Source organism: Chenopodium album, chromosome 9, assembly GCF_948465745.1.
Source record: "Chenopodium album chromosome 9, dcCheAlbu1.1, whole genome shotgun sequence".
Classification (NCBI taxonomy): Eukaryota; Viridiplantae; Streptophyta; class Magnoliopsida; order Caryophyllales; family Amaranthaceae; genus Chenopodium; species Chenopodium album.
The window spans coordinates 25,474,670-25,618,848 of record NC_137842.1 but is presented as its reverse complement, the minus strand read 5'-3'; the positions used below and the strand labels follow the sequence as shown (position 1 = coordinate 25,618,848).

At 38.6% G+C, this 144,179-nt stretch overlaps 1 protein-coding gene and 1 long non-coding RNA gene across 2 annotated transcripts; one reads left to right on the top strand and one right to left on the bottom strand.

The window, feature by feature from the left end:
- Positions 1-40,583: 40,583 nt before the first annotated feature.
- LOC145559677 (uncharacterized) lies at positions 40,584-139,217 on the bottom strand. The gene is made up of 3 exons (XR_014092862.1): positions 139,117-139,217; positions 40,909-40,944; positions 40,584-40,823 (listed from the first exon to the last, which is right to left on the bottom strand). It is a non-coding gene; the product is annotated as an uncharacterized LOC145559677 (long non-coding RNA).
- LOC145558480 (uncharacterized) lies at positions 65,145-78,290 on the top strand. Its single transcript, XM_081619737.1, has 5 exons — positions 65,145-65,285; positions 65,924-66,079; positions 66,171-66,329; positions 66,783-66,995; positions 77,876-78,290. The coding sequence occupies exons 1-5, from the start codon at positions 65,265-65,267 to the stop codon at positions 78,215-78,217; spliced, it is 891 nt and encodes a 296-aa protein (XP_081475863.1). The 5' UTR covers positions 65,145-65,264; the 3' UTR covers positions 78,218-78,290.
- Positions 139,218-144,179: the final 4,962 nt, after the last annotated feature.

Genomic DNA, 144,179 nt, shown 5'->3' with positions numbered 1-144,179 from the left:
AGGCCTACAACAAGTTGATCTCCAATGGTATCAAGCGCAAGCTTGAAAAAGCAGGCGGCCTATGGGCTGATGAGTTGGTTAATGTGTTATGGTCCATACGAACAACAGCAAAAAGCTCCACAGGGGAGACCCCATTCTTTTCTTTCTATGGAGCTGAGGCAGTTCTCCCAATTGAGATGTACGAGCCTACCCTCAGGGTGATGTTGTATGATGAATCGGTCAATTGGGAGGCTATGAAGACTGCTCTAGACTTCCTTCCGGAAGCTAGGGGCAATGCGGCATTCAGACACGAAATCTATTGTCTGAGGATGACAAAGGCATACAATTGCCGAGTGTCTAAGCGTCCGCTGAAGATGGGGATCTGGTTTTAAGGAAGATAGAAGTGGTGGGCCGAGCCAATGAAGATGGGAAGTTAACCCCAAATTGGGAGGGGCCCTACCAGATTACAGAAGAAGTGACAGATGGTACTTATCGTCTTGAAGCCTTAGACATCCGTCCTATTCCTCGAAGGTGGAATATGGACAATTTGAAAAAAAATATTATGTTTAAAGCTTATCAGCAAAATTTTGCATTAGTCATTATGACCAATTAGTCTAACTAAGCCTTCATGGGCGAACGATGTAATTAAGCAAAACGGTCACCAACAATGTAAAATTTCGACAAATATTAATAAAAAGTCAAGCATTGTTGTTAATTTTATTTTCTATATTTATGTTCATAATTAAAGCAAGCTGAAAATGCCGAATAAAATTGAAAACTTGGATGTTCACAACTATGCTTGTCGGGCACCACAAATAAGCCTGATGGGCACCTAAAATGAGAACCAAATGTTGCTTCAACATAGCAACTCGAACCTTCCCAACGTAGGGCATGAAGTGTAGGCCGAGTAGGACCTCAATGAGAGTCCAACATAATTAATTGACTCGGCCACACTAAGTCGAGCGATAAACTGAATTGGCCGAGTGAAAATTCTAACAGTAGGCCTTCGTCCACTAGTCATGTGGCGGCCGATTAAAAAGTTAATAGAGGGCATCATTACCCAAGTCACTCGGCCACATTTAAATAAAATGCTGACTATTGAAAATAGCAAGGGCATACCTTGATTAGCCACTCGGCCAACAAGCCTAAAGGCCAGTCAAATTGTTCGACCATATCGGGACGACTTGTAAACCAAGAGGGAAATAAAAATTGCCTAAGGCATAAATAGCCTAGTTTAGGGCAAGGATTCCCAAGGCAAACAAGCCCAGTAAATGGGAATTCACAAGTTGAGATCATACTTGGAATTTCTTAAGCCTGTTCGTAGGATAGTTTCAACGGACGACTCAACCAAAAGCCAACAAAGGTCGTATACTTTAAAATTGATTCGGCGTTCACCTAGTCCAAGGGCAATCATTATATATGATTTAATTAACTAAATATAGTCATACCCTTCAAGGTATAAATCTACAAAGTTAATCAAACCACCTGGAATTTGGACTAGGTAAACGCCGAATAAAGGGGCATACCCCCAGTATTCGTACGACTGAGCAATAAGCATATATAAAAAAATAATTTAAATGCATAAAAATTGCCTAGTACGAAAATGCAAAAAACCGCTCAAAAGGTGGCAAATTGAATTAAAAATTTAAACCACTCAGAAGGCGGTGAAATCCTTACAAAGACCGCTCAAAACAGGCGGCTAATAAAAATTGCTCACAATGAAGGCAGATAGAAAACAAAAATTGAAGACTAAAAGCTTAAAATAAGCTGCAGAAGAGGCTCCTCACTCGGCCGCATCATCACCCCCATTATCAGCATTGTCGTCATGGTAACATTGTCGGCATTGGCCGCGTTATCATCAGGGGGGACCTCATCCTCGGCCACCTCTTCATCGTCGCCCTCGGCTTCATTTTCGCTGTAGCCGGGAGTCTCGACAAAGGGAAAGTAAGGTTGACTGATAACCTTGCACTCTTCATTCATGATGAGGAAGTCCAGCCTTTTGGTGAACCGCTCTTAATAATAAGAAAGCTCGTCTGATTCCACCATCATGGCAAAGGCGTCCTCAAAATGGTTTTTGAGGCGAGTGAGTGCTGTCTGTTCGATGCGGACGACGTCAGCTGCAGGAATAGGCCTTGGAGCACTTAGCTGATTTTTCGGCTCTTCTACCTCCTTCCTCAAACGCTCGGCCTCCTGGTTGCTCTCGTCCGCAGCTTGAAGAGCTGCGTTCAAGGCTTCTTGGATGGTCTCCAACTCAACGCTTAGCTGTTCCGAGGTGTTGGCCGCCTCCTGCATAATGGCCACAAGCGAGACAACCTTGTCCCTCTCTTTGGTAAGGGCCTCGTTCGCCAGCTTCTCCTGCTTAAGAGCATCGCCCATCTTGACGATGTCCTCATTCAGCCAAGTAACTTTCTCAGACAGAGCATTCGTATGCGTTTGATGGCGAGCCGTCTCTACGGCCGGCAGGCCGGTGTTTACGTCCTGCAGCTTGTGGAGATCCGTCTAGGTTGCCTCGAGCTTGCACCTCTGCTCGGACGCCAGTCTTAGAAGGCTTAGAGCCTAAGGAGAAGCTGCATACGAACAGAAAATAATTAGTAAAAGAAAGCAAAATAGCAAAAATTTAGCTAAGTAGATTGGTTGAAGAACCAGAAGTCTACCTCAACGCAGCTGTTGATCATTGGACCACGGTGCCTATCATGGATACCCCGGTATTTGTCCTGAGTTTTGGACGGGATGACCTTTTGAATAGAGTCCCGGACAGTCTTGCGTTCGGCCCTATTTAAGGAAGAACCAGGGACACGAACGTCCAAATCCTTAGAAGTTTCTGCAAAAAATAAAAACAAGTTAAAGTTCTGAAGAAAATAAAACAAAAATATCAAAAGGGAAAAGGACGAAGAGGTACAAGTATCTTCTAAGAGATTTTCAAAGCGCGGACGCCCCTCAGGATGGGGCACTAGCTGGGTCTACTCGGCCGCCCTGGGCGGGGAGGGCAGCTCTCCACTAGTTTGGGAACCAGGAAGCTTAGTTCCCAAAAACTCAACATGCGGAGCTATGTCATGACTGGTCGTGTTCTCCTGGGTCGGCTTTTCCCCTCTGTCCTTGTGGACGGGTTCATTTTGGGCCACCTCGGACGAAGGTGGCTGACGAGGGGTGGAACTAGGTCGCTGAAATTAATCCTCCCTCGGTCAAACTAAATTTATAAACACTTAACCAACTTAAATACTAGTATAGAGTCAAGTCAATGGTCGAACCCAAAGGAATGGTAATGTTCAAGCACTCTCAATTATGTGCCTAAGCTATGTCGAATTCCAAGATAAAGAAAGAACACTAACCAACTACCAAACAAAAAAACAAAACAAATGAAGCACTAGGAAAGGGGATCAACAACTAATCATGAAAATTGTAGCAACTTGGAAATACATGTAAGTCAATGGTTATGAAAACTAATAGCAAGCTCAATCAAAAGAGTCAACAAGATATCTCCTAGAGGTTAACTAGCGCCAACTACGAGAGACTCTAACTAGGAGCATCACTAATCAAGCTCAATCAACAATTGCAATTCCTAAATCAATGGTCCGTATCATGACTAACTACAATGTAATCTATAGTAATCTAAAGGCCTAATCGAATTACACACATGCAAAGTTCCATTAATCGATTTAATCTCAACAATTAATCAACACAATCCCCAAATTATGCACAATCAATCAATCATACAAGTTTCACCCAATTCCTAGCAAACAACTACTCTAACATCATCTTCTAATAAAAAAAACAACTAAAGAAATCAAGAATAAACAATATATGAAGAACAATTACACAAATCAATAATCAAACATCAAAATCAAATCAAACAAACTTGAATATTAAACAAATCAATAAAATGAGATAAAGTTAGAAATGCTCATTGATAATAGAAAAGATCTTCAACACAATTATCACCATTGAATCTTCAATCTCTCAATCACCATTGAAATTCCTCACTTTCTCTCTCTAAAATCTACTCCTAAACTAACCCTAAAACTAGAGAGAGAAGCTCTCAACCAAGCTAAAATTATGAATTCTAATTCTCCCCAAAACCTATTCTAAAACTTGCCCCAAAAGTTGGGTTACAAAGATATATAGGAGGCGCGAAAAAAAACCAAGCAAGGAAGTACCCAGAGAGGCACGGCTGCACGAGCAGGGGTGGCGCGCCCACGCATAGGGGCTGTGCGCCCGCTCCCGTGCTTTGCGCGCCTGTGCGTTTCTGGGTTTCTTCGATCTTCTCGCGGCTTTGTGCGTTTGCTAAGGTCTTCGAATGAATGCGCAACATGATGATGATAAACACTAAGAGAGGCAGTCCCAAAAGCACTTGATTGTGGGTTCAACACCTTATCTTCATGAGAGCACGGCTTGAAAGCGCAACAGCTAGAACTTGGATAATCCACTTCCTTGCATCTTGAGCTTTCCAATTGCCATGAGCTTTCTCCAAAAGCATCTTCCACCTTAGTAAATCACCAATATCAAGACCCGAACCTCGTATAATCCCTACAACCACGAAAATATAGCTAATAATGGAGAAAAGAGTAGAAAAACCAATAAAATGCACAAAAGCTTCAAAATAAGAGAGGAAAGGTAAAACCAAGAGCAAAAGCATAAAACTAGGCATTTATTGAGCATGAAAGCTATGAAAAGAGGAAGAAAACAACCTAAATTCTCATCAAATGGTTGCCATTTATGTCACCCATCAAATACCCCCAAGCTTACCTTTTCCTCATCCTCGAGCAAAACAAAACCAAGGGAGAAATGATGATCTTATTCAAACAAACAAAAATAAGAGAAGATACAAGAATATACACTAACTCACTATCTTAGGAATCATGGTCAATTTTAGCAACTAAAGACAAGCCATTTAGACCCCTAGATCTCCATAGAGGACGAGTGATGCTCTCGTAAAGGTTTCCTAAAAGATTAACCTATAACTCTCGTAATAATACAAACAAGGCAAAGCATGAAAAAGAAACTAAAATACAAGAAAAGCAAACAAATGTTCATGAAAAGACTTTTTACAAATGTACAAGCATAAATGAATTCAAATCTTTATAAACAAGTAAGGGAGTGCACATTCTAATATATCTAAGGTTGATTGAAACATAGGATATGCTAAGCATAGAGAACTAAAGAAACGCAATTCACTTTCATCTCAAAATATTTAAGCACATTTTCTTAATTAGCTTCAAATCTACTTTTTAGTGAGCGTCTTTATAGTTCCTCGAAGGAACCGGAAAAACAAATAGATTTAAGGTTTCTTGACATCTTGACTTTGCATCCCCTTTCCTTAGGCTTTAACTCATAATGCTCTCCCTCGATATGTGACTTAACCTCTAGGTCGAAAGGTCTTTCCCAATGGTTGTAACGTAAAGGAAAACGTTTGACGGTAGGCTAAAATTTAAAAATTTGGTGGTATCCCTAATAGTGAAGCAAAGAACGGGCCCTTTCATAGAGTCACAATCAAGTAGTCACCAAACAAAAACAAACTAACACCCCCAAGCTTATTCAAAGCTATACTCACAAACATATATACAAAAAGCATTAATGCTTCTCCCCCAAGTTTAAATGAAGCATTATCCTCAATGCTTAGAAAGGGAGAAAAGATTCACATTAAAATATTTTTGAATTTTCACATTTCTTTTTCTTTTTATGCATATATTCAAAGCAATTGCCCTCGCCTCTTTTATCTATGGACAGCTCTTACAACTTTGCATTATTATGTCCTTTCCTTTTTTAACTTTGGACGGCTTTTCCATCAGTCATTTGCCATTATTCACAAAATATACAATACACAATCTTGCTTACAATTATAACCAAAATTCCAAACTCATATACCACAAACTCCAAGAACATGATCATTTGCTTCACAAAAACCAAAAATGGAACACAAAGAAACAAAAGGCTCAAAGTTCTTAAGATGTGGCTTGAAAAGAAGGGAAAAGTCTCAAATGGTTAGAAATAAGGCAAATGTAAACCCAATAACTAGAAATAAAGAAGATTAACCCGGAAAAAGAAAAATTACCACCCCGAAAAGATGCCTTTGTCCTCCCTAGATGGTTCGGTCTCGTGTTTGAGAATTATGAGTCAAGATTCAACATTAGGTCAGCAATAGTCAAGGATCCATGCCGCTCATGAAAGTAATTGAAGTAGGCTTGAAAATCATGAAACCTAGCTTACAAGTTTGATATCATAACAAAACCTCTATGCTTGCATGTTGCATTCATAAACAGAATGAACTAACAACAATCAATATATTTAGGATCGAGATAGAAATTCCCAATGACAGCACCTCAGACAGGAAGGCATAGTTAGTAGCTGAAATAGCTATTCCAGGATTCCACCACAAATGCTAAAGCATGAACTGAGTATCAAACAGAACTAACAGCCTCAAATCAAACTATATGGTACAATCACATTATTCCACTTGGATCAAATTATGTAAAAAAAGTAGCTAAACATTTTAATAGCTTTATAAAAATGAAACTAATAGTCTAATAAAAGCACTAAGGCATTATCTTTACTTACAAAAACCAAACCAAAATTAATTCTATAAACTAACTTGGCCACAAAAAGGCCATAATTATAAATCAAATTTACTCTATAGAGGCTAGTATTGAACATCAATATAAATTTACAAAGGACACTATAAATAAATTGCCATTACCCGATTTTGATGCGCCAAGTAGTATTAAACTTCCTATGTCAATACATGCAAAAATGACTATAAAGACATTAATAGTATAAACATCTCATATAGCAATTTATTTCCCAACCATTTTAGGTAAATCTCACCAAATTATTTATTAGATAGGGATAAAAAATAATACATATATAAAATTTTTGAACTTCAGAAATAGAAAAAAAATACCTGAACAAGTGAAAATAGGAGTCTTAATGATATTTTCAGCAAAAGGAACATCATAAACAAGGTTCTTTAGCAACATGGGATCAGCACCAACTATTCCCACCAGCTCTAACACAACAATTCGCCTCTTCCATGACAAACAAAGGTCCTTCCCTGGTACAATCAACGATCAATTTACCCTCATGGCTAATAGTTAACTGCCCTGCAAGAGAGTAGAAATTAATAAGAACCTATTACAATGATTCGCTAACAATTTTTGCATCATCCGCATCTCCTTTCTCTAGTGACATTCAAAATTTCGTCACATTCAATTAATATTACTAATTTTCATTAGGCACAGGTTGGGCAACAAATGTATATATTTGTGAGTATGACATCTGTCAAACCAGATATATCGATTTAAGAGTTTATGCAATAAGTCTATAACATCTCGTATGTTGCTAAAAGAGAAGAATAGACCTATAAGCACAAGATTCACATATGCATACTATATCGTTTTATGATAATAGCGGGGGAGGGTGATATGATTGGCAAATTATATAGATTTTTCCTTTAGAAGTTGACTTATCATCCTTATGTCAAATTGCTACCTCAAGCCGAAGGCCCGACCAGGATTTTGAAATTCGACAATGAATAGAACACAACTGAGTTCCACCTGCCGGACTTCCCAAACATTTCATTCCCCAAAATGAAAGATCACAACTTCGCAAGTATTGAATCCAAGCCAGCAAGGCAACATTTCTATCAACTTTTATGATCCTAGTAATAATCTTGGCACATATAAACTATATATTATATTGCAACTAATTTCAGAAGAACAAAAATCTAGACAATCTACTCTTTTAAACAGCTAATAACAAACCATTGAAAATAATTTTTTTCTTCTTTCAGAACCATCTTGCAAGAAGCATTCTAAGCAACTGCATAATTAAGTTAAAGTTTAGGCATTTTAGCAAATCAATAAACGGAAGCCAAGCAATAAGCACATAATGTCACACTAATTAAACAATCAAAACCATTTGTTTCATCTCCAAACCAAGCCAGAACCTATTTCCTTCACCAATGGCATAAATTAACCACAACATTCATTTTTACAAACCAAAATCCAGAAAATAGATGAATCAACCCAATGTCACACTACGACAAAGATCAAATCTTTCGCTCTCCAAAAAACAATCTTTATGCAAGAAAACTACATATTTACCAAAAATTGATAGAATTAAACGAATTTCTAAAGCAATCCAAACCTTAAAATTACCTGGGACACATCAAAATAAAGCACATTCATCATAAACGACAAACTTCTGTTAGCCACAGCAAATTCATCTTAAACAACAATTTCCTAGTAGCTAAAGCATATTCATCTTAAACGACAAACTCTTAGTAGCCAAAGACGTAACAAACGCAAATCTCCCAACAATCTTAAGCACTAACCCCCAACACCATTGCATCCCTTAACAAAGCGGTTTAACAGAACCCAACCACCCCAGATGAAGACAGAGAATGTCATGACAACAGAGACGTCCGTCGCAAAAGCCCAAAAACAAGAGCCATTACTCAATGATTATAAAAATTCACATTAAACCAACCTTTATAGCGCCATCCATGGAATTAAATTAAGATAAACTGGCATAAATTATCATTGTCATCTTCTTCATCAAAGATTTTCACAACAATCTGGTGATAATAACTTGGGGATAATTTCAATTCCCAAATAATAACAAGAAAAACCCAATTAAAAAAAAAGTACAAAACCCATACAAAATAAGTAGATTAAAATAAAAGTATAATTGTAGGCGTCGATCGAAGTGCGCCTACGTTAAAGCATGTGTGAATATGCTTGGCACTCATAGGAAGTGGGAATTGACATATACGATTAGGGACAAGGAAAGTAGGGAGCCGCCAACAAGTTTTTAAGGAACTTGTAAACCGTTCACGGATCATAAAAGGCAACCACGATAAAGGGACAACGAAGGCAACAACGATTGACCCGTGAAGGTTACACCCCATTCATAATCCATGAGATTACTAACTCCATATGGTTCGGAACCACGAAAGGAGGATCGGGGATGATGGTACGAAGTGAGTCATGGAGTCACATTCGCCCATATTGGCCTCTACTCGATTCTTATAGTGAAAAATGATTCCTGCGATCTCAAAGGCATACAAACAATAATTCAATTCGCTCCAAACTATTATTTAACTAAATTGGTTTAAGATTAATGCACACATAATTCTAAAATATTGGTGATCACTTCAATTAATAATAAGATTAAAAAGGATCCTAAACCGGTTGTCCAAATTATCTTATTAGTCGTGATTTTCAATTGCATATCCCCTTTAAACATGCAATATGGTGATCATAAATATAATAAAACAACATTAATATTAAAACTAATTTAATCACAATTCCAACAACATAAAATCGTTAGAAAAATAATAAAAATAAAAGGAGCATGATCCTTACTTTGATTCTGTTTGTTTGCAACTACAAAATAATAAACGAGTTAGTAACTTCAAGGAAATAAATAAAACAATAACTAAATTAATTTAAATAAATAAAGTTGATTTTGGGACCAAACCCTCAAACAATTCTACCTTTCACGCCTTGGTTTATGGACAGAACCTCGAGTAAAATATGGACTCCTTTGAGAGCTTGAAGAAGGAATTTTGAAGTGAAAAGGGTAGGCTAGTGTTTAGGCTAATAGCATAGAAGAGAGAAAATAAAATAATAAAATTACTCGGTACCCCGTACATCAGAAATGAGGGGGTATTTATAGGGAAAATGTGCTGAGGGAGCACACGGAACCCTAAAATCATAAAAACCCTTAAAAAGTATCCCGTGACAGTACACTTTCCCGTGACACGGTACATTTTTGATGTGACGCGGGAAATTTTCAGAAAACGGGATAAACAACGCGTTAAGGGTTTACGCGGAAAAGACACGGAATGTCCCGTGTCACGGCAGACCTCCCGTGTCACGAGTTGTCCCACCGTCAGACGGGAAGGATTCCCGTGACACGGTGGCAGTCTGCCGTGGCGCGGGAATTTCCAGTCCATTTTCCGTCTAAATACATTTTTAACCCTAATTTCCTTCGGCTTTTTAAGTGCCGATTGATAATTTCGGGCCTTTTCTGGCTTTTATTATTCGGGCGAAAATAAGAAAATAATTAAATAAAAGGTTTTGGCCAAAAATAAATAATAAAACAATAAAATAAAAAAAGGTTTGGGCTTAAAATTAATTAATAAGTTTGGGCTGAAATTAAAACTATGCTTTTACCAAACATCAAGACTAATCCATGGACTGTTCAAAAATATGAATTTAATAAAATACGATTTTTTAAGCACTCTCGGGATTAAATATTAAACCCGACCAATAGTGGCGGTGAAAGGTTGTTCATCATCGGGTTTGGTTTTGGGGAGACATTTTTAGGTGTCTACAGAAGCCCCCACTTTGACTGAGTTTGTAGAAACGTCAGTTTCAAAAACGATAGTCAAAGTAGCCGATAGGGACGGAGAATGATTTAAGACGTTCTGCGATCCTAAATCACTCTGTGTACGCCGATACCTACAGAAAAATGTTAGTTCCACAGATAAAAGAGTAAAGGGATAGAATACGTATCTGGCACCAGTGTATCGGTGACAAACGAATTTGGCAGCTTCCTAAGCTTGAAGGAATCCACCGGATGACGTATGTTGAAATGCTTTCCATGCTTGAGGAAAGCCGACAGATGAGTTTGGTAGCTTTCTAAACCTGAAGAAACCTACCGGATGACACTTTCCATGCTTGAGGAAAGTCGACGTATGAATTTGGTGTCATTCTATGATTGAAGAATTCTACCGATAATGCCTTCCATGCTTGAGGAAAGCCGACTACTTGGCGGTTTTCTATACTTGAAGAAAAATCCACCGATAACGCTTTCCATGCTTGAGGAAAGCCGACTTGGCGGTTTTCTATACTTGAAGAAAAATCCACCGATAACGCTTTCCAAGCCTGAGGAAAGCCGACTTGGCGGTTTTCTATACTTGAAGAAAAATCCACCGATAACGCTTTCCAAGCCTGAGGAAAGCCGACGATTTCTGAAATTTATAAGTGTATGATGGTTCGTGGGCCGCAGATGATTCACAATTTTAGGCCGATTATCCGACCATATTAAGTGCTTAAAATGCCGAAAAATAGACTTTGATGTTTGCTAGGGGTAAAATGGTCATTTTAGTCCCCCTTAAATATCTGTTAGAATTTTCCGCGTAATTCTAGCGAAAAATAATCGCCCAATAAGCTCGAAAAATCATTCAAACTGGTCAAAAACGTCAGGAATATTCGCTGACGATGTGCAGAGCTACCGTGCCACGTCACTACTTCGCCGTGACACGGGAACTCCTCCCGTCAGACGGGATAAAATCCCGTGTCACGGGAATACATTTTCCCCTTTTTTTTTATATTTTTCTGTTTGAATTGGTCAACGCGTGAATCAGCGCGCCACGTCAAATTGTACCGTTATACAACAACGGTAACTGTGGCACGGTGAACGGGGTTTGCAACGGTTACTTTTTTTGCTTTAAATTCATATTTCTGCTTCACCATTTCGCCATTTCTCATATCCTCTCTCTATACTTCTCCATTTTCATCTTCTTGCTTCACACAAACGCCGCGCCACGTCTAAGAGAAACCGGCGGCCGTCCGAGCTTACCGTGACACGGGAACGGCAACCGTGCCACGGCGGTTTTGCATTCCCCTTTCTTTTTATTTTTTTCTTCTGCTGCGAGCTGCTGCTACTGTTGTTCGCTGCTGTTGCTCGTCGGTGTTGCTGCTGCACAACGAGGCTCTGGCAACGTCTGCTCTTTCTGTGACACGGGACTTGCTCCCCGTGACACGTCTGTTCTCCACCGAGCCGCGGCAAAACTCAGCCGTGTCACGGCGGCCGCGCAGTTCTTCGAGGTTTTTTCGAGCTTTTGGAGCTCAAATTTTCACCAATTTTGCTCTAATTTCTTGCTATCTTCCTCATTTTCGACCCTTTACAAGCATCCATGTAAGCTTCCTTTGATTTTTTGTCTTGAATTTAAAGTAATTTCATGAAAAAACCCTTAAAAATCAATTTAGGGATTTTTGATTTTGAGGTTTTATGTTGAAGTTCTTGCCATGATTTTACTTGTATATGTATGTATGTGTGTTTGTGAGGAATTTGAGACAAACATTGCATGATTTGATGGAGAATTGAGCAAATCACCATTTTTGGGTACTACTTTGTGAAATAATGTTCATGTTACTCCTTTGTCCTTGAAATGGTGAAAAAATGGTGGTGAATCTTGTGAAATGATGTATTGATTCATATTTTGCATATGTACTATATTGTCATGGAGAACATAGTATCATGCGGCTAGGAGAACTGTAGTATTAATTTGTCATGGAGAAACTAAATACCATAATTTTGCCAATTTTTAGCCTTGAGGTAAAAATTTTGCATATAATTCAATAAACAACTAAATAACTTAGGAAATGATGCTAAGTATTTAGATTTTTATTTTTATAAATATGCAACTTGAATTAAATGTCTTAGGAAATGATGCTAAACATTTAGATTTTTATAATAGTATGCCTAAACGACGAGATTGCGATCTTTCTACCCACGACCGGCGTCCGGCTTTTCGGGAGGACACTCCCACTGTCCCTGTGGGCATGGACGACGATGTCTTAGAGTCCGAGCCTCGGACTTCTACGAGTAGGGGTAGGTGGGTTCCACCTCCGTGGACTCCAGACCAGTTGGTTTTCTGCCGTGAAAACCATGTCTCTCATCGCCCACTCTCCGGCATAGTCGATGGCACGCTTCGCCAACATGGTTCCGGAGCCGACGATTTGATCCCTCGACTTCACCAGATCATTACGAGGGATCCTGCTACGAACGCCCTATGGGAATCGGCTGGCTTAGTAGATTTCTACACGGCGGTTGTAGGGTTTCGCAGCCCCCGGGGTTGCAGCGCTTCACCGACCGGGCTGTAGGTCAGATGTCTGATCTATCTTGGGGATCGGCTGAGGCAGTTGATTTGTTGGGTCCGATCGTTCAGCACATCAGGACCCGATCAGTGTCTCGAGGTGGTCCTAGGAGTGGACGATCGAAGCTGGCTTCAGTTTTAGCTCGTGGCTTCGACATGGAGGGTACGACGGCTGAGCAGCGAGTGCGGATCTTCGTCCTGATCCTGATCTCTATGACCCTCTCTCCTGACAGGATTTCACGCGTGCTCCTTTGCTACCTCCCCTCTTTGGCCAGGATCCACGAGATAGGATCCTATAGCTGGGCCAGTCTTGGGTACGCGGATCTTCTTTTATCGCTACATCATGGCTGTCGGCAGCTGAATGACGAGTCCCCTATCACCGTCTATGGTCTGTGGAGAGTCGTAGAGGTGATGATCTTTTCCCTTTTTGTTTCACTTTAGCTTGTTCGACTCATGTGCTAAAGATTACTTTTATCGCAGCTATGGTTCTACGAGTACTTCCTAGGATTGGCTCCTCGCCGGCGTCGCGGAGCGGTCCATGATTTCCCTGTCGGGGCCAGCTGGCGTGACCGAGGAGAGTCGCGGGTGGAGTCCGTCCTGGCACTGCGTGGACTACTACGCCGAGGCACCTCTTCTGTTGGCGTAAGGACTAGTTTTGTTGTGTTTTCCTCCTAACATTGTTTCTATTGTTTCACGCCAACTTTTTATGGTTTCCAGGTTCCCATTGAGGTCCAGTATTGTCCTTGGGCTAGGATGACTGATTTACCTGAGGCCTTGCGTCTTTCAGCGTACCGTACCATTTTGGTTGGTACCGGACGCTTTGTCTGGTATTTGGGGGAGCGAGTCGTCCGTCATAATAGCGGCGATCGTTTTGTTGTGCCCTCATCTCCACCAGAGTCGATGCTGGACTCCCGCTTGATCAGAGAGTTGATCAACAGGGGAGAGCGCTATACTCTTCCATGGCAGGAGCTCGTTCACATGGAGAGTGACTATGTGCGGGACTTGCTTCCCTCTCTGGCTCCTCCACCCCGTCTTCCTGAGGTATGATTTCTTTTGAGGATCTTCTTTACTAGTCTCTGTTTTAAATAGTCGAATAACCTGATTATTCGATCATATTTTCAGACGACCATCCGCCCTATGGGGAGGATCGAGATTCCTCCTCAGTCTGTCCGCTATCCAGGGCCGATCGGTATTACCGAGGACCATATTGATGACGCACCAGAGGGTTACAGACAGGCGCAGGAGTCTCTGCCCGAGGTCTTTGAGCCGGTGAGTTTTCTTTGACGCATTATTGACCCTTTTAACACTGCTTGTTACTGGATTTTCTTTGTTTTATCGTCAGCCTAACCGCCCGGAGATGATGGGATTCATGAAGCTGGTGGACGCCCTGAAGTATTGCATCATCAAGCTTCGGCGTGGTGCGAGTTGTCGGAGCTCTAGCGACGTTCTTGAGGTATCATTCATTTTTTCACTTCTACCATTTTTTTTATTTTGCATTGTTGACACCTTTTGATTTTGTATCTTTCAGGAGCGACGGAGGTCCCGCTCGAGCTCGAGGCCTAGAGGCTCGGACGAGGAGGAGCTTGGTCGTGGTAGACGATCTCCTGAGGTTCCGATATATGGGACGATGCCTTCACCGACGATTCCAGTGTCTTTTGGCCAGTCTACACCGTTTTCCGGCTGGACGTGTCCTGCCTTGAGCATGGCTACTGCTGGGGTTACGGGGACTAGTAGGGACACTACTCCCCGTACTCGGATGGTGGAAGGACTCTTCGGCTCGCCGTTCCCATATGCACAGGGTGGAGACGATACTGATTCTGGCTATAGGGACTTTTGACCGAGGGTTTTTATTTGTACATACTAGACATTTGACATGTTTATTTATTACGACTCTTTGTACATTATTCACGGTTTATGTATTTATTATTGTGTGTTAGTGTGTGCTTGAAACTCCTTGTGTGTGATTGTGTATTTATTAACGACGCGACGAAAAAAAAACATACGTGGAGTAATGGAGGGTACCGACCTTCCCCAAAAGAAAAAGAAATAAAAAGACCAGCAAAATAAAATTACCCTCCCCAAAAGAAAAAGAAATAAAAAGAGAAGCGAAAAGAAATAAAAATACCTTCCCCACAAGAAAAAGAAATAAAAAGACAAGCGAAAATAAAAGTAATAAAATAAATAAATGAAATTACCTACCCCAAAAGAAAAAGAAATAAAGTGATGAATAAAATAAAGATAATAATAATAATAAGAATATAGATAAAAAAAGATGAGAAGTTGATTAGAAATAAAACTCTCAAAAAACCGAAAAATAAACGGTGAAGATAAAATACTATAAAAAATCCGGATAAATACGGGAGAAGATGAAAAAAGAAGACGCGTGAAGTGCCGTGACACGGCACTGTACACCGTGTCACGGCAGAACTTGCCGTGTCACGGCAAAAGTTCCCGTGACACGGTGGAACTTCCCGTGTCACGGGACGCGTATTAGTCAGCGGTGTGTTTTACGCGTATGAAAAGATAAATTCTGGGCAGTTTCGAGCGCTTTTACTATAAATTAAGACCAGTTTATTCATGATATGCATAATTACGAAACACAAAATAATTTAGAATTTTATATTTCAATAATCATGTCTAAGAATTTTGATAATACATTGCGCGATTGCTCTTATTCTTTGACCAATGCTGAAAAAAGAGAGTTAGAATTATTTCATGTCAGGGGTTTGCTAGCCCTGCGACACGTAGCTATTGAACATGATTTTCTTAGGGCAGCATTAGATTATTGGAGTCCAGAAACACACTGTTTCAAATTTGATTATGATGAAATCTGTCCTCTGCCGGAGGAATTTGGTGCAATCTTTGGATTTCCTGCTAGAAATCTTATTGCCATGCCTACCCTACGTGAATATTATTACCAAGATTTTTAACGCCATCTGCATCTAACAGATCCAGATTTAAATAGAATTGTTTGTGGTAATGAAGTAGACTTAGAAAAACTTGCTAATTTATATTTTAATCGCCCTATCTCTGAGTCTTATCATGTGTATCGTAGAAGGGCATATATTTTTTGCATGTTTAGCAAGCTTCTATTTGCAAACGGTAGGTTAAGACATGTTTGTCTAGCGTCTGTGCTTGAGCATGTCGAATGCGGAAGATCTCCTATGCCGACATGCCTTGGAGAAACATTTCGTGGTCTTGACGAGGCAAAAGCTGACCGAAAAGCCATCAGGAAGGGCTCTCTGGTACTACTGCAGGTAAAAACATGCTCCGAATAGCCCCCGTGACATAAAACAGGCACCGTGTCACGGTGGGTGTTTGCCGTGACACGGTTAACCCTGCCGTGTCACGGGAATCTGCAAAAAAAAAAAAAATTTATTATTTTTTTTTTCAACTAATTTTTTTTTTCTTTTTTTTGCAGATTTGGTTGATGGAGCGTTTGGAATTATTTGAAGCCCCCGACGATATTGAAAAATATGGCCCTAACGACTTAGTCCGCAGGAAAAAGAATTACTCTGCGAACATGTCGTATGAAGATTGGAAAAATTTCTTTGCAAAGAGGGAATTTTCCATTCGTTGGGTGGTGCCTTGGTGGAGGCTTACTAGGATGGTTGGCACGAATGAAGCTCCATAATGTCGTGTTCCTAGTATCTCCAAACTGACCTTTTATTGTCCCTCTCGACTGATGCGGCAGTATGGACTTGAACAAGTAATTCCACGCTATAACAATAGTCCTCGTGAAGTATCGTTGCATGAAAGTAACGTTCACAAGTACGAGGCTTATTGGATTGGAAGAACTTTGTGGACCGTTTCTGCAAGTGACCAAGCTCCTCCTCCTTTATCTAGTGCATACAAGGCATGGTTGAACCCTAGAAGTAGGAGGGAACGATTCGGATCACGCAAGTCTGATGTGAATAGTCGTCTTGGAAATAAGAAAGCTCCTCCTAAAGATCGTCTAGGTCCGAGAACACAAGGGATTGAGTTTAAGACTCCTATAATGCCAAGAAAGAAGAATTATGTGAAAGGGAAGGGTAAAGAAAAGATGGTCTATAGGGAGAAACAACCGAAAAAATTCAATAAAGGTGAAAGGGGTGAAAGTTCGACTAGGGGTGTGACGGTTCGGGCTACGAAAGACACATTAATGGTGAAGGCCGACCTAATTGACCAAGAGAAGGATGTTCCTAAAGAGAAGAGAGATTAGATCAATAGTGCTTTGCTTTTTATGATTTAATTTTTATTTTAAATAAGGCATATGATGCCAATACTTGTAGTCGCATTTATTTTAATAATAATAGCACATTTATTTCAGCCTTAAAAATAAAAAATTACAATGACTTTTATTTATTATTTATTTATCCGAGTCAAGGAGTCGGACGCAATGGAAGAACGAAAATAAAAACTCGAACAATGAATTCGCAATGAATGCGCCACTATTCTAAAAATAAAACGGAAAAACTGAAATTCCACCATGTCACGGTGAAAGGGTCCCGTGACACGGTACAAATTCCCGCGTCACGGCAATTTTCCCTTTTTTTTTTTGTTGGCCGACAAAAGGTGACGTGGCACGGGAACTTCTCCCGTCAGACGGGATAAAATCCCGTGTCACGGGAATTTCCCTTCCTTTTTTTTTTCGTTCAGGCCCACCGTGTCACGGTGGGATGTCCCGTGTCGCGGCAATTTTCCTTCTTTTTTTTTTTTTTTTTTTTTTGGCCGTGACGCAATGCTGAACTGACGCGCATATTTGATCAACAGAGGGAGCATTTTTTATTTTAAAGTGGTCGGGCCCCCTTGAGGGGTTGCCTACGTATCCTAAAAAGGAATCAGGCCAAACGTAGCTCTATTGGGTCATGAACCCATGCGACTAGGCATAGAATTTCTTGAGTTGATCCAAGTTGGTTGAATTATGGAAGCCGTTACCGTCCATGTCTACCAATTGTGCCGCTCCTCCAGACAGGATGGCTTTAACAATGTACGGGCCTGACCAGTTCGGTCTGAATTTTCCTCTTGGATCTAACACATTTTTACGAAGTGCCTTAATGATCGAGGTTAGATAGTGTCGTTAGTCTACTAACCCTAATCAAATTAACAATTTATAATACCTAAACTACCCTAATACGAGTATAGGGGTAAGTAAAGGGTCGAACCCAAAAGGACTAAGTGTATCAATCTATGCTAATTAGACGACTAGGAAAGCTTGTGAGGTAAGAGAGGTTCAATTAAACACTACTAAAAGCAAATAACTAAAACTAGGGAAAGTGGAATCCAATTACATCAATGCATTCAACAACATCAAACAATTAGATGAAAATGACCTCAATTAGGACGATTTACACATTTAACTCACTCTCGCGCAATTAAACATGTTAATAATCCTACTAGACTAATTCACTCTCGTGCAACTAGCCTAGCAAAGATATGGAGGAATTTAGGGTTCTCAAACAACTCACTTTCGCACAATTGATTGAAAACACAATTAAAAGCATAGAATCAATTAGCTAGAAAGATTCTAATCCATAAAAGCATCATCCATACACAATAATCAAGAAACAATTTCATACTAACCACAATCAATCATTAAATTAATTAACATAACCTTCATCCATTTCCCTAGAACAAAACCTAAACTAACATAATGAACAAAAATATGGAAAACAAGGTAAAATAATAATAAAAGCAAGAATCAACAACTAAACTAATTAATCTACTCAAATAAACAAATAAATAAGCAAAAACAATAATAAATGAAAGCAATAAAGGTGAGAGAAAGTTAGGAAAACTCATTGAATTTATGAGAGGAAAAATCCACAAATTTGCTTCTTCAAAATCCCAAAAACTCCATGAAAAATCCCATCTTTCTCTCTCTAAACTACTCCTAACCCTAAGAGAGAGAAAATAAAGGCTAAACTAATCTAATCTAATATAAAATTAATTGTTGAGTGAAAAGTTGAGAGAAAATAACCCCAAAGGGGTATTTATAATACAAGGCTAAATAAAATAAAGTAAAGAAAAAAACTAAAAAGAAATAAAAACTAAACTAAAATAATTAAAATAACTAAACTTAAAAAACCAAAAATAAAACTAAACTAAAAATAAAATAAAATAAAAGAAAATGAAAAGAAAAAGGAAAACAAAAACAAAACCCAACAAATCCCCAAAACAGTAAAACAAATCAGCTTCCATTTCTTTCTCTTTCGATCTTGGCTGCTCTGATTTGCATCACCTGCATCACCATCACGCATCATCAATTATCACTCAATCACCACCGTCAATCCTCATCGTCATCAATCAAGCATCAATCGAAGCCGTTCAATTCTCATTAAAAATCACGTGAAAAGCTCGTGATTGACCCACGAATGCGCGCCCGCGAAGACACCGCGCAGAGGTCGCGCATAGCTTCTGCCTCGACTCTGATTTTGGACTCAATCTCGTGCGCTTTCTGACAGGGTTGCGCGGCCGCGATGATATGGGTTGCTGCAATTTCGAATTCGGGCCAATTGATTGCGGTTTGGTGATGCGGGGATGAGTTGGGACAAATCGTGGCTGCTGTAATTGGGTTTGTTGGTGAGTGTTTGACGATTGCTGGGACTCGAATTGGGAGTTGGCGGTGGTGATTGCTGGTGGTTGCTGTTATTGTTGTGGCTGGTGGTGTGAGAATCGCGTGGTGGTTGATTGTGAGCTGAGGGAGCAGGGGAGGTGCGATTGGAGGCGGTTTTGTGGTGGCTGGTGTTTGCTTGGGTGAATTGGTTGCGGTGGCTGGAAATTGGTGTTGTGTGGGGTGAATTGCGAAGCTGATTGGAGGCGTTTTGGTGGTTCTTGGTGTGAGGTGAGCAGGGGCGCTGTGGGTGGTGATTTTGGTGGTTTTGCGTGGCTATGGATTGGAGTAATTGGTGAATTGGTTGCGGCTGAAGGTGTTGTTGTGGGGTTGAAGGTGTGTGGTGGTATTGTGTTGGTGGGTGGAGGTTGCTGTGAGTGGGAAGAGAGGTGGTGTTGAAGAGCTGGGAGCAGGGAGAAGGAGAGTTGGAGCAGGGGAAGTGATGTGGTGGAGGTTAAGGGATGGTGTGGTGTAGGTTAAGAGGTGGGCAGCAGCTAGGTCGGTTAGGGGCATTGTGAAGTGTTTGACTTGAGTTCGAAACTCCATTTATGACTCAAAACTTGAGACACGTATATTGAACCTCGAACGTTGGACCTCCGAACTCAAACATGACTTTGAAACCCGGAACGCCTACAACCAAAAACAACACGAGGGTGAATTGGAAAATAAAATAAAATAAATAAAATAAAGTAAAATAAAGTAAAATAAAATAAGATAAATAAAATAAAATAAAATAAAATAAAATAAGATGCTAAAACTAAAGAAATAATAAAATTAAATGAAATAAAATAAAATAAAATAAAATACGAAACTAAAATAAATAAGAAAACGAGATAAAAAGAGAAATTATTAAAAATATAAACTAACGACTTAAACTACAAACATTAAAAGAAAGAAAAATAAAATAAAACACGAAAATAAACTAAAAACTATAGAAAATTACAAAAATACTCAAAATAAAGATAAAAGACGAGAATAATAAAATAATAGAAATAAAGGATATAAAAGGTGAAATTATTGGAAAATAAGTCGGAATACGACTCAATAAACACCCTAAAAGTGACATAAAAGTCACTTATCACTTAAGCACTAGGTCACCCTCTTTGATATTTCTGGTCTTGACTTTTTTATTAAAATGTCGTGCCATACGCTGTTGGTAGGTTTGGACATGATGCAAAGCTGCCAAGCGTTTTTCATCAAGCAAGACCAGTTCGTCGTATCTTGCTCTAATCCAGTCGACTTCATCTAGTTGGCTTTCCAATGCGATTCGAAGAGAAAAGATTTCGAGCTCGATTGGTTGTACAGCTTCAACTCTATAGACCAAAGAGAAAGGGGTAGCCCCTGTTGATGTACGAACAAAGGTTCGATAACCCCAAAGGGCGAAATGTAGCTTACTTGGCCAATCCTTGTAATTTTCTGTCATCTTTTCGATGATAGTTTTCACATTTTTGTTGGCCGATTCGACTGCTCCGTTTGTTTGTGGTCTGTAAGGTGATGATCGGTGATGCTTGATATGATATTTCTGTAATAATTCCGCGCATTCGGCTTGGAATTGTGTTCCATTATCACTGATCATCTCATGTGGTACCCCATAGCGGCATATGATATTTTTCTCAATGAATTGAGCTACGTGTTTTGCCGTCAACTTGGCATATGAGGCAGCCTCGACCCATTTGGTGAAGTAGTCGATTGCTACGAGAATGAATTCATGCCCCCCTTGTCCTGGTGGTGTTATTTTTCTAATGATGTCAATGCCCCAAGTGGAGAAAGGCCATGGAGAAGTATACGTGTAGAGAAGCGAAGGTGGAACATGCTGTAAGTTTGCATAGACTTGACACTTCATACATTTCTTGACGTATTCGTGACAATCTCTCTCCATAGTAGTCCAATAGTAACCTTGTCGTTGAATCTTTTGGACTAACATCTTTGCATTCATATGTGTTCCACATATACCAGCATGAAGGTTTTCCATGGTTTTATGTGCTTCTTTCTTGGCTATGCATAAGAGATTTCTTCCCATTGCAGTTCTCTTGTGGAGTTCTCCCCTGATGAGCACATACTGTGAGGCCAGGAGCCTCAAAGCAAGGCGTCCACTTTTATCAGTATTAGGAGGGTATTCTCCTCTTGTCACATAATTAAGGATGTCCGTATACCATGGCTCTTCATCTTCTTCTTGTGGTTCTTGTTCATCGTCAAGTGCATGAACATAAGCCGGCTCATATCTTCTTTCTATGGTCAGTGGCATTCTGATTGTATCAGTTGGAATTCGCACCATTGATGCTAATTTAGCTAGTGTGTCGGCGAATTGGTTTTCTTCTCTTGGCAAATACGTATACTCCACTTCATCTAGTTGCCCCGTGGGAGTTTCTAAATGAGCTTGATACGTAGCGAGACTTTCACTTCTCACTTTCCATCTCTTGGAGATTTGGTTAATGATTAGTGAAGAATCACCGTAGATTCTTAGTTTCTTAATTCCCAAGGCGACAGTTGTTTCTAACCCCAAAATGCATGCTTCATATTCTGCGGCATTGTTGGTGACATCAAAGTCGAGCTTCATGGAAATTGGGATGTGCTCTTCATTGGGTGATACGAGCAAGACTCCTACACCACATCCCTTTTGGTTTGAAGCTCCATCGAAATAGAGCGTCCAGCTATCATCTTCGGTCATGAGTAAATCTTCGTCAGGGAAATCGTACTCATCTTCTTCTTTTTCAGCTTCTTCTAGCGGAAAGTCTGCTAAGAAGTCAGAAACTGCAGAACCTTTTATGGCTTTTTGTGGCACAAATCTCAAGTCAAATTGAGCCAGATTGACTATCCACCTTGATAATCTGCCGTTAAGTGTTGCTTTCTCGAACAAGTATTTGAGAGGATCCATCTTGGACACGACATGCACTGTATGAGTGAGCATGTAATGTCTTAGTTTCTGTGCGGCCCATACAAGTGCGAGACACAACTTCTCAAGTGGTGTGTATCGCGTATCATATCCTTGAAGTTTCTTGCTCAAGTAATAGATTGCATTCTCCTTGCTTTCGATTTCTTATGCTAGCATTGCCCCCATCGTTTCTCTTGTGACCGTAAGGTAGAGTCGAAGAGGAAAGTCAGGTATTGCTGGCGCTAGCACGGGTGGGTTTGCTAAATACTCTTTGATCTTGTCGAAAGCCTTTTGGCAGTCATCATCCCATGTGAGTGGGACATTCTTCTTAAGCTTCTTGAATATAGGTTCACATATCGCTGTGAGCTTTGATATAAACCTACTTATATACTGCAACCTTCCAATGAAGCCTCGAATCTCCTTCTCATTTTTAGGTGGTAGCATGGCCATGATCGCTTTTACTTTTGTAGGATCTATTTCAATCCCTTGAGAACTGATCACGTATCCAGGTAATTTTCCTGACGTGACTCCGAATGCACATTTTGCTGGATTTAATCTCATGTTGTACTTGCGGAGTCTTTCAAAAAACTTGCGAAGGGCAATAATATGGCCTGGGCGATCTTTAGACTTAACGATCATATCATCGACATAGACCTCCACCTCTTTGTGCATTATGTCATGTAATAATGCTGTAGCTGCTCTTTGGTAGGTGGCACCTGCGTTTTTCAACCCGAATGGCATTACCGTATAGAAATATGTACCCCATTGCGTGATGAATGTGGTTTTCTTCATGTTTTTTTCGACCATCAATACCTGATTATATCCGGCGTAACCATCCATGAATGACAGGAGTGCATGGTTTGCTGTATTATCGACCAGAATGTCAATGTGAGGTAGAGGGAACCCATCTTTTGGGCTTGCTTTATTGAGATCCCTGTAATCAACACACATTCTGATCCTTCCATCCTTCTTTGAAACTGGAACCACATTTTCTATCCATTCCGGATACTTGGATACTCTGATGAAACCTACGGCCAATTGCTTCCTGATTTCTTCCTTGATTTTGAGAGCCACATCTGGTTTCATTCGGCGCAACTTTTGTTTGACAGGCTTCATACCTGGAATGAGTGGTATCGTATGCTGAGCTATATCCCTGTCAATTCCTGGCATATCTTGGTATGACCAAGCAAATACATCAACAAATTCACTAAGCAAGTTAATTAGCTCTTTGCGTTCATCTTGACTTAGTGTTAATCAAATTTTTACTTCTTTAACAGTCGTATCATTGGAAATGTTAACTGTTTCTGTATCTTCAATAACTGTTGTTTTATTTTCGTGTTCTTCCATTGCTTTTATTATTTCTTTGTCATTTTTATCATTAGCAAAGCAATATGGATCAGGGCTAGGGGAATGGCACGCATCGTAAGCAAAGGTACTCATTTTATTGAATTCACTAGCTAATACATCAAGAGAGGCAAGGTCGGCTGCGACCTCACCAGAATTATTAGGACTAGAAAGAGAGGACTCAATAAGAGTCTTAGGGTTGAACTCTATAGCAGAAAGAGGGTCGGCCTCAGACTCTAAGGACTCGTCTACAGACTTAGACTCAGACTCGGACTCGGACCCAGACAACTCAGACTCATCAAACATAGGACCCTCGCCAGCGGTTATTTCCAACTTCTCTCCACTCGGCGTAGTGATCCTCAATGTCTTGCGCCATCCTCTTGAAATGTTGTCAACTTGGACAATTAACTCGGAGGGGTAAAAATCCTTGTTCGCTATGACAGCTTGAACGAGCTCGGAGTTATCATTGCGGACCGTCTTGGACTCATTTTTCTCTATTCCAAAAAGAAGGTTGATTCCTAGATCATCAGAGTTCAGGCTAGCTGGCTTCTCGGTTGTGAAGAGCTCTTCGTCTTCGTCAACGAAGTCACAATCGAGGAACACCTCGAATCCTGGTTCACGGATCCCATCATGGACGAATGGCTCAGGGAATTCATAGCATGGGAAGTCTTCCCCTTCTTTGATGTACTGGCCATTGAGGGTGAACGGATATGGATCCATGGCCATTTTCGTCTTCGTGATTTGAGCGTTATTGCAAGCCTTCATCTTCAATGCAGCTTGTTTCAGATCTTCTTTTGTTGGCTCGAATCCCAAGCCGAAAGTATCCTTCTTGAGCGCACCAGGATGGCCCTAAGATTCAGCCATTTTCTTCTTGAGTCCAGGGTCATTCCAGGGAAATGACCTTGCTTCTTCAGAATGGCATTGATACTGGTGTTTGAATAGGGATCGAAGTCGAGATGGCACTCTTCCTCCTCTTCGATCACGAGAACATCATCTAGTGAAAACCCCCAAAGATCTTAATCTTCTTCGTCATGTTCAACATGGACGATAGGAGTATCAATAACTTGAATGCGCATAGGAGAAGCATCAATAGTAATCGGAACCCCTCCAACTATGGCTTTCACTTTCTGGTGAAGCGATGACGGAATCGCCTTTAGCTCATGAAGCCAAGGGCGTCCTAACAACAGATTGAAAGAGACCTTAATGTCCACCACCTGAAATTTGGTGCGACGTTCAATGGCCCCAGTAGTTATATTCAGTATGATAGTACCCACGGCTTGACGGCGAGTATTATCATAAGCTCGAATCCCTTGAGTGGAGGGAGTCAATTCTTCATTCTTTATACCCAACTTCTTTGCAGTACGGAGTGGGCACACATTGATTTCAAAGCCATTATCAACCAGGCTCATGGGAACATTCATCTGCCTACACACTACAGTGAGGTGTAAGGCCTTATTATGTTGGTCCCCTTCCGGGGGTAGATCCTTATCAGAAAAGGAAATCAGATTGCTAGTACTTGGCTGCTCAGTAGTAAGAAAGTTGACCAATCCTTAAGGATTCATGTCATCATCGACTCCTATTTTCACCAGAGCATTCATCACAGCCTTTCGATGCTCGTGGGAAGTGGCCAAAAGCTTTCATACATTCATCTCCACCTTGGGCTTTTGCAGTTGTTTGACCACATCGTTGTTCACAGGGTCGATGGGATCAACTATCGGATATGATTGTGGTGGAGGTGGAGGTGAATGTGGGTTAGGTTGTTGCAACCGTCCACTTCTGGTGAGAACCTTGACCTCAAAGTCCCCCCAAACATCTTCACTGGTGCCAAGAGATGAACAGGCTATGTCTTTGAGATAGACGTCTTCATCATCACTATCCCAGATCCCATTCACTTCTTCAATACTTGAGATAAATACAACTTCCGGCAGAGGTTCATTTACAGGTTTAATGAGTATTGACGGATCAAAGGAGACTTCATCTCCCATGATAGCCAAAGCATCAGAAAGAGAACCTGTTTGAATGTTAGGCTTCTTTCCCGCTGGAGGGACAGGAAGTTGGTTAGCATCAATCAGGTCTTGGATTGCATCTTTCAGCCTCAAACACTTCTCAGTGTTATGACCCTTGCCTTGATGAAACTTGCAATAAGCATTGGGGTCATATCTAGCGATCCTATTCTCTGGTCGAGGTTCTGGAAATGGTCCAATTGGCATAATCAGTCCTTGACCATGCAAACGGTCAAAAGCAGCATCATAAGTCATTCCCAAAGGCGTGTAAACCCTCCTTTGCCTTTGGAATCTTTGAGGAGGACCATTAAGGGCCAGCACATCATTGATGTTGATATTATTGGTAGCATTATTGGGCTTAGAAGACGAAGAAGAAGGAGTGTCGTTCTTCTTATTTTTCCAAGTGCTGTTGTTATTGTTGCTACCAACAGACTTCATCAGTTCATCTTCGATATTGATTCCAATATCGAATACAGCTTCAAAGGTACTTAGAGGCAGAAACTTCAAGTGTTGCTTGTACTTATGAGTCAGATTGGCAATGAACAAGCGAACCATTTCCTTCTCCTTGGGAGGATCCACCAGGAGCACAGCTGTTTCTCTCCACCTGCTTAAGTAAGTGGTGAAGCCTTCATTCTCTTTCTGTTTGAGAATGGAGAGTTCACGTTTAGAAGTCTTGGCCTGGATGTTACACTCGTTTAGAAGTCTTGGCCTGGATGTTACACTTGTACCGATTCATAAAGCTTTCAGCAACATCCTCCCAGATCGCGACATGCTTGGATTCCAAAGAATAGAACCACTGTTGACAGGCATGCTCTAAGGAAAGAGGAAACACCGTAGGGAAGAGTGCCACATCTACTCCCTTAAGAGCCATAGTTGCAGAAAAAGCCTTCAAATGGAAAAGCGGATTATAAGTAGGCTTGAATTTGGGAATGTCAGCAGTGGAAAACTTCTCAGGAAGCTTCTCTCTTATGGACGAAGAGGTGACAGGCTGTTCCACATAAGTGAACTCTTCAGAAATCTTGCTCATCTGTTCCTTAATCTTGTCCATTGCAGCAGTAGTGACATTGTTTTGATTGTCTTGCTCTACAGTGCTGACTCTAGTGGTGAGTGTCTGCATCATGTCAGACAATCTTTCGATTGTCCTGTTAAGGTTCTCAATGTCTTCCTTAGTGGTCATTGGTTGAAAGTAGACTGGAGATGGATCTTGTGGAGATGATTGAGGTGGTTTCCTTGTACGCCTCTTTGGTATAAGAGGTTGTTGAGATATGGACTCGAATCGTAACAATCTACCCCTGCTTCTTATCCAAGTGCTGTGACACCGAAACAAACACACCTTTAATGACCAAACTTAACCTTAACCTCTCCGGATTAAAAAGAAACGTCCGACTTACTCCGAAAAAAAACGACACAAAAACGAGACTTCCCTAAAATACGGTCAAAAAGTGGTGCACGACAAAAAAAAAGTGTGTGAACACGATATATGAGTGATTAGGTGAGGTTATAGACGCGTGTTTTGATCGTATAGATAGACACGACACAACACTAGACACAGCATTCGCACAAAAATCGAGAAAAAGACTGTCAGGACAGTTTCCTGGGCACCGTGTCACGGTGCAGACTGTCGTGACACGGTGCAGTCTACCGTCAGACGGTAGACTTCCCCGTGTCACGGCACTGTTCACCGTGGCGCGGCAGAACATGCCGTGACACGGTGCGCAGTTCCAGGTCAGTTTTGTGATTTTTTCAGATTTTAATCGATTTTAGGTCCGTACTAATTACTATGTGAGAATAAAAACCCTCGGTCATGGGTTAAATAAAAGAGCAAACACATGAGGGTTAGCACCAAACAACCACATAGCATTTAGGCACGATGATGTAAAAAAAAAAAGTTCGCAACCTAGAGTCGAGATCTATGTTCAACTATTGGTCAAGCTTTGGGTGTCAAAAGGGTACCATGGTAAAGAGTTTGGACGCGTTAGCAAGGCAGCCTCCCTTGAGGATGTATGCCAACAGGCGGCTCCGCGAGTTCATGATGTAATCTAACTCGACTCCATGGTTTGGGTGGATTTAATGACTCGGATGAACCCTTATTGCCATGAGCGTTTTTGGGTTGATAGAGCTTAAATCCCCCGGGGCTAAGACGCATGTAGAACACATACGTTTTTTCAGAAAAATCGAAGGAAGTCGATTGTGAGGAAAGAAAATAAGCCACCGGACTGATTTTAGGACTGTACCGTGACGGTGCACTGTACCGTGACACGGCAGATTCTGCCGTGGCACGGCAGTCTGAAAATCTGACTGGTGCCCTGTTTTCCTTCGCGTGCAACCAAGTTATCCAATTTTTCCTACGGGACAGACCTGAACGCGACGTTAAAACGTCTATGCAGATGCAAAAATGCCAAATTAATCACAGGAATATTTTTTCAAGAATCTTTCAAGTCTCATCCACTCATCTTAATTAAATACCGATCACTCAAATCGATAAATAATTAAGAATCCTCCCCAGTGGAGTCGCCAAATTGTAGGCGTGGATCGAAGTGCGCCTACGTTAAAGCATGTGTGAATATGCTTGGCACTCATAGGAAGTGGGAATTGACATATACGATTAGGGACAAGGAAAGTAGGGAGCCGCCAACAAGTTTTTAAGGAACTTGTAAACCGTCCACGGATCATAAAAGGCAACCACGATAAAGGGACAACGAAAACAACAACGATTGACCCGTGAAGGTTACACCCCATTCATAATCCTTGAGATTACTAACTCCATATGGTTCGGAACCACGAAAGGAGGATCGGGGATGATGGTACGAAGTGAGTCATGGAGTCACATTCGCCCGTATTGGCCTCTACTCGATTCTTATAGTGAAAAATGATTCCTGCGATCTCAAAGGCATACAAACAATAATTCAATTCGCTCCAAACTATTATTTAACTAAATTGGTTTAAGATTAATGCACACATAATTCTAAAATATTGGTGATCACTTCAATTAATAATAAGATTAAAAAGGATCCTAAACCGGTTGTCCAAATTATCTTATTAGTCGTGATTTTCAATTGCATATTCCCTTTAAACATGCAATATGGTGATCATAAATATAATAAAACAACATTAATATTAAAACCAATTTAATCACAATTCCAACAACAAAAAATCGTTAGAAAAATAATAAAAATAAAAGGAGCATGATCCTTACTTTGATTCTGTTTGTTTGCAACTACAAAATAATAAACGAGTTAGTAACTTCAAGGAAATAAATAAAAGAATAACTAAATTAATTTAAATAAAATAAAGTTGATTTTGGGACCAAACCCTCAAACAATTCTACCTTTCACGCCTTGGTTTAAGGACAGAACCTCGAGTAAAATATGGACTCCTTTGAGAGCTTGAAGAAGGAATTTTGAAGTGAAAAGGGTAGGCTAGTGTTTAGGCTAATAGCATAGAAGAGAGAAAATAAAATAATAAAATTACTCGGTGCCCCGTACATTAGAAATGAGGGGGTATTTATAGGGAAAATGTGCTGAGGGAGCACACGGAACCCTAAAATGATAAAAACCCTAAAAAAGTATCCCGTGACACGTTCAAACTGTACCGTGACACGGGAAGCTCCACCGTAAGACGGTACACTTTCTCGTGACACGGTACATTTTTGATGTGACGCGGGAAATTTTCAGAAAACGGGATAAACAACGCGTTAAGGGTTTACGCGGAAAAGACACGGAATGTCCCGTGTCACGGCAGACCTCCCGTGTCACGGGTTGTCCCACCGTCAGACGGGAAGGATTCCCGTGACACGGTGGCAGTCTGCCGTGGTGCGGGAATTTCCAGTCCATTTTCCGTCTAAATACATTTTTAACCCTAATTTCCTTCGGCTTTTTAAGTGCCGATTGATAATTTCGGGCCTTTTCTAGCTTTTATTATTCGGGCTAAAATAAGAAAATAATTAAATAAAAGGTTTGGGCCAAAAATAAATAATAAAACAATAAAATAAAAAAAGGTTTGGGCTTAAAATTAATTAATAAGTTTGGGCTGAAATTAAAACTATGCTTTTACCAAACATCAAGACTAATCCATGGTGTTAATTGAGATGAACACTACAAGAGGAGGGGGTGAATTGTAGTTGAGTTCCTAAATAATAATTTTGCAAATATAAAACAGAACAAAATAGGAACTTGCGATGCACACAGATTTTACGAGGAAACCTTCTAGTGCCCAACTAGAAGTAAAACCTCGACCCTACCTTAGGGATTTCAAACACAAATACTTCCACTATAATAGGGCAAACACCAAGTTAAAACCTATTATAAATCAGTCTCTACTCACAAGTTTCCACTCGAACTTGCTACAGAACAACACCTTGTTCTACCCAGTTTGAGTCCCACACTCAAACTCACTCGTACTCCCTAAGTACAGATCTTCCCCCTTCTCACCAGAAGCTCTCTCTGTATGCAATGATAAAAATACTCTCACCCTAATAAACCCGAAACCAAATACAAGAATTAACACCTAGTATATGATCGGCAAGCTATGCATGAGACCCGAAACTAATATGACAGTATGATAAGCTTGGCAAACTTACACGACTGTAGCTCTGTAAATTCTTCACGCATAAAACTCACAAAAAAACCTAGGCTCATGTTATTCTCTGCTATTTATACGAGTATTACCTGTATAAACAGTAGGTTTACATAAAGATAAATAAGTAAAACTTAACTTATCTTAAAACACGGTTTTTTAATTAAATCCTTTGAAGAAAATCTTTTCAGAAAATAAGATAGAGATATTGAATTAAAAAGCATAATATCTTTTTAACAAACTGATTTTAAGAGATAAATATTTAAAGAAAATCTTTTTCCGATTTCTATCTTTTATCTTTTCCGATTTTAATTTATTTGCCAAGCTAACTGTCACGCTTCTAATAAGTTTCATGCATATCCTACTTAACATATTTAACAATGAATCTAGAAGATAAAATCTTAACTAAAACATTGCTGCGCTGTACTCTTGTTCTGGTAGGTTTACTTGGGCTCCACGCTTACTAAGTTCCTCCAAAGATCTTAGTCAGCAATCTTCAAGTTCCTGTGAAGGAACGTTCCTGTGAGGGAACTCAGTTCCTGTTAGGGAACTCTTCTTTTATATTGAATAACTTTCTTGATAAAGAACTCCTTCAAGTCTTCTCAGCTTTATTTACTTCTTCCATCTCCAAGATCAATTTCACCTAGGCTGCACAAACACTTGAAAAGTCTTTATGAGATGAGTTTGCTGTAACTTAAGTTCCTCATCATCAAAACCTTTAAACATCAACAATTTCCCCCTTTTTGATGATGACAAACTTAAGCAAACTCTTGAGAAAGTTAAAACAAAATAAAAGGTCGTATTTTTGTATTTTAATTTTATTGACAGAAAATAAACACACAACAGAAATAAAACAAAAACAAAAAGTAAGCTAAGTAAACTAAAAATAAACTAAACTGAGAAAGTTATGATACTTTCTCAACTGGAACCCAGAACAACTTTAGCCTCCATGTTTGCTTCTTCTTTTCCCCCTTTTGGCATTATCAAAAAGTCCTGTATTTTCAAGTTTATTAAACATCCACCAACAGCCCCACAAGCAATTCATCGAGTGTGGGAAACTAAAGGCAGCGCTGCTAAACAACCTCAAGTAAGATCTACTCTTCAGCATAAGTGTTCGAAATATTCACAACACACAAGTATAAGCAAGAGTTCCAACTTTTCATTAAAAATATTTAACATCCAGATGAACAATTTTAAAAATTTACAATCAAAATCAATTGTTCAAATATTTAAAAACGAAAATTAAATATGTTCATAACTAAGACAGTGAAAGAAAAAGCTAGGCTGATTTTGAAATGGGGTAGGCTACGTTTCAAGGAACTCCAGAATCTTGTTGAAGTCCTCCTTTGTTTGCTTTGCAGAGGCCTCCAACTTTTCTTCAACCCCCTTGAGCTTCACCAGGAACTCCTCCTTCTGTTCCTGTAGAGCTTTGTGAAGTTCTTTCTCCTGGAACTTCTTCTGTTCTTGAAGGTCCTTGGTCTGTTTGAGCATCATTCTCTTGAGTTCCTTCAACTCCTTCCCCTGCTCCTGGACCAATTTTTCAAGTGTCAGCATATGAATTTTTCCAGTAGAGTCCTTCAATTGACTCTCTACCCTCTCCATTCTGTCAGCCAACTCAGCAACTTGCCCTTCAAGGATATTCTCCTCGACATCCAATTCCAGTGGTTGTTTCATGCTAGTTTGAGGAACACTAATGGCAGAAATCCTCCTACTCTTCCTTACAGGCTGTTCTGACATAGCCTTTTCCTTCCTCTTCCCTGTAACTCTCTCTTTCTTTTTCTCTCCTTTCTCTAATTTCTGAATTTTTCCCTGTACTACTTCCAGACTAAACCCAGCAAGGGTTTCCTCATTGATCACATTTTCTGGCTTCTCATTCAAAGCCCCATATTTTCCTTTTAAGATCACTCCTGCATTTTCAAAAACAGTAGACAAAATGGCTCCATACACCACTTTTGTCCTACTTGAAACACAGAGCTAGATGTTGATACATCAAAGAAGGAAAGTTCACCTTAATCTTCTTTGAAATGCAGAAGATTACAGCCATATCCATTAAACATGCCTCCCCCTTCTTAGCAGTCCTAGGCAGAATAGTCTTTTTCACCAAATTAAATAGTAGCTTATTTAGAGGGCTTAAATCATTATGACTCATGACCTTCTTACCCCTCTGACCTCCTAATTCCTCTACTATATCCCCAGCCATGAAATTTCCTACATTGATACTACCCTTTCCCTTCAAGTAAGTATCAAAACCTTCAGTAGGAGCTTTTAGAATTTTACCTAGAGTTTCTAGGTCCAATTCAATCTTTACATCATTCACCATGCTCGTTATTATTCCCAATTTTGCCTGAAAATTCTGGCAAAATTCATTCATAGCAGCAGGATACAAGTAATTTGATGAAACCCTAGTCAACAGAAATTCCCAACCTTGAAATTTAATTAGATCAAGAAACTCTAAAAATCTTGCTTTCCTACACCACACAGCGTCAAGACGATGACCTACTACATACCTTCTTGCCATTGATTCAAGTTCCTCTTGATCAGTTACCTCCTCTTCTTCATCTTCCTTTTCCGATTCTTCCTTTTCTGAGTTGTTCTCCTCTTCTTTTTCTTCCTCTTCTCCCTCGCTTATTTCTTCTTCTTCTCTGTTCTCCTCTGTTGTCTCTTCCGGGTTTTTCTCTTTCTCAAATTCATCAACTTCCTCAATGTGCTCTTCCAGAGACTTTATACTTTGTTTTCTTTCCTTCCACTCCTTTAATTTTTGAAGAACATTCAAGACAGAGGAATCCCCTTGATCGATTTTACTCTCTACTTCTTTTGGTTTTGGAGGAGATTTCTTAGGGTTTTCAGAAGGTGTTTGAGAGGTAGAAGATGCTTTGTAGTTTACCATGGCTAAAGGAGATGATTCTTCCTTAATTGAGTTTTCTGGACTTTGGGATTCTTCAGAGGAAACAAACTCAGCAATGATCACCATTGAAGCTTAAGGAAGGGTTTTAAAGGGGTTTTCAAAGTTTTACTGAGAGGGAGTAAATTCGATGTGACAGTGAGGTGAAAGAAGTGGGTGAAAATTTGCTTTTATAATAAATGAAGCGGTGTGAGAGAATTTAGGAAGTTTTCACTGTTTAGTTATTAATTGAACAAATTCAATTAATTTTTCAAAATTTAAACACTGGATGAATCTTTCAAAAATTTTAAATTTCCAAATTCAGTTATTCTTGAATGAAGTTTCTATAAAACATAATTGGAACACGCTTTCAACATGTATGCAATGTACAAATTTAATAACTTAAGCCGTTGAGCAATTTAATGAACTTACCTTTGGCAGTTAACAACGGTGACACTTTAGCTATGTTTATCACACCAAGTTTGTGGTAGAAGTTCTTTTTGCTCTATTTACAATATTTTTGACTTTGCCATATCTTGGAACTTCAGAGACTAGTACTTTAACTTGATCATTCCAAGTTCCAGTCTCAATTTCTCAAATCTTTCTCTGTTCAAGGGCTTAGTTAGAATATCAGCAATTTTGATTTTCAGTTTGGCAAAATTCTAACTTAATATTCCCTTGCTCCACATTCTCTTTAAGAAAGTGATGCCTAATGTGGATATGTTTTACCTTTGAGTGTTGAACTGGATCTTTAGAAATACATATAGCACTTGTATTGTCACAATAAATAGGCACACAATAAAAAATAATACCAAAATCTCTGACCTGTTGTTTTATCCATAAGACTTGTGAGCAACATGCTGCTGCAGCTACATACTCAGCTTCTGCTGTAGATAAAGCAACTGTGTTTTGCTTCTTGGAACCCCAAGAAACTAAACAAGGTCCTAAAAACTGTACCATACCTGAAGTGCTTTTCCTGTTTACCAAGTCACCTGCATAGTCAGCATCTGTAAAACTATTCAAATTAAAAGAATCACTTCTAGGATAGAAGAGACTCAAATCGTCAGTTCCTTTCAGGTATCTAAGGATTCTTTTTACTGCTTTCAAGTGAGACTCCTTTGGATTTGCTTGGAACTTGGCACACAGACCTACACTAAAAGATATGTCAGGTCTACTAGCTGTTAGATAAAGTAGTGAGCCTATCATACCTCAATACATGGATTGATCAATGCAAGTTCCAGATGGATCTTCATCCAATCTAGTAGCAATTCCCATAGGAGTATTGTTGGTTTTGGCATTTTCCAACTTGTATTTCTTGATCAGTTCCTTAATATATTTTTGCTGATGAATCATAATTCCTTCTTCAGTTTGCTTAATTTGCAAACCAAGAAAGAAATTTAATTCTCCAGTCATGCTCATTTCAAATTCTCCACTCATAAGGTCAGCAAAATACTTGCACAGAGATTCGTTAGTTGCACCAAATAAAATATCATCAACATAAATTTGTACAACTAAGATATCAGTTCCATTTGACTTTAAAAACAATGTTTTATCAATTTTGCCACGTTTAAAACCATTAGCCAAAAGGAACTTAGATAATCTTTCATACCATGCTCTAGGAGCTTGCTTTAACCCATAAAGAGCCTTGTCAAGCTTATAGACATGGTTTGGGAACTCTGGATTTTCAAATCCAGGAGGCTGTTCCACATAGACATCCTCATTTAAGTATCCATTTAAGAATGCACATTTGACATCCATCTGGTACAGCCTAAAACCCATATAAGCAGCAAAAGCAGTAAGTAAACGAATAGCTTCTAACCTAGCTACAGGTGCAAATGTTTCTTCATAGTCAATTCCTTCTTGCTGGTTGAAACCTTGTACAACTAGTCTAGCTTTGTTCCTGACAATAATACCATGTTCATCTAGTTTGTTTCTGAATACCCATTTTATTCCAATAGACTTCTTGTCTTAGGTCTAGGTTCTAGATGCCAAACTTTATTTCTTTCAAATTCATTTAGTTCAGCTTGCATAGCATTAATCCAGTCTGCGTCAGTTAAAGCCTTAACATAATTTTTAGGTTCCATGGAAGAAAGGAATGCATTGAATGCACAGAAGTTCCTAAGCTGAGATCTGGTTTGAGTTCCTTTTGTGATGTCACTCATGATTGTGTCAACTGGATGAGATTTCTGATATTTCCAGGACCTTGGAGTGAAATCTTTGATTGGATACATCCTCTCTTCATTATTGTTGACTGGTTCTTCTGTAGGAACTTGATTCTGGAACTCAGGTTGAACTTCTTCAGGAGTTTCCACATTTTGGCCTTCATTATGATTTTCAATCTGTTCTTGAAGTTGAGTTCCTGGTGCATTCTCCAACTCTGGTTCAACATTTGCTTCAGGATTTGTTACTTCTGCAATTTCAACTTGCTGCTTCTGCAGTGATACTGATTCCTCATCTGGATTTTGCTTACGCACAAGTCTAATCTCGAAATCATCATCACAATCATGTACATCAACCAAATTTTCAGTCTCATCAAATATAATATGTACAGACTCCTCAACACACATTGTTCTTTTATTATAAACTTTATAAGCTTTACTATTTGAGGCATATCCTAGGAAAACTGCCTCATCACTACGTTCATCAAACTTTCCCAAGTTCCTTTTACCATTATTGTGAACAAAACATTTACAACCAAAAGATCTAAAGTAAGAAATATTAGGTTTTCTCCCTTTCATAAGTTCATAAGGAGTTTTGTTGGTGATGGCCCTAACAGATACTCTGTTGAGTATATAACACGCTGTGTTCACTGCCTCAGCCCAGAAATTTCTAGGCAGCCTGCTTGATATCAGCATTGTTCTTGCCATGTCTTCAAGACTCTTATTCTTGCGTTCCACTACTCCATTTTGTTGTGGAGTTCTTGGGGCAGAGAAATTGTGATCCATACCATACTCAGCACAAAATTCATCAAATTTTGAATTCTCAAATTCTGTTCCATGGTCAGATCTAAGATGTATCAACTGATTACCTGTTCTTCTCTGTTCTTTCTTAACAAAAGCAACAAACTCGTCAAACGTTTCATCCTTACTTACAAGAAAGAAAACCCAAGTAAACCTTGAAAAATCATCAACAATAACCATTACATATTTCTTACCACTTCTACTTTGGATTCTCATTGGACCACAGATATCCATATGAATGAGTTCCAAAGGTCTTTTGGTACTTACCATCCTTTTTTACTTGAAAGAAATTCGGGTCTGTTTACCTTTAGCACAAGCTTCGCACACTTTGTCATATAGGAACTTAATGCAAGGAAGTCCTTCCACTAAGTTCTTAGATCTTAATTTATCCAGTAAAGAAAAGCTTGCATGGCCAAATCTTTTGTGCCATAAAAGAGGATCATCCTCAATAACACTAAGACATGTTAAACTACTGTTAGGAACCTCGTTAAGATCCACAACATATGTGTTCCCTTTTCGAGTTCCTTCTAAAATAATGTTCCTAGTGTCATTGTGGATGATTCTACACTTATTTGAAGTAAAGCTAACAGAGTTACCTTTGTCACAAAAATGAGAAATACTTAACAAATTGTGCTTGAGGCCCTCGACCAAAAATACATTATCAATAGCATGGGAACGTAACCTTCCTATCTTGCCAATAGCAATTATATCACCTTTCATATTATCACCAAAGGTCACAGTTCCACCATAGTAGGCATCCAGTGAGATAAATCTAGTTTTATCTCCAGTCATGTGCTTAGAACAACCACTGTCGAGGTACCAAGTGTTGTTCCCCCTCACTGGAACCTGCAAGAAGAATTTAAACGTTAGAGTCAGGAACCCAGGTTTCCTTAGGTTCCTGTGTAACATGGGTTGATTCATTTTTCTTTACCCAGACTTGTTTTACATGTTTGATATTCTTCTGAGTGCTTTGTTCTTTATTAGGGCACTTAGCTTGCTTATGCCTTGTATTGCCACAGAAATAACAAACAATGCTACTGGGCAAGTTGACATACTTCTTTTCTTTCTGGAACTTCTTTTTAAAACCTAAACCTTCAGTATTCTTAGTTTGAGCCTTAGTGATCCAATCAGGAACTCTATACTCTATTGGTTGTTTACCTTTCCTAGCCCTCTCAAGTTCCCCCTCAAGACGTGCCTTATCCATTTTTAACTCTTCCAAATCATGTTTCAATTTTTCAAAATTCGGATAATCAGTCGGTGGAGGAACTTCAGAGTTAGGAGTATCAACACTTAGTTTTAACAAAGACAATTCCACATTCAAGAGTATGTTATCTTGTTTTAAGTTCTCTAGAGTCTCTTTTAGAATTTTATTGTCATCAAACAGACTGAAGAACCTGTATTGAATGTCAAACTTCATGTTATCAACCCATTCACTATTCTCTTTGTAAGTTATCAAAGCTTTATCACTTAGATGTTTGGATCTATGCAATTCTTTTAGATCTTCTTGGATTTCCAAAACAGTATCTATTAGATTCTCTTTAGACAGATGTTTTAATTGATTGTAAGAGAACCATACCTCAGACTCAAGCTCCTTTAGCTTGGCAGCTTCATCAGTTTTTACCATTAGACATAAATTAGCAGTTTCTTCTGATGGTTGATCCTCCTCTTCTTCTTCTGAATATGTATCTCCCTAAGCAGCAAGCATGGCTTTCTTAACGTTGTCCTTGGTGAAGTAAGGCTTGTAGACTCTTGACTCCTTGGATTGCTCCTTGCCTTTAGTCTTTCCTTTCTCTCCATCTTGAGCAGGACAATCTTTGATAAAATGATCCTTTGATCCACACTTGAAACAAGTTGTGTTTCTGGAACTTGTATACTTCTTGTTCCTGTCAAACTTCCTATTGTTCATCATCTTCTTAAATTTCCTTACTAGCATAGCCATCTCTTCTTCATCAACATCTGATCCTTCTGAGTCTTCAGCCTTGAGTGCCAAACCTTTATTTCTGGAACTTTCAGTGTTGGAACTCAGATGAAGTTCATGAGTCATTAATGATCCAGCTAGTTGTTCCATATTGAACTTAGTAAAGTCTTTAGCTTCCTGCATGGAAGTAACCTTGGATCTCCAGCGTTCATCTTGTGGTAGGCTTCTCAAGATTTTTCTTGCCTGTTCGTCAATAGGAATTTGCCTGCCAAGGGAGTTCAATTCATTAATAATATCATTGAATCTAGTAAACATCTCTTCTATGGTTTCTTTGGATTGCATTTCAAACCTTTCATACCTAGACATCAATAAATCTATTTTAGAACATTATACCTCGTTAGTACCTTCATGAGTTACCTGTAACAAATCCCAAATCTGTTTGGCAGACTTGCATCCCATGATACGATTATGTTCATGGGGTCCAAGTCCACAGTGCAGATACTTTATAGCTAAAGCGTTCATTTCAAGTTTCTGATAATCTTCTTTATCATAATCAGAAATAGATTTAGAAACTACCTCATACTTGTCATTGGTTTGAGTTATTTCAAAATCACCAGTTTCAATTACACGCCAAACCTGGTAATTTTCGGCCTTGATGAATATCTCCATCCTGTTCTTCCAGTAGGCATAAAACTTACCGTTGAACATAGGTGGACGTTGGGTAGAGTACCCTTCTTCAAGTTTCTCATTGTAATTCATCTCTCCAGGAACTTACTCAGCAAAATTATCTGCTTGCACGTGAGAACCGTGCTCTGATACCAATTGTTAATTGAGATGAACACTACAAGAGGGGGGGGTGAATTGTAGTTGAGTTCCTAAATAATAATTTTGCAAATATAAAACAGAACAAAATAGGAACTTGCGATGCACACAGATTTTACGAGGAAACCTTCTAGTGCCCAACTAGAAGTAAAACCTCGACCCTACCTTAGGGATTTCAAACACAAATAATTCCACTATAATAGGGCAAACACCAAGTTATAACCTATTATAAATCAGTCTCTACTCACAAGTTTCCACTCGAACTTGCTACAGAACAACACCTTGTTCTACCCAGTTTGAGTCCCACACTCAAACTCACTCGTACTCCCTAAGTACAGATTTTCCCCCTTCTCACCAGAAGCTCTCTCTGTATGCAATGATAAAAATACTCTCACCCTAATAAACCCGTAACCAAATACAAGAATTAACACCTAATATATGATCGGCAAGCTATGCATGAGACCCGAAACTAATATGACAGTATGATAAGCTTGGCAAACTTACACGACTGTAGCTCTGTAAATTCTTCACGCATAAAACTCACAAAAAACCTAGGCTCATGTTATTCTCTACTATTTATACGAGTATTACCTGTATAAACAGTAGGTTTACATAAAGATAAATAAGTAAAACTTAACTTATCTTAAAACACGGTTTTTTAATTAAATCCTTTGAAGAAAATCTTTTCAGAAAATAAGATAGAGATATTGAATTAAAAATCATAATATCTTTTTAACAAACTGATTTTAAGAGATAAATATTTAAAGAAAATCTTTTTCCGATTTCTATCTTTTATCTTTTCCGATTTTAATTTATTTGCCAAGCTAACTGTCACGCTTCTAATAAGTTTCATGCATATCCTACTTAACATATTTAACAATGAATCTAGAAGATAAAATCTTAACTAAAACATTGTTGCGCTGTACTCTTGTTCTGGTAGGTTTACTTGGGCTCCACGCTTACTAAGTTCCTCCAAAGATCTTAGTCAGCAATCTTCAAGTTCCTGTGAAGGAACGTTCCTGTGAGGGAACTCAGTTCCTGTTAGGGAACTCTTCTTTTATATTGAATAACTTTCTTGATAAAGAACTCCTTCAAGTCTTCTCAGTTTTAGTTACTTCTTCCATCTCCAAGATCAATTTCACCTAGGCTGCACAAACACTTGAAAAGTCTTTATGAGATGAGTTTGCTGTAACTTAAGTTCCTCATCATCAAAACCTTTAAACATCAACACATGGACTGTTCAAACATATGAATTTAATAAAATACGATTTTTTAAGCACTCTCGGGATTAAATATTAAACCCGACCAATAGTGGCAGTGAAAGGTTGTTCATCATCGGGTTTGGTTTTGGGGAGACATTTTTAGGTGTCTACAATAATCAACAATATTTACCCCTTAAAATTAACAATCAAAAGGCTTCAAAATCGGAGAAAAAAAAAACAACAACAAAAGAAATGTACTTATTGCGTTCATAAAGAGGGAAATCCCTTATCTTAGCGAATTTCTTATCAACTTTATTAACCAAAGACCGGTAGATTTCAATCATGGGTATCCCACTATTGTGTTGTGCCATTTTATAGTATCATTCTCTTCTTTCTCTCTCATCATCAGACTCAATTGTCCACCTAGAAGAGGGACTAACAAATAGAGAAAGAAGAAGCCTCTTACAAATAATTCAACAAACCTAGAATTAAAATTTTAAAAAAAAACAATTAAAATGAATACAAACCAGTAGAAGAGTGAAGAACATGAGCAATAACAACAACAACAAGATCTCGAGGTTAAGCAAGGTCTTCAATACCAAAGTCGTCATTCCAGTGACCAATAAAAAACTAATATATTCACTTCATTTTAACATACTTAAACTCAACCTAAAAAAGAAAAAGAATTAACCTTCAATAGCTTATCTGGGAGTCTTGAATTCCAAACTAATGCTCTTCCATAACTTGTTTCCTCTTTTCCCGGGACGCTTTCCCTTTCCTGTTTTCTTCAAGCTGCAATTTCCATAATATTATTAAAATAGAATAATTTAACTTAATTATTTAGTAAATTTAGCATTTTACAGAATTGGATGATTACCTCATAAACACTTTACTGCTTCAAGGCCTTCTCGGTCTGTTTTACAAATAGTGAAATGTAAATTAATTATATGATAACATAAATTCTATAGGATTATATAATAAGATCGAAATTTAGTAAATCAAAGTAAATGATATGCCTTCTTAACCACGCCATATTGTATCCGAAGTCTCCTCTTCTCTCCATTTCTTCTTTATGAATATTTTTCTATGAAATTAGGGTTTTCATATTAGATAAATAAATTGAAAATCCACAAAATTACTTCCCTAAAAAAAATCAAAATTTACCCATAAAAAAAAAAACAAAAACAAAAAAAAAATTCAAAGCTCTGGTTGGCAAAACTTTTGAAGCTCTTGTTAGCAAAGCATGCTTCATCTCCGTAGCCTTCTAGCTAAGAGAAATGCAAGAGAGAGAAAGCGAGAAAACTGAAAGAGGATCAGAGGAGTGAGAAAGTTGATGCATTCAAGCTAAGTTGAATGTCTATAGCTCTGAAGTATAATAACTCATCAATCAAGAAAGGAGAAAGAAGAAAATTCCAAGGTAAAAAGTAAGTAAGAATGATTCATAAAACAAAGGAAAGGAGGAAAAAATGACACATCAGCTCTTTCACACATGTGGTTACTGTTCATAAGGGAGTAAAGTGAAACCTTTTAAGGGGTGAGGATTATTATTTTTCCCTTAGGCCGTTTTTACGTTCTTTTTCTTAGCCCTAGTTTTTCTCATGAGCAATTCCATGGATTCTCCTTGGATTGTTCTTCAGCTTATTAATTTTATTTATTAAGGTATTTTATTTCTATTTTCTTGCTTTTAATTATGTTTTCTTCCTTAGATTTAGTTTTTATTATTTATTTCATGCTAGAGTAGTTTATTTCTAGGGTTTGGGAATCCATGTTTATATTATGAATCCTGATTGATAATTTTAATATTTTGATTATTGATTTCTCTAATTCATAATGTTTTATTGTTAATTTTGCAACCTGATCAATTGTTTGATTAATTATTTTTAATAAGAGTTTGAATCGAAAGATCTTACTTTTAGAGGTGTCTTGGGTAAAAATACCCTAGACAGGTGGACCAATGAGAGGAGGCCACGTGGTGAGCTCAGGATGGCTTAAGTGGCCCAATATCCTCTTGACACGTGGCCCCCTCAGATAGGCTTCTGAAATGGCGGCCTTCAAGGGCCCAAATCCCTAGAAGCGCCGTAAAACGGCGCAGCCCACTAAAATCTAGGTCAAGTGACCTAGATAGAGGCACATTCTTCAACGACCCTATAAATAGGGAGATATTTCCCCATTTTGGGGACACATTCAATCATTTATTACACCTACTTTCTCTCTCATCAGAGAATCACCTGAGCTTTGAATCCAAGCAGATCCCCACCTAAATTTCCGCACTCTTTATTCTCTTTCAAGTTACTAACTTGATCTTCGGAGGCGGAGCTCCAATCACCCAGAGTCTCCGATGTTTTGCAGGTACAACTCAGCCGGACCAATCTTTGTGACGTAACTCTCTAGAGGGACAAAAACACCCAAAACATTTGGCGTCCTCTATGGGGAGAGTACCTCAAGGATGGTTCAAGAGTCTGTACCACCTCCTAATAAGCGTCCAGGCGACGACCCGGAAGTTTTCACGGACCAAGAGGATGAAGATCCTCGGGTCGAAACTTATATAGCCGAGGATGGTTCCCTGATAACCAAGCGCAGTCGGCCCAAAGATATTCTAGAGCGGGGTGCCAACCAAGCGGGTACAAATCGACCCCCTAGGCAGCCAGAAGGGGAAACCCATACGGCCAGCGGATCAGCTTCCATCACTCGAGACGAACTCGTGAAGTTCATGACAAGTTTCAACGGTGAAATTAAAGATCTGATCACGAAGAGCCGGGCTGGCCCAAGTATGGGTCAGTCGGCAAAAAAGACTCCTCTGGAGAAGGGGAAGTCAGTCAGAGATCGGCAGCCAACTCCTCATCCAAAGGAGAAGGTAGCCGGGACCATTGATTGGTCCAAAATTCTTCTGCCTAAGAGCAATGCCAACAATCCCCGCCAGACTCAACAGCCGATAGGAAGCAAAAAGTCAACTCTTGACGCCCGGGAGATCATCACCCGCAAGAGAAATAAGCAATTGTCTTAGGCGGCTTCTACGTCGAACTTTCCAGACAGCTTCAACAACACCTCTGCAGGAAATGTACCTTCCTTACATGAGAGCCAAACAGGCGGTAATACCGTCTATTCTGGTCCTCAGATGATTGGGACTGCACCTTATGTACCTTTTCAGGTCTACGGCCAGTATCCTCTCTATTTCATGCAGCTGACCCTCTTTGGAGGTCAGGCGGCATACAACAACGTCCAGCCATTGGACTGGCAGCTTCGTCTGCTCCGCTGGGGTGAACAACCTTCTGCGTTCACCCGGGAGATAACCGAGGCGGCACAGCCGGCCAAGGTTAAAAATCTGTTGGTAGGCACCTATGACGGTACCTCCAACCCGAAAGATCACCTCATGGCTTACACCAACCTCTTGTACTTACAGGGGTTGGATGATGCCACTTGGTGTCGATGCTTCCCGGCTACATTGAAGGGCATTGCCCAACAATGGTTTGGCAACTTGCCAGTCGGGTCCATTGATAGTTTCGGGAAGCTTGCCTTCCTGTTTGCTTCCAACTTCTTGATGAACATCCCTGCAAAGAAAACAAGTCTTGACTTGAGCACCATTAAGGAGGGGGGGAGAGAAGGATTGCGCTCCTATGTCAGGCGGTTCAATCTGATCAGAATTCAGATTCAAGGACTGTCTGATGAGGTACCTTTTACAGACTTTTTCAAGGGTATGAAAGACGGGTCAACTTTTAAGTTCGACCTAGTCAGAAAAGGGGCTTTCACTTTACAGGAGGCCCTGAGGGAGGCGGAAAGCTTTATTCAAGCAACATACCTCTGCTCGCCTGGAAACTAGACGGACTCTAAGAAGTCTGATAAGCAGAAAGACAGCCGGCCTGCTCAGCCGGCCAAGAAAAAAGAAGAGAGCAAGAAAAGAAAAGAAGTCTGGGCGGTTAGTGATTCTGACTAGCCGTCTCAGAAGAAGAAGAAAGAATTTAAACCGTACGTTCCTAAGTACGAGTTTAACAAGGACTGCAACTCCATCCTCATGGAGATCAAGGACCGGCTGTCTCTAGAGAAGCCGAATCCAATGAAAAGTTCCATTCAATCAAGGAAAAAAAATAAATTCTGCCAATACCATGAGGAAGTTGGCCATGACACCAATGACTGCTTCAACCTTCAACGGGCGTTGGACCGTTTGGCTGACAAGGGGATGTTAAAGTCCTATATCTCTAAGTCCAAAGGGACTTATAAGAAGAACCCAGGGCAGTCGTCTAAGACACCCCATCCTGCTAGCAGTTCGGACACTAATAAGGAGTCGGTCTACACCATAGCAGGCAGGTTCTCATACGGTGGCCCTACTATCCGGGGCACCAAGAGCCATCTTCAAAAGATGGACAATGATAATGATGATCAAGCGTCTGCTATCTCCTCCTTCCCATACGTTCTGATCACTAAGAAGGATAGGGGCAGCGTTCGCCATCCGCATGACGACCTGGTCGTCATTGAATGTAAGGTTGCCAACCAGCTGGTTGGACGAATCCTTATTTACACCGGCAGCTCATCGGACATCATCAGTCTCTGGTGCCAGCAAAAGCTGAAATACAACGTCAGCAGCATGCATCCGGTTACACACCCCCTGGTTGGCTTTGGGGGTGGAATGGTTTACCTAGTCGGAAGGGTTAATTTACCAATCCGGCTGGGTGAAAAAGGAAAAGGTCGACACCTGGTCGTCAAGTTCTTGGTTGTTGAGGAACTGACCGCCTATAACATTATTCTAGGCCGGCCAACCCTTAGCGAAGCCAAGGCTGTAATCATCCCTTCCCTCATGCTCATCAAGTATGAGAGGGATGACGGCTCTGTTGGTTCCTTGAATGGGGATCAAAAGACGGCCCGCGAGTGCTACCTCTCAGCCGTCAAAGATACTGTGACCCTAGGCGATCAAGGCCTAGAACCAATAGACCTTGACAATCTCAAGGATGCTGATGCCTCCCCAGCCCCAGCCCTACCAGCAGTCGGGAAGAAAAGAAACGCCCCGCTGTTGGTGGAGGTGAAGAAAGAGAAAAAATAGCAATCACTGACCGGGGAGCGATCAGCTGAGCTCCGTCCCCAGCCGGCTAGAGACCATATTGATATACCTCTGAACGACAGCCGTCCAGAGCATACTATTATGGTTGGGACGGCTGCTCATGCTGAATTGGATGCAGATCTACACCTCCTGCTGAAGGAATTCAAAGACATTTTTGCCTTTGAAGTGGAGGAGATGCCAGGCGTTAGCTCGAATCTTGCTGTCCACAAACTCGTCATGGATCCTAAAGAGAAGCCCATCCGGCAAAAGAAAAGAAATCACGGGGAGGAGAGAAGTCAGGCGGCAACTGCCGAAGTAAAAAAGCTGTTGTACGCTGGGTTCATTCGGCCATGTAATTTTGCCGACTGGGTGGCGAATGCTGTGCTTGTAAAGAAGCCGAATGGTACCTGGCGTATGTGTGTTGATTACACATACCTCAACAAGGCATGTCCCAAGGACAGTTACCCACTTCCAAAGATCGACAGTTTGGTCGATTCGACAACCGGGCATGCCTTGATGAGTTTCATGGATGCCTACTCCGGCTTCCATCAGATACCCCTGTGGAAAAAAGATTAAGAGAAGACGACCTTCGTCACTGATCAGGGGTTATTCTGTTACACTATGATGTCGTTTGGCTTGAAAAATGCACCGGCTACATTCCAACGGATGATTAATACGGTCTTCATTAATCAAATTGGGAGGAATGTGGAGGCGTACATTGATGACATGATAGTCAAATTCCAGCAGCAGGCGGATCACCTTGCTGATCTCCGAGAAACCTTCACCACACTCAGGCGGCATAAGGTTATGTTAAACTCTAAGAAATGCGTCTTTGGTGTTGAGTCTGGGAAGTTTCTCGGGTTCCTGATTGATCAAAGTGGGATAGATGCTAACCCCGAGAAGATACAGGCGGTAATTGACATGAAGTCACCCCGCACTGTCAAGGAAGCACAAAGGCTAACCAGTTGCCTGGCGGCTTTGGGGAGGTTCCTCAGCCGGTCAGGTGACAAATGCCATTACTTCTTCCAAGCAATGAGGAAGAAGACCAGATTTGAATAGGGGGATGATGCTGAGGCGACCTTTCAAAAGTTGAAAGAGTACTTGCACTCTTTGCCAAGGCTTATTAGCCCTCTTCCCAAAGAGTCGTTATATATGTACCTAGCCGTCTCAAATCATGCTCTCAGTGCTGTTCTCCTTGCTGAGAGAGACGACATTCAGCTCCCGGTCTATTTCATTAGCCATGTTCTAAAAAATGCTGAGCTCCGGTATCCCATGGTTGAAAATTTTAGCCTTGCCTTATGTATGGCCTTCAAGAAATTGAAGCCGTATTTTCTGGCCCATCCGGTGGTAATTTACACCGATCAGCCCCTCAAGCGGCCAATGTCTACCTTAGAATCATCCGGCAGAATGCTGAAATGGGCTATTGAAATGCAAAGTCTTGAAATCACTTTTGAACCTAGAAAGGCAGTGAAAGGTCAGGCGTTTGCCAACTTCATTGTTGAAATGATACGACTGGTTCAACCGGATAACATTGATCAGGTTTGGAAGGTGAATGTAGACAGGAGCTCGACGAAGAACAGCTGCGGTGTAGGAATTATATATGAGTCCCCTGAGGGGGACATATTTGAATATGCACTGCAGTTTAAGTTTCAAGCCTCAAATAACGAGGCGGAATATGAAGCCCTGCTAGCCGGAATTCGCATGTGTAAGGCAGCAGGGGCAACTAAAATTGACGCTTACTCTGATTCACAGTTGGTCGTAAGCCAGTATGAGGGAAAATATAAGGCAACTCATCCAGCTATGATCAATTACCTTTAGGCAGTCAAAGAAGAGGTCGGGGCACTTGAGGAATTCCGTTTGAGTCAAGTGCCCAGGTCAGATAACAACCAGGCGGATGCGTTGTCCAAATTTGCTTCATCCGCCTGCTGTGATACGCCTCGGTCAGTCTTTTGGGAAGTTTTTGAAAAGAGAAGTATATATGAAGAGCCCATTGGAACCCTGGACCGGACCTCTACCTAGATGGATGGCATCCGGGCATATTTAGCAGACGGCATACTTCCTGATTCACCACAGGAAGAAGCCGTCATGAAGAAGCGAGTACAAAACTTCGAGTTGAGAAACGGAGAGCTCTTCAAGGCGGGTTTCCTTAAACCTCTATTGAAGTGTGATACCCCAGAAAAGGGGAAAGATGTTCTTGAAGAAATGCTGGATACTATGCCTCTCATATAGGCGGCAGGGCCCTAGCCGTCAAAGCCAGGCGACATTACTTTTAGCCTACTCTTGAAGCAGACGCTATAGAGTTGGTGAAGAAGTGTGACAAATGCCAGAGGTTTGGCAAGCTTATTCACCGCCCGGCTACTGATCTGACGGCAATCTACAGCCTTGTCCCGTTTGCTTAATGGGGCATGGATATCTTGGGTGCTTATGCGCCTGCTCCAGGTGGAAAGCGCTATATTTTGGTGGCTGTGGATTACTTTACCAAATGGGTAGAAGCTGAGCCAGTCAAGAACATCAAGACAAAGGATGCCATCTCTTTCATTTGGAAGAATATCATCACCCGATTCGGGGTACCTATGTCTATGGTGTATGATAATGGCCCTTAGTTTGAAACGCCTCACCTTAAGACTTGGTTGGGAGATCAGGGTATCTCACATTGTTTTGCATCAGTCGGCCGACCCCAAGCAAACGCCCAAGTTAAAGCCTTCAACAAGCTCATCTCAGACGGCATAAAAAAGAAAATTGAAAGAGTCGGTGGCTTATGGGCAGAAGACCTAATTCATGTCCTATGGGCCATCCGGACGACTGTCAAAGGGGCAACCGGTGAAACCCCATTTCTTATGGTATACAGTGCTGAAGCCGTCTTGCCCATTGAACATTACGAGCCGACTCTCAGAGTCATGCTTTATGATGAAAGGCAAATTAGGAGGCCATGCGGCTAGCATTGGACTCCCTCCCGGAACGCAGGGGCAATGCTGCCCTACGCCATGAGATATACCGTCTGAGAATGACCAGATCCTACAACAAGAAAGTACGCAAGCGTCCTTTGAAAGTTGACGACTTTGTGTTACGTAAAATGGAGGCAACCGGTAGGGCCAATGAGGCTGGAAAGCTAACTCCTAATTAGGAAGGCCCCTACCGTATTTATGAAGAAGTCAGGGATGGCACTTACAGTTTGGAAACTCCAGACGGCCGGCGTCTACCTCGAACTTGGAATGTAGATAATTTAAAAAAGTACTACTTCTAAGAAATATAATTTTTTTGTAAACAGTGAGTCCATCAATGAGAAATCAGGCTTTGTTTGCAAAATTGTTTTGCTATCTTTATAATTACTTATCCGCCTGGGTTATTCTCAGACGGAACTTTTGCTTAACTATCTAAGTTTAACACTTAGTGTAGATTCAATGATATAATTACTTATCCGCCTGGGTAATACTCAGACGGACTACTTGTTTAACCAACTAAATTTGATACTTAGTGTAATTTTATGTTATAATTACCATTCCGCATGGGTAATACCCAGACGGACTAATTGCTTAACCAACTAAAATTGACATTTAGTGTAAATATGATATCGCGTGGCCAATGGCCAGCTTGAAAAAACTAAGTGCAAAAACGCTTAGTGGCTATACAACCGGTCTTAAACAAGACCAAAGGCCAAATGGCTGGATGGTTGCTTATTTTATAAAACCGCCTGTCCCAACATGGACAATGGCGTCCGGCGACAACCCTCCGGGTGCAATCATTGCAAAGAACACACTCTTCGTCAGTTCTACGTACCTATGCAGACGACAAAGATTGAACGACAAAATTGGTCAACTCATAGCCGTCTGACCAGAATAATCTATGAGAAACGATTAAGTTACCGAATACCAGATGCCCCGATGCATCAGTCGGTTGCCGGCTGAAGTTTCCACTTAGATTATTTATTCCAAAGTTGCACTCTATCTCCTAATTGGGGAAAAAGATTTTGTGTAATGGCTATGTAATAATCCTAGACGGAATATTGCCATCTAGGTAAGAGACTCGAAGCACCCGTTCTAATGGCCGGCTGTGCTCTTGGTTTGGGGCAATCACCATTGTAATTGATTGGCCTTAAAAAACCTCATACTTCTCCAAGTATCAAGTGTTTTCAAGCCAATCAATCAATTTGAAATGAAACCAACCACACAGCCGTCTAGGGGCAAGAGCACCCGAATTGGAAATTGCTGCATGCTTTTTTAAGTTGGGCAAAATATTAAAGAATTGCAGTATATACGCAAAATCCAAAAAATTCAAACACAAACATGTATAAACAACCGACTGAGTCGGATTACTTCATATAAATATTAAGGATGGCACTAAGGCCATAATAATTGTTAACCGGACTCATATCCAGTGAAAAAGCAAAGAAATAATTGTTTACCCAACTCAACATTTGGTAAAGATACAACATACTCGGCTTACAAGCTGAAAAAGAAAGAATTTTAGCTTGGCATACTGCCGCTGAATTTGGGGAGGCTTGCCTAAGGCTGAGGTGGAAGCTGCTGCTCCGGCTGGTCTTGGCCGGTTGGGAGGGCTTCAGATTGGTCATCAGCTACTTGAGGCTGATTACCTTCATTTCGCTCTTCCTCCGCCAGCTCCTCATTGTCCGAGACTTCATACCCTTGCTCGGCAGCCCAATCTTAGAAGCAAGGCGGAGGAGCCTCACCCAACACTTTGGCATCGTACACCGCTGTGGCGTAATCATACCTAAGCTTATAGACCTCGAAGTCTACATCTGGGTAGAGCAGCCCCTACGTTATCTTCAGGCGGGCTTCGTTGTCCCGCTCGTTCTCTTCTATCATCCTTTTTTGCTCTTGGGCGATCTCATCCGATTGCTTACTCCGCAGATTGACGATCTCGACCCCCAGACTGGAGACGTTTGCCCGGATTTGGGCGTTTTCCTAGTCAGCATCTTCTAATGCCTTGAGCTCAGAATTGGCATCCTTCAGTTTTTGCTCAAGGTCATTAGCCCGGCTGGTGGCTTCATCATTTGCAGCCGTCAAGCTTCGGACCAGCTCCTCCTGTTTCAACTCTACTGCTTGAATCTCTAAATCACACATATAATTAGCATATTCAGCAGAGTTGAGGTTTTCAAGGGTCCTCCGTTTGGCGTCATTTATCTCTTCTTTTTTCCGCCTGAAGGGGCCTTAGAGCCTGTCCACTCTCAGCATTACCTGAGAAAAGAGAAGCCGGATTATGGCATATTTAGTTAAACTAAAGAAAAGATATCAGAGTTAAGGTGGGGATTCTTTACCTCATCCAGCTGGCCCATTATCCGGTCGAAGTCCACTACCTGCAGATTAGGTATTGAATTCTTCTCTGACCGGGTGAGGGTCCTCACCATCCGTTTTGCAAAACCAACAAGATCTGGCTCGTCGGATGTAAGATCTTCACCAAAAGTAGAAGTACTCTGTGAGAAGGAAGCAGCATAGTTGGCATTCATCCGTTGCCGACTGTTGACTGAACTCCCGGAGGGGTCTACCTTTGTCTTGACTCTCATAAAGTCAAGTGGCAAAGGTATTTCAATCTTTCCCTTACCTTGGGTTTCCAGATGGGGCTTAGGAGCCTCCTCCTCCCTGGTTGTTTCCGCACCGGCTGCAACATTAGGTGGCGGACCACCCTTCGATGCCGTGGAGGCATCCGACGCATTCTGCTGCGAACGCTCTAAGCCTTTGCTCAGAATCTTCATTGCAGTAGAGGATTTGCCACTGGTCGTGGGACGATCGGTTTTGGCAGTAGAGCTTGACCGGGGAGGGTCCTTCCTGGGGGGCCTTGGCAGCCGGAGCCTTTTCCAAATCCTCTCCTTGCCTTTTGAAAATCTTGGAGAAGGATCGAGGCATGCGTTTTGTAGAGTCCTGCAAATTAAGAAAGTTAAATATACCCAACCGGCAAGTTGCCTTTGCAAAAAAAAAAGATATATATATATATATATATATATATATATATATATATATATATATATATATATATATATATATATATATATATAATATTAATACTAAGTCAGGCGGTCTTACCCAGCCTTTCTTGGACTCTTTGTCTTCAACGACTGCTTTCTTTGTAATAGCAGCCTCCTTGCGCAATAGCGCCGCTGACTTAGCCGGGGTTTTGGCTAGGTCAACCATCTTCAAGGCACCGGCTGCACGAAGAAAATAAAAGTTAGAAGAAATTATGGAAAGTTTGTAATTAAAAAAAATAAAGTTACAAACATTCCAGATGCAAGTTGATCTACCCTTGGGAAACATGGGGACTTAACCCACAGGCGGACAAGAAGCATTCGTCCTTGAAGTATTACGGGTGGGGGGTCCAGTTTATTGGAACTATAATATGAGTCCCATCCTCCATGGGCTCAGTAGTGGTTTCAAAGAAACCCGGCTCCATTATTTGTTCCCGGGCCCTAGTAAAGAGCGCCGGGAGGGGGCATTTCCTACTCAGAAGAACTGGTTCCTTGTTGTACCGGCGCAGTGTCCGGTTGTGTCTCAGAGTTGGTGAAGAAATCAAATAAAACTTATCTTTCCACCCTGACCACGACACCTTGTCGAAACTCATCAAGTATTGGGGCAAGGTAGAAAGAGTGTACCACGCCCCATGACCGCCTGGTGCCTTGCTCAAGTAATGCATATAAGCGAAGGCGGAGAAGCTGGGAGCTAAGTTCTGGAGCTCGCAGACGGCAATGTAACTAAAAATGTTCACCCATGAGTTGGGGGTGAGCTGCCAAACTCCCAAATCATACCCCTTTAGGATTTTCCTAATCCCGGTATGGAGGGGGAACCGGAGGCCGGCTTCTATAACCGCCTCGTAGCAGACAAAGTAGTGGTCTACATTATCAATGTCATCGTCCCATGCCATTACTTCATCAGCAGGCGAGACGATAATATCTCACCCCTTTCCAAAGGGGTGCTTCTCTTTGAAGGCCTTAAAACCGCTATTTAACAGGGCAATGTCACCTGGAAGCATTCTAATTCTTTTAGGGTTGGGGTTATCAGCGAATTTCGGCGGCTGCTGATAGTCAGCCGCAAAGGATGAAGAGGGAGCCTCTTCATAAGAACCACTCTCATCCAAATCCTCATGTTCCCCATCCGGAACAATCTCATCGGCTGGCACTGCCATAGTGCGCCGACTCCTAGACTTTCTGGCCGTCTGTTTGACTCTAGCCATTGTGTCCTGCACAGACACAGATAGGGAGGAATTCGGAGATGAGCACAGCAATTCTGACAGTCCATAAAAGGCACCCCCTGTTCTAGACTAAGCCGTTCTAGGGGACCGGCTAAGTGTCCTAGGCAGTGCCGAGTGTGTGGATTGAGAACTCATTTTTACTTCTAAACTATATATACAAGCGGAGAAAGAATGTATACAAGTTGAAAAAGAGAAAAGCTAAAGATGGTACAGGCGATTACCTTACTTTAGCTCTGAAAAATCTGAAAATAGCTACAGACGGTGAACCGGGTGTTGCAACGTTAGCACGCAGGAATCGTGAAAATTCTCACGCAGACGGAAGCAGAGTGTCTCTCTCTAAAATTCTCCTTTTTCTCTCTCTAGAAAGTCAAAGAAAATGAAATAGTGAGAAAAAGGAGGGGGGTAAACTTCTATTTATAGAAGGGTGAAACGGGGGCATTCCTGTTTGAATTTCAAATTACTATCCGTTGTTATTGTTCACCCTTGATGGGTGGACACGTGTCACAAGTGTCACGTGACATGCACGTGACCCCTGTGAGGGGAAAATGTTTAGGGTAAAACTACCCTAGACAGGTGGACCAATGAGAGGAGGCCACGTGGTGAGCTCACGATGGCTCAAGTGGCCCAATATCCTCTTGACATGTGGCCCCCTCAGATAGGCTTATGAAATGGCGGCCTTCAAGGGCCCAAATCCCTATAAGCGCCGTAAAACGGCGCACCCCACTAAAATCTAGGTCAAGTGACCTAGATAGGGGCACATTCTCCAACGACCCTATAAATAGGGAGATATTTCCCCATTTTGGGGACATATTCAATTATTTATTACACCAACTTTCTCTCTCATCGCAGAATCACCTGAGCTTGGAATCCAAGCAGATCCCCACCTAAATTTCTGCACTCTTTATTCTCTTTCAAGTTACTAACTTGATCTTCGGAGGCGGAGCTCCAACCACCCGGAGTCTCCGTTGTTTTGCAGGTACAACTCAGCCGGACCAATCTTTGTGACGTAACTCTCCCGAGGGACAAAAACACCCAAAACAAGAGGCTTGACTACAATTAGCAATTCTGATTATGTTAGCGATCGAACTACATATGTTGAATTGAGAGCATTAAGACCCGACCGTAGGCTTACCAATTGCTCTAGATAATTGATTGATTGAATTGTTATTGATATTTGATAGATTTAGAACTATAAACATGGTGAACCATAACCCTAGGTCTTTTTATTTATTATCTTTTCCCTCTTTTAATTTAGACTATATTTTTATCCCAATTTCGAGACAATGTTTAGTTTCTCCATACCTTGAAAGCTAGATTGAATAGCCATCTCTCTGTGGATTCAACCCTACTTACCTTATTGCATTATTAGTTGGTTTTGTTAGGAAATTATTTTTTTACAGGTGTACGACAACCTATCAGTACCTAGTAAAAGACACACTAACATTTCCATGATAGAAAATCTATTCTAAAAAGAAAAGAAAATGAAAGCAATAAAACACGGGTTACTTCCAGAGAAAGTCTTGCTTAAGGTCCAAGGTTAACCGCTCTAGAAAATAATAATTCAATGCACGCAAGAGCTTGTCAAATGCACTACTACACATTTCGTAAGAGAGAAGATAGGAAAATGACGGGATAAGAACATGCAACAAGATTGTTGCACACAAGTGGGAAGGGAGATGCCAAAACAAAGAAGAAGAAGGATCAAAAGGAAAAACAAGAAAGTAAGAAGAAGGGGGAAAAATAAGAAGGGAAAGAAAAGAAAAAAGGCAAATCCTCTTCATAAAATTTTTGGTTTGCATATTTCCTCTCTTCCTCAACAATGATGAAATGAGGGACATGAAAATCTTCCATAGAAAAGGGCTCCTCCAATTGGCTCTTTAAGATAGGAAGGGAGAATAATAGGACAAGAAGGGATGTGGTCAAACCTTTGAGAAAAAGGGATATAGGGTAGCTACTCCCTCTACACAAGGTCTCACATCGCCAATGAGGGCATGAAAATCAACCATAGAGTCCTCAAATGAAGAACTCTCACAATCTACACCTCCTCAAGCTTAAAAACTTCAAGGGAATCAATCTCATCCTCCTTTGCACCATAATAAACAACCTTTCCTTCAACTATCTCAAAACCTAAGTCCTCAAAACCGTGCATAAGTGGATGTAGAGTAATCGTAAACTCATCTAAATTCCAATAAGCTTTCTCGATGAATTCATCCAAAAATCTATAAATTTTCATATGACTCTCACAAAAAAAATGGGACATTACCTCAAAAGAGTTTATGTATTCATAGATTGAAGGCTCATAAACATACACTTGAGGCTCATCATGATGGGAAAGAGGATTAGGATTTTCAAATTCAATTCTCTGTTCATTCTCAACTCCTTCACCATCACTCATATGCTTAGCAATGGGATCCTCACACCTTCTTGGTTGCTCAAAATTCACATCATCATCCTCAACACACACATTAGATTGCGGTTTTTTCACATACAAGCATCAAGGATAACAATTCATTTTCTAACTCTTCTTTTCTTTTCAATTCATCATTAAAAAGATCCTCACCCTCTCTAATCATCTCCAATTGGCTCCTTAAAGTTTCCATCATTTGTCTCTCTAAGGGCCTAAGATTAGGATTCATCTCTAACTCCCTTAAAGATTCTTCAATTTAGCTAAAGGGGACTAGAGACTCATCACAAGAGTTTAGAGAATGAAAAGGCAAAGAGGGTATATCAATAGTAAAAGAAGAGTCACAACCAAGGATATGATCATCATCATTACAAACATGAGCATTTTCATTAAAAAGGGGATTTGGGGCACATTCAATCATATGAGATTTGTCAACTTGAGCATGCACCTCATTATCCTGAACAAAAGAGGAAATAGAATTGGAAGCATTTGTTCTAGGTTCAACTATGGGATCATGTGACAAATCATGGGAAATCATGCAAGCATTAGAAGAATTAACACATTGCAAATCAAAATTAGAAGCATGATTACCCCCACTATGAACTCCCCAAGCAAACCAAACATAGAATTCCCAAGCATCATCAATAGAAAATGCTCTAAATATAACATTATGCATTCCTTTAACTATCTCCCTAGTTTGCTCATTCAAACCAAAATAACAAATCTCACAAGCCACTTAAAGATTACAACAATGATAGTCAAGAAATCCCTCAAGTCTATGGAAATATTCACAAAAAGGCTCATTGTTATATTGAGGAAATGATAGACATGCCATTTTTTACAAAGCAAACAAAAATCAAATAAAAAAAATATACAAAGACCTAGACTCAAGCAATAAAAAACACTCAAACATAGACACCGTTCCCCGGCAACGGCGCCATTTTGACGAGGAGTAGAACAAGGTCGCTGAAACTAATCCTCCATCGGTCAAACTAAATTTATAAACAATTAACCAACCTAAATACTAGTATAGAGACAAGTAAGGGTTGAACCCAAAGGAATGACAATGTTCAAGCGCTCTCAATTATGTGCCTAAGCTAGGTCGAAGTCCAAGATAAAGAGAGAACACTAACCAACTACCAAACAAAGATACCAAACAAAGAAACCAAACAAATAAAGCACTATGAACGAGGATCAACAAGTAATCATGACAATTGTAGCAACTTGGAAATACGTGCAAGTGAATGGTTATGAGGACTAATGGCAAGCCCAATCAAAAGAGTCAACAAGCTATCTCATCGAGGTCAAACTAGCGCCAACTACGAGAGACTCTAACGAGGAGCATCGCTAATCAAGCTCAATCGACAATTGCAATTCCTAAATCAATGGTCCGTATCATTAGAAACTACAACGCAATCTAGCATATTTCTCAAGGCCTAATCGAATTACAGATATGCAAACTTCCATTAATCAGTTTTATCTCAACAATTAATCAACACAATCCCCAAATTATGCACAATCAATCAATCATACAAGTTTCACCCAATCCCTAGAAAACAACTACTTTAACATCATCATCTAATAACCTAACAACTAAAGAAATAAGGAATCAACAATATATGGAGAACAACTACACTAATCAAGCATCAAACATCAAAATCAACCCAAACAAACATGAATATTAAACAAAGAAATAAAATGAGATAGAGTTAGAAATGCTCATTGATAATAGAGAAGATCTTTAACACAATTTTTACCATTGAATCTTCAATCTCTCAATCACCATTGAAATTCCTCACTTTCTCTCTCTAAAATCTACTCCTAAACTAACCCTAAAACTAGAGAGAGAGCTCTTAACTAAGCTAAAATTATGAATTCTAATTCTCCCCAAAACCTATTCTAAAACTTGCCCCAAAAATCGAGTTACAAAGATATATATAGGAGGCGCGAACAAAAACCGAGCAAGGAAGTACCCAGAGAAAGGGCAACCGCGCGAGCAGTGGTGGCGAGCCCTTTCATAGGGGTTGCGCGCCCGCGCAGGCATGTGGCACGCTCGATCCCGTGCTTTGCGTGCCCGCGCGTTTATGGGTTTCTTCGATCTTCTCGCGGCTTCGTGCGTTTGCTAATGTCTTCGAATGAGCGCGCAACATGATGATGACAAACACTAAGAGAGGCTGTCCCCAAAGCACTTGATTGTGGGTTCAACACCCCATCTTCATGAGAGCACGACTTGAAAGCACAAGAGCTAGAACTTGGAGAATCCACTTCCTTGCATCTTAAGCTTTCCAATTACCATGAGCTTGCTCCAAAAGCATCTTCCACCTTAGTAAATCACCAATATTAAGACACGGACCTCGTAAAATCCCTACAACCACGAAAATAGAGCAAATAAAGGAGAAAAGAGTAGAAAAACCAACAAAATGCACAAAAGCTACAAATATAAGAGAGGAAAGGTGAAATCAAGAGCAAAAGCATAAAACTAGGCATTTATTGAGCATGAAAGCTATGAAAAGAGGAAGAAAACAACCTAAATGCTCATCAAATGGGTGCCATTTATGTCACCCATCAGTGGCTCCGAGGGCCTAGAGTCCCCACTAGGTGCCAGCTAGGTTGTTTTCCTTTAGGTTGCACTAATGCAACCCGCGACCTAGCCCTGGCCGCCGGAGTCCCGGACACCGAAACTTAGCGAGCCTTTGACGACTCATCATCTTTTGAAGCAGGCGCCGACTACTTGATCGCAGGCCTAGGGGTAGCTAACTGGAAAAGCAAGAAAAAGGGTTCAATTAGAGATCATCGTTTGAGTTACATTAAAGCAAAGAACATTAAGTTAAAGTCCAGTTGGCCAAAGGTACTCCACCCCTATCCAGTAGGGTTGAAGGTAAGAACCTACATTTCTATTTCACTTGGCCCGGAGCAATGTCCGAACCAACCAGCAATGTAATGCTTCTCCAAGTAAGCAGGTCATGCGTAAAACAATAAAAAAATAAAAAAAAATATTTTCAAGGCAAAGAGATCAGTTGTACCCCCTTAGCCTTCTCATATTGATCTCTCATGAGCTTGTAACGCTCCATGTTGAACTCATTCATGTCCATGTCTCCCCTCTACGCTGGGTCGAGCTTGGTTGCGGCTTCCTCTGAAAATAAAAAAGCATTGGGAGTTAGTAAATTTTCAAAGAAAAAAAGTGACAATGTGTACAGCGAAGGTCAGCCTTGGGGATAGTTCTTAAGCAGGCCGAAGGAGGACATGATGATAGGATCCCTTAGCTAGATCACTAAGGGAATCCACCTCGGAATGACGGATACCCGGCGACCCCTCTAAATTCTCGCTTGACCCTGAAATAGTCAAGTTGATCGGCGTGGTCTGGGTGAAAGGGGGGGCGAGTCGGTCGGTGATCCCCTCGTCCAAGATGGAGGGGAAAGGAGTTAAATTTGTTCATCTTCTTGTTGAACTCTCGATCCCCTGTCTGGACAAGGTAGAATATATGCTTCTAGTCGCGCCATTTGGACGGCTTGAGCAGAGTCACCATGTATTTCGGCCGGGTGCTCAGAACAAACCACCCGTCTAAGTCTGCCTCCATCTTCGTCATATTGTGCATGGCACAGAAGACGGGAAAGTTGGGGATGAAGCCCATCCGAAGAATGGTCACCAAGTAACAAAAATGTTGACCCAGATGTTCAACGATAGCTCGATCAAAGCTTTCTAATATTCGTCTAGCAGCTCCTGGATGAATGGGTGAAGAGGAAAGAGAAGGCCAACCTCAAAGGCTGCCCTATATACATTGAAGCCCCAGCGGATCTTCCTGGGATCCTCCGAGGCTGCGACGGAGCCAGAGGTTCGAGGGGGAGTAATTGTATAACCTTCTCCTAGCATGAAGAATTCTTCCCATTCCTCGAACCTATTATTGAGGTACGTCAAGGCGACGTCCCCGATCATGTAGCCGTAAGGGCTGCTGAAATCATTATCTTCTTCTTCTGCCTCATCGGCGGCATTTTTAGCCTGCTGTTCGGCTGGCTGAGGTTCAAGGTCCCTTGTTGAACCAAAGTCTTGGGATAAGACCCTGTCCAGCTAGTCCACCTCAGTGGAACTTCCTCTGACCGAGCCATGCCTTGGCTCGACCATCACTGGTCCTTCGGGCACCAAAGGGGCTTTTCCCTTGTCTTTTGCCCCGGCCCAAAACTGTGACTTCCAGATGGAGCAGGGCGGGGGGAGTCAGTGGGTTCGGTAATTACTAAGTTGGTCCTAGGTCTGGCCGACCTAAGAGCTTGAGAGAAAGGGGGAGCAAGAGTTCGCCCAGCCTCAGTAGAAGGGCCTGGCTGATTTTGGTATAGTACCTGAGCAGCCACCGATGATTGCTGCCGATTTTTTCTAAATTGAATACGGTGGTGGTGCAATGACTGCTCGGGCTGATCTTGTTTAGTTCGACCTATGATCAACCTAGGAGAAGAAGGGGGCAAAGAAGTCGGTAACTGATCCGCTCCAAGGATCGAGTTAGCAAATAAAGCACGGTTTATACTATGACCCCTCCCAGAAGTGGAGGTGTCTAATTGATTCTGGCGCTCTTCAAAAGAGGTGGTCACCTCGACCACTGAACACGCACTACTGTCAATAGTAGTGGTGGTGTATGTGTTTGTGTTTGAGGGGTTGGTCCCCACGTCCGAGTTGTTCGGATCATAGGAGGCCAGAGGTTGAACTAGAGTGCCGTCAGGATTTCTTACGGCATGGAGATCATTCGGTTGCCTCGTACGCGCCATGCTTGGCTACAGGGACACAGAAGAATAGGTGGGGGTGAGTTGGTACGCACTAGAAATGGACCCACTTCATAAAGACGAGGACTCGTCCCGTTCCACTCTAGATTACTCAGTCCTAGGCAAACAGACGGCCTCATGAGGAGAAACGGACGAGGCCGAGTGTTGATCCAGGATGTTTGAAAAATAAAGCAAAAAGTTGAAAAGAAAATTAAAGAAAAGGAGAGTATTCTGTTACCTTTGTCCGAGCAGAAAGTTTAAAGACTTGAAGAAGTTCTTGGGAGGTCTTAGTTGAAGAAAGGCCGGAAAACGCAAGATCTTGGAAGGAAAACTCGAATGTGCGGCAGAGCTCTCGAAGAATCCGGGAAGAAGTAACTTTCTCTCTCTAGAAGCTTTGACTTCTCTCTAGAAAGCAAGGAAATCCAAAGTAAAAAATGAAGGTCAAACCCTTCCTATTTATAGGCAAAATTTAGATGGGTAAATTGGTAAAAATTGGTTCCCGCCTAAAGAATGCCAAAGGGTTAACATTTAAAGAATTTAACCTAGAAGTCTAACGGTTAACTTTTCCGTTTGACAGAATTCGTGTAAAAACCTTCCTATTTATGACGGAATACGAACGGGCGTCATAAACACTTGTAACTCTATGCATGAATCTCGGAAGTTGAACCGTTCCCTTGGAAAGTGCAATTCAAAGTAATATCAGATAAGTCTCGTCGGCCGCTGATGACCGACCGACCATTCGGCGCTGCTCCTTGTTATCGTTGAGACAAGGCCACCTAGGCATGTGGCCCAATTCAAGGCCGCTCAACCCACTCAGCACGAACAATTCAGCCAAGCTTGTAAAAGAGCTCAGGTCATTCAGACCAGGATTTTAGCCCAATATAGCGGACGGACGCTGTCGTCCGAATCCAGCTTACAAATTTAAGATGCTCTAAACTCGCCCAAGGCACTCGAACGAGGTGGAAGTCAGAGGAGGCGGCCCAGTTGGGACAAGCCACCCCCTCTGAGGGGGAAAATGTTTAGGGTGAAAATACCCTAAATACGTGGTCCAGCCCAATGATGACACGTGACCCAATAAATGGGCAACACGTGTCACCACAAGAAGATAACACGTATAATGAGCAAGGAAAGCACCTGAAGTCTAATATGTCATAAAGGCCCCTTACATAAGGAGGCCCAAAAGTAGCTAGAAAGCCGCAAAAGGGCACCCCAGGGGACACATGTCCTACGCATATTGCGCAGCCATTCAATGACCCTAAATTCTAGGTCACTTACTATAAAGGGCACAAATCCCCACCCCTATAAATACCCTAATCATTGCTGATGGAAGGGGTGGATTATGACATAACATTTAATATAGCACCAATTGCTCCAACTTCTCTCTACTTTTCCTTTGTATATTTATTCCGTTTCCGGTCTCTTACTTAATCGTCGGAGGTGAATCTTTGATAATCGAAGATTCGTGTTTTGCAGGTGTACGCGTCCCGTTGCCAGATTAGAGCGTGACCAGTGTCCCAAGGGAGTTCCAAAAATCGCCCAAAAGAATTATGCTTGATGGATCACTCAATCAATTCAAACATTATAAACGACAAACAATAGTTGCAATCAAGGAAATCCAAAAGCTATCTCCTATAAGCCAAGCTAGGGTTCACTATGGATGTCTAACAAGGAAAATCACAATCAAATTCAATCAATTAAAGCAATTCTCAAATCAAGGGTTCATGTCATTGAAATTTACAATGCAATCTAGATTAATCTTATAGGTTGATCACTCCTAGTCTGATTAATCACATGCATAACTATGTCAACCAATTTAATTGCAACAATTCAATCAATCAAGGATCATCAAATAGCAAAAATCATCAATCAAGCATGCTTCCCCTTCTCCCTAGCAACTAATCTACTCGCTAGTCATGGTGAAATTGAAAAACAAAACAAGCTGAATCACAAACATATACATTTCAAGTTTAATCAAGAAGAAGTTCAATGATTCAACATTTTCCAAAGCAAAGATTAAAATTCAAATCAAACATTCAAGAATTTAAGGAAATTACAAAAAAAGTAAATTCAAAGGAAAGAAATCTCACAAACTTTCATTGATTTGAAGAAGAAATCCAAGATCAAATTTGAAGTACAATCAAGTAATCCTAAGCTTCTCTTTCTACTTTCTCTCTCTTCTATTTCTGGAAAAAAGTGTCAAGTACAAAAATAAGTCATCTCCCTAAAAAAGGAAAAGTTAAAAGCTATAAAAAGTGTCAAGTACTAGCCTAGCCGCGTGCGTGCAAAGCAGGGTCTGCGCGCACGCATAGTGAGGTCTGAACATGCGCACCCCTGCTGTGGTGCTAGTGGCTTGCCTCCTTTGCTTTCTCGATCGATCTCCGCGCTCCCGAGCATCCCTACCATTAGTGCACTCGAGGCGATGCCCGAAAGAAGGGAAGCCCTTTTATTCTCCGAGCACTTGAACACTTCGAACCAAAACATTGTTTCCACGGTACTTTTGCTTGCGGAGCTAACTTGAATTGCATGTTTTCATTCTCGGATTTAGCTCCATTAACTTCCTTGAATGCGCTCGAGCTCCCTCCTTAATAATCAAACCTAGAGAAACTCAACAGACCTACAACACAAATCAAAGAAACGAAGAAGCGAAATAATAATAATAATAATAATAATAATAATAATAATAATAATAATAATAATAATAATAATAATAATTAATAATTAATAATAAAATTTAATAATAATAATAATAATATTTAATAATAATAATAATATTTATTAATAACACTTAATAATAATAATAATAATAATAATAATAATAATAATAATTATTATTATTATTATTATTATTATTATTATTATTATTATTATTATTATTATTATAGGGATATTTATGGGGATCATGTAGTGTCTTGTGCTGGGATGGCGGGTATTAAACATCGACACAATGTTGTTCGTGACACCCTTGTTGATATTTGTTTTCGGTCTGGGATTTCTGCTCAAAAGGAGGTTAACATTGGGTTGATTGGAGGAAACAACGGGGCTCTACAACCAGCAGATGTGCTGCTTTATTCCTGGGATAGAGGCCTTGATGTATGTGTTGATTTGACGGGGTCTTCATCACTCTCTTCACCTTTGACACAATTGGGTTTGTCTGACTTCAATCCAGGTTGTGTTGTGTTGGCGGCGGCTCAACGGAAGCAATACAAGTATGGGGCGCATTGCAGGGCTATTGGCTATGGTTATCTTCCTTTCTCCTTTACTTCGTTGGGGGAATTAGAGACGGATGCTATTGCGTTGTTGAAGCGGATTCAGATGTTCGCTGAGACTCAGGATATTGGTTCTCATGCAGTTGCTCATATCTTTTGAAGGATCGGGTTCTCTATAGCTAGAGGGGTGTTGGCCCAGATATTGTAAATTGATTGACTCTGTAGGTTTTTTTTTTTATAATAATAATAATAATAATAATAATAATAATAATAATAATAATAATAATAATAATAATAATAATAATAATAATAATAATAATAATAATAATAATAGCAATAATAATAATAATAATAATAATAATAATAATAATATGGACATCACAGCAGGGTGATCACACCTCTGCTTGGCTTCGGGCGGTTCCTATTTCGAGGTTAGGTCAGACGATGAACGCCAAGAATTATCGTTGTGTGTTGTCCTATCGGTTGGGTGTTCCATTGTTCTCTATCTCGACGTCGTGCTCTGCTTGTTCGAGGGTTTTTGCTGGAGATATTTTCGGTGATCACGCGGTGTCTTGTGCTGGTATTGTGGGTATTAAACATCGGCATAATGTTGTTCGGAATACCCTTGTTGATGTTTGCTATCGTTCTGGGATTTCAGCGAGAAAGGAGGTTGACATTGGGTTGGCTGGAGGGAACGACGAGGCCCTCAGACCTGCGGATGTGTTACTTTATTCATGGGATCGTGGTCGCGATGCCTATGTTGATTTGACATGGTCTTCTCCTTTGAGAGGGCTATCTGACTTTATTCCTGGGCGGGTTGTGGCTGATGCTGCTCATCGGAAGCGGGTTAAGTATGAAGCTCGATGTCAGGCGATTGGATATGGTTTCATTCCCTTCTCCTTTTCTTCACTTGGGGAATTAGAGAAGGAGGTTGTTGCATTACTGAAGCGGATTAAGAGGTTCTCGACGACGCAAGACATTGGGGCTCGTGCTGCAGCTCATATCTTCACTAGGGTAGGATTTGCTATAGCTAGAGGAGTGGGGGCCCAGATTGTATCTCGGCTACCCACTAATTTATTGTAGGTTGTATGACTTTTGTTTTTGAGATATAATAATAATAATAATAATAATAATAATAATAATAATAATAATAATAATAATAATAATAATAATAATAATAATAATAATAATAATAATAATAGCATCCTTGATGTATGTGTTGACTTGACGGGATCTTCACCTTTAACGCAATCACGGTTGTCTGACTTCGTTCCTGGTCGTGTTGTGTCGGAGGCGGCTCAGCGGAAGCGGGACAAGTATGGGGCGTGTTGCATGGCTATTGGCTATGGTTTTCTTCCTTTCTCCTTTTCTTCGTTGGGGGAATTAGAGAAAGATGCTATTGCGTTGCTGAAGCGGGTTCAGGCGTTCTCTAAGACTCAGGATATTGGTGCTCGTGCGGCTGCTCACATCTTTAATAGGATCGGGTTCGCAATAGCTAGAGGGATGGGGGCCCAGATTTTATCTCGACTCCCCACCAATTTCTTGTAATTAAATTGATTGACTTAATATATATTTTTTTATTATTATTATTTTTATAATAATAATAATAATAATAATAATAATAATAATAATAATAATAATAATAATAATAATAATAAATAATCAAAGATCACTAATCCGTAGTTATAAATCACTAATTAATAAGTTCAGTTCATTTCAGTTCGGTTCAGTTCAATTTAGTTCAGTTCAGTTCAGTTCAGCTGAGTTCAGTTAATGAGAACATACCCTTAAACTCCATCTAAAACTCAATTCATAAGTTTAGACCATTAATTTATATCACTAAATTAATAGAGATACGAAGTATATAGAATAACAAACTCTGTAAATACAAAGTAGTCGTACACATGCAATTCAAGTAACCCAACACATAATTAGAAAAATTAATGCCGATTATTTTTATTTTTATTTTTTTCACTCGTATCCAATCGAAAACACGAATTAAATTAAAATGAATTATATAGGAGACAAAAGAAGTTTTACCTGAATAAGAACAAATTATTGGATGTGTTCTTATTACCAACTTGAATTGGTTTTCCCACATAATAAGAATTAATATAATTAGGTACAAACATTCATCGAACGAGGACTTTGCAATTGGCAAATCTCACATCACAAAACTTCGTTGGTATTGTTTCAGATCATGTGGGATATTTCCTTCTCCAAATTCCTAAGAAAAAAGTGGTCGTTTATATCCTATATTTTTTTTTTCACCAAATCGGAATCATGGAAGGGATCACCGACTTTTGATGGTAGATTTTTAATTTTAATCGGTTGCTATGAGCTTTGTTGTAAAGAGAGAAAATTAGGGATATCTATACACAATGCACATACAGAATAGCTAGGATTTTTCTTAGAAAATATCACTGACTAAACCTAGAATATTGTAGAGATTTTGTGTCAAAAAAAAAAAAAAAAAATATTGTAGAGACTATAGGAATATTATGGACATCCGCAAATATTTGATAACAAAAAATTATTTTTTTCAATTTTAGCAAGCCATTCATATCGTCGATATCGACACAAAAGGTAGGTTTTGATCCAGGTATGGGCGTGGCGCTGTCTAGGCACAGGACCTAACACCGCGAAAGAAAAATGGAAATACTCAGCACAACTAGGGATGTCAGTGGGGCGGGTCAAGTAGGAGACCCGCCCCATCCCCGCCCCAATGGGGCGGGGATGGGTCTTGGTTTGGCGGGTGGTGGGGCGGGGATGGGGATGAAAACGATACCCGCCATGGGTGATGGGGCGGGGGTGGATTTTAAGTTGTACCCACCCCATCCCCGCCCGCCCCACCCGCCCCACTTCGTACCCGCCCCATCCCCACCTCATACCCACATCTATATACTTTTATATTATTTTATAAAATAATTACGTGAAATAAATATTAATTATAATATTTTGTACTACACTTATATTATAAACAAAAATGTGTGTAATATTAAGAATTTTTTTTTTAATATTATAATCCGTATTAATTATGTAGGATTGTGTATTTAAGACACGGAAATTTGGTGGGTCTTAGGTGGGGATTAGGCGGGTATTTGGTGGGGATTAGGCGGGGATGGATATCCAAGTGGGGGGTGGGGCGGGGATGGTTTTGGAGTTGTACCCGCCGAGGTGGGGATGGGGATGAATATTAGACCCGCCGCGGGGATGGGGATGGGGATGGGGATAAAAATGTTAGGTGGGGATGGGGATGGGAAGGCCAACATCCGCCCCGCCCCGCCCCATTGACATCCCTAAGCACAACTCAGTATATGCCCGCCAAATTTAGTAACCAAATTCAATTTTCTTCTTCTGCCACTCATAAATTAGTTCTTCAAAAACCAATCTCCTACTTTTTCAAACCCAAAATCCAATCTAATATCTGCTGCAAAAACCATGAAGAATGCAAGCACACCGTGCAGGTGGAAATCCTTTTTTTTTTTTTCTATAATAATTCATCAATTGAATTTTTGCTTCAACCTTTATTTATTTTTGGATTTATTTTTCAAACAGAGTTTCTCACAACTGGAATCCGACCCACCATGGGAAAGTGGGAGTGTTTGGAGCACAATGGCTTTGTATATTTTTAGCTTGCATATACCATTAAGTTTTGGTGGATTATCTGTTATTGCTAATCTTTTGCATCAGCCTGATCTCGAGCCTCAAATCAAGGTAAATTCTCTTTAAGTTACTGATACCTTTGCTAGTGATTGTAATGAGATGTTGATTTTTTTTTTTTTTTTTTTTTTTTGTAAATGAAAATATAATTATCATGTTATTGACCGGTAGAATGTTTCTAATTGGATGGTGAAATTATAGGAATGAATAATTATTTGAATCTTGTTTTGCTGCATTTATGAAATTTAGTTCAATTATTTTGGAAATTGATGCTGTATTCATTTCTGGCTTTATATAGTTAAATATGCATTTTTGGATGGGTGAATTGGGTACCATGGCTCGGTATTGTTTTAAGACTTTTAACCCATTTGCTGAAGAAATGTTGATCAAATATGCCTTTAAAATAGTTATTCAGGAATTATCATGTTCTTGATTCAGAGAAATGGTAATTTTTGTCAGAGATTACCCATCATATAAAACTTCGTTATTTTCCCTTCTTTTGTGTAGGCAGTAGCCATACTTTTGATTGAGATTCTGGAGCTGTTTTCTGCTGTACTGCTGCTGCAGTTTACTGCAAAGCATATGCCTGTTAGGTTCTTTCGAGTTGGCAAAAAACAGAATGAGAGGAACTGGATCTCTAGTGCTCTTCTGGGTTTCGCAATTCTTATTCTAGCCATGTTCTTTGTAGAATTTATTGGTGACAAATTGGTTGGCCATAAGGTTAGTCTGCTAACCTCATCATTTTCTTGTTCTTATAACTTGTCAACTGAGTGACAAGCATAAAATTGTTGTGAAATTTCACACTCAATCAAATAATTTTATAACAAAAATTAAACAAACCAAATACAATGGCTAGCAAGGGTTTGGTCTGCAAGCAAAAGGTGTGTCAAATGTCAATATTATGCTAATTCGAAGTCCAAGGTGTTGTTTGATCTAGAGTCTACTAGAGATACGCTAAGCTATTGAGATTGATATAAGATATTGAAGTCACTAGGGAATGAGCATAACAAAGGCTAGATTATAAGAGCAACCAATCCCTAGCATGATCTTATCTAAAACATCCTATGTTTAGATTCCTGAACTTAAACAGTAAAAGAAATTTGATATAGAGCTATCAATTAAAAGAAATCCAAACTCGCATTCATTGTCATTCAAATAATGCCATCAAAGGCTACCCTATCAAATCAAACAAACATTATGCAGCACTATAAATTCGTTATGTGAAAGCAAGGGAGCCTGCTCGTCCTGTCAAATCGAGTGATGCTAAAAACGCTTTAGCTCTTGAATTCCATCAAACAGTTACCAAAAGAAGAAAGAAGAAGAAGATAACAGAATAGAGAGAGAGAGAGAAAAGGGAGAGAAGATTAGAGAGAGAAGTTGTAATTTCTTTTAATAATTTTCTAATTACAACCCAAGGTCACCAATAAAGCATGACACTAACCAAAAGATTCCCCCTAATACAACTGTAATTGAACTAAGCACAAAAAGACAAAAATGAAAATAACAGTCTCATCCAAATAACAGAATTTCCCGCCAACTTTAACAAATTTGTTTCTCTTCCTTATTTCGTTTCGCCTATATCATACCCTCCCCCTTTAAAAGACTTGTGCTCAAGGCAAGAGATGAGCTTAACCAGGGAATTGAGCCGGAAATTCAGATTTCTCAGCCCAAGTAGCTTCATGTCTAGGCTTACCTTGCCACTGAACCAAAACCTGATTGCTTGGTGTACCAGCTAATTGAACTGCTACTCCAGCACAGCTAATGGTAATAAGAGAGGGGAACTCGTGTTATCAGAAATGCAGCAGCTGGAAGATCACCACGAAAAGCCTTAAGCTGTGAGACATGGAACACATTGTGAATTTTGGCAGAACTAGGAAGCTTCAGCTTGTAAGCCACTTTACCAATAACATCAGTGACCTGAAAAGGACCAAAGTACCTTGCAGCAAGTTTATTGCATCCCCTATACTTCACAGACTGTTGCCTATAGTTCTGCAACTTTAGCCAAACCCAATCATTCACCATAAAGCTTCTTTCTGATCTCTTTTTATCAGCCTGAAGCTTCATTCTTTGTTGAGCCTTGATAAGATTTTCTCTCAAAAGTTCAATCACTGCTTCCCCCTTCTACATACTCTTGTCCACCACCTCATTGCTAGATTCACCAGGCAAGTATGGAAGATGAACTGGTGGAGGTTGGCATTATACTGCTTCATATGGTGTCATTCCTGCAGCAGTATGAAAGTGGGTGTTGTACCAATAAGTCTCAAGGTTCAATACCCAGTAAGCCGATGATAATAAGAATTCTGTGCCATATAAGGAAAAGAGTCCTTTCCAGAATTGGCTTAGGAGACTGAGTCCCTGTCATTTACAATGCTCCTTGGCCACCCATGGAGTTTGAAGACATTGTCTAAGTAAGCTTGAGCTACATCAACTGCAGTGAAAGGATGTTTCATAGACAAGAAGTGGGCATATTTACTCATTCTATCTACAACCACAAAGATCACATTTCTAGACACGGACATTGGAAGTCCAGTGATGAAATCCATTGAAATATTCAGTCCATATCTGTTATGGAATTGGTAAAGGATGTAAAGCTCCTGATTTAGCAGCTGTATCATACTTAGAAACTTGACAAACTTTACATTTCCTGAAAAATTGGCTCACATCCCTTGCTAAACCCTTCCAGGAAAGAGAGAGTGCAACCTTTTGAGAGTTTGATCCCTTCCTTAGTGCCCTGCTTCTATGGATGCATGCTGCCAACTTATTAACTTCTTTATGAGATTCTCATCAGGTCCCACCACAATTTTGCCATGCTTTCCTGCAAGGAAAAACCAGCAACAACTTCTCCTTGATTGAGTTTGGTTAGAATCACCATAGTATTATCATCTAAATGGTAACTATCTTTGATGCATTGTACCAAGTCAGAATCTACTACAGTAATAGCACAGAGTAAGATATAACTCTAGATAGAGCAACAGCTACAGTATTTTCTTTTCCAGCCCTATCTTATAGTCAAACCCCAGAACTGTTGGAATGTAGTAGAGATCTTTTGCTGTAATAGCCACATTAAGCTCTTCTGATCTTTCTTGACCACAAAATGGGATCCAGTGAGGTATTGTTCCCACTTTTAAACTGCAAAAACCATAGCTAGGAGTTCTTTTTCATAAACAGATTGTTTCTGCCACTTAGATCCCAGGGACCTACTAATTAAAGCCAGATGGTGTCCATTCTGCATTAATACAGCACCAATGCCTGTTTTTGAAGCATCATTCTCAACAATAAATTGTTCAGAGAAATCTGGGAGTGCTAATACAGGTGCAGATACCAAAGCTTGTTTCAACTTTTCAAAAGCAACTTGACCATTCAAAACCACCCTTCTTAGGCAAGTCTGTTAAAGGTTTGCTAATGATTGCATACCCTTTGATGAACTTCCTGTAATACCCAGCTAGACCAAGGAAGCTCTCAAATCTTTTACAAAAGATGGAACAGTCCATGAACTTATAGTAGCAATCTTACTTGGGTCAGTCTCAACCCCAGCTCCAGAAATAAAATGCCCTAAGTATTAGACCTTTGAAGTAACAAAAGAGCATTTACTCTCTTTTGCATAAAGAGAGTGCTGAGTCATTATAGTGAATACTTCTGCAAGATGTTGCTAGTGCTCTTCTAGGCTTCTACTATACACCAAGATATCATCAAAGAACACCAACACACATTTCCTTAACAAGGGTTTGAACACAGCATTCATCCAGCTTTGAAATGAAGAAGGGGCATTGGTAAGGCCAAATGGCATGACTAAAAACTCATAGTGACCCTCATGAGTTTTATAAGCAGTTTTAAACCCATCATTTGGGTGAATTCTGAGTTGATGATAGCCTGCTCTTAAGTCGAGCTTGCTGAAAATTACTACTCCAGATATCAATTAATTCTTCCAATACTGGAATTGGAAATTTGTTCTTTACTGTTCTTTTGTTCAGCTCCTGTAATCAACACAGAGTCTCCAAGTTCCATCCTTCTTCCCAACAAGCACCACTTGTGAAGCAAAGGGGCTTGTGCTTGTTTGTATAATTTCTCTGTCAAGCATTTCCTGCACCAGCTGCTCTATGATGTCCTTTTGTTTTAAAGGATATCTATAGGGTCTAATCAGTTCCTGCACCTTGGTCCAAGTGAATCCTATGGTCAAACATTTCTGTGCTGGGTGGTAACTCCACATGGTCCTTAAAAACCCTTGCAAACTGTTGCAACAATTGGATGATTATCTTCACTGCCACTCACTTGCATTAAGCAAGAGCGAGTTGAAGGGCCTGAAAGATCAATGGCTTGCATTAAGCAAACTTGAGCTGCTCCATCTAACAATTTCTGAGAGGTTCTGGTGTTAGCACCTTCGCCTTCTTGATTGGGTTACCCCTGAGCTCTACCTTATCACCATTCATATGAAATTTCATAGTGAGCTCTTTGAAATCCCAAGAAATGGAACCCAAACTACTGTACCATATCACAACTGCCTAAGGTAATTAACATGACATCAGTCATGTATTTATGCTTTCCCATAGTCCAAGAAAACTGTCTGCAAACAGACCAGCCTATTCCCATCCGCCATCATTATAGGTTGTCCTTCAAAGATTTCAGTTTTGCATCCCAAGTTTTTCAGTTATGTGAATGTCGAGAAAATTATGTGTGCTTCCTGAGTCAATCAAGGTATGTAAAGGAATATTCCCCACTATAGCCTTCACTCTCATAGTATGAAAGCTCTGCCCACCAGACAATGCACACAAAGAGATTCTAGGATCAGTCTGTCATCAATGTCCTGTTCCTCTAATTCCACTACTGCTTTCTCCACTTCATCTAGTCCAGGAATCTCAATAGTGAATAGCTGAGGTTCTTTAAACTGGCACTTGTGATTCCTATCATAAGGAGCATCACAATAATAACACAGTCACCTAGCTATCTTTTCAGCCCTCACATCTGCAGGAACATACTTGGGTTTCTGGTATGGTTTAAGGGTAGTTTTGGCTAAGGTTAGGGGTGGTGTTGGTGGAGTAGGAAGTAAGGGAGGTTGTTTGTTGTTTTGGTAGGGTTTAGTGTAGGTAGTGTTTGTTTTCATGGTTTTGGGGGTGTTTGCTAAGATGGTCTCATCCTGCAACCTGGCATCTTCCATGGCAGCAGCAATAGTCTGTTGTTTAAAGGCTCTCAGAAAGGGTCTTATTCCGGGTTTAAGACCCCCAATAAAACTTTCCAGCAAACAAAGGCTATTCTGAATCATAATTGATTTCAGGCTCTTAAACTCATCAACATATGATTTAGTGCTGTCGTTTTGTTGTAATCTATTGAATTCCTCAACCACATTCATCCCTCTTTCATCCTTGAATCTAATAACAAAATCACTCCAATCTACATTAGATCTGTTAGCAAGATAGCTTGAGATCCAATTTTCTGCTTTACCAATCATATTCACAGAAGCCAGATTGACTTTCTGATGCTGGTATTTTACATAAATAATAGTATTTACAGCATTTTTTAATCCAGATCCTAGGGTTACTACCATCAAATTTAGGGAACTCAAGTTTAGGATTATACCCCAATTTTGGTGAAGTTTCTGCATCATTTTCATCATCTCTTCAAATTGCTGAGCTAACTGAGTTGATGTTGATGATTGAGACTCCAGCCTTCTCTCTATTCTAATTACCCGAGTTGTTACAAATGGTGCTCGAATGGTTTGAGTGCAGCACAACCTGGCTCTGATACCACTGATAAGGTGGAAAACCTTATACTCAGCTGGAGCTAAAGCTTTAGCTCTAGAATTCAATCGAACAGTTACCAAAAAAAGAAAGAAGAAGAAGATAACAGAATAGAGAGAGAGAGAGAGAGAGAGAGAGAGAGAAGTTGTAATTTCTTTTCATAATTTTTTTAATTACAACCCAAGGTCACTAATAAAGCATGACACTAACAAAAAGATTCCCCTAATACAACTGTAATTGAACTAAGCATTAAAAGACAAAAATGTAACAGTCTCATCCAAATAACAGAATTTCCCGCCAAATTTAACAAATTTGTTTCTCTTCCTTATTTCGCCTATATCAGATGCTTGGACCACCAAGTATGCCCAATTCCAGTAAATAATGAAATTACTAAAATACATTTAGAGGGTAAAATTACCTTAAATAATCACTTTGATCATTGAGCGAACACCCAAAATTCCTCTAATTAAACGATAATAACCATTTGATCAAGATTCACCTAATCCCCTAACTAAAGAAACTACTCATTAGGCATAATGAAATAAAATACAATCAAAATATTAATCATTATCAACATCATTAAGATCATACAAAGAGGAAGCAAATTAATCACAGTTATACTAACCAATCTATTATAGTAACTTGGCAACTAAAGCAGAAATTTAGTTGCAAGTAAAGACATCTTACTTACTAAACTTGATCCACAACTTGAAATTAAAACTTGGAATACTTGATTAATCAATCAATCAATCAATCAATCAAAGCCTTAATCCCAAAAGTGGGGTCGGCTAACATGAACCAAATTTGATTATTCCGTGTAGTCATCAACATAAATCTTTCTCCTCCATCCCTTACGATCCAAAACTTCATCCTCACGTAAATCCATGCACTTCATATCCTTCCTCACTCCTTCCAACCAAGTCATCTTTGGTCTCCCTCTTCCTCGTTTAATCCCTCCATGGTCCCACTCTTCCACTCTTCGCACCGGTGCACCCTCGGGTCTCCGTCTTACATGTCCAAACCAACGCAGACGATTTTCCCTTAATTTATCTACAATGTCCGCCACACCTACTTTCTTGCGAATAACCTCATTTCTGATTCTATCTCTTAAAGTGTTTCCACACATCCACCTTAACATGCGCATTTCCGTAACCTCCATCTTTTTAATATGCTCTTTCTTAGAAGCCCAACATTCTGTACCATAGAGCAACACTGGTCTTATGGCAGTCCTGTAGAATTTTCCCTTCAACTTTAAGGGAATGCTGCGGTCGCATAACACTCCCGTGGCCGCTCTCCATTTAAGCCACCCTGACTTAATCCTGTGGGTCACGTCTTGATCAATGTCACCATTCTTCTGGATGATCGACCCTAGGTACTTAAAACATTCACTCATGGTCAAATCCTTTCCATCCAAACTCACCACTTCATTGCTTGTCCCCCTCTGAGTGCCAAAACGACATACCAAATATTCAGTCTTACTCCGACTTAGCTTAAACCCTCTAGATTCCAACCTTTGCCTCCATTGCTCCAACTTGACATTAACCCCATCCTTAGTCTCATCCACCAAAACGATATCATCTGCGAACAGCATACACCATGGAACCTCATCTTGAATTGGTCTAGTTAATTCATCTAGAACCGTTGCAAAAAGAAAAGGGCTTAATGCAGACCCTTGATGCAATCCGATTGTAATAGGGAAATCTTTTGTCAACCCTCCGCATGTCCTCACATTTGTTGACACATCCCGATACATATCCTTAACTAGGTCTACATACCTTCGTGGGATACCTTTCTTCAACATTGCCCACCAAAGTATCTCTCTTGGCACCTTGTCATATGCCTTCTCTAAATCAATAAAGACCATATGAAGATCTTTCTTCTTTACCCTATAAAACTCCATCATTTGTCTTATCAAATGGATTGCCTCCATAGTAGATCTCCCAGGCATAAAACCAAATTGGTTATCTGAAATGCTTGTGCATGCCCTCAACCTTTGTTCAATCACCCTTTCCCACAACTTCATAGTATGGCTCATAAGCTTAATTCCTCGATAGTTAGAACAATCTTGAGCGTCTCCTTTGTTTTTATAAACCGGGACCAAGGTGCTCTTCCTCCAATCTTGTGGGATCCTTGTAGCCGTCCATATCTTGTTGAAAAGGTTTGTTAACCAATCAATACCAATCTTACCCAAACACCTCCACACCTCTATCGGTACCCCATCAGGGCCAACCGCCTTCTTAGGTTTCATCTTCCTCAGTGCAATCTCCACCTCTACTCTCCTAATCCTTCGCACATACTCCATGTTGATTTCTTCATCACTCATAGAGGTATCTCCTATCACAACTCCATTACTTCCATTAAATAATTCATCGAAGTACCCCTTCCACCTGTCCTTGATGCCCTCCTCTTGCACTAGGACCATTTGGTTCTTATCTTTGACACACTTCACCATGCCAATATCCTTCCTTGCCTCTTGTCTTCTCTTTGCCATCTTATAAATGATCCTTTCTCCCTCCTTGGAATCAAGCTTTTCATAAACCTCCTGATATGCCTTTTCTTTTGCTTGGCGAACAGCTGCCTTTGCCTTGCTCTTAGCCTCCTTATACGCTGCAAAGGTTTCATCACTCCTACATTTTCCTAAGGCTTGATAGCATTCCCTTTTTTGCTTAATTACTGCTTTCACCTCTTCATTCCACCACGAAGTATCTCTCTGTACCGAAGTTCTTCCCCTTACTTCCCCTAAGACCTCTTTGGCCACTCTTAGGAAACAGTTCTTCATTCGTAACCAAGTCATGTCCGGATCCACCTCTCCATCCCAATCCGCTTCTTCAATTACCTTTTCTGTAAAAACCTTAGCTTTTGCATCCCTTAGGGTCCACCATCTTATCCTTGGTTCTTCTTGTCTAACTTTTTTCTTCGCCTTCTCTTTCAGACGAATAGTCATTACCAATAGCCGGTGTTGGGTGACCACACTCTCCCCTGGGATAACCTTACAGTTTATGCAACTTTGTCTATCTATGCTCCTTGTGAGCAGGAAGTCTATTTGAGTTGCATTTGCTCCATTCCGAAAAGTTATCAAGTGTGAATCCCTCTTCTTAAACCAAGTATTAGCCAAAATTAAATCATATGATTGGGCAAAATCCATAATAGCTTCACCACCGGCGTCCCTCTGCCCATACCCAAAGCCTCCATGGACACTCTCATAGCCATCTCGGCTCGCCCCAACGTGCCCATTTAGATCCCCTCCAATATATAACTTCTCTGAGTGGTGGACACCCTGCACCACCTCGTCTAGGTCCTCCCAAAATTGTCGTTTCTCTTCTGCATCTAAACCCACTTGGGGAGCATAAGCACTGATAACATTCACAATCTCCTTGCCACATAGCAACTTCAGCCTTATCAACCTATCGTTCTTCCGATAGACCTCGATCACCTCTTTTGCCAACCTCTCATCGAGAACCACACCAACTCCGTTCCTAGCTCCACCATTCCTTGTTCTGTGGCTCGTTTCTTGCCCAACATACCATACCTTATACCCCAAAACCAAGCCTCGAGCTCCTTCTCCTGTCCATCTTGTCTCTTGGAGGCACATGATGTTCACGCGTCGTCTTTTCATTACTTCTACCAATTCTGCTGATTTTCCCGTAAGAGACCCCACATTCCAAGAACCAATCCGCAAACTAAATTCTTTTCTCCCACGCTCCCTCCTGATCCCAACTCCAAGCCCTTGATTATTTGACACCACAATTGGGCAATATGGCGCGTCGCTTCTGGGCGACGACCTAGCAACCCTTACATACTTATCACTGCACCCGGGTCTGGGAAGTGCAGCGCGTCGCTCAGTAGGGAACGCCCCAATGGCACGCCCTTGCTCATTTGACACCACACTCGGGCAATGTGGCGCGTCGCTTCTGGGCGACGACCTAGCAACCCTTGCATACTTATCACTACACCCGGGTCTAGGAAGTGCAGCGCGTCGCTGAGTAGGGAACGCCCCCACGAAAATATCTGTTTGGCTCATGTCATGGGATGTGACGAAGTTTTATACTGGCTGTCACTGGCCTACCGTAACCCTCCTCCTTTATCCAGGCTTGGGACTGGCAGCGGGAAACCCACTGGCGGGAAACCCACTGGCGGAGTTGAATACTTGATTAATGAAGAAAATTAATTAATTTTGCACTTTCTCTCTAATTACGCCATTGTTTGGACTCTTGCTGCATGCCTAAGGCCTTGCTTCCAAAGCGTTGGGGCCTTGCTGAGCTGCTGCTGCAGTTGCTACTATGCTATGCTTTTGCTTTTGGTGTGGGCTGCTCATGGAGCTGGCTCTGTTCACGCTTCTGCTGCTCCTCACAGGCTTCCAAGGAGCACAGGCTGCACTCTTGCTCACAGCAGCTTCTCGTTTCACTCAACTCTAAGAACTCCTGAGCAAAACACCTACAAATATGGCACAAACTGCTATAGTATATGCTTTTGGCCAAAATTAAGCAAAAAACACAACATAATCAATGTCATTGGCTCATTGCACAATATTAAACCTCATGGATGAACAACGCAAAAGATAGCTAGAAAGGAAGAAATAAATAAAAAAAAAATATATTATTGAGCTCTTCACTTACTCTCTCTAATTAGGCTGGTGAACAGTGAAAAAAATGAAATTGAAGCTCAATAAATTACAAGTAAGGTGTATTTATAGATTAGAAAAAGAAGAGAAAAATAAAAAGTTAGCATGTTCAGGGTTGACACCAGGTCTATTAAGTTATGGATATGTAGATCAATTTATCAAATTAACCCAACTACCAATTAACGATTATAATGGTAAATAGGGTTGATTCTCCACAAATAAATTAAACGAAACACAATTAATTTGCAAATAAGAGAGTCACAATTGAGAATATTTATGGTATTCTCACGTAGCCTGAATTTCTCACATAGCCAAAGTTGAGGCACAACAAGACATTCTTTGACAAAACCATGTTTTTCTTTAAATGGATGGTCAAGCCCCATCATAAGCTCGCCCAAAATGTGCGGCCCTAAACAATCCCCTGACTCGATCAGTGATAGCAAAGAAAGACATTGATCATGGCAAGAAAATAACAAGTCGTTGAGTATCAAGGCCAAGCAACAAGATGATACAAGCTCTTTCTTAACACTTTTGGAAATTTTTATTAATAGCAACTTCCCAATGAGATAAAGAGAAAGAGTCAAGGAAATTCTCTAGTATTAGACTATCAAGCTGCGATAAATGCTTACCATATTGCATTGTATGCCTTGTAAATCTCTCATGACTATATCATTTCTTTTATTTACATACATTTTATTTACCATTTATAACACTTCAGAAATGTATTGAATGCTTATGATACATACATTTTATTACCATCTTTTTCTACTATAGTATCCTTGTGATTCCATAGGGATCAAGTTTTTACCTTACAATTTCATTAACTTAACCACAACCGACACTTAACCAAAAAAGACATGTTTTTGAAACATGGAGCAATTATACCGTTGGAGGCCCAGATTTGAATCTTGGTATGAGATTTGCATTTAGTTTCAGGACCCCTAAAAAGTTATGTAATCAAAAGATATCACCATGTCCGAAGAGGGATATGTATAAGGAGGAAACTAATATAATCGGCTCATAATAATGTTCATATTTAAGAAGTATGTGCTAACAAATCAAGACTTAGTTTGGTGCATATAAATGTGAAGGGCATTCGTTGGCAGATTGTATTACTATTATTGTCATTAATTTTAGCTGGAATTCTCAATCGCATGAGATAATTTATAATGTTCTCATTAATTTTATGCTTTCAGTTTACTGTAAAACTGCACTTGACACAACAATTTTGGGCCTGATTCATCTAGGATATGAATAATCAAGTAGTGAAGGAAATATTGTTGAGCGGCAATATAGCTCAGACTGCTTGTACACTTGTATATTGCGTGGTAGCACCCCTGCTGGAGGAGATTGTATACAGATGGTTTTTCTTGACCTCTCTTTCATCCTGTATGGAATGGTATAAGGCAGTAATGATAAGTTCACTCATCTTCAGTGCATCACATCTCTCTGTTGAGAATTTCATCCAACTAGTTTTGGTGGGAATGGTGCTTGGGTGCTCTTATTGTTGGACCGGAGACTTGAGATCTTCGATTCTTTTGCACTCTATGTATAATGTTGTGACTCTGTTCATAATTATTTTAGATTGATTCTGAAAGAGAATTGAAGTTCCCATTTTCACAACTCTTATATGAATTTTTGTCATTTTGCAATTTTGCTTGAGCACCTCTTTGGACGATTTTTGTTTTTTTTTTAAAAAAACATTGACATGAACTTAATCAAACTAAACTTTATTGGGAGATTGCTCTGGAGTGTAACTGATTTTCATTTCAAATATTTGTTTGCATGATTTACTGTTATTTGGATTCTCCTTAGCATAGAATAAAAATGGGGTATCCGTCGCGATCGCGGAAATGGTCATAGTATCACGGTATCCGAATTGGTGCGTTTGTCACAGGATAGGTCGTGGTTGTAACAGCAAAATTTTGTTTTATATTTATTAAACCAAAAAAATATATTATATGATTTTATTTTATTTTAAATATATATATATATATATATATATATATATATATATATATATATATTATAATTATTAATTAAATTTAAGGCAGCTAAATTAGAATTTCACTAAAATAAATACGATTTATACGAAGTATTTAAGTTCACACTACACATGGTACACAGCTGTACAAGAGTACTAAATTAAGGAGAGAGGAGCGGTCTAGAAAAGTATCACGTGGTGGTGTTCAATATTTTTGATAAAATAATGCCCCATTATCCCCACCTATCCAAAAGAAGATTATTTAAATAAAAAAATCCTGCCAGCCCACACTCTCTCTCTCTCTCACCTGCTCAACTAGTTTCTCTCTCCTCTTTCAAGAACTCTATCGATTTTAATGGAGGTTTCTCCATTTTTTTCTTAAAACCAAGTACTTCATTGGAAATTAACCAGTTGTGAGTTAATATCGGTCAATGCGGGCGAAATTTAGTTCGCATCGGTTGAATCGGCTAAAAACTCGGCGTTTTAATAAACACCGCATCAATCGGGAAATCTCGGATCAGTAGGCTTCAAATCCGGTACATACCGGCCGAATTTTTATTCTATACTCTTTAGCTTATTAGTTACACAATGTGGATCTTGGCCCTATTAGTCTTTTTTAAAAAAGAAAACTTTATTTTATATTGTTTATAGTGTTAGTTGATTAGCTTTAGTTCTCTCTTTCATTAACGGGTTCAACCTAGCTTAGGGATTACCATTCCAAATGGTTAGACTAGAGATGGCAATGGGTCGGGTCTGGGTCAGGTCCACAAAGACCCAGACCTATGTAGGAGTTTATAGATACTACGCAGCGGAAAACATGAATCACATTCAATCTAGCATGCATAACACACAACACATAATCATACCTTTGAAGCGTGAATTCCACGTAGCAAATGATTGACAAATCAAGGAGAGAACAGAGCCCAAAGCGTTGCTCCTCTTCTTAGTCCACGAGCTTCGAACAAGCCGTCCAGCAATACTAGATTGATCTAGTGATTGAGGAAAACTGCGATCACCACCTTTAATATACTAAGTCAACCACCACGAACTACCACACTGGCGCCAAGGGAGGAGAGTGAGCTGTGAGAGAGAGAGAGTATGAGAGGGGGTTGGTCTTGTGTTTGCTAACTCGGTTTTTGATCTCACTAATCAAGTGAATTACTGTGTCATGCAAACTCTAGGCACCTAGTCTATTTATAATCACATTATAATTAGACTAGGGTTTGGAAGCCCAAAACCCTCCAATACTCTTCATATGGCCGACCATACTAGGGGATGAGGCCCATCATGGGTCTCTTCCTCTCGTGCCCGATCTAGTCCCTTTATGTGACCTTATAGGATCCGCCCAATTGGACTTTAGGCTATTTCACTAGCCCAAAGATTGTTAGTACCTCTAGTTATGATAAAACGACGACCCAAACGTGCAAACTTAATTATGTCCATAATTTAATCCATTTATATATCTAGTATTTGCACACGACAAAGACAAATCCTTCAATCTCCCACTTGTTTAAGATAAGTGTGCAATATTCAAATTCTTAAGTCAATATGTGTCGATTTGTTAATATGATTGCATCACATGTCGAGATCATATTAATCTACTAATCGTTTCTTGAAATTTGAGTTAGAATTACAAAACCAAATGATTATTGAGTAATGCATTTGAACGTGACCACGTATTTTCTTAATTCTCCTTCTTCAACCGGTCATGACACATTTCCTAATTTAAAAGGTAGAATCAATTAAATCTTGTGGCAACCAGGCTCCCACTCAACTTTTGAAATAACCAGGAAAAACACCCTTTATAATCTCCAGTTACGGGTAGCCGTTTGAGTGTACCACAATCATAACATCCATTGAATGAAATCAATGTTCCACTAATGTCAAAGGAATCCACTAATATATTCGGAATTTATATACTTGAATTTCAAAGTTGGTCATTAGTTTGATCATGAATCATTCATGCATATCCAAGTGATTGACCGAGCATCACTATGCCCCTATAGCCCATGAAACTGCACTATCTAATCAATCTTACATGCTAGTCCATTTATTGAAATCATTTATGTCCACTTTAATGATTTCAAACTAGGAACTTAAATAATATATGAACTTTGTTCACCTGTGGGGTTTCATTAACCAGGTCATCAACCTGATGAGCCCATCAATTCATAATAATTTTAGACATTTTATTTAATTTCCAAAACTATAATTAAATAAGAGAAATAATAATTTCTATTTTAAACATAATTCTTCAAATTGATGCATTCCTTATGTAATATGTCTTCTTAAAATATATACAACTTAAATTACATAATTTGCTTCAATCCAAGTCTTTGATATGACTCTCATATCTTAGTCTATGAAAGGGGTTTATTGATTTCTCACTCATAATAAATCTTTGCAGATCACGAAATCCCGCTTGTCATTGATCTCATAAACGAGGTAATATCTCATATCTATTTGTTTGGATTTGTGATGTGACCCTGGCTCCTTTGTTTCTAACAAAGGTGTCCTTTAGTCATAGGACAATTTGATCCAAACTTTTTCCTTAATTACTTTTACTGTAGCTATAAAACACATATTCTAATATTGGGTAAGCAACATCATTTTGCTTTAAACTCTTTAAGCTTACTGTCCTTCATCACCAGACATAAGTGTGCATCTAGATCAACATCTTAAATCATCTTGCCTGCTTGAAAACTTGCATTCGTATAACCTTTTGACAACTTATTCACTTTTAACACCATATACTAGAAACATTTCTTTAGTCCTTCTCAAGTACTCAAGGATTTTCTCTTTGCAACTTTCAGTATGCTTTTATGAATTTACTTTAAACCTACTACACATGCACAAGTCATATGTAACATCTTACTTTGTACATATCATGGCACATGTAATGGACCTTTTGCAAAAGCATGAGGTACACTATACAAACAACTTAACTCTACTAGCTTTTGAAAGGCACTGAGTTTTACTGAGCGTAATACCATGAAACATAGGAATATATCCTCTCATAGAGTCTTGCTTCATGAACTTGTCAAGATTCTTATCAACATAAGTCTCTCGATGTTGTCGAATCATTCTTCAAGATTCACTTCGTTGATCTTGATTTCCGATATGTACTAAACATCTCCTAAGCCTCTCATATAGAAACAACTCCTTAACCACTGCTTCACTTATTCAAGCATTGATATGTCATTTCATATGAACTGTATGTCATCTACATACATGACCAAGAAGACCAATTTCTCCCACTAAAATTTTTGTCTCTACAAGATTCCTTATCGTTCTTTGAGGAAATAAAACTGTTTGATTGCCTAATTGAAATGAATGTTTTAACTCCCTTATGCTTACTTCAATCCATTAAATGAATTTCTAAAGTTTGCAAAACTTTCTAGGATTTCTGGATTTTAAAATTCTTAGGTTGTATCATATACATATCCTCCACCAAGAACATTTCAAGAAGGTGATTTTTGATATCCAATGCTAAACTTCGTAATCGAGATCAACAATCACTAGAAGAATCCGAATAGGTTTACACAAATTATAGGTTTTACCTCATTTGTAAGACTATCATGGACTAACACTTCTTTAAAGACATGGAGTCCATTATGGATTTCATGGCTTTATGCCATTTCCTGAGTTGGTACTTATCAAATGATTGCCTGTAGGGCATGGATTCCAACCATTCCAATAGGAAAATTTTAGAATCCATCTTTTCTAAGAATTTCAACAAACTGTTTGTTTTGATCCCAAGTAACCTACAATAGGTATGAGAAACAATAAAATTATATTCTTCAACTCATTGAAGCCTTTCATTCAAGTGGGTCGATAGAAGCCTCACTAGTGGAATTAGCTCGCTTCGACATATGGTTTATTAAATTAGCTGATTTCATATGCTTTAGTCTCTGATGTGGTGTTATTTACATCCGTTTGTTGCTCGTCTAAGAATCTCATCTAGATATAACTATACTCCCACTTGGCTTTGTAGGAAGAGATTTCTTTATATAAAGACACTATCACAAACACTTTGTTATCTACGCGATTGTAGGAATAATACCTCTTAGTTTCCATGAAAAACTCATGAAGAACTATTTGTTTGATTTAGGGTGCATTATGTCATCTTTGTAAACATTTTACATTGATTTCATAACCCTTAATCCTATTTTGAAAAGATAAGTTATAGAACATTTCCAAAATCATAACTCTTATGACATCTTTTCTACTAATTTGGTTAAGTTTCATGTTTAGTATATTCGCAATTGTTGTTGTAATGCTTATCCTCAAAACAATATTTGTAAATCATTAAATCTTGGATCGAACAATGGCAAGCAAAGTTTGATTCCTTCATCATACATTTTAATTGTAATGTTTTTGGATTGTGAACTAATTCAACAAGTCCTTTTTAGATGATCATTGATTTTGAGTTAAATATTTATCACAACAATCATATTGTGGTGTTCAATTGTTTATCTCAAACTGATTTTTACATTTCATTTTCGAATTTTGAACATTTCAATGATCCCAAACTTTACTTCATTAAGAAATTATCAATATAGTTACTTAAATTGTAAGTAAAAGTAATGAAATAGTTAAATCTCTTTGCTAATTCTTGAACTTATTGGTTCACACACATCATATGTTTGTGTTCCAAAAGGTCATTTTAGCTCTTTTACCCTTTCAACTAAAAGGCAACTTGGTCATCTTACCTTATTAAGCATGACTTCTAATTCTCAAGTGATTCATAATCATATGAGAATAAGAGTCCATCGAATTGTTACTTTGGATCTGCAAAATCGTTATGTGACCTCCTTACTTTGTTGTAAGTAAGTTTACTTTGAATCAACTAATATTACTTTTGTGATCTACTTATATCATTTTCATAAAACAAAATAACTCATATCTAGCAAAATGAAAACAATTTATTACCTTGGTCATGGATCAACACTTGTCCAAACCAAGTAAAAACAAATCAGTATTTAAACTAACACTTTAATTGTCTCATCAAAACTGAAAATTGTTCTAAAATCATGATAAACTGATTAGAAAATAAAACTATTAATCTATCTTTGGCCACTCAAAAACCGCTAGTGCATCTTCAAGCTCCATTTCCTTTGCTAGCCTCACTTATTTGCAGTTCCTGCGCAACATTGATAATGTTAAGCACTGCAACTTGGTATCACATACCTTAGTGAAAGTTAAAATGTTTATAACAGGAGTGTTAGGTAACTCTTACCTGTCACTTCATCCTAGTGAGGACATTCTTTTTCAAGCTCTGGATTATTCTCCTTTCAGTTAATTCTCTGCGTGATTCTTGAGTAAATCAACTAGCTTGACTGCAGAATCATTATCATCTAGTGAAAGTTTCTCAAGATCAAAACAATCATGTAGAGAATGCAGAATTATATCATGAACCTGATGGTATTTGTATGGTCTCCCTAACATACTCATGCGGTTAAATAGTTTAACCATCATGTCCACATGAATCTGTACTGAGTGGCTTGGCAAGAGTTTTCTCGAAATTATCTCGCCACCTTGATCTTATAGGTTTCAAACCTATTATTTCCAGTCCAGGATTTGTCGTTCTTGGGAACCATATTAATGATTTCCTCGACGTTTCCATCCACTTTCCCATCAACATGGGAATTCAGTATTCCATTGCAAACATCACATAAGCACTTGAATAAGAGATAAGGTTCATAGTCCATGAATCTTCTAGCCCAATCCTCTAGAATAGAATACAACATTACATATGCGACTATATTAGAATCTGATCATTTCTCAAATGCTTCTCAGGAGTCATGCCTGAACTAAATCTGCCCTCAATTGGTAAGTCTAAACGAAATTCGAGATTTTTCGTTCCTTGGAACACTTCTAAGTTCGATTTCCCATGAACTTGAGAAAATTAAGCATTGTTTTCATAGTTGGTGGTAAAGAATTACTATCATCATTGTTACGGCTACCCATCTATGTCAAAATAAAGCAAAGTTTAATAATTATGTTTAATTAAACATTAAAATACCATATACGAATTAAATTGGTAACTTTAAAGCACTTTATTCAATATTAATTGATCCCAATTGAATTATAAGTAAATCTAAGAACCTTTATTTGTGTAATAGTTGACCTGACTGAGGCCCTACCATCAATTATTACATTTTCAAGGTGAGTAAACTCTTTAATGATTTCAACTATTGTTACTTTTGGTTGAATAATTAACCATCATATACTTAATTATTACCCTTTGCTTCAAGGTTCTAAAAGCTTTAGGTAACATTGTTGAGCATAACCAATTAAATATGTAGAACATGATCCACCCCACAATGTCTAAAATAACAAGTGACACTCTGCGGAGGCCGACCTATCACTCACTATCCAAGTATTGTTGGGTATATAATTGGAAAAGCATTCTCAATATTACTAGGACCTAGATTCATCATGTTGTGATTATTTAGTGAACTCTAGCGCATCATCAATCAACATAAATAAAATCTAATCATGCATAATCTACTAATGCAATAAAACATGACATAATAAGGACCCTTAACCCTAAGAAAACTAGAAATGAAAAGCTTCAACTTGAATCATCATAGATCTCCATCCACCTTGCTCCTTTTGGCCTTTATTTCATGGGCTTCTTTGGATTAACACTATTTAATTAACTTATCTATTTACTTTAAATAAAAGTTACAAAAATTCTTAATGGTACGCATACCGTATTTAGATTACAAAAATACATCACGATGCGCAGATCATATTTTAGAATCTATGAACCATACTAGTCTATATATACAGCAACATAATATAATATATTATATAAATTCCATATAATAAATCACTCAACATGCTTGTCTAAACTACAACATCAAATGTTCATAATTAAGGTAACGCATTTCCTAAAATATCTTATATTTTAAATCATAATTAGATAACATCATATATTATTCATGACTAATTATAAAATATCATATACTTTAATTTAGGCATGAGATAGAATCAAATCTTATTTTAATGCAGAAAGATAAATCATATTTAATCTTCCATGATTATCCTAACAACTTTAGGAGATTCTATCCTAATTATTAGCCAATCAAATAATTTTAAAATCAATTATATCCTAATCTAATTATGGGATAATCACATTATTTAAATCAATTATTATCCTTTTGCAATATGCTCTGAATATCCGAATCAATCTTATCCAAAATTAACCACTTTAACTATGGATAATTACCAATTTACTCCCTCTGTCCCAGTTTACTTGCAACATTTTGACTGAACACGCTTGCCGATGCACATGTTTGACCGTTGATATCTTTTTTATTATATATTTATATAAGTTATAAAAAGTTTATATTTAGTAGTTGTACATTAAAATAGACTCAAACACATCTTACATGATTACATTGACTTTCATATAACAGTTAAAAAAGAGGGTCAAAGGGAGATGTGTGAATAGTGCAAAAAGTCAAACTGTTGCAAGTAATTTGGGACCGAGGGAGTAACAACTTTAAATATGGATAATATCAAATATAACAACTTTTGAATATTTGATTTTATCCTAAATAAAAGATTTTATCTAAAATAAAATCAATTTTATCCCAAACTAATTTTGTAATTATCTTTAAATATTTTTCAAAACATAAATTTTTTATTTGAGAACCGTGACTGCATGGTGCTAGCCACCATGGTTGGCTAGCCGAGGCTAGCCACGGTGGCTGGCTGCTTCACAGCAGCCACTACCATAAGGTAGCAGCACCCCGTAGCAGTGGCAGCCACGGCACAATAGTGGAAAAAAATCTCATTTGTAACAGGCTATTTGTAACGGGCAAAATAGTGTCCGTTACGAATACTTATTTATTTGTAACGGGCAAAATAGTGTCCGTTACGAATACGTATGTATTTGTAAAGGACAAATTAGTGCCCGTTACAAATAAATAAGTATTTGTAACGGACACTATTTTGCCTGTTACAAATCCTTGGCCCAACTTATAGAGGAGCCCATTAGGTTTTTTATTAGGGTTTCACGGCTTTCACCTCTTTCCCTCATTTCACGCCCGTCATTCACTCCCTTTCTCTCTCCTCTCATTTCGGCCGTCATTCACCCCCTTTCCTCTCCTCTCATTTCACGGCCGTCATTCATCTCTTTTCCTCATTTCGAACTCAGTCCTTCTCTCCTCTCCTCCATCAATCGTAGAGAAAAAATGGTTGAATTGGGGGTTTTGATTTTCTTTATACATCCAAGGGTTTATTGACGGGGGTTGCGCTGGATCCTTCTCAAGGTCTTTCCTCAACACAACTAGAAGAGACGGGTGTTTCAAATTTGCGCAACGCATTCTTGGCAACGTGTTGTTGTTCGTTGCGAAGAGATCGCACTTTCTGGTGGTCTTGTTAGGTAGAAGATGAAGTATCTTCGTAAGAGGACGAACACCAAACCTTCTCATGGTCCTATTCATTTCGTGCTCCTTCTATGATCTTTTGGCATACGGTTCGAGGGTATTTCATGCTTTTATCTGGATTTTTCGTTTTTCGATCTATTTTATTTGGTATTTTATATGTTTGATTGATACATGATAATATAGGATTGCTTCTATGTTTGAGAAATGTAATTTGTTTCATGAATTTTTTGCGATTTTTCACTTAATTTATTTAATCTTGAAAATTGGATATGAATTTATTTATCTAAGTGTGATATTTAGAGGATAAAGTACTTATTTCTACCCGTTTTTGACTAAAGCATAGTGAATTAAAGATGAAGTTTTATAATTAGGAGAAAATAGAAACAAAGGAAAGTTAAAAGATACATATGCTGTCAATTTGAATCAGCTCAAGACTTCCAGTTGATTATTTAGTGAGCTCATAAGACATTCTTTATCATGAAAATGAAAGCTGCAAAGCAACTCTGTGCTAAAGCATTATAACATTGCTTGCTTAATCTCACGCAACTAACCTGACAACGTTATGTATAAGATGATGATTATTATAATCTTTCCAATAACTCGAGGCATCACTCGGACCCAAAAATCAGTCCCTAGTATTAATAATCATTTGTATAGTAAGTAAATGATACAAATACACAATTTGATAAATAAACTGCTGTATTTATTCTTTATAAGTATGTGCAATTTGTGCTTTAACATGACAACAATGGAATCACATATGTGTGCCTCATCACAATCAGTTAATGTGGTGTTGTTATTGACTGGCGTTTTTGTTGAATTAATCTAGTTGGAATCTAAGAGCTATGGATGATTGATGTTTTGCTTGTGAATTTAAGAATCTCATGGAGGTAGCTTATTAGATGATGGTGTTTGGTTGACTGACAGGCTAAAGTCGTATCACCCAATCAAAAGTAATTCCTAAAGCCTCTAACTAATGCAGATAGGGAAGTAAGGTCGAATCCACAGGGAAACTAGTTTTTCTATTCCTAATTAATTAAAGCAATCTAAATCATTAAGTAACAAAATAATATTATGGTGAAAGGAAACTAAACTACGGAAAGTAAAAGTAGAGAAGAATAAGAATACGAAAATCAATGAATAAAAGACCTAGGGCATAGGTTCACCAATAAATAACATTCCAGGGTAAAACATAATAATCAAACATCAATACATCAATTAATCTGATCATAAAGGGCTTTCGCTACGTATTACAATCACAGAATTAATCTACCGGTATTAAATCTCATCTCTCGAATCTCGACTTAATATTTTATAAATTAACCTGCCTATTGAAACTAGACCTAAACATCAACTCTCATCTCTCGAATCTCGAATCAATATTGTAAAACTCATGCATAAAAGATCAGGCCTAATCTAGTCACAGAGCATTAAACAATCAATAGGAAATTAATCTAGCATTGATAATCAACAACAATAAATTATCCCTTCATATTATTTATGGATCTCCACAAACCCTAGAAAGGAAACTACTTAGACATAATTAAATATAAACTAAACAAAATAATTAAAGGAGACATGATGAAAGAAATAAAGTAAATAACTAAGATTAGAGTAGAAGAAGTCGTTACCAAAATAATCATAATTAAGGAGTTGAATTAAGAACAAAGTAGAGAACAAAATTTGTAGAGAGAGAAACTAATCTAAAGCTAAGAAGAGGGAGAAAGTCTAAGAGGAGTAGTACTAATCGAAAGCATTAAAATTGTATTTATATCTTAAACAATTACTCCTAATTAAAACTAAAATAAATTGCCGAATCAGCACTCTAAAAATCTCGCGCCTGATCGGGCCCGCCTTTTCTTCAATAGGAGCTTCCCTCGCGCCCGAAGTCGGGCGCAAGCTACTCTTCCCAACCCGGCCGGGCGCGCCATTAGGCGGTAGCTTTCTTAGCCGGGCCCGGGCACTTTGGCTAGCTTGGACTTATTGATTGGGCTCCGATTCTTCGGTCCAATCCGGATTTCCTCTTTGGGTCTTGAATACTCGGTCCCAAATGCATCGGAATCTCAAATGCTAAGCCCTTAATCACCGGTTCAATGACTCCAACTGGCTCTGAGCTATAAAAACTGGTCGTGCTCCTCCAATGCTCATAGTCACTCCATAATATGTCGGGAAAATGCTCCAAAAGTGCAAATCCCTACAAAAGTCAACCAAAACTACGAAAACATCAATTAGTAATAAAAGTGGCTCTAAAGAGCTAAAAAACACTACTAATTATGACCAAGGGATGTGAGTAAAATACTATATAAAATAGACATATCATTGACTGACTGTGAAAGGAGTAAGCAAACTATTATATGGGAAATCAGCAATGATATTTCTATTTGGTAGGTAGGTACACCTCATCCAACCGTTTTTGATATTGTCTGGGCATTTCCTGATTATTGCTTTTTTGCTAGATGTTGGTGGCTGATTGGTGATTTATTTTTCTGATTCACGTGTCCATGCTTCCTTTATTTATTTATTTATTATTTTTTTTCCTCATAAGGGGGAGGGGGGCGGTATTGGTATGGGGCCGAGTCCAATAGCTGCCAGAGTCCATCTAGTTATGCTATGTTGAAGGCTTCTTTTTTTGTGTTAGCGGTCATAACTGGGTTATTCAATTGCTTGTGCTCACATCCTGAGTATTATGGGTTTGCTGATCATCTAGTCTTTTCCATTTGGGTCAAGGTGGGGGATGGCAGCTGTGCGGGGGGAGGAAGGGGATCAATTTTGCTTGTGAAGATCTTCAAATTCGTTAACTCTGCATTATTGTGATTGGTTAAGGAAATTTGTTTTTTATAACGAGCATGCTTTTAAATGAAATTAAGGTTATGTGTATACACTTGCCTTTTTTGTTGATTAATAATCCTGATTTAAACTTGACTTGGCTGAAATCCCTCGAGGTAACCTTTTGCTATTGTTAGGAAATTAGAGTTGGCTGTGTGGACATTAATTGTTCACATATCTCTCTTACCCCCCTCTTTACAATCGAAATTACCAGGCCTAATTTACTTCAAGTAGAGAGCCTAGTAGAAAAGCCAAAGCAGCTACATTAGTGCAGTAGTACCATTATATTTGTCATCTAGCAATTTTATAAGTGGAAACATAGACTTTTAGACTTTAGTAGATGATATATTGTATCTGTGAGGTTTATTAAGAAGCAACATCATTTTCTTACGTTTAGAGTCTAGGTTAGGATTATGGGTGTGAAAGGGGTGGTAGATATCCATAAGAGGAATTTCCCATATGAGAGCTTGCTTGCTGATTTCCCATATGATGAGCTTGCTTCTGTTTGTGTTAAACTATGCAGGTTGCCAAGCATGCCTTGAATTTGTTACTTTCTTATTACTTTATAAAGAGATTTTTGTGTTGAAGGTAAATTCATAGGGCTATGTATAACAGTCTCAAGTGTCTTCTGCGAGTGTCAATTTTGCAACAGAGACTGCAATTGTCTGGCCTGTAACCGAAGCCAATGATGTGCCAAACTGGCGACAAGAGTTGGGAGACATGGTTGCTAATTTTTTGACCAATTGTGGTTTTGAGTCTAATCTTCGAGGTTGGTTGCCTTTTATCCTGAAAATGTCTATTTAATTTTTTCTGAAAAAGGTCATATTGTTTAATGTAGTGTGTTGCATTTGATTTATAAAATGGTTTGCTATAGATCCTGTGTTCCAAGTTTTCATCCAAATTACTCCAAGGATTGTATTTCTAGATCTTATTCATTCATATAAGATAAGAAGTATGCCACATATGCCTCATTAAAACTGGTAGATCTATCTTCGTACTTGTAGACACCCATTTGTGTCTCCCCAAAAACCAAACCCAGTGATGAGTACCTTTCGCGTCGAATCATAATCGAATGAAGTGAAAGTGTGGAAAGTCTAATGTTGCGGATAGTTTTAATTCTTTTCTCTTCTCTCTGTTTTTGAAAACTTATTTTAAGAAAATAGTCAATCCAGTTTGGTTGGTCCATGATAAGGATCCAATAATGGTGTAGTTGTATGGGGTTTGAAAAGAACTTTTTCAACGATATATTATAAGCCCAATTCCGATGAATATCGAGGAAGTTATGGCCAAAATACTAAACTGGGCCCGATTTGGTTTTTATATGCGGCCCAATGATCTAGAGGAGGGCCTATTATTAATTATCATTCCTAAAGCTATTAGGATTGGTTATAGTCTTTTAGTATACTCTAGAAGGTTCTTTTAAATCCTAATGGAGTTAGGATTGATAATTATATTTTAAAGAGTTTGAAATTGAATAAAACTACTCCTTTTAAGAATCCTTGTTTTGTACGAAGTGGAATATATTCAGATTTTATTTTCGTGCCTCATAATATTTATCCAAATTTTATATGGTTGGATAGATCTTGAAATTATCTTTCCAATGATATATTATAATATTAAATCCGAGTTATAACGAAAAAGATATGAATGAGACATGAAACTTTATCCAAAACTGACACCCTTCCACTATTTTAGAAATATCTTTTTATCTACAAAATATTTTAATCTGATTCTAATTGGGTTGGAAAGTAGACTTTAAGATCTTTCCAACGACATATTATATGCCTTATTTGGACTTCCGGATCAAAAGATATGATAAAAACAAAAACGCGTGAATTTCTGAAATCAGCGCCTGGAACCAGGCGTGGCGCCAGCTATTGGCGCCTGGTGCTAGCCATTGGCGCCTGGCGCCAATAAGCTGGTTCTGGCGCCAGCTTTGTTTTGCGTGCGCCAATCTCGTTTTGCGTGCGCCAAGTGCTCTGTTTTGATATTTTATTTTTTTGGCTGATTTCTCTATAAATAACGTATTAAAAACTCCGTTTTCATTCACCAATTCTCATCATTCACGAATTCTCACCTACAATCAGTTTTCATTCGCAATCATTAATTCTCTAATTCTCTCTTAATCATTCACCAACTCTCATCAAGATTTTCTTGATTATTCTCTTCCTCTTTCTCTTTTCTAAACTTTGTTTTCACATACAAAATTCCGCATTCGCAAGATCTAGAAACACCTAGCCATATTCGAAGTTGCCTTCGTCCTAGACGTGAAAGGTTTAATTTCTGAGGGTTTGGTCCCAAATCTCTATTTCAATTATTTAATTTAATTGTTTTGATTATTATTTTCCTTGAAGTTACTAACGTGTGTATTTTGTTATTAGAAAGAGATACGAAGCATCAAAGTAAGTACTTTAATGGTTTTAATTAATATTATGATGTAGAAATCATGTTTACATTGTTATTATGATACTCCTAGTATCATGTCTAGGGTAACTTTAATATCAAATATGCTTATTATGATTCCTGCGATGCTTCCTATGTTCTTCCTAATATTTATGATTGTTAGTATCATGTTAGGGTTAAAGATTTGATTTTTATTGCTTAGTGACATGCTAGGGTTTGTTATTAATCTTGTTAGTATCATGCCTAGGATCTTGCTATTTTTATTATGCTTTAATATTAACATGAACATGATTATGATTATAATTGTTATAATTTTTGATGATTATGAATATTATTATTATTATTTTATGATGATGATTTTATGATGATTATTATTAAGATTATTATTCTTTATGATTGTTATTTTGATGATTATAATTTTATTGTCATGATTATAATTATTTATTTATTATTATGTTTCTTGATATTTATTGTTATTGCTTGATCACACCTTTTATGCATGTTTAAAGGGAATTGGTACTTGTAATCACGCTTAATAAGATAATTAATAATCTTGTTTAGGGTTAATTGTGATTATAAATTCAAGTGATCGCCAATAATAGTTTATTTGTGCATTAAATTCAACCAACATAGATTAAACAGGTTTAGGGTTAATCCTATTGATTGCATGTTAATTAGAAAGCGCACATGAATACGATCAGAATAAAGTAGAGGCCTATTATTAGGGCAGGTTCAATCTCTTTTAGGTTGGATTTGTACCTTCATCCCCGAACCCTTATTTGGTTCTAGACCTTATGGAGTTGACGATCTCTTGGATCGTTAAGGGGTGTAACCTTCATCCTATGAACGGTTTACAAGTTCCTACAAAAACTTGTTGGCGACTCTTTTGCTCTATCTTCTTCCCTTTTGGACGCCACCGTACTTTAGTGTATGATACAGTGGGGTTCAAGCTAGGGGTTTAATGCTTGAAATATTCCCTACAGTACTCTACATTTCTGCATAGTTCTCCATGATTTTCTTACATGTTCAATTTGATTGGTTTGGTTCTATTACATACTTGAGATTTTTTCAAAGCTTGCAAGAAAAGAGATTTCTTACTTATCAGTGGAATCTATCTTATTAAGTAAGGTATAGAACATAGATTTAAATAATCCGAGCTGAAAATCTCACTTAGACCTTTTGGGAACTCAACGATAATTGCATGCAAATCATGTTTAGCTGTGGCTATTTCATTGTAAAATCATATATATAGGTGTGGCATGCACTATTCCAGAACCATGGATGGCTCCATAGTATGTTAGTATAGGTCCAAATTAAAATGGCAAATCTGATACTTTACTAGTTACTAAGACTTAAAGCTTTATACGAGGACACAAAAATCTTGGAAATTCCTTAGTGTCACAGTCCGGGTGTTTTGGCACCGGATCATGCAGAGAACTCTTGCCTTCAACACCCGGACCGTGATAATTAGCGTCTTAGCCTAACAAAAAGTGTAATGTTTAGTTTTGACGATTCATGTCAAGCTTGGTTCTTAATTGGCAGGTCAAGGGGAAAAGGAAGGAGATACTTCATAACTAGGAAATACCAAAGCTTCTTTTAAGGAGCTAGCATTAATGGTATGTAGTTAACCGGGTTTCACTTCTTTTAAACAATTGAAAGCGGGTTGTTATGATATATTAATCAGGACAAATTCTTGAATATTTGTACTGTGTTGATAATAATTGTTATACCTTATAGTGGTTGTAATTGAAAATGGGATTTTTCTATACCTTGATTATAATGATAGAATTCGGGTGATTTTCTTGCAGCTGGGTCAAGAATTTTTAATTTTTTTTTTAATTTTCTAGGATTTAATTACGAAGTACACTATGTTAAAGTGATTTGGAGATAATGAAACTTTGGATTTTTTCAACGGACATGAAAATTTGGGCATTGATCGATGCTAAAGTGATTTGGTTGCTGCTGGCCTGTTGCTCTTAATTAGTTGCTGCTGCGCTTAGCTGTTGTTCTTAGCTGCCATTTTGCTACTGCTCTTTAGTTGCTAGGTTCTTGGTTGCTGCTATAGTGTTGCTGGTGGTGACGTGGTGTTCCCGGTTTATTATTATTTTTTTTAATTATTAACATTTTTAATCATACAATGTGATGGGTTTATGAGCAGTTCTAGAGATATAATGTTTTTTCAGTGTATGTGTTATATTTGAATTTATTTTTATCGGAATTAAAACCAATATATATTAAGTGTAAATATGAATTTATCATATTATTTGATATAAGCATGTGAAAGCTAGTTGTCTAGCATGTGGTAGACATTTTTTTTAATTGGATCAAAACCTATTTGTAACGGGTAGATGTAATGCCCATTACGAATAACGAGATTATTCGTAACGGGCACTTGTTTTTCCAGTTACAAATAACTGCTTATTCGTAACGGGCAATTGTTTTGCCCGTTACAAATAACTGCTTATTCGTAATGGGCACTTGTTTTGCCTGTTAAAAATAAATACTTATTTGTAATGGACACTGCCCGTTACAAATAACATTTTCAACCTGTAACTGCCGCAAACGTAACGGCCGTTGCCCATTACGGATAGGCTTTTTTTTTCCCGTTACGGATAACGATTTTTCCACTAGTGGCAGGAGCGTGCAACGCTTGCACAGCTGCTGCCCCAGCCACCCTAGACCGCCGCCCTCCCTTCCCCTCCCTCTTGGACAGACCACCAAGTCGGCAACCGCCGTGGCTGCGCCACCCAGCCGCGGCTGCCGGCCTTAAAACTAATTTTTTTGTTTGGTTTTTAATTTAATTAAAATAAATCAAAATTAAAATATTTCAGTCCAAAAATTAAAATTAAATCAACATTCAACTCTAAAATTAAGGTTCATCATAAAATTAATCCCAATTTCATTCTAACTCTTAAAATTAAATCGATGATCATACACATAACATTTTTATGTAAAATCAATCTAATTATTATGAAACATAAAACAATTTTAATTAAATCAAACTTAAGCAAAAAATTAAAAAATAAAATTATAATTTAGGGCTATGAATTTTCGAAAAAATTCAAAATTTAGGGTTAGGGGTTGGAAAATTTTGAACATTTTAGGGCTAAATTTTGGCCCTCTTCATGGGTAGTTGAGCATATTTAAATCACATTTAATCAATTCCAAAAGTTTAATCACATTAAATATAACAATTGAACCATAATTCAATTAGTTTCTCCCTCTTAATTGATTATAAAATTAACATGGACTTCAAATTAATCGTATTAATATGATCAAGCGCGTTCATCCAAGAGGCTAAGTGATACCACCGTAGGATTTTATAGGTACTACGCAACGGAAAATAATAAATCATATTCAATCTAGCACCTAATCCCAAGATAGCATGCATAACACACAAGACAAATAATCATACCTTTGAAACGTGAATTCCACGTAGCAAATAATTGACAAATTAAGCAGAGAATAGAGCCCCAAGCGTTGCTCCTGTACTTAGTCCACGAGCTTCGAACAAGCTGTCCAACAATACTAGATTGGTCGAGTGATTGAGAAATACCGCGATCACAACCTTTAATGGACTAAGCCGACCACCATAATCCACCACCGCCACGAACCACCACACTGGCGCCGAGGGAGGAGAGAGAGCCGTGAGAGAGAGGAGTATGAGAGGGGGTTGGTCTTGTGTTTGCTAACTCGAGTTTTGATCTTACTGATCAACTGAATTACTGTGTCATGCAAACCATAGGCACCTTTCTATTTATAATCACGTTATAATTAGACTAGGGTTAGGAAGCCCAAAACCCTCCAATCCTCTTCATATGGTCTGCCTTAGTAGGGGATGAGGCCCATCATAGGCTTCGTCCTCTCGTGCCCGATCAAAACCCTTTGTGTGACCTTATAGGATCCGTCTATTTAGGTTTTGAGTTATTTTACTAGCCCAAAGATCATTAATTACTCTGGCTATGATAAAACGACGATCCAAATGTCCGAACTTAATTATCTCCATAATTTGATCCATTTATATATCTAGTAATTGCACACGACAAAGACATAAATCCTTAAACCCAGACCCGAATTTTGAAGGAGGACCCAGACCCAAACCCAGATCCATCGTGTCTAGCGGGTCTCGGGTCAAAAACGGGTCTAACTGTGATTTTTATTAATTATATATATATATATATATATATATACATACATATACTACTACTTCAAAATAGTAAAAGACGCATTAAAAAAATGTGTTCATATTTTTTACACACTAATAATTTGTTCATTAACACGTAAAGACAATGCAAGAAAATAAAAATTTGTACTATGCAAAAACTAGGTTGCATTGTAAATGATTAATGGAAGTTTGCATGTGCTTAGTTTTATTAAGCCTTGATGACTAAGCTTGATTGCATTGTAAATCCTTTTGACATGTCCATTTCATTTATAATTTGCAATTGTTGGATGGTTAGAATTGTGATTCTCCTAGTTTATCTTTCATAATGGAGACATAACTTGATGATTAGGCGATAACTCATCGATTCTTATTGATTGCTCTTACTACTAGTCCTTTCAACTATTTATAAGCTTGACTTTCCCCAAATGTGTGCAATTATCATGATACATGTTGATCCCTATTCCCTAGTGTTTTATTATTATTATTATTATTATTATTATTATTATTATTATTATTATTATTATTATTATTATTATTATTATTATTATTATTATTATTATTATTATTATTATTATTATTATTATTATTATTATTATTATTTTATTCAAATGAGGATACAAAGTTCCAAGAGAAAGAAGAAAAGCATGAAATTAAATAGCAAGCACACAAAATAAAAATTACCTACAGAGGGATAAGCCGAGGCATAGCCACACCTCTATTATCCTCCTCTAAAGTACGACTAAGTTTTACTTGAGCATTATATTATTATCACAGACTTCCAATTAAGAATCCTGAATGACTTCATGATTTGCTAATCAATCCGCCGCTCAAAACCCTTCTCTGAAAATGTGAGCTTTAGTCACTTGCCAATGATCAACGCAAATAAGATTTAAGCATTGTTGTATATCATGAACACATTCACCTCTTCTAGCTTCTTTCTTCTGCATTTCTTGGACCACAACCAAATCATCCAATTGAATTTCTAGCTTCTCAATTTGGAGGGTTAGGGCCAACTCTAAACCTCTTACCAAGGAAAAAACCTCCGCTCTATAAACAGATCAATACCCATAGCTTGCTACAAAAGCCATCACAAAGCTACCAGCATAGTCTTTAATAATTCCACCACCCCCAGCTAGCCTAAGGCTTCCCTTAGCCGCACCATCGCAATTTAGAACATACTACCCAAAAGAAGGAGCATGCCAATTGATGTTGGCAGGTATCTTATATTTGTTTTGTGCTAATTCATCAATTGAAGCATCCCAAATTTCTCTCCTCGCTTAATCATACATGACTTGAAGAAAAGCTCAAAAATCCAAAGGGATTTTATTCCTTCAATTGTAAACAAAACAATTTCTCTAATGCTAAATCCACCATATCGTGACTCCAAAATAAATAGGTCAAGATTCTTTACATTCAATGTCGTCATCTCTTGAACTTTCAGTAATCAACTCTTTGACATTTCCTCGAAAGAACCGGTGCATTATTGAGTCATCCATCGTTTTTCTCCACACCATTTTTGCAGCTAGGAAGTCACGAATTATGTGCAATGTGCTTTCTTCAACAGCCCCACAAATGTATCACTTGGGGCTATCCGTCATCTTTCGCTTGAAAAGGTTAAAATTTCCTAGCACTCTATCATGACAAGCCAGCCACATGAAGGCTCTAATACATTGTTACACGGGTAAATTCCTAACAAAGGAGAAACTAGGTCGTTAACTAATCCTCCCTAAGCCAAACACAATTTATAATTACTTAACAAACCTAAATACAAGTATAGAGGTCAGTCAAGTGTCGAAACCCTAGAAACGGTTATTTTCAAATGCTTTCAATTGTGCGTCTAGGCTAGGTCGAAATTAAGGGTGAAGAATACAATAACTATGACTAATGAACTAACAAAACAAAGAATCAAACAAATAAAACACTAGGGAGTAGGGATCAACAATAAATCATGACAATTGCAACAACTTAGGAAGAACATGCCAATCAGTGGTTGTGAAGACTAATAATAAGAGCTATCAATTGGAATCACTGAGCTATCTCCTAATCGTGAAGCTAGTAGTCTCACCGACTAACAAACTTGGAGAATAACAATCCAAACCAATGGACAATTGCAATTCCTAAAACAATGGGTCGTGTCATTAGAAATCACAATGCAATCTAGCATAATTCTCAAGGCCTAATCAAATTACACACATGTAAATTTACACTAATCACTTTAATCTCAACAATCAATCAGCATAGTTCCTAAATTAACCAAAATAAATCAATCATAGAAGTTTCACCCAATCCCTAGTCAAACAACTACTTAAGAATCATCATCTAATGAACTAGCAACTAAGATATTAAGAATCACCAAAATGTAAAGAAAAATTACACTAATCAAGAATCAAACATCAAAATCAATTTAAACAAACAAACATGAAATTAAACTAAGCAATAAAATGAGATAGAGTTAGAAATCCTCATTAATTGATTATGGAGATCTTTAATACAATTGTCACCTTGAATCTTCAATATCTCAAATCCCCAATGAAATCTCCCACTTTCTCTCTGTAAATCTACTCCTAAATTAACCCTAACACTAGAGGGGGAAACTCTCAACTAAGCTAAAATTATTATCAAAATTATGTTAAAAACTTCCTACAAAAGTTGGGTTGAAAAACCATTTATAAGAGGCGTGAGAACGAAACTGAACAAAACCAAAAACCCGAAGTGGCGCGCCCTCGCACGGATCTGCACGCCCAAGCGTGTGGCCGCGCGCTTCTAGGTTTCTTCGACTTCTTCCTAGCCTCGTGCCCTCGCAAATTGGTCTTCGTGAGTGAATGCAATATGTTCATGATAGTCACTAAGCATGGCAGATTCAAAAAGAGTTGAGGGTGGGTTCAACATCGCGATTTCATGAGAGCGCGGCTTGAGAGAGCAAGAGCTAGAACCTGGAGCTCCCACTTTATCTCATCATGAGCTTTCCCAATGCTATGAGCTTGCTCCAAAAGCATCTTTCAACTTAGAAAACTAACAATATCAAGACCAGAACCTCATACAATACCTACAACCATAAAAAGAGAAGAAATAAAGGAGAAAATACTAGATTCCTAGCCTTCTCTCTTAGCGGAGTCACTTCACCAGCCATTGTATCCTTCTTTGAGCGAGCTTGCTGAATCTCCTTATCCTTTTGAATAAGGGCCAAACCTTGATTCTAATACTCCATCTCCACCGTAAGCAAGGCATTGGACAAGTCACTAACAGACTTAACGAGCTGCAAACAAGAAAGAAGACGAAAATAAGCTAAAGTAAAAGCCAAAAAGCGAGAAAAATAATCCAAGCCACAAATAAAAGAATAAGCTAGAAAAGGAAACTAAAACTAAAATAAATAAATAAAAAGAAAGGTTAAGAGCAAAGGCTGACCTTCTGCAGCTAATGGCACCCAGTGGCCACAGGGAGACTGATTGAGCTACTGGTAGAATCAGAGGGGAGACAAACCCCTTAAGTAAGGCGGTATCCCAAAGTGCCGCCATCTTGAGGTTTGTCAACAAACTAAGACTCATCAGCCCTAACATTCATTAATGGACGGAATGGAGCATTCTCAGCTCCAGCAGAGAACAGTAGGGGTCAGAGCATAACATCAATGGCACTTTAGAGAACTCAATGGGTCCAGTAGGACGAAAGGTGCTTCAAGTAGAGAGTGATCTGAGGTCGCGGATGGCAGATTCTCAAAAGCATCACCTAAAAACTGGTGAACGCAACGGTTAAGCTCACTGGAGTTCTGAGTGCCAGCCTCCCTACCAGCATTCTCACCTAGAAGCCTAGTGTTGGCAAAATGAGAGGCAAAAGCATCAAGGGCAGAAAAAGTCAAAGCCTTGTTAGTAGTGGGCCAATCGGTGTCAACAATGGGAGAGGTCATAGGATCATCCTCTAAATCTATGCCTAGTTGATCCTGCTTGTGGGTAATCCCTGGTTGAGAATGCCTGCCCCTGTTAGCACTCCACAAGTGACCTCGCAGCCCTAAAGGGCGAGGTGCAATTCTGAGAAGCTCCATAATAGTTTCATCGGGAACCTGAAAATCAAAGGCATCAGTAGAAGGACCAGTAGTGTCCTTAGTAACAACAGTAGCATCGACATCAATACAAAAGAGCAGAACATGATCATAAAAAGTTATTAGCTTCATACCCGCAGCGGCAGTAGTCTTAACCTCCTCAGAGGGAAACTTAAGAACACAATCCGCAAAATTGTCAACATTGTTTTTAAACTATCTAAAGCTTGATTAAGTGGCTCCTTTGCCACAGAAGTCTGAGGTGCCACTTGGCCAAAAGCCGCAGCTGGCTGCTTCTTAGGAGAAGCACCCTGCGCCACTAACGCCTCAGACCCTGAAGCAACTTCCTTGGGTGCTGCACGAATCACACGACGACTCCCAATAGTGGAAGAGGAAGGCTTAGCCTCAGCACGGCTAGACCCTGCGTGGTCAGCATCTATCACAATACCAAAGACAACCCGCAGTTCAACTGGAGCCAAGCACACCTTCTTCTTCAGAGAACCAGCATAAACCTGTAAGGTCTCAAAAAGCTCTGAGGGATTATAAGGAGTGGCACTAAAGGGGTCCTTCCAGTTGGAAGCCAACCCAAGAATGTGCCTTTCCAGCTTATCGTAACCTGAAAATGAAGTGGCCAAGAAACAAAAAGCGTAACGTAATAAGGCAGAAATAAGAAAAGAAGAAGAGTACTCATAAAATGCTCAAAAAAGAAAAACAAAACTTAGCATACTCATGTGTGGAGCATAAACGCATGGCAGAGAGTTGAGTTGTTCATTGCCTATAATGTGAAGAGAGTTAGGTAGCCAAATCTTGGGAAACTTTGCATCACTCGTTCTCCCTCCCTACAAAGCATCAAAGGCTTCTATCTCTCGAACAAGCTCAGCTGGGAAAACAGTAACCCTATCCAGGTGATGGGTGTCATAAATGGCACCCATTTGATGAGCGTTAAGGTTGTTTTTACCTTCTTTTCTTAGCTTTCCCTCTTAATAAATGCTTAGTTTATGATTTTCCTCTTTATTTTACCTTTTCTCTTTTATTTTATGGTTTTCTGCATTTTGATTGTTTTTCTAGTCTTTTCTCCTTTATTTGCTCTCTTTTTGTGGTTGTAGGTATTTTACAAGGTTCGGGTCTTGATATGGATTGATTACTAAGGTGGAAGATGCTTTTGGAGCAAGCTCGACAATAGGAAAGCTCAAGATGCAAGGAAGCGGGTTCTCCAAGTTCTAGCTCTTGTGCTCTCAAGCCTTGCTCTCATGAAGATGGGGTGTTGAACCCACTGTCAAGTGCTTTTTGGGACTGCCACTCTTGGTGTCCATAATCATTATTCGGTGTGCTCATTCGAATCCATTAACGAACGCACGAACCCTCGAGAAGAACCACAGAAACCGAGAGGAACGAGGGCGAGCAGCATAGTGGTGCAACCGCATAACACAGTGGCACAGGCACACCCCTCTTGGTCCTTTTTTTTCTCGTCTTTGTTTTGTGCCTCTTATAAATACCTATTTGTAACCCAATTTTTGTAGGTAATTAAAGATTGAAATTAGATCATAATTTTACCTTAGTTAAGGGCTTCTCTCTTAAGATTTAGGGTTAGTTTAGGAGTAGATTTTAGAGAGAGAAAGCGAGGAATTTCAATGGTGATTGAGAGATTGAAGATTCAATGGTAAAATTTGTGTTGAAGATCTTTTCTATTATCAATGAGCATCTCTAACTCTATCTCATTTTATTGTTTGGTTTAATATTCAAGTTTGTTTGGATTGATTTTGATGTTTGATGCTTGATTAGTGTAGTTGTTCTTCATATATTTTTTTATTCTTGATTGCCTTAGTTGTTTGTTTATTAGATGATGATGTTAGAGTAGTTGTTTAGCTAGGGATTGGATGAAACTTGTATGAATAATTGATTGTGCTTAATTTGGGAATTGTGTTGATTGATTGTTGAGATTAAAGTGATTAATGGAAATTGCACATCTGTGTAATTAAATAGGCCTTGAGAATTAAGCTAGATTGCATTGTGAGTCTACATTGATACGAACCATTGATTTTTAGCTTACAATTGTCGATTGAGTTTGATTTGTGAAGTTCCTAGTTAGTGTCTCTCGTAGTTGGCGCTAGTTAGATCTCTAGGAGATAGCTTGTCGAGCTCTTTTGATTGCTCTTACCATTAGTCTTCGCAACCATTGCTACATTTGTAAGTATTACTTCTTGATCCCCGTTCCTAGTGCGTTATTTGTTTGGTTCTTCATTATTTTAGTTGGTTAGTGTTTACCATTTATCATTAGACTTCGACCTAGCTTAGGTGCATAATTAAGAGCGCTTGAACATTACTGTTCCTTTGGGTTCAACCCTTTACTTTCCTAGTTGCCTCTTACTTGTATTTAGGTTTCTTAAGTGTTATAAATTTGGTTTGACCGAGTGAGGATTAGTTTCAACGATCTAGTTCACCCCTCGTAAAAAATGGCGCCGTTGTCGGGGGATCGGAACGGTGTCTATGTTTGAGATTTTTTTTTTGCTTGAGTCTAGGTCTTTGTATATACTTTTCTTTTAGGAAAAATTGCTACCATTAATCTGAACTTTGCCTCGTTAGCCCAAATTAATCCCAACTTCGTTTATTATCTATCACTCCCAACTTTAGGGGGTATTAAATTATATTGTACCCAACAGGTAATCTAACCTGATATTGTAGGTTACCTAGACACGTGTCCACACGTGATAGGTCCAAACAAAAAAAAAAACAAAATTACAAAAAAATAACAAAAAAAAAACTAAAACCAAAATATCAGCCAACCTGGGCGGTGGTCGGTGCTCCAGGGAAAGGTGTTTGTGGCTGTGGGTGGGTGGGTGGGGCGGGTTGTTGCTGTCATGGGGAAGGTTTTGGTTTTTTTTTTAATCTTTAATTTTTATTTTATTTTAAGCAATCATTATGTGATACGTGTGCAACTAATCACGAGTCAACAAAATTTACCTGTTCAACCGGTTTCAAATCATTTAGGTGCAATAGAAATTAATACCCTCTAAACTTGGGAGTGATAGATAATAAACGAAAGTTGGGATTAATTTAGGCGGACGAGACAAAGTTCAGATTAATGGGAGCAATTTTTCCGTTCTTTTATTTGATTTTTGTTACTTTTTTGAAAAAAAAAAATGGCATGTCTATCATTTCCTCGATATGACAATGAGCCTTTTTGTGAATAATTTCATAGAAATAGGAATTTCTAGATTATAATTTTTTTTAATCTTTGGGAAGCTTCTGAGATTTGTTATTTTGGTTTGAATGTGCAAACTAGGAACGAAGTTGAAAGCATGCATAATGGTGAATGTAGAGCATCGTCAATTGATGATGCTTGGAATTTCTATGTTTGGTTTGGTAGGGATGCTTGTAATAGGAGTAGTCATGATTCTAATGTTGATGTGCATTGTCTTGATTCTTCTAATTTTAGCATGATTTTCCATTATTTGTCCATGAGCCCATTGGTGAACCTAGAACAAATGCTTCCAATTCTATTTCCCCTTTTGTTCATGATGATGAGGTGCATTCTCAAGTTGATGCTAATGGTGTGTTTCAATTTTCTCCATTATTTACCATGTCTCCTTGTGATGTGCTTCGTTCCCTTAATAATGAATCTCATGTGTTTGATTGTGCCCCCACTCCCCAATATGATGAATATGCTCAAGATTTTAATGTTGATTCTTCCAATCTTGGTTGTACTTTTTCTTCTCTTTTTGAGCCTCAACCTTCGACACCTTCTAAATCTCTTGTTGATATATTTGAGTCTCAAATTAGGTGCATTGATCTTAGTAATGAGCTTGTTCCTAGTAAGGAGTCGATTCTTAATTCTATGAGAAGCCAATTAGAGATGATGAAAAAGAATGAACGTATTGAGGAGGAAAAGAGAAGAAGAGATGAGTTAGAAAGCTAATGGTCATCCTTGATTCTTATTTGCAAAAAATCCCTATCTAATGTGTGTTTTGAGGATGATGATGATGATTTTAAACAACCAAGAGAGTGTGAGGATCCCTTTTGTGAGCATTTGAGTGATGGTGAAGGAGTTGTGTATGAATAGAGTGTCAATATCGAAAACCCCAACCCTCCTTCTCATCTTCATGAGTCTCAAGTGTATGTTTGTGACCCTTTAATCTATGAGTATATAGACTCTTTCGAGGAAATGTCCCATTTGTTTTTTGAGAGTCATATGAGGACTTATAGATTTTTGGATGATTTCATTGAGAACGCTTCTTGGGACTTAGATGAGTTTGAGATGAATCTACCTCCATTCATGCATGGTTTTGAGGCCTTAGGTTTTGAGATAGTTGAAGTAAAGGTTGTTTATTGTGGTTGAAAGGAGCTTGAGGTTGATCACCTTGGAGTTTTTGAGCTTGAGGAATGTGTAGATTGTGAGAGTTCATCATTTGAGGACTATGTGATTGATTTTCATGCCCTCTTTGGCGATGTGAGACCTTGTGTCGAGGGAGTAACTACCCCTTTTCCTATTTCTCACACCTTTTTTTCTCAAAGGTTTGACCACATCCCTTCTTGCCCTATTTTCCTCCCTTCCTACCTCAAAGAGCCTATTGGGGAGCCCTTTTTTATGGGAGATTTTCATGTCCCTCATTCATCATTGTTGAGGAAGAGAGGAAATATGCCAACCAAAAATTTAGTGAGGAGGAATTGCCTTTTTCTTTTTCTTTCCATTATTCTTTCCCCCCTTCTACTTCTTATTTGCTTGAATTTTCTTTTGATCCCTCTTCTTCTTTCTTTTGGTATCTCCCTTCTCACTTGCGTGCAAAAATCTTGTTGCACGTTCTTATCCCGTCATTTGCCTATCGTTTATCTTATGAAATGATTAGTAGTGCATTTGGCAAGCTCTTGGGTGTGTTGAATTATTATTTTCTAGAGCGGTCAAGCTTGGACCTTATGCAAGCCTTTCTCGGGAAGTAACCCGTGTTTTATTGCTTTCATTTTCTATTCTTTTTGGAATATATTTTCTCTAATACGAATGTTTGTGTGCCTTTTTCTAGGTACATGACTTGATATACTATGGTGCAATGCTTTAGATCAAGAATCGAGGAAGTAAACTCCACAATTGCTAGCATATGGAAAACAAGACTCAATTCTAGATGAATTTGGCTTTAAAAGGTTAAATTGGGTCATTTGCGGGTATTTACACCCACCTAACATCCGGTAATATCTTTCATTGCTCTTTCTCTAATGGTTAATGCCGTGTTGGACATGTGTTAGCATTTTTGGATTGTTCTCTTTGTTTTCCTCCTCCCATGGATCCTTTGATCTATGTTTGAGCATGTTGTTTCATTCAAGCTTGGGGGAGGGTATTCTATCATATTTGGTGGAATTTTGATTCATATATGCCACTCACATTTGTATATGCATTCTCATGTTTTATATCTCGAAATACTCCAAAAAGATTTTTGTTTCTTTCAAGGGAAATTCGCAATGTGTCTTTATTCTATTCTTGCTTTGGACATAATACTTTTGGACTTGTATAGTTGAATGGATTTATTCTTAAATGGTAACGGTGTGCACGGTTTAAGAGTATGTTTGGTTGATTTTAAGATAGAGTATGCTAAGGAAGTCGCTTAGAACCTTTAAGACCTTGAAGCCAACTTCTTTTGTGTTTGAAAATTTGCAATTGCTTCATTTTGGTGAATTTGAAGCTAATAGTGAGTTTTTGCCACAACCTTATGAGGTTTCATGATTTTCAAGCCTTCTACAATACTTGCATGAGCGAAATCGATCCTTGCCTATTGCGGACCTAATCTTGAATCGCTACTTATAATTTTCAAACACGAGACCGATCCTTCTAGGGAGGACAAAGGCATCTTTTCGGGGTGGTAACTTTTCTTTTCTAAATTAATCTTCTTTCTGTTAATTCCTTGGGTTTTGCATTTGCCTTCTTGCTATCCATTTGAGCCTTTTCCCTTCTTTTTAAGCCACATCTTTAGAACTTTGAGCCTTTTGTTTCTTTTTATTCCATTTTTGGTTTTTGTGGGGCAAATGATCATGTTCTTGGAGATTGTGGTATATGCGTTTGCATATTGATTCTTATTTCTAAGCAACCTTGTATTTTGTATATCTTGTTAATAATGGCAAGTGAAAAAATGAAAAAGTCGTCCAATGTCAAAAAAGGCAAGGACATTCAAATACAAAGTTTAAAAAGTCGTCCATAGTGAAAAGAGGTGAGGACAATGAATAAAGATAAAAACGAAAAAAACTAAAAAAATGAGAAATGGCAAAGCAAATTCAAAAAGCTTTGGCAAAAAGTAAAAAAAAGTGAATTATGAGAAAATTCAAAAACATTTTGATGTAAATGTTTCTCTCTACTTTAAACATTGAGGACAATGCTTAGTTCAAGCTTAAGAGGAAGCGTCTTATGCTTTTTGTATATATTGTGGTTATAGCTTTGAATAAGCTTGGTGGTGTTTGTTTGTTTTTGTTTGGTGACTTCTTGATTTTGGTGTTGAGATTTGGCCAATATTTGCTTCACAACATAGGTGTACCACCAAATTTTAAATTTTAAGCCTACCCTCAACCTTTTTCTCTTATGTTACAACCTTTGGAAAAACCCTTTTGGCCTAGAGGTTGAGTCACATATCGGGGGATGGCATTATGTGTTAAAGCCTAAGGAAAGGGGATGCAAAGTCAAGATTTCGAGAAACCTCAAATCTATTTGTTTTTTCGGTTCCTTCGAGGAACTATAGAGACGCTCACTAAACGTAGATTTGAAGCTAAGTAGGAGAATGTGCTAAAATGTTTTTGAGGTGAAAGTGAATCGCGTTCCATTAGTTCTCTATACTTAACATATTCTATGTTTCAATCAACCTTAGATATCTTAGAATGTGCACTCCCTTACTTGTATAGAAATATTTGCATTCACTTGTGCATGTACATTTGGAAAAGTCTTTTAATTAACATTTGTTTGCTTTTCTTGTATTTTGGTTTCTTTTTCATGCTTTTCCTTGTTTATATTATTACGAGTTTTATAGTTTAATCTCTTAGGAAACCTTTACGAGAGCATCACTCGTCTTCTAGGGCGATCTAGGGGTTTAAATGGCTTGTCTTTAGTTGCTAAAATTGACCGTGATTCCTACGAAAGTGCATTAGTGTATATTCTTGTCTCTTCGCTATTTCTTTTTGTTTGTTTGAATAAGCTCATCATTTTTCCCTTGGTTTTTTTTTTTTTTTTTTTTTTTTTTTTTTTTTTTTTTTTGCTCAAGGACGAGAAAAAGGTAAGCTTAGGGGTATTTGATGGGTGTCATAAATGGCACCCATTTGATGGGAGGTTGTTTTTACCTTCTTTTTATAGCTTTCCTTCTTAATAAATGCTTAGTGTTATGATTTTGCTCTTTATTTTTCTTTTTCTCTGTTAATTAATGCTTTTGTGCATTTTGATGGTTTTTCTAGTATCTTCTCCTTTATTTTCTCTCTTTTCGTGGTTGTAGGTATTGTACGAGGTTCAGGTCTTGATATGGATGGATTACAAAGTTGGAAGATGCTTTTGGAGCAAGCTCATGACAATAGGAAAGCTAAAGATGCAAGGAAGAGGGTTCTCCAAATTCTAGCTCTTGCGCTCTCAAGTCGTGCTCTCCTGAAGATGGGGTGTTGAACCAACTGTCAAGTGCTTTTTCGAACTGCCACTCTTGGTGTCCATCATCATCATTCGATGCGCTCATTCAAAGCCATTAGAGAACGCACAAACCCTCGGGAAGAATCGAAGAAACCTAGAGGAACGCGGGCGCGCAGCATAGTGGCGCGGACACGTCCCTCCGGGTCCCTGTTTCGCTCGTCTTCATTTCGCTCCTTATATAAATACCTATTTGTAACCCAATATTTGTACGTAATTAGAGATTGAAATTAGATCATAATTTTAGCATAGTTCAGAGAAAGTGAGGAATTTCAATGGTGATTGAGAGATTGAAGATTCAATAATGACAATTGTGTTAAAGATCTTTTCTATTATCAATGAGCATTTCTAACTCTATCTTATTTTATAGCCTGGTTTAATATTCAAGTTTGTTTAGATTGATTTTTATGTTTGATGCTTGATTAGTGTAGTTGTTCTTCATATATTGTTGATTCTTGATTACCTTAGTTGTTTGTTGATTAGATGATGATGTTAGAGTAGTTGTTTGGCTTATTTTACAGCCTGGTTTAATATTCAAGTTTGTTTAGATTGATTTTGATGTTTGATGCTTGATTAGTGTAGTTGTTCTTCATATACTATTTACTATTGATTACCTTAGTTGTTTGTTGATTAGATGATGATGTTAGAGTAGCTGTTTGGCTAGGGATTGGGTGAAACTGTTATGATTGATTGATTGTTCTTAATTTGGGAATTGTGTTGATGATTGTTTATATTAAAGTGATTAATTGAAATTACGCATGTGTGTAATTCGATAGGCCTTGAGAATTATGCTAGATTGTATTATGAGTCTACTTTGATACGGACCATTTATTTTTAGCTTATAATTGTCGATTGAGTTTGATTTGTGACGTTCCCGGTTAGTGTCTCTCGTAGTTGGTGCTAGTTAGACCTCTAGGAGATAGGTTGTCGAGCTCTTTTTATATCTGTTACCATTAGTGTTTGCAACAATTGATTTGCATATTGTTCCTAAGTTGCTACAATTGTCATGATTACTTGTTAATCCCCGTTCCTAGTGCTTTATTTGTTTGGTTCTTCGTTTTGTTAGTTGGTTAGTGTTTACCTTTATCCTTACACTTCGACCTAGCTTGGAGCATAATTGAGAGCGCTTGAACATTACCGTTCCTTTGGGTTCGACCCTTAACTTGCCTCTATAATTGTATTTAGGTTTGTTAAGTGTTATAAATTTAGTTTAACTGAGGAAGGATTAGTTTCAACGACCTAGTTCACCTCTCTTCACCATGTTGGTGCGAATCTCCCGGAAGTTGCGCGACATAGCAAAAGATCAAGAAAGGCACCTTAACCTAAAAGAATTTGCCAGCCCAGTCCCGGAAGCGACCAAGCTTCGGGTAGGACAGTATTTTGCCTTCCTTGAGAGCTACGTAATACCATCCTGACTCAGAACTAGAAGAAGACATTTTCAAGCTCATTAAAGACTTAAACAGGTGCAAAGACTCAATATACCTCCGAAACCGCATAAACCACAGAAAGCATATCAAGGTATGCATAAAAGCATGGTGCAGCAAAGCAATGCAAAGGTTGAAAGCTCGAAACACCTTCTGAAGAGTGGGGTCAAGGGGAAACGTCAAACCCAAGTCCAACTGGGAAGCAAACACTGCAATGTGACCAACCCGGGGAGCAGACAGCTTCGCACCCTCTGCAGGGAGGACTAGCTCATAACCTTAACCAAACCCATAAAATTTATGTCGCACAGATGCAAGATTTAACCTCCTAGCATCCTTACGCCTATTAGAATCTAGCACGCAGTTCTTGGGACCATGGCATTTGTCATCTAGAAAGAAGTCAGATTATCCCTCTTCAACGGGCTTACACAAGATAAGAAGGCTAATAATCATAAAAGGCGCGCTCAATGGGAGACCCAGCTATTCTGTCCTAGGCAGCAACCGGAGAAGGAGACAATGAAGACGTAGCAGCGTTCCCACCATGTACTACATAATGGTCAAACTGATGTATGTCAGCCATGTCATCTAGCCAAGCAAAAGTGTTTAAAGGCTAAACATGGGGAATGGGGCTAACAAGGGAAACATCAGGGGGATTAGCCTTTACCATGTCAGCCAGAATCTCATGGCACACTGCACGCCTCCTCAAAAGAGCGAGGTGGGGCACGGGCACCCCATTCAGGGTCAGTTCCCGCTCACAGTAGGGGTCGAAAAAGTTAGGACGAGGTCAAGGGTGAAAAGGTTGGAACACACTGGTTTCAGCAGAACAACTACTACCCAGCTCGGGAGGAGAGGAAGAAGCCATGGTAGTACCCGCCCTGCTTGCAGCGGAGGGACTATCAAAAGGCATACCTATTTGAATAGAAAAGGGGGAATAAACAGGAGAAGTAAAAGGAGTGTGTGTAGAGCGCTCACCTAAATGGGAAGACTTGGAAGAAGAAGAATATGACTCAGTGGCCGTGTGGGGCTTACTCATATTCTGACTATCAGATGCGTCATACATTCTAAAGTATACAAATAAAGAAAAGCCCCCAAAGAAGAAAAAAATGGGAAACCGAAAAACATAAGTCATTTTACTTGATGAAGACAATGGGGAAGAGTGAAAAGAAAGAATCAAGAATACAAATACAACAACAAATGGGATAAAGGCAATCAAAATGGACAAAAAGACGTAAAAAGCCGCTCTTGAAGTCTACTTTCCATCCCAATTAAAATCAGATTAAAATATTTTGTAGATAAAAATATATGGCCTAAATAGTGGAAGGATGTCAGTTTTGGATAGAGTTTCATATTCCATTCATATCTTTTTCGTTATAGCTCGGATTTAATATTATCATATATCATTGGAAAGATAATTTCAAGATCTATCCAACCATATAAGATTTGGATAATTATTATGAGGCACGAAAATAAAATCTGAATATATTCCATCTCGTACAAAATGAGGATTCTTTAAAGGAGTAGTTTTATTCAATTTCAAACTCTTTGAAACATAATTCTTAATCCTAACTCCATTAGGATTCAAAAGAACCTGCTAGAGTATTCAAGAAGAATATAATCAATCCTAATAGATTTAGGAATGATAATGAATTATAGGCCCTCCTCTAGATCATTGGGCCGTAAGTAAGAACCAAATCGGGCCTAATTTAGTATTTTGGCCATAACTTCTTTATTATTCATCGGAATTGGGCTTATAATATATCGTTGGAAAGCTCTTTTCGATCCCTATCCAACTACACTATTATTAAACCCTTATCATTGACAAAAATAAATTGGAATGTACGTTTTTCATAAATAGGGTAAGAAAAGAAATATTTTCAAAAACAAAAAGAAGAGATAATTTAATAAAAACATCCTCATCACTAGACTTTTCACACTTTCACCTTGTTTGATAATCAAATGACATGAAAGGTATTCATCATTGAGTTTGGTTTTGGGGAGACACAAATGGGTGTCTACACCAGTTCGAAACGAGCCAACATAAGGAATAGTTAAGCGACTAGGGCATCACTCACTGTTTTTTCCTTGGTCGGCCTTCCCCAAGCAAACGGCCAATTTGAGGCCTATAACAAGCTGATTTGCAATGGCATCAATCGTAAGCTTGAGAAGGCAGGCGACCTGTTGGTAGACAAGTTGGTTAATATACTATGGTCCATCTATACCACAACAAAAAGCTCGACTGGAAAACTCCATTTTTTAGTATATGGTGTCGAAGTAGTGCTCCCAATTGAGATGTACGAGCCCACCCTCCGAATAATGTTATATGACAAGTCGGCCAATATATCGAAGCTAGGGGAATGTGGCGCTTAGACATGAAATATATCGTCCAAGGATGATAAGGGCATACAATTGCCGAGTGTCTAAGCGACCTCTCAAATTGGGGGATTTAGTCATAAGAAAGATGAAAGCAGTGGGCCAAGCTAATGAATATGGAAAGTTAGCTCCGAACTAGGAAGGGCCCTACCGAGTCAAAGAAGAAGTGCAAGACGAAACATACTGACTCAAAGCCTTAGATGGCCGTCCTATCCTCGTACATGGAATACGGATAACATGAAAGAATATCATGTTTAAAGCTTAACAACCAATTCTTGCATCTAAGATTTAATGGCCGAGCAATGAAATTAAGCCGAACGGCGACCAACAATGTAAAAATTTGACAAATATTAATGAAAATTCAAACCATTGTTGTTAAATTCTTTGTCTTTTTCCTGTTTATAATGTCTATATTGTTAAGCTAAATGCCTAATGAATGTAACAACAAGGTGGCTCACAGAAATGCTAATCAGCCACCAAAAAAGTAGACACAATAGCCGCCTAAAAAGAGATACCAATGCTTCTTCAACATAGCACCTCAATCATCTCAAAATAGAGCATAGAGTGCAAGCCGATTAAAAACTCACAGCGAGCATGTAAAAACGGACTGACACAGCAACCCCTAATCGAACAATGATGCACCCAGAAAAAGAAGGGAATGCATTTGGGCCGAGGAAATTGCTAAGCAAGGGCTTCCCTAACGATGCTACTCAGCCATCAGCCTTACGTTGGCCGAATAGAATGTTAAGCAAGGGTATACTTTGCTTAGCCACTCGGCCAACTAGCCTAGAAGGCCAATCTTATCATTCGGCCCCACCAGGCCGAACGAAAGACAAGCGGAAAGTTAAAAATCTGCCTAAGGTGTTTTTACCCATTTAAGACGAAGACTTCCCTAGGCGAATGAACCATGTAAACGGAAATTTACAAGTTCAGATAATAATTGAAATTTCTTGAGTCCGTCCAAGCAATAGCTTTAACAGATGACTAAAAAAAAAGCCAATAAAAAGCTGTATACTTAACGATTGATTCGGCATTAACCTTGTCTTAGGGCAATCATTATATATGATTTAACTTACTTATTAGTAGTTATACCCTTCATAGTTTTAAATCTACTAAGTTAATCAAACCACTTGGAATATGGACTAGGAAAATGGCAAATAAAGGGGCATACCCCCAGTGCTTGTACGAAAAGCAATAAAAAGCATGAATAGCCACTCGGCCAACTAGCCTAGAAGGCCAATCTTATCATTCGGCCCCACCAGGCCGAACGAAAGACAAGCGGAAAGTTAAAAATCTGCCTAAGGTGTTTTTACCCATTTAAGACGAAGACTTCCCTAGGCGAATGAACCATGTAAACGGAAATTTACAAGTTCAGATAATAATTGAAATTTCTTGAGTCCGTCCAAGCAATAGCTTTAACAGATGACTAAAAAAAAAGCCAATAAAAAGCTGTATACTTAACGATTGATTCGGCATTAACCTTGTCTTAGGGCAATCATTATATATGATTTAACTTACTTATTAGTAGTTATACCCTTCATAGTTTTAAATCTACTAAGTTAATCAAACCACTTGGAATATGGACTAGGAAAATGGCAAATAAAGGGGCATACCCCCAGTGCTTGTACGAAAAGCAATAAAAAGCATGAATAAATTGGGCAAAATTTCTAAAATGCATAAAAATCAAACAAAAGGCGGCAAAATATCTTTGCAAAGCCGCTTAAAACAGGCAGCAATAATTATTAAAATTGTTTAACAGAAACAGAAAAAGAAAAGACAAGCTAAAAGTTGCACTAGAGGAGGGCTCCTCACTATGCTGCTTCCTGGGTACCATTATCAACATCGGACACATCATCAGCATTGGCCGCATTGTCAGCCTGAGGTGGTTCCCATCCTCGGCCGTATCTTCTTCCTCGTCCTCTCCATCTTCAACGTCGTTGGGAGGGGGGAAGAAGTCTCGACGAAGGGAGAGACATGTAGCTCAACAGCTTCGCACTCGTCCCTCATGGTAAGGAAGCCTTGCCTTCTGGTGAAGCGTTCCTGACAGTAGCCTAGCTCAACCATTTCCACCATCATGGAAAAAAGCATCCTCAAACCAGTTCTTGAGACGAGTAAGGGCTGACTGCTCAATTCGGAAGACGTCTGGTGGAGGGATAGGCCTTGAAGCTTTTAGCTGCTGCTTCAGCTCCACTACTTCCTTCCTGAGACGCTCTGCCTCCTGATTCCGTTCTTTCATAGCCTTTAGCACCATTTTTAAGTCCTCCCTGTTGGACTCTATCTCGGCATTAAGCTTGTCCGAGGACTCAGCCACCTTCTTCCAACTGGCCGCCTAGGTGACCGCCTCATCTCTCTCCTTGGTGAGAGCTTCAGTTGCCAATCGTTCCTGCTTAAGAGCATCATCGATTTTGATGATGTCTTCAGCTTGTTTGGCCACCTTCTCGTTCAGGGCTTTCATGGAGGTTTGGTGGCGGACTTGTTCGACAACTAGATGATTATTGTTTTCGTATTGGAGGCGCCAGATGTTTTCCCATTCCGACTGGATCTCGTGTCTCTGCTGCTGACGCCAGTCCTGAAAGAAGCTGCGGACGAATAAAAAAAGATTACTTATAATTCCCTCCCTCAATATGTGACTCAACATCTAGGTCAAAACGTCTTTCCCAATGGTTTTAACGTACGGGCAAAAAGGGTGAGGGTAGGCTTAAAATTTAGAATTTAGCGGTATTCTCAATTAGTAAAGCAAAAGGGTGATCAAACCTTCTCCTCATAACCAAGAAATCGCCAAACAAAAACAAACTAACTCCCCCAGGCTTATTCAAAGCTATAACCACAATCATATATACAAAAAGCGTAAACGCTTATCCCCCAAGCTTAAAGGAAGCATTGTCTTCAACGCTTGAAAAGGAGAAAAGGATCACATCAAAATATTTTTTTAAATTTTCTCAAAAAATAAAAAAAATAAAAAAAATGACATTTTATGACATTTTTGTCATTTTTGCCAAAGCGTTTGGATTGCTTTGCTTTTATCATTATTACAATTTTTCATTTTTATACTTTATTCGTTGTCCTTGCCTCTTTTAACTATGGACGGCTTTTACAACTTTGCAATTAAATGTCCTTGCCTTTTTTAACTTTGGACGGCTTTTCCATTTATTCACTTGCCATTATTCACAAAATATACACAAGACAAGCTTGCTTACAAATAAAACTAACTTCCAAACTCAAATACCACAAACTCAAAGAACGTGATCGTTTGCTTCATAAAAACTAAAAATAGAACAAAAAGAAACAAAAGGCTCAAAGTTCTAAAGCTGCGGCTTGAAAAGAAGGGAAAAGGCTAAAACGGTTAGCAAGTAGGAAAATGTAAACCCAATAACTAGAAAAGAAGATTTATCCTAGAAAAATAAAAAATACCACCCCGAAAAGATGTCTTTGTCCTCCCTAGATGGTTCGGTCTCGTGTTTGAGAATTATGAGCCATGACTCAAGATTAGGTTTGCAATAGTTAAGGATACATGCTGCTCATGCAAGTAATTGTAGAAGGCTAGAAAAATAAGTAAACCTCACATGGATGTAGCGAAAACTCACTAAAGTTGTCAAATCGACTATAGGAAGCAACTACCAACATGCCACAAACAAGTAGAATCCAGTTTCATGATCCCTTAGTTCTTAAACATGCTACCTTAGCATACGCTATCCTAGAATAACCCAAGCATATTCTCAAACCATGCATACCACTATCAATTAGGAAGATGTTAATTCAAAAGCAAAAGTCCGTTGGTATATAGTCCAATTCACAAGAAAGTCAATAAATAAAAAAAGGAAAGCCTCAAAAACTTTATTCAAACAAAAATAAAAAAGAAAGAAAAATAAGGGAAAAGTAAAGAAAATAAAAGAAAAATAGGAAATCAAAGGTAGAGGAAAAGTAGGAAAGTAAAGAAAGGAACAAAGATGCAAGTAGAACATGTAATTCCCAATTGTCAAACAAGTGGTCATTCGACAACAGAGTCAATGACCCCAAACACTCTAAGGTGTTACAAGCATTACATCCTCGAACCATTCAAATTCTCCTTAACTAATCCTAATCTATGCATCTATGAAAAGAAAAGAAAATAAAATAAAAGAAAACAAATAAGAATGATCTCACTTGGCTTCCAAGCAATGCTAATAGAAATAAGGAGAAAAGTATACCACCCTCATTAAGCTCCAAGAATCATTAGCATCATCCACAAAGCCAAGGGAGAATAAGAATAGAAAAAGGAACTATAAACAAAGAAACAGTTAGTATCTTCAAAACAAAATAAAAGAAAGCAAAATCAAGCCAAATTAAACTAACAAGAAATAAGAAAGATTAAACTATCAAGAAGTAAACCACAAAGTAATTAAACTAAAGGAACTACACACTAATCTAACAACTAACACTAAACTAAAAATTTGGATTTAATGGGATTTTGAAATTAGGGTTTTGGATTTGTGGGAGCAACACATGCATCATCATCAAAGAAGAATCATCACTACAACAACAAGAATAAGATAGAAATAATAGGCATGGAAAGCTCATAAAAGCAACAAACAAACACCATCAAAAAGAGATGAAGATATGAGACTATCAAACAAAGAGGCCAAGAAAAACAAGTCAAGGTCAACAACAATATTGGCCACCGAGACAAACCCCTAAGAAAAATGAAGCTCCCCAAGCTAAACATGAATACCAACATCCCATCAATACAAAGCAAGCACACATAAAATAAGGGATGGAGGCAAACGGCACAAAAATGAGGGAACTAGCTACCACTACCACTCGGTCTGGCGCCATCTTGGTCATCCCTATCATAGGAAAACCCAGATAGGGGACCATGAGGATCCCATCCCCCGGTGTAACCGGGTGACCAACCATAGTACCCCTTGAAGTTATCTTGCTGCCATGGGGCAAGGGGAGTAAATTGCTCGGGCAAAGCGAGCGGTAGTGGGTGCTCGGGGTGCACATAGGGGTAGTTAGGATCACCCCTATAGTCGCTCCTACCAGGAACACGGTAATCATAGTTACCGTGCTCATCGGGGAATGAGCGAGTCTCGATGTTGGACCCCGGGGTCCTTTCCAATATGGGTATGTAGGTACCCCATCACCCCCATAAGATGGTATAGGACCATGTTGGGATGGAAAGTATGGGTAGTTAACCGGGGGAGTGATATCTCCCCGGTGAACACCCGCATCATATAATGCCCCCCATTTTATTCTACATTGCTACAAAATCTTGATCATACATGCCTTCCAAATGAATTTGCATCCCCTTCATTTTCCTATTAAGAGCATCCAAGTCGGGATTAGCAAACTCGGTGTTGTTGTTCTTTATGTTGCTGTTGTTGATGATGTTGGTGATGATGTTGTTGATGATGTTGTTGATGTTATTGGGCTTGCCTTACCTCATTGAGAAAATCTTCCATATATTCATCCTCCCCGGGGATGCGGTTACTAGAGGGCACAAACCATACATTCGGGGCATGCCATTGAATAGAGGTAAGAGAGGGGATCGGAAGATAGCACCAATGGGTACCCCTATGAAGCCAATCAAAGACCTCATCATCTTCATTCTTGTCTAGGAATTGCACTTGCTTCAATTGCTTGATATCAAGGTAAAGGGAGTCAAGATCCCCTACCGACGTGCAAGAAAGAAGATACCTCTCATACTTGAGCTTCGTAGCCAACCTTGTGATCATGCTACCACAAGGAATTTTAGCCAACGGGCTACCCCTCATGTCCAAACAATTCTTCAAGAAAAATCCGCCCAAGGTTTAACCGACCCCTATACTCTTCCCTAGTTGCTATCCACAAAGCTCGCAACTCGGGGAGCGACAAATTACACAAATCTTGTTTAGGGAACACCGAGTACCCAAATAGCCTATGGAGCACTCTCATAGATGGTTGATAAATGTCGCTTGTAAGAGAATAACGAGCACCAAACTTGTTAAAAATCGAGATGGTATGTCAAAAGGCATCAGGAGAGACACCATCAAAATACTCGTGCTCGCGATCGAAGAAGAGGAGATCCGCATTCGGATTGAAATCCAAGGCCACATTCAACTCGGCCAAGGACATGACATGAGCATCATTGAAAAGCTGGAAGGAGATCTCATATTCTTTATCACAATTAGGAGTCACACTCAAAGAAGCCAAGAACTCCCAAGTAGGCTCAAAGTAAGCTCGGTAGCTTTTAATAGCATGCGTTCTAAAGCCAAGATTATTATATAGAACCCATAAATCATCATTGATCCCCAACTTTATCATGCTAAATGGATGGTAATATCGTGAGGGCTTATAGGTTTTCTTTTGGAAGCTTTGCCAAGTACGCTTGTTGGCTTTGTCAACGAAAAGAGTTTTAGGAATGGGAAGGGGTCCAAGGTTTTGTGATTGAGGGGAAGATGTGTTATAAAGTAATGGTTCTTCTATGGAAATGTTTTTTTTTCTCTTCTTGGTTTTGGAAGTGATGGCTTTCAAATATTTAGACATGATGATTCACCAAACAATCACAACCAAATCACAAATTCAACTTCTTAAACACTCCAAAACACCAATCACACCTTAATCACATCTTCGTTCAACCGACCAACTTCAATCACAACCAAACTACCAAAACCCAACTTCACCAATCCACAAAAAATATGCTCAAATATGCTATAAAAACATCAAACAACACGATGTAAACTATTATCAATCAACAAACAACACAAATAAACATCCAAAATTCAATATCAATCATCAAAATCACCAAAATTCATACGATTACTATTTACAACCATGAACAATCTAATACTTGCAACTATATGATATAATAATGCAATTAAGAGTAAAAGAAGATGATTATATAATACAAGGAGCAAGATTGAACAATTTTTTGCCAACAATTCCCTAATGAATGACAAACCCCAAATTGCTTCAACAATGGAGGAGAGAAATTGGAGATTGATATGGATGAAAGGAGTGTAATTTCTGTTGAAAATGATTAATTTGTAGAAAGATTTTTATGATTTTTGACGGAATTTGGAAGATTTGATGATGAAATTTGATGAGAGTATGGTTAGGGTTTGTGCGGTTTTGAGTTAGGTAGGTGTGTTTGAATTGATAGAGAAGAAGAAGAAATGAGGAAAAGAAAGGAATAAGAAGAAGAAAAATGGTCACAGCACAGGGGTGCACGCCCGCGCGGCCTGGAAGTGCGCCCGCGCCATTGTCGCACGCGCCCGCGCCGCTTGGCATTCCACTTTTCTTGCTTCTTTGGTGCGTTCACCTGTGGGCTCTTCGTTCAATATCATCCCGGGGCTATTGAACCCATTAAATATGGTAGTTTCAAAAGATATTGACGGTGGGTTCAACATCCCAAAATAATGATAGCACCACAATTAACCCACCAAGTTCAAACTTTCTTCAAAGTTTTAGCATAATCTTCCCTATCTTACCTTACTAAAATTTCTTACCCCTTTACCTCAATATTCGATAAAATCGAATATAATAACATCTAAAACCGCGAAACACCTATCCATTGCTCATGCTCACTTGAAGTAATCCGATTCTCACGAAATTAACCTATCAATCCAAATAGAAAACCGGAGAAAGAAAAGAAAGAAACAAAAGAAAGAAAATCAAGAAAAATATAAATCAAAAGAAAAAGGGTTGCCTCCTGGGAAGCGCTTGCTTATGGTCCTTAGGTCGACCCTTCCTCCAAATAATGGTGGGTCAAAGAACACCACCTTATTCAAAGTGGCGGAAGGTACATATTCTTCTTCAATTTTTAGCAACTTCTCATTGTTGCTTGATGAGACTTCATTTGCTCGAACTTAAAAAACAACCTTCTCGTGATTCAACTTCAATCTCATTCTCTTCCTCCTAGAAGCTCTTGCCATCTTCTTGGCCTTGTTCTTTCTTGTAGACGGTTTCACACCATCCACATCCTTGGAATCAACCTCCTCCTCTTGAGGGCGAAGCTTAAACCAATGCGGAATCCCAATTACCTCTTCGTCCATAGGCTTTGAAAGCTCCTTTATCTCTTCACTAACTTTCATGCAATCAAAAATTACAAGCACATCACCACAATTCTCAAGAACATCGTTAGTTGAAGAATCAATCATACACACATTATCAAATGACTAAAGGGAATTAGCACTCATGATTCCTTTTATAAGGGACAAGGACTCATGCATTGGTTTAGCTTAAAAATTTCCTCATTGTTACCAACTCTTAAAGTAATACGACCTCCCTTAATATCTATCAAAGCTCCTAAGGTAGCTAAGAAAGGTCTCCCTAAAATGATAGGAATATGGTCATCTTCCACAATCTCTAGCACAATGAAATCAACGGGTATAGTGAATTCTCCTATCTTGAGGGGGACATCCTCAACTTTACCTTTAGGAAACTTAATAAAACGGTCAGCCAATTGAAGGGTCATGTTGGTTGGAAGGAGCTCACCTATCTTAAATTTCTTGAAGACGGAATAAGGCATGATGCTAACACTAGCACCAAGATCACAAGGGCATTTTGGAACAATTTTCCTTTAATATTGCAAGGGGTGGAGAAATTCCCCGGGTCTTTAAACTTTTGGGGTAAGTCATTATGGATAAGGGCACTACAACATTACCTCAAATTCACCGGTTCCACCATATTGCAATCTCTCTTGTCGCTAAAAATTTCCTTAAGAAACTTAGGATAGTTTGGCATTTGTTCCAAGACTTCGGTGAAAGGAATAGAAAGATGAATTTTCCTTAGCATCTCGAAGAATTTTCCAAATTGTTCATCCTATTTGTGCCTATTGAACTTTTGGGGGTAAGGAAGTTCAGGTTTGTAAACCTCATCTTGCTTCCTCTTTTTCTCCTTAGTCTCCTCATTAGAGCTCTCATTCATTTTGCTAGACTCTTTATGCTTATTCCCCTCACTCTAGTAACTCTCCTTTTCACCCTCCTTACTCTTCCTAGAAACACTTTCTTCAAGGACCTTACCACTCCTAGTGGTGATAGAACAAACCGGTTCCTTAGGATTAATTCCTTGTGAGGGTAAAGAAGAAGGGGTAACATACTCCATCAAAACATTGGTAAATCGAAAAATTTGGGTCTCCAACATCTTACCATTAGTCAACATGTCATTGACAAATTTGTCATTAGATGATATGTGATCGTTCAACTTTTTTGCTTGATCTTTCATGAAATTCTCAAGCCTACTCATAGATTGAAATTGTTGATCATAGGAATTATCATCTTGCCATTGGATCTTTGGAGTAATTCGGGTGGGGAGCCTCTTTGAACATCATTTTGAAAATTTCCCCTTCTTTGATTACTCCAAATACCCCTACCATGATTTTGGCCAAAATTTCGATTATGGTTACCATAACCTAGGTTATGATCCCCATATCCTTGGCTGTGACTTTGATCATTATAACAATAGTTGTTATGATTATCACGAAACCTTGGGTTAATTGGTTCCTATAACCACTATTTTGGTTATAACTATCATAGCTCCCATGGTTATGATAATTCCTATTCCTAACATTCTTTTCAACATTAAATCTCGGTCAAAAATCATTATTATCAACATAATTCACATTCTCTTTCTCATTTCCATCATATTCATAACATCAATGACAAGGAACATTGGGGCAATTAGAAGCATCATGATCATTCTTTCCACATAAATCGCAAACAAAACATTCTCTAATCATGTAACCAGAAGCGAAAAGAGGGTTAGAGTAAGAAGATGTACCTCTCCCCTTAAATTGGGAGGGAAGAGTTTGTGCTTGTGAAGAAGTGATGAGTGACTTTTATGTCACTCTTAGTGATAGTGTTTAGGTTCTTTTTCGTGTTCTTTTTATCTTATTTTCCCTTTTATGCTCTTGTTTTCTATTTAATAAAGTTTCTAATTTACTTCTTAGTTTTAGTATGTGTCAGTGTAATTTCTTTATTTAATTAGTTTCTAGTTTATTTTCGTATTTTATTTGCTTTGGATTTTTTTTTTTTCGTTCTTTTCCTTGTCACTTTCATAGTTTTATTTAGTTTATGGTTTATTTCTTATTTTATTTGATTTTATTTACTTGTATAGTGTTATTTAATTTTTATTAGTTTAGTATTATTTCTTTTTTTTTTCTATTTTATTTTATTTATTTCCATTTTATTTTATGTGTCTCAATTCCTCTCCTCGGTTTTGTGTGTAGGTGTTCGGGTTTCAAGTTAAGTGAGTTCGGTTTTCGGGTTCGTGTCAGTTGTCAATGACCAAACACCTTAACCAACTTCCCTGCTGCCCTACTCACACCAAACACCCTTACTCCCTGCCACCACAACCAAATCAGTCCACCAATTCACACCTGACTTGCAATTCCAACCACCAATCACCACCGCAACAATCAGCCTCCAACCGCATCTCCACCTCCCATCAATCACCACTAAACTATAGCCACTCAATCCCTTACTCCCCTACTCCAATTCGAACAGCACCAACCAAGCTTCGCCCTACAGCCCTACACCATCGCAGCTACATACCTCCAATCACCACCTGACCACCGAGCTACAGAACCACCAGCATCCCTGCTCACACAAACAACCAATCCAAACCGCACCAACTCTTTTCATTGCAGAAAACCACAATTCGTCACCACACAATGCTGATGCTTCCTTCAGCCGCTGCCTTACTCGCAACACAACCAAAAACCAAAGAAGCCCACATCTCTACTTCAGCTAGCCAAACACACCACCTTCACAATATCTCACCCTCAATCTCCAGCCACCATTTTCCGCCCACGCAAAGCAGCGAATTTCGGACACCACTTTTCAACAATTCCCTCTTCAAGCAACCACAATTGAACCTTAATTCAGCCCCAATTTGATTAGGGATGTTCGCGGGCGCGCAGCCCTGTCGGAAGGCGCACAAATGGAGTCCAAATTCAGATTGTAGGCAGTAAGCTATGCACGACCAATGCACGACGTCTACGCGGGCGCGCAAATGTGGGTTCAATCACGAGATTAACACGTGATTTTAATAAAAATCGAACGGCGTTGATTGATACTTGATTGCGAACGATGTGGATTAACGGTGGTGGTTCTTCGGTGACGATTGATGATGGAATTTGGTGAAATGGGAAGTAGGGGATTATTCCCCCATTTTTAGAGCAGCCAATTCGAAAAGAAGAGAATAGCAGGTCTGAATTTTTTAGGTGGGACTTTTGGGTTTTATTATTTTTATTTATTTTTATTTAGTTTTCTTTTATTTATTTTATTCTCCTTTTTTTTTTTTTTTTTTAGTTTACTTATTTTATTTTCCTTTTTTTTACTAGTCTATTTTCCTAGATTTGTATAAATACCCATTTTTAGGGTAAGAGGAAAAATTGATTTATTTTATTTTCTTAATTAGTTTTAGGAGAGATTCTCTCTCTAGGTTTAGCTTAGAATTAGAGTAGTTTAGAGAAAGAAAGTGTAGGTTTCACCATTATTGAGCTTGGATTTTCAAGATGAAGATTGATCATCTTGTTTGTATACTTTCATCTTCAATCAATGAGAATCTCTAACTCTCTCTCCTTTATTTTATTTGCTTTCTTTTGATTATTTTTGTTTTAGTTGTTAATATTTCTTGTTAATCATGTTGATTCTTGGTTATTTGTTAATTAATCTTGTTATTATCATGATTAGTGAGTAATTTCCCTATTAAGGGGATGGTTGTGGTGTAGTTTGATCTTGAGCATGTTCTAGGGTTTTGGAATTTTCCCACCAGGCTGAACGAAAGACAAGCAGGAGGTTAAAAATCTGCCTAAGGTATTTTTACCTATTTAAGATGAAGGCTTCCCTAGGCGAACGAGCCATGTAAACGAAAAATTACAAGTTGAGATAATAATTGAAATTTCTTGAGTCCGTCCAAACGATAGCTTCAACAGATGACTCAAACAAAGCTAATAAAAAGGCCGTATACTTAATGATTGATTCGACATTCATCAAGTCTTAGCGAAATTATTACATATGATTTAAATAACTTATTAGTAGTTATACCCTTCAAGGTATAAAATCTACTAAGTTAATCAAACCACTCGGAATATGGATTAGGCAAACGCCGAATAAAGGGGCATACCCCCAGTGCTTGTACGAAAAGCAATAAAAAGCATAAATAAATTGGGCAAAATTTCTAAAATGTATAAAACCGCTCAAAAGGCGGCAAAACTAGCATAAATTAAAAACCGCTCAGATGGCGGCAAAATATCTTTACATAGCCACTTAAAACAGGCATCAATAAAATTAAAATTGTTTAACAGAAACAGAAAAGGGAAAGACAAGCTAAAAGTTGCAGAAGAGGAAGGCTCCTCACTGGGTTGCTTCCTCGGTACCATTATTAGCATCAGACACATCATCAGCATTGGCCCCATTTTCAGCCTAACGAGGTTCCTATTTTGGGTGTTTTTGTCCCTCAGGAGAGTTATGTCACAAAGTCTTGTCCGGCGTGAGCTGCACCTGCAAAACAACGGAGACTACGGGTAGGTTGAGCTCCACCTCCGACGATCAAGTTAGTAACTTGAATAGGAGTAAAAAGGTGCAGAAATTTAGGTGGGTATCTGCTCGGATTCCATGCTCGAGATGTCTCTTTCAAAGAATAAATGTGTAATAAATGGTAAAACGTGCCTCCAATTCTTGGGAATTGTGCCCCTGATTAGATCATCAAGCCCTAATCATTGGTGGGCTGCGCCGCATTGCGGCTTTCTCGGGATTTGGGCCATGAAGGCCGCCTTTTTCCCATTTCTTTAGAATGACACGTGTCAAATAGGGGTCGGTCCATTTTGGACTAACCCTAAGGTGACACGTGACGCGTGTCACTTTTTGATTGAACCACGTGGTAGGGTAAAATTACCCCAAACATTTGCCCCTCACAGATGTGACGTGGCATTCCACGTGGCATCTGTGACATGTGTCACTCTTCCATTAGGGGGTGATTTTACTGCCAGTTTTTGACTGTTCACCTTCTGCGGAAATTATAGAGATGCCCCCGAATTTACCCCCTATATATAGCCGTTTACCCTCATTATTTTGTACGTTTACAAAAACAATAGGAGAGATAAACTTAGAGAGAGAGAGAGTCTTCTTTTACGTCTGTGTCAAGCGCAAGCAATCAAGCTCGTTCCCATCTACCACAGCCGGTTCTGTCTTACCTTTAGATATCAAATGTAAAGGTACCGTCTCAGTCTCTCTCAGCTCTTTTCATTATTTTTGCTTGTATATATTTCTTGAAATAATTGGATGCATCACAAACACACACGGCACAGCCTAGGTTAGAGTCCAGCCGGTCTCCTAGTACGGCTGAGTCTAGGACAGGGAGTGCCGCCTCGGGGTGTTGGGACCACCCTTATGCTTGGAATCCGACCGTCTTTGTGTCTGTGCAGGACACAATGGCTCGGACAATGCAGACGGCCATAGATCCTGATTATATAAGCGAGGGCTCAGGCGAGAAACCGCCTGAGGGGGAGACGTCAGGTAGGGAAAACCCGACGGCTGCTGAGAGGTCTCCTTCGCGTGCCACTTCAACCCCTGCAGATTCCTTCGTCGATGAATGCGATAAGAGAGACGGTGAGGAAGCCGTCTCTATGCTCTGCTCGCAGGATGAGGAGTCATCTAGAGAAAGCTCTGCCTCCAGTTCTGAGAGCAGTGACGAACCTATCTCACCGCTTGAGGATAGTGAGGTGAAGGAGAGGAAAAAATGGAGTGAGAAAGACGACCCCTTCAAGATCCACGTCTCTGCCAAAGATAGAGAAAACATGGAAAAGGACTTGGAGAATTTCAAACTTATGCGCCCCCTATCCGGTAATTTCAGCATATGGGTGCCCCCTGAAGAGGGCACCGTCTCCTGGAAGAATGACAAGAGGAACGACAATGCCTACTTTTGCAAAACATGGCATGGACATCTTGGGACGTACACGCCAGCATCAGGGCAAAGGCGGTATGTGTTGGTAGCAGTCGACTACTTCACAAAGTGAGTCGAGGCCAAGGTCGTCCGACGGATTAAGTAGACGGACATGTCAGCTTTTATTTTGAAAAACATAATTACTCGCTATGGGGTGCCACAATCAATGGTGTTCGATAATGGACCCCAATTCGAAACGCGCCAGCTCAAAGAATAGTTGGGAGACCATGGCATAGCTCATTGCTGCGCCTCAGTCGGCTGACCACAAGCCAACGGCCAAGTAGAGGCCTATAACAAGTTGATCTCCAATGGTATCAAGCGTAAGCTTGAAAAAGCAGGCGGCCTATGGGCCAATGAGTTGGTTAATGTGTTATGGTCCATACGAACAACAGCAAAAAGCTCCACAGGGGAGACCCCATTCTTTTCTTTCTATGGTGCTGAGGCAGTTCTCGCAATTGAGATGTACGAGTCTACCCTCAGGGTGATGTTGTATGATGAATCGGTCAATTGGGAGGCCATGAAGACTGCTCTAGACTTCCTTCCGGAAGCTAGGGGCAATGCGCCATTCAGACACGAAATCTATCATCTGAGGATGACAAAGGCATACAATCGCCGAGTGTCTAAGCGTCCGCTGAAGATGGGGATCTGGTTTTAAGGAAGATAGAAGTTGTGGGCCGAGCCAATGAAGATGGGAAGTTCACCCCAAATTGGGAGTGGCCCTACCGGATTACAGAAGAAGTGAGAGATGGTACTTATCGTCTTGAAGCCTTAGACATCCGTCCTATTCCTCGAAAGTGGAATACAGACAATTTGAAAAAAATATTAAATTTAAAGCTTATCAGCCAAATTTTGCATTAGTCTTTATGACCAATTAGTCTAACTAAGCCTTCATGGGCGAACGATGTAATTAAGAAGAACGACCACCAACAATGTAAAATTTTGACAAATATTAATGAAAAGTCAAGCATTGTTGTTAATTTTATTTTCTATAGTTATGTTCATAATATAGCAAGCTAAAAATGCCGAATAAAATTGAAAACTTAGATGTTCACAACTATGCTTGTCGGGCACCACAAATAAGCCTGATGGGCACCTGAAATGAGAAACCAATGTTGCTTCAACATAGCAACTCGGACCTTCCCAACGTAGGGAATGAAGTGTAGGCCGAGTAGGACCTCAATGAGAATCCAACATAATGAATTGACTCGGCCACACTAAGTCGAGCGATAAACTGAATTGGCTGAGTGAAAATCCTAACAGTAGGCATTCGTGCACTAGTCATGTGGCGGCTACTTAAAAAGTTAATAGAGGGCATCATTAGCCAAGTCACTCGGCCACATTTAAATAAAATGTTGACTGTTGAAAATAGCAAGGGCATACCTTGATTAGCCACTCGGTCAACAAGCTTAAAGGCTAGTCAAACTGTTCGACCCTATCAAGACGACTTGTAGACCAAGAGGGAAATAAAAATTGTCTAAGGCATAAATAGCCTAGTTTAGGGCAAGGATTCACTAGGCAACCGAGCCTAGTAAATAGGAATTCATAAGTTGAGTTCATACTTGGAATTTCTTGAGCCTGTTCGTGGGATAGTTTCAACGGACGACTCAACCAAAAGCCAACAAAGGCCGTATACTTTAAAATTGATTCGGCGTTCACCTAGTCCAAGGGGAATAATTATATATGATTTAATTAACTAAATATAGTCATACCCTTCAAGGTATAAATCTACTAAGTTAATCAAAGCACCTGGAATTTGGACTAGGCACATGCCGAATAAAGGGGCATACCCTCAGTACTTGTACGAATGAGCAATAAGCATATATAAAAAAATAATGTAAATGCATAAAAATTGCCTAGTACGAAAATCCAAAAAATCGCTCAGAAGGCAGCAAGTTGAATTAAAAATTAAAACCACTAAGAAGGCGGTGAAATCCTTACAAAGACCGCTCAAAACAGGCGGCCAATAAAAATTGTTCACAATGAAGGCAGATAGAAAACAAAAATTGAAGACCAAAAGCTTAAAATAAGCTGTAGATGAGGCTCCTCACTAGGCCGCATCATACCCCCCATTATCAGCATTGTCGTCATTGGTCGCATTATCGGCATTGGCCGCGTTATCATTAGGGGGGACCTCATCCTCGACCACCTCTTCATCGTCGCCCTCGGCTTCATTTTCGTTGTAGCCGGGAGTCTCGACAAAGGGAAAGTAAGGTTGACCAACAACCTCACACACTTCATTCATAATGAGCAAGTCCAGCCTTTTGGTGAACCGCTCATAATAATAAGAAAGCTTGTCTGGTTCCACCGTCATGGCAACGACGTCCTCAAAACGGTTTTTGAGGCGAGTGAGTGTTGTCTGTTCGATGCGGACAACGTCAGCTGGAGGAATAGGCCTTGGAGCACTTAGTTGATTTTTTATCTCTTCTACCTCCATCCTCAAACGCTCGGCCTCCTGGTTGCTCTCATCCGCAGCTTGAAGAGCTGCGTTCAAGGCTTCCTGGCTGGTCTCTAGCTTAATCCTTAGCTGGTCCGAGGTGTCGGCTGCCTCCTGCATACTGGCCGCAAGCGAGACGACCTTGTCCCTCTCTTTGGTAAGGGCCTTGTTTGCCAGCTTCTCCAGCTTAAGAGCATCGTCCATCTTGACGATGTCCTCATTCAACCAAGTAACTTTCTCGGATAGAGCATTCGTTAGCGTTTGATGGTGAGCCGTCTCTACGGCCGGCAGGCAGGTGTTTACGTCCTACAGCTTGTGGAGATCTATCTAGGCTGCCTCGAGCTTGCGCCTCTTCTCAGACGCCAGTCTTAGAAGGCAAAGAGCCTAAGGAGAAGCTGCGTACGAACAGAAAATAATTAGTAAAAGAAAGCAAAATAGCAAAAATTTGGCTAAGTAGATTGGTTGAAGAACCAGAAGTCTACCTCAACGCAGCTGTTGGTCATTGGACCGAGGTGCCTATCATGGATATCCCGGTATTTGTCCTGAGTTTAGGACGGGACGAACTTTTGAATAGAGTCCCGGACAGTCTTGCGTTCGGCCCCATTTAAGGAAGAATCAGGGGCACGAACGTCCAAATCCTCAGAAGTTTCTGCAAAATAAAAACAAGTTAAAGTTCTGAAGAAAAGAAAACAAAAATATCAAAAGGGAAAAGGACGAAGAGGTACAAGTACCTTTTGAGATATTTGCAAAGCGTGGACGCCCTCAGGAGGGGGCGCCAGCTGGGGCTACTCGGCCGCCCTGGGCGGGGAGGGCAGCTCTCCACCAGTTTGAGAACCAGGAATCTTAGTTCCCAAAAACTCAACATACGGAGCTATGTCGTGACTGGTCGTGTTCTCCAGAGTCGGCTCATCCCCTCCGTCCTTGTGGACGGGTTCATTTCGGGCCACCTCGGACGAAGGTGGCTGACGAGGGGTGGAACTAGGTCGCTGAAACTAATCCTTCCTCGGTCAAACTAAATTTATAACCACTTAACCAACCTAAATACTAGTATAGAGTCAAGTCAAGGGTCGAACCCAAAGGAATGGTAATGTTCAAACACTCTCAATTATGTGCCTAAGCTAGGTCGAAGTCCAAGATAAAAAGAGAACACTAACCAACTACCAAACAAAGAAACAAAACAAATAAAGCACTAGGAACGGGGATCAACAAGTAATCATGACAATTGTAGAAACTTGGAAATACATGTAAGTCAATGGTTATGAAAACTAATAGCAAGCTAAATCAAAAGAGTCAATAAGATATCCCCTAGAGGTCAAACTAGCGCTAACTACGAGAGAATCTAACTAGGAGCATCACTAATCAAGCTCAATCAACAATTGCAATTCCTAAATCAATGGTCTGTATCATGAGAAACTACAATGCAATCTATAGTAATTCTAAAGGCCTAATTGAATTACACACATGCAAACTTCCATTAATCGATTTAATCTCAACAATTAATCAACACAATCCCCAAATTATGCACAATCAATCAATCATACAAGTTTCACCCAATCCCTAGAAAACAACTACTCTAACATCATCATCTAATCAACTAACAACTAAAGAAATCAAGAATCAACAATATAAGGAGAACGACTACACTAATCAAGCATAAAACATCAAAATCAACCCAAACATACAAGAATATTAAACAAATCAATAAAATGAGATAGAGTTAGAAATGCTCATTGATAATAGAGAAGATCTTCAACACAATTGTCACCATTGAATCTTCAATATCTCAATCACCATTGAAATTCCTCACTTTCTCTCTCTAAAATCTACTCCTAAACTAACCCTAAAACTAGAGAGAGAAGCTCTCAACTAAGCTAAAATTATGAATTCATATTCTCCCCAAAACCTATTCTAAAACTTGCCCCAAAAGTTGGGTTACAAAGATGTATATAGAAGGCGCTAAAAAAAAACCGAGCAAGGAAGTACCCAGAGAGGCAAGGCTGCGCGAGCAAGGGTGGGGCGCCCGCGCATAGGGGCTGCGCACCCGCTCCCGTGCTTTGCGCGCCTGCGCGTTTCTGGGTTTTTTCGATCTTCTCGCGGCTTCCTGCGTTTGCTAAGGTCTTTGAATGAACGCGCAACATGATGATGATAAACACTAAGAGAGACATTCCCAAAAGCACTTGATTGTGGGTTCAACACCCCATCTTCATGAGAGCACGACTTGAAAGTTTAAGAGCTAGATCTTGGAGAATCCACTTCCTTGCATCTTGAGCTTTCCAATTGCCGTGAGCTTTCTCCAAAAGCATCTTCCACCTTAGTAAATCACCAATATCAAGACCCGGACCTCGTACAATCCCTACAACCACAAAAAATAGCTAATAAAGGAGAAAAGAGTAGAAAAACCAATAAAATGCACAAAAGCTACAAAATAAGAAAGGAAAGGTAAAACCAAGAGCAAAAGCATAAAACTAGGCACTTATTGAGCATGAAAGCTATGAAAAGAGGAAGAAATCAACCTAAATTCTCATCAAATGGGTGTCATTTATGTCACCCATCAAATACCCCCAAGCTTACCTTTTGCTCGTCCTCGAGAAAAACAAAACCAAGGAAGAAATGGCGATCTTATTCAAACAAACAAAAACAAGAGAAGAGACAAGAATATGCACTAACTCACTTTCTTAAGAATCATAGTCAGTTTTAGCAACTAAAGACAAGCCATTTAGACCCCTAGATCGCCATAGAGGACTAGTGATGCTCTCGTAAAGGTTTCCTAAGAGATTAACCTATAACTCTCGTAATAATACAAACAAGGCAAAGCATGAAAAAGAAACTAAAAAACAAGAAAAGCAAACAAATGTTCATGAAAAGACTTTTTTCAAATGTACAAGCATAAATGAATGCAAATCTTTATAAACAAGTAAGGGAGTGCACGTTCTAAGATTTCTAAGGTTGATTGAAACATAGTATATGCTAAGCATAGAGAACTAAAGAAACCCAATTCACTTTTATCTCAAAATATTTAAGCACATTCTCCCAATTAGCTTCAAATCTACTTTTTAGTGAGCGTCATTATAGTTCCTCGAAGGAACCAGAAAAACAAATAGACATGAGGTTTCTCGACATCTTGACTTTGCATCCCTTTTCCTTAGGCTTTAACTCATAATGCCCTCCCTCGATATGTGACTCAACCTCTAGGTCGAAAGGTCTTTCCCAATGGTTGTAACGTAAAGGAAAACGTTTGAGGGTACGCTAAAATTTAAAAATTTGGCGGTATCCTTAATAGTGAAGCAAAGAACGAGCCCTTTCTTAGAATCACAATCAAGTAGTCACCAAACAAAAACAAACTAACACCCCCAAGCTTATTCAAAGCTATACTCACAAACATATATACAAAAAGCATTAACGCTTCTTCCCCAAGCTTAAATGAAGCATTGTCCTCAATGCTTAGAAAGGGAGAAAAGATTCACATCAAAATATTTTTGAATTTTCTCATTTTTCACATTTTTTTTCTTTTTATGCATATATTCAAAGGAATTTCCCTTGCCTCTTTTAACTATGGACAACTCTTACAACTTTGCATTATTATGTCCTTTCCTTTTTTAACTTTGGACGGCTTTTTCCATTATTCATTTGCCATTATTTACAAAATATACAAAACACAAGCTTGCTTACAAATAGAACCAAAATTCCAAACTCATATACCACAAACTCCAAGAACATGATCATTTGCTTCACAAAAACCAAAAATGGAACACAAAGAAAAAAAAGGCTCAAAGTTCTAAAGATGTGGCTTGAAAAGAAGGGAAAAGTCTCAAATGGTTAGCAAAAAGGCAAATGTAAACCCAATAACTAGAAATAAAGAAGATTAACCTAGAAAAAGAAAAATTACCACCCCGAAAAGATGCCTTTGTCCTCCCTAGATGGTTCGGTCTCGTGTTTGAGAATTATGAGTCAAGATTCAAGATTAGGTCCGCAATAGTCAGGGATCCATGCCGCTCATGCAATTAATTGAAGTGGGCTTGAAAATCATGAAACCTCACAAGTTTGTAGCAAAAACTCACTATAAGCTTCAAATTCACCAAAACGGAGCAATTGCAAATTTTCAAAAAAATAGAACTCGGCTTCAAGGTTCCAAAAGTTCTATGAGACTACCTTAGTATACTCTATCCTAGAATCAACCAAACATACTCTCAAACTGGGCACACCATCACCATTTAAGAAGAAAATCATTCAACTATACGAGTCCAAAAGTATTATGACCAAAGCAAGAATTAAACAAAACACATTGTAATTTTGCCTTGATAAAAATAAAAATCTTTTTGGAGTTTTTCAAACTATAAGAATATGGAAAAGTATATACAAAGGTGCATAGCATACATGAATCAAAATCCCATCAAATATGATAGAATACCCTTCTCCAGGCTTGAATGAGACAATACACTCAAACATAAATCATAGAAACCATGGTAGGGGAAAACAAAAAGATCAATCCAATAAACCAACATATATCCAACAAGTCATCATCCACTTGAGAAAGAGCAACGAAAGATATTACCGGATATTAAGTGGGTGTAAATACCCGCAAATGTCCCAATTAAACCTTTCAAAGCTAATTTCCTCAAGAAGTGAACCTTGCCTTCCATATTCTAGCAAAAATAGGAGTCAAACTTCCTTGATTCTTGATCCAAATCGAAGCACCAAAGTACATCAAGTCATGAACCTGATAAATCACATTCATATAGGATTTATAAGCACGTTTATGCTAAGTTTGTAGTAGCTTTTAAGGTCTTTTTGTTGCTTTTTAGGACGCAAATGCATAAGTTGTTTGTTTTGTTCTCTATTACACTATGTTGTATTTTTCTTAATGTTTCAGGTGATTTTATAGTCATTTGGACGCTTTTAGAGTGTTTATAGTAGATTCCTATGATATTTAGATGGAAGCCGATGAATTGAGTTTATTAATCGAAGATTTTGAGATTAATATGCACGAGGAATGAATATAGCATTCATAAGGGTCGCTATGCACCTTTCGGAATCAAATTTGAGTTAGAAACAAAGTTAAACGATTGTTTACAAAGTGTCAAAACTGACCTTTGTCCACTCTTTTGATCATAACTTGAGTTCTACAATTCGTATTGAAGCGATTAAAGTTGCGTTAGAAACTGAACTTGAAAATCTTTCCAATGATAGGTCACACGTTCCAAGAAGATTCCTAGAACAGAAGTTATAGGGGTTTGAATCCGAGTGATGCAGTCAGCCACCTGAGGGATTATTGATGCGCCCCTATCCCGCAACCACTCGACACCAGCAGGTGCTACTGCCAGCCCGCAGGCTGTGCCTGCACCCGCAGGTTTTGCCGAGCAGCTAAAGAAGCCCACGAAGCATTATCGGTGCACATATAACTTGTATCGATCCCTCGACCCCACTTACGGTTTTTTGCCACATCATCATCTATCGCCCAATAGCATTGGAACTTATGTAATTTATATTTTCTTCTTTCTTTTCTTTAATTAGTTTTAAATAAGATTTAAGAAGTTTATAAATACTTCAAAGGACTAGGGCGGTGCTACACGCGCGTTGCGTGCGAAGCAATGTGGTGTTGTTAGTGTGTGAGACTGGAAAAGTGATATCTTTTGGATAATGTGTAGGTTTTGTTTAGATAATTATGAATTAATGAATATTAATTAGTGAATTTACATATTGATAAATTGAATTGCATTAATAGTTAGTGATTGTACATGGTTTTTGAAATACTTAAATGTATAATTTATTTATTAGATTATTAACTAAATTTTTTTGAATGGTTGAGGGTTTAAAAAGTAATTTGTAAAAAAATTCTTATTTTATATTAGTAAGTTATTTAGAATGCTTGAATTTGTCTTATTCTTGCATGAAAAATTTGTGGCCAAATACATACGATGCAACATTAAGGTGTATCTACCTTATACTATTGGTATAAGTTATGATGGGTTACAAGTGCACCGTGTAATGAATGTATAGTACGTGTAGCTTAGTAAGCAAATATATCAAACAAAATTATTTGCACATGTCATGTTGTTAGTGTAGAATAATAAGCATTGTCAATAACAAATAATCGAATTGAGTGACATTTTGTACACCATATATGCTAACTTGCTAAGTCATATGTCAAGTAGGAATAATGACTTTCTTTAGCTTAATGGTCAGAATGTTACTTTTTTTCTAAAATGATTAATACTACGTATTTAATTTTATGTCATACTATTACAGTGATTATATAAACCGTTTACCTTCTTTAGTAACCTTTTTAAGTGTTTTATTTTCACCGAAATTTTACTCAACACATGACCTCTTAAAAGTGATAACTCTCTCTCTCATATAAATATTTATATAAATTTGTGATGTTCATAGTTAATTCATGCTTGCATATAAACCTCTTTCTTATGGTTTCACAAGTATGAAAAACCTATCTATCTTTTCATTGATATAATCTATTATGGCTAATTGGTTATAGAAACAAAAAAGAAGCAATTAGTTAACAATTTAAAACTATTATACCACAAGGTTAAAATATTTTATTCTAAAGAGATTAATAATAAGTTTGATTTTTTCATGTTCACTAATTTCTCTCCATTCCCTCTTTCATGGACAATATGTCTCTTCCACAATTTGCAATGTTTATTGTAATTTCTACACTAAATAGTTAATATTATCAAACTATCAATGTCACTTTATTGCATATATAACCACTATTTAGAGCTTGCTATGATATGCAACTAATACGTGTAATGTTAAGTGTATTAATGTATTATTGTGTAAATTAGTAGCAAAAGGGCTTGTAAAACTGGTTAAAATCAAGCTCAGATATTTTGAATATAATTGTAAAACAAAATTATAATATAAGTATACATCCAAAAAAAAAATTGTAGCTACAACATTTGTGGCTATAAATCTTGATGTAATGTACATCAATTTAATGTTTACACTAAAAACAACATGATGAGCTATATATATCTTGATGTCGTACAAGCAACTGAGCATCTGCTAGTGCTCTAGTGTAAGTCATTTCATGTCTGATAGACATTAAATTGTTCTTTGATGTAAATTTTAATTCATAAGCAGCATCTAAGTTGTAGCTATTGATCATATTACCTCATATCATTTTCACGATAGCCAACATCGATCTAATCTCCTAAATTCTTTATGATCTCTCATCCGTCCTGAGTTGTGATCTCATATCTATAGAGTAAAAGTGCACAAGGGTTACAACATAGATGTGGATTGCGGTTATTGATGTAGAGTTTTACCAGTAGAAGGTAACAAGTAAGATTATTGTCAGCTACCAAAATATGAAAACTAATAAACACAAAGCATATGTAAGAGGAAAACTCAATCACCTCTTTGACCTCTCCACAAGCCCCAAATATTAGATGCAGTTCCTCATTTGAAAGTTGAAATCGATAGATCCAAATTAAAGATTACTAATGTTCCCTGATTGATACCCTTCTCAGATGGAGGTCCTAAAAACTTCAATGAAGAGAAAGTAACTTAAGATCTTGAAAGCCTAACGAAAATAAAAACGGAAAAGTATTTACAAGGAAAAAAAACTGACATAATATGATATCATAACAAAACCTCTATGCTTGCATGTTGTATTCATAAATAGAATGAACTGACAACAATCAATATATTCAGGATCGAGATAGAAATCCCAACGACAGTACCTCAGACAGGAAGGCATAGTTAGTAGCTGAAATAGCTATTCTAGGATTCCACCACAAATGCTAAAGCATGAAACGAGTGTTAAACAGAACTAACATCCATAGATTAAACTATATGGTACAATCACATTATTCCACTTGGATCAAAGTATGCAAAAAAAAAAGTAGCTAAACATTTTAATAGGTTTATAAAAATGAAACTAATAGTCCAATCAAAGCACTAAGGCATTATCCTTACATACAAAAACCAAACCAAAATTAATTCTATAAACTAACTTGGACACAAAAAGGTCATAATTATAAATCAAATTTACTATATAGAGGCTAGTATTGAACATCAATATAAATTTACAAAGGACACTATAAATAAATTGCTATTACCCGATTTTGATGTTGCAAGTAGTATTAAACTTCCTATGTCAATACATGCAAAAATGACTATAAAGACATTAATAGTATAAACATCTCATATAGCAATTTATTTCCCAACCATTTTAGGTAAATCTCACCAAATTATTTATTAGATAGGGATAAAAAATAATACATATATAAAATTTTTGAACTTCAAAAATAGAAAAAAAAAATACCTAAACAAGTTAAAATAGGAGTCTTAATGATATTTTTCAGCAAAAGGAACATCATAAAAAAGGTTCTTTAGCAACATGGGATCAACACCAACTATTCCCACCAGCTCTAACATAAAAATTCGCCTCTTCCTTGACAAACAACGGTCCTTCCCTAGTACAATCAACGATCAATTTACCATCAGGGCTAATAGTTAACTGCCCTGCAAGAGGGTAGAAATTAACAAGAACCTATTACAATGATTCGCTAGCAATTTTCGCATCATTCGCATCTCCTTTCTCTAGTGACATTCAAAATTTCGTCACATTCAATTCATATTACTGGTTTTCATTAGGCACAGGTTGGGCAACAAATGTATATATTTGTGAGTATGACATCTGTCAAACCAAATATATTGATTTAAGAGTTTATGCAATAAGTCTATAACATCTCATATGTTGCTAAAAGAGAAGAACAAACCTATAAGCACAAGATTCACATATGCATACTATATCGTTTTATGATAATAGCGGGGAGGGTGATGTTATTGGCAAATTATATAGATTTTCCTTTAGAAGTTGACTTATCATCCTTATGTCAAATTGCTACCTCAAGCCAAAGGCCTGACCAGGATTTTGAAATTCGACAATGAATAGAACACAACTGAGTTCCACCTGCCGGACTTCCCAAACATTTCATTTTCCAAAATGAAAGATCGCAACTTCGCAAGTATTGAATCCAAGCCAGCAAGGCAACATTTCTATCAACTTTTATGATCCTAGTAATGATCTTAGCACATATAAGCTATATATCCTATTGCAACTAATTTAAGAAGAACAAAAATCTAGACAATCTACTCTCTTGAACAGCTAATAACAAACCATTGAAAAGAATTTTTTTCTTCTTTCAGAACCATCTTGCAAGAAGCATTCTAAGCAACTGCATAATTAAGCTAAAGTTTAGGCATTTTAGCATATCATTAAACGGAAGCCAAGCAATAAACACACAATGTCACACTAATTAAACAATCAAAACCATTTGTTTCATCTCCAAACCAAGCCAGAACCTAATTCCTTCACCAACGGAATAAATTAACCACAACATTCATTTTTAAAAACCAAACTCCAGAAAATAAATAAATCAACCCAATGTCACACTACAACAAAGATCAAATCTTTCGCTCTCCAAAAAACAATCTTTATGCAAGAAAGCTACATATTTACCAGAAATTGAAAGAATTAAATGAATTTCTAAAGCAAATAAAAACCTTAAAATTACCTGGGAAACATCAAAATAAAGCACATTCATCATAAACGACAAACTTCTTTTTAGCCAAAGCAAATTCATCTTAAACAACAAATTCCTAGTAGCTAAAGCATATTCATCTTAAACGACAAACTCTTAGTAGCCAAAGACGTAGAAAACACAAATCTCCCAACAATCTTAAGCACTAACCCCCAACACCATTGCATTCCCCAACAAAGCGGTTGAACAGAACCCAACCATTCCAGATGAAGACAGAGAATGTCATGACAACATAGACGTTCGTCGCAAAAGCCCAAAAACAAGAGCCCTTACTCAATGATTATAAAAATTCACATTAAACCAACCTTTATAAAGCCATCCATGGAATTAAATTAAGATAAACTGGCATAAATTATCATTATCATCTTCTTCATAAAAGATTTTCACAACAATCTGGTGATAATAACTTGGGGATAATTTCAATTCCAAAATAATAACAAGAAAACCCAATTCAAACACAAAAGTACAAAACCCATTCAAAATAAGTAGATTAAAATAAAAGTATAATCAACAATCATTACCCCTTAAAATCAACAATCAAAAGGCTTGAAAATCGGAGAAAAAAAAAACAACAACAAAAGAAATGTACCTATTGCGTTCATAAAGAGGGAAATCCCTGATCTTAGCGAATTTCTTATCAACTTTATTAACCAAAGACGGGTAGATTTCAATCATGGGTATCCCACTATTGTGTTACGCCATTTTATAGTATCATTCTCTTCTTTCTCTCTCCTCATCAGACTCAATTGTCCACCTAGAAAAGGGACTAACAGATAGAGAAAGAAGAAGCCTCTTACAAATAATTCAACAAACCCAAAATTAAAATTTAAAAAAAACAATTAAAATGAATACAAACTAGTAGAAGAGTGAAGAACATGAACAACAACAACAACAACAATATCTCGAGGTTAAGCAAGGTCATCAATGCCAGAGTCGTCATTCCAGTGACCAATAAAAAACTAATATATTCACTTCATTTTAACATACTTAAACTCAACCTAAAAAAAGAAAAAGAATTAACCTTCAATAGCTTATCTAGGAGTCTTGAATTACAAACTAATGCTCTTCCATAACCTGTTTCCTCCTTTCCCGGGACGCTTTCCCTTTCCTGTTTTCTTTAAGCTGCAGTTTCCTTAATATTATTAATTAGAATAATTTAACTTAATTATTTAGCAAATTTAGTATTTTACAGAATTGGATGATTACCTCATAAACACTTTGCTGCTTCAAGGCCTTTCTCGGTCTGTTTTAAAAATAGTGAAATGTAAATTAATTATATGATAACATAAATTCTATAGGATTATATAATAAGATCAAAATTCAGTAAATCGAAGTAAATGATATGCCTTCTTAACCACGCCATATTGTATCTGAAGTCTCCTCTTCTCTCCATTTTTTCTTTATGAATATTTTTCCCTGAAATTAGGGTTTTCACATTAGATAAATAAATTAAAAAGCCACAAAATTAGTTCCCTAAAAAAAATCAAAATTTACCTAATAAAAAAAAAAAAACTTTTAAAGCTCTGGTTGTCAAAACTTTTGAAGCTCTTGTTGGCAAAGCATGCTTTATCTCCATAACCTTCTAGGTAAGAGAAATATAAGAGAGAGAAAGCAAGAAAACTGAGAGAGGATTAGAGGAGTGAGAAAGTTGATGCATTCAAGCTAAGTTGAATTTCTAGAGCTCTGAAGTATAATAACTCAAAATCAAGAAAGGAGAAAGAAGAAAATTCCAAGGTAAAAAGTAAGTCAGAATGATTCATAAAACAAAGGAAAGGAGGAAAAAATGACACATCAGCTATTTCACACATGCTATTCACACATGAGTTACTGTTCATAAGGGAGTAAAGTGAAACCTTTTAAGGGGTGAGGATTATTATTTTTCCCTTAGGCCGTTTTTACGTTCGTTTTCTTAGCCCTAGTTTTTCTCATGAGCAATTCCATGGATTCTCCATGGATTGTTCTTGAGTTTATTAATTTTATTCATTAAGGTATTTTATTTCTATTTTCTTGCTTTTATTTATGTTTTCTTCCTTTGATCTAGTTTTTATTATTTATTTCATGCCAGAATAGTTTATTTCTAGGGTTTTGGAATCCATGTTTATATTATGAATCTTGATTGATAATTTTAATATTTTGATTATTGATTTCTCTAATTGATAGTGTTTTATTGTTAATCTTGCAACCTGATCAATTGTTTGATTAATTATTGTTAATAAGAGTTTGAATCGAAAGATATTACTTTTAGAGGCTTACCTACAATTAGCAATTCTGATTATGTTAGCGACCGAACTACATATGTTGAATTGAGAGCGTTAAGACCTGACTGTAGGCTTACCAATTGCTCTAGATAATTGATTGATTGAATTGTTATTGATATTCGATAGATTTAGAACTATAAACATGGTGAACCATAACCCTAGGTCTTTTTATTTATTATTTTTTCCCTCTTTTAATTTAGACTATATTTTTATCCCAATTTTGCGACATAGTTTAGTTTCTCCATACCTTGAAAGCTAGATTGAATAGCCATCTCTCTGTGGATTCGACCCTACTTACCCTACTACATTATTAGTTGGTTTTGTTAGGAAATTATTTTTTACAGGTGTACGACAACCTATCAGTACCTAGCAAAAGACACACAAACATTTCCATGATAGAAAATCTATACTAAAAAGAAAAGAAAATGAAAGCAATAAAACACGGGTTACTTCTAGAGAAAGGCTTGCTTAAGGTCCAAGCTTAACCGCTCTAGAAAATAATAATTCAATGCACGCAAGAGCTTGTCAAATGCAATACTACACATTTCGTAAGAGAGAAGATAGGAAAATGACGGGAAAAGAACATGCAACAAGATTGTTGTACGCAAGTGAGAAGGGAGATGCCAAAACAAAGAAGAAGAAGGATCAAAATGAAAAACAAGAAAGTAAGAAGAAGAAGGGGGAAAAATAAGAAGGGAAAGAAAAGAAAAAAGGCAAATCCTCCTCACAAAATTTTTGGTTTGCATATTTTCTCTCTTCCTCAACAATGATGAAATGAGGGACATGAAAATCTTCCATAGAAAAGGGCTCCCCAATAGGCTCTTTACGATAGGAAGGGAGAATAATAGGACAAGAAGGGATGGGGTATAGGGTAGTGACGAGGGGAAAACTAGGTCGTTATCTAATCTTCCCTCGGTCAAACTAAATTTATAAACACTTAACAAACCTAAATACGAGTATAGAGGCAAGTCAAGGGTCGAACCCAAAGGAACGGTAATGTTCAAGCACTTTCAATTATGCGCCTAAGCTAGGTCGAAGACGAAGGTAAGATAGAATACTAACAACTAACAAAACAAGTAACCAAGGAAATAAAACACTAGGAACGGGGATCAACAAGTAATCATGTCAATTGCAACAACTTGGGAAGAGCATGCCAATCAAAGGTTGTGAGGACTAATGATAAGAGCAATCAATAGGAATCAAAGAGCTATCTCCTAATTGTTAAGCTAGGGTTCACTATGAATAACAAACTAAGAGAATCACAATCAAAACCAATTGATAATTGCAATTCCTAAATCAATTGTTCATGTCATTAGCAATTACAATGCAATCTAGCATAATTCTCAACGCCTAATTGAATTACACACATGCAAACCTTCATTAATCACTTTAATCTCAACAATTAATCAACACAATTCCAAAATTAATCACAATTAATCAATCATACAAGTTTCACCCAATTCCTAGCCAACAACTACTCAAACAACATAATCAAATCAACTATCAACTATAGAGAACAAGAATCAACAAAATATCAAGAACAATTACTCTAATCAAACATCAAATATCAAAATCAAACCAAACAAACATCAAATTAAACAAAGCAATTGAATGAGATAGAGTTTAGAAATGCTCATTGATAATTAAGAAGATCTCCAACACAATTTTCACACTTGCATCTTCAATCTCTCAATCACCATTGAAATTCCTCACTTTCTCTCTCTAAAACTACTCCTAATCTAGCCTAATCTAGAGAGAGAAGCTCTCAACCTAAGAGAGAGAAAACTATTCTAAAACTAAAGAAATACATGAATGAAGAATAAAGAAAACCAAAAACTATATAAACAAAAGGAGAAAAGAAGCTTAAAATCGTAAAAGACCCAGAAACCCGCGCCCGCGGAGAAATCGGCCGCGCTCGCGGAGGGGAATGGACACCCCGATAGCCGCGCCCGCGGCCAGTGCCCGCGCCCGCGGGGCCAAGGCCCGCGCCCTCGGAGATCCCTCGGGACAACCGCGGGTTCTTACTGCCCAAATACGGCAGTTTTGGAGCTGTAGCAACCCCGCGCCCGCGGGTACTGTAGCCCGCGCCCGTAGCAGTTTTCAAGGGCCAACTTCAGAAGGATGTAACTTCCGATCTAAGAATCGTATGAAGGCGTGCGACCTATCATTGGAAAGCTCTTCAGGTCTAGTTTCCAACCCAACTTGAATCTCCCTAATTCGATCTGTAGAACTTGAGATATGACTAAAACAATGCACAAAGGTCCTATTTGATACTTTGCAATCCTTCGTTTTCCTTTGTTTTAAACTCAAATTCAATTCTAAAAAGTGCATATTGATCCTAGTGGGTGCTATTTTCAATTCCCATGCATATAGCCCGCAACGTACCTACAAAACAAGACAAAGAAACGGAGAAGCAAGAGAAATAGCCGAGAAATGAATAAAATGATAAGAAAGCCATTAAAAGCATGCATTTCTCTAAACTAACACAAAAACACGCGAATCGAGCATTATTCTCTAAAAACACGACATAAACGACTACAAAGGAGCATAGAAATATAAAGAAAACATAGCCTAAAGGTGCCATAAATGGCACGGATAAAATTCCCCCAAGCTAAACTTTTGCTCGTCCTCGAGCAAAACAAAATCCAACCCAAGGGAAAAATGATGACATTATTCAAGCAAAGAAAGAAACGAGAAAACCAGAGAAGATGGGAATATACACTAACTCACTTTCGTAGGAATCACAGTCAATTTTAGCAACTAAAGACAAGCCATTTAAACCCCTAGATCGCCCTAAAGGACGAGTGATGCTCTCGTAAGGGTATCCTAAGAGTTTACCCATAACTCTCATAATAATACAAACAAGGCAAAGCATGAAAAAGAAAACAAAATACAAGAAAAGCAAACAAATGTTCATGAAAGGACTTTTGCAAATGTACAAGCACAATGAATGCAAATATTTCTAAACAAGTAAGGGAGTGCACGCTATAACATACCTAAGGTTGATTGAAACATAAAAATGCTAAGCATAGGAACTAGTTATCACACTCCACTTTCATCCCAAACGGTCTTACCGCGTTCCCCCTACTAATCTCATATCTCCCCATAGTGAGCATCTCATAGATTCTGCGAAGGAACCGAAAAAAGATCAATTTTTTGGCTTACTCGACATCTTGAATTCGCTTCCCCTTTCCTTAGGCTATAACCCATGATTCCCTCCACCGATGAATGACTCAACCCCTAGGTCAAAAGGTCTTCCCAAAGGTTGTAACGTAAGGCAAAAAGGGTTAAGGTAGGCTAAAGTTAAAATTTGGTTGTTAACCTAAATTGTGAAGCAAAGATTGCGCAATTCTTTACACCATAACCAAGTAATCACCAAACAAAAATACCAACACCCCCAAGCTTATTCAAAGCTAAGATCACAAACATATACACAAAAAGCGTGAGAATGCTTCCCCCCAAGCTTAAATGGAGCATTGTCCTCAATGCTCAAAAAGGAAGAAAACTCACATAAAAATATTTTTGCATTTTTTACTTTTTTCTTTTTTTTTTCTTCATAATTCTTTATTAGTTCTTTGTCCTCACCTCTTTTAACTATGAATGGCTTTTTCAAATTTGCACTTGCTTTATCCTTGCCTTTTTTTTTTTTTTACTTTGGACGGCTTTTTCATTTATTCACTTGCCATTATTCACAAAATATACACAACACAAACTTGCTTTCAAGCTAGAGAACCAAATATCCAAACTCCTCCACCACAAACTCCAACAATAATGAACAATTGCTTCACAAAAACCAAGAATGGAAACGAAAATGAAACAAAAGGCTCAACATCTAGAAATGTGGCTTGAAAAGAAGGGAAAAAGGCTCAAAGGGTTAGCAAGTAGGCAAATGTAAACCCAAAAACCGAAGAAAATGAAAACTATCCTAGAAAAGAAAAAGTACCACCCCGAAAAGATGCCTTTGTCCTCCCTAGATGGTTCGGTCTTGGTCTTAGGAATCATACGTTAAGATTCAATATTAGGTTTGCGAAAGTCAAGGATCCACGCCACTCATGCAAGAAAATATTGAAAGCTTGAACAAATATAAATCTCACATGGTTGTAGCAAAAAACTCACTAAGGTTGTCAAATCGAAGATAGGGAGCAACTACC

What these genes read in the sequence shown, in the direction of transcription:
- LOC145558480 (XM_081619737.1), top strand. Translation starts at nt 65,265, where the DNA reads ATGGAAATACTCAGCACAACT. An exon ending in AATGCAAGCACACCGTGCAG is followed by an intron (nt 66,080 to 66,170) that starts GTGGAAATCCTT and finishes TTTTTCAAACAG; the next exon opens with AGTTTCTCACAACTGGAATC. An exon ending in ACAAATTGGTTGGCCATAAG is followed by an intron (nt 66,996 to 77,875) that starts GTTAGTCTGCTA and finishes TGATTCATCTAG; the next exon opens with GATATGAATAATCAAGTAGT.